The sequence below is a fragment of the Rhinoderma darwinii genome, chromosome 4 (assembly GCF_050947455.1).
Source record: "Rhinoderma darwinii isolate aRhiDar2 chromosome 4, aRhiDar2.hap1, whole genome shotgun sequence".
Classification (NCBI taxonomy): Eukaryota; Metazoa; Chordata; class Amphibia; order Anura; family Rhinodermatidae; genus Rhinoderma; species Rhinoderma darwinii.
Genome location: NC_134690.1, coordinates 24,719,972 through 24,864,150, shown reverse-complemented (window position 1 = coordinate 24,864,150; position 144,179 = coordinate 24,719,972). Strand labels below are relative to the sequence as shown.

Below are 144,179 nucleotides of genomic sequence, written 5' to 3'. Positions count from 1 at the left end.
GGACAAAGGCATGCCCCCATAACTGGGCGTGAGTTTTGACTAGACGTGTGTCAAACCCTAAATCAGTGCAGAGCTGGTTAAGGCGGTAGTAAAACTTCTCAACTGACTCTGCCTTATCCTGCGTAACATCCTGTAGGGCAGTGGCTTGGTCAGCCAGCCGATCTGTGGCCCATTCCTTTAATTTTTCAAGGAAGCGGGGCCCTGAGGCATAGTTATCAATGTCATCAGGATGACGGGGTGTAACATGTGGCTCTATGACTGGCCAGAAAGAGTCTCCTGCCTTTATCTGAGTTAGACCGCACAGGTCCTTCCATGTGGCCGCATGTGTCTTTTGTATCTGGCACAAGCGTCTATAGAAAGGCATGGGTTGTTTTTCTGGATCAGGCAGACCATTTAATAGAGCCTGTGTTTCCTGCGGTTTCCAGGGGACGTATCTGGGACGTTGGTCGGTGCGTCGGCCCCTAAAATTGGAGGAAGTGACATCTGCATCCCTTGCTGAACTCGCAGGGTTGGGGGTGAGCACGGGTGGATTTGACCATGTTGGCGCCAGTTGTGGATTTTGTGTGGCCGCTTCTGCCTCATCCTGTCGCCTGTACCCACTTTGTTCACTATGTACGCTACCCGTCTCCTGTTCGTCATGGTCATGGTCGGAAACACCCAGGGGAAATGTGGCTTCACCCAAATCTACCAAGTCACGTGTGATGGCTGCATAGGGACTGGGAGGCAGCTTGGGTTTTGAGGTGGGTGGTTTGGATGAGGGCGTCTGGCTGGTCCCTCTATTCGGGTGGTACGGGGTATTGTCATGATTGAGTAATGGGTATGTCCCTGATGTGGTGTAAAGTCTAGGGGTCCCACAAAAGTAACAAGTCTCCCGGCAGTCGGGGTTCTGACATTTACATCTCCCACACGTCCAGCCCCGGGGATCCCAGTTGGTCCCGGTGTCGGGGTAGGGTGGAGGTCCGCTCACCAAGGGTGTGGTCGGTGATGCAGATGCCATTTTAGATTCTAAGGGTGCGGTCGGTGATGCAGGCTCCATTTTAGATTCTACTTCTGCTTCTTTGTCTTTCTGATCACATGCTGTATAACGATACTTTCCTTCCTCAGTAAACCTTTCCCTCCATTTTGCTTTATTCACTCCCTTAGCTGTCTTGTACCATGCTTCTGCGTGTTTTTGCAGTCCCTCATCTTGTAAAACTCCCTTCTTGGTGACTAATACCTGTTTCCACTCTGCTTCATCTAAACGGCCTCCACTATGAATTCCAGCCACTTTCATTAACTTCTTCTTTTTTGTCACATACTTTTTCCCTTCCCTTTCTGCCACCATCTGTGCGGCTGTGTATTCTCCTGTCTCGGTGCTATTGCTGGACCCCATTGTGAAATTTATAGGGTCTTTCCTGCCTGAGTCACGCGCTTTTTAGCAGAGTTATTACACCTGACTACCGAATCCTTGAGCGTGTATTGTTTCCCCCCCCTCAATGTGTTCCCATATATACCCTATGAGTGTTTCTAGGGTGGGATGTATGTGTATATTTAGCTGGAAAACTTAACTCTCAGTCTGACAATTTATTGCTTTATAACCAGTGTTTTCTGCGTGGAAATCCTTGTCCTCTATATCCACTAAACACCACCCCTCATTAGATATAGCCAAGGTAACCCCGTACAGACAATTAGGACAGGTCATTTATAGGAGTGCCATGAGTGGCCTCCCTTTTGTGATATTCTGGAGTATAACCCAACAAAGAAAATAACAAAAAGAAGTATGCTAAGACAAATCCCTCAATACATCCGGGGGCCAATCCATTTGAAATTAGACAGGCAATAACAGTAATATTCATTTGGGCAATATTTTGGAAAAAAAGGTAATATTCTGGATTATCGGACTTTTGTGTAAAGCATATTCCGGATTATCGGAATTTTGTCTAAAATGTAATAAAAACTTATTTTCTGATTATAAGTTGGGTTATTGCAATAAGGCTTAGCTAATTAGTAACATTTTGACATTTTGCCGGACTATTGGAAGTTGTCTACTTTATGTGAATATCGACATATATCCTTCAAGGGCATACGCAACAGGGACTCTTACCGTTGTTAGACGTATGATCTATATTTGAATCAAAAGGCATACGCAACAGGGACTCTTACCGTTGTTAGACGTATGATCTCTATTTAAATTTTCAAATTCTATATCCGTGGTTGATAGCTAGTCAACACACCACTTCGGACACAATGGGGACTCAAACCTTCATTAGGTGTCGAAGATCAATACTAGATTATTAGGTCGATATTCATAAAAAAACAGCAAACATGTCCGTGTTCCCCAGAGCAGTCAAGTGGAGTTTGTTAGACCATATATGAGTTCTTGGAGCCAAGGCTTTTAATAGTGGTCTTGCGTCCTTAAGGACAGCGGTCCCACCGAAAACGTTGGGCGGCAATACGGGAAGAGTTTGTCAAGTAAGATAATATAATTTTCTTACCTTATGGAGCTGCAGTCTCCCCCTTCCCGATATTCCGGCCACTCGTTCCGGCTAGTGGGTCCGCTGCTCTGTCCGGATCTTTCGCCTAGGCCCCACGTTACGGGCGCCAGCTGTTATGGATGTATACTCAGGTATACTCGTCAGTTGACTGCCTGGTCCAAATTCAGTAGGTTCAGCTTTAGCGTGCGCACGGAAGAAAATACACTGACACCAAGGGTAGGGTCAAAGTAGATCTCATTTATTATGCATTACACTCAAGCTTATATGCTGTCACAAAAAGGGGCTTTCCTTCTGACTTTAGGCTGTGCGTGGTACTCATACATTGGTTCTCTCTTTCTCTCTATGTATATATATATATGGTTAGGGTGTATTCCCGGATGCAGGGGCCGTTGTAAAAGAGGAAGTGGAGTCACAAACATACTTTTAATCCACAACACCTGTAAACGTGATCTGCATCCTGGTAGGCTATTTATACTTTCTTTATAGTGGTCAAACTGGATGGTATATCTCTATTACAGAGATTCATCTAGTGATTTTTTTTTCTAAGTGCCTAGACATGCGCACATGCCGCTACCAATCTTGAAAATCGACTAAGATCATCGGTGCCTCTTGTACGCAGGCGCTGAAAACAGTGCCAAAGCAAGAACATTTACTAAGTCCAGCCGTGCTGCTAGTGCCCATGCGCACTTAGCACAGCCCTATTGGTCACACATACGGCTCACATATTGGCCAATACATGTGTCAATCTCTCACTGTGGAGGCTCGGTCCTTGTACTGAGCTCCAATTGGTTCTTACACAGGTGAACCCTGTGTGAGGATAATCGCAAACTTTTAAAGGGACTGACAATCTACACGCGCGCTCACTAGCCCCGTTTTGATCCCCTGAGGACGCTGTGTTGACAGTGAAACATGTCGGGGGGGCTAAATCTATTATTTTAAAAAGCCTAACCTGCTTGGCAATTCTGAGCACGCATACCACATCGTATCCACTATAGCTCGGCAGTCTGCAGCTGCTGACACGAGACTTGGCAACTGAGTATTTTACACTCCGTCTGGCAACACATGCAGACCGAGTGAATACAGAGCGTGTGCTGAAGCAATATTGGCTACTAATTTTAACCGTTTGTGCTGAGTGTTATGTCCCTATGGACATCTTTAATAGCAAAATAATAAAAGTTATATTTTAACCACACTGTTTAGCAATTGGGAAATTGGTTTCAATGTGCTCTAGGCACATCTTGTTCTTTCTATATTCAACATATACCTGCCAATTGCTAGGGTCTCCTAGTATCTGGGCTTCTTAAAGAGGCTCTGTCACCAGATTTTGCAACCCCTATCTGCTATTGCAGCAGATAGGCGCTGCAATGTAGATTACAGTAACGTTTTTATTTTTAAAAAACGAGCATTTTTGGCCAAGTTATGACCATTTTTGTATTTATGCGAATGAGGCTTGCAAAAGTCCAAGTGGGCGTGTTTAAAGTAAAAGTCCAAGTGGGCGTGTATTATGTGCGTACATCGGGGCGTGTTTACTACTTTTACTAGCTGGGCGTTCTGACGAGAAGTATCATCCACTTCTCTTCAGAACGCCCAGCTTCTGGCAGTGCAGATCTGTGACGTCACTCACAGGTCCTGCATCGTGTCGGCCACATCGGCACCAGAGGCTACAGTTGATTCTGCAGCAGCATCAGCGTTTGCAGGTAAGATCGACTTACCTGCAAACGCTGATGCTGCTGCAGAATCAACTGTAGCCTCTGCTGCCGATGTGGCCGTCACGATGCAGGACCTGTGAGTGACGTCACAGATCTGCACTGTCACAAGCTGGGCGTTCTGAAGAGAAGAGGATGTTACTTCTCATCAGAGCGCCCAGCTAGTAAAAGTATTAAAAACGCCCCGATGTACGCACATAATACACGCCCACTTGGACTTTTACTTTTAAACACACCCACTTGGACTTGTGCAAGCCTCATTTGCATAACTACAAAAATGGTCATAACTTGGCCAAAAATGCTCGTTTTTTTAAAATAAAAACGTTACTGTAATCTACATTGCAGCGCCTATCTGCTGCAATAGCAGATAGGGGTTGCAAAATCTGGTGACAGAGCCTCTTTAAGTCTGGACTGAGCTTGCGAGCGCACCCTGGTGGTCATTGTGGAACAGGACGGCCGTATGTGCAGACATCTCTGGTGATAAGGGAGTCGAGTTAATGGAAAGAGTTCGTGGTCAGCGACCACGGACGTTACAGCCCTGATGTAATCCGCACACCTTATGTATACCCTGATGTAGTCCGCTTATATTACACAAACCCTGATATATTCCGCACAACTTACATAAACCCTGATGTACTTCGCACAGCTTACATATACCCTGATGTACTCCGCACAGATGACATATAACCTGATGTACTCCGCACAGCTTACATATACCATGATGTACTCCACACAGTTTACATATACCGTGATGTACTCCGCACAGCTTACATATACGCTGATGTACTCCGCCCAGCTTACATATACCCTGATGTACTCAGCACAGCTTACATATACCCTGATGTACTCCGCACAGCTTACATATACTCTGATGTACTCCGCACAGCTTACATATACCCTGATGTACTCTGCACATATTACATATACCCTGATGTACTCCTCACAGCTTACATATACCCTGATGTACTCCGCACAGATTACATATACCCTGATGTACTCCGCACAGATTACATATACCCTGATGTACTCAGCACAGCTTACATATACCCTGATGCACTCCGCACAGATTACATATACCCTGATGTACTCCGCACAGATTACATATACCCTGATGTACTCCGCACAGATTACATATACCCTGATGTACTCTGCACATATTACATATACCCTGATGTACTCCTCACAGCTTACATATACCCTGATGTACTCCGCACAGCTTACATATACCCTGATGTACTCCGCACAGATGACATATAACCTGATGTACTCCGCACAGCTTACATATACCATGATGTACTCCACACAGTTTACATATACCGTGATGTACTCCGCACAGCTTACATATACGCTGATGTACTCCGCCCAGCTTACATATACCCTGATGTACTCAGCACAGCTTACATATACCCTGATGTACTACGCACAGATTACATATACCCTGATGTACTCCGCACAGATTACATATACCCTGATGTACTCCGCACAGATTACATATACCCTGATGTACTCCGCACAGATTACATACACCCTGATGTACTCCGCCCAGCTTACATATACCCTGATGTACTCCGCACAGATTACATATACCCTGATGTACTCCGCACAGCTTACATATACCCTGATGTACTCCACACATATTACATATACCCTGATGTACTCCGCCCAGCTTACATATACCCTGATGTACTCCTCACATATTACATATATCCTGATGCACTCCGCCCAGCTTACATATACCCTGATGTACTCCTCACAGCTTACATATACCCTGATGCACTCCGCCCAGCTTACATATACCCTGATGTACTCCGCACAGATTACATATACCCTGATGTACTCCGCACAGATTACATATACCCTGATGTACTACGCACAGATTACATATACCCTGATGTACTCCGCACAGATTACATATACCCTGATGTACTCTGCACATATTACATACACCCTGATGTACTCCGCCCAGCTTACATATACCCTGATGTACTCCGCACAGATTACATATACCCTGATGTACTCCGCACAGCTTACATATACCCTGATGTACTCCACACATATTACATATACCCTGATGTACTCCGCCCAGCTTACATATACCCTGATGTACTCCGCACAGATTACATATACCCTGATGTACTCCGCACAGCTTACATATACCCTGATGTACTCCTCACAGCTTACATATACCCTGATGTACTCCGCACAGCTTACATATACCCTGATGTACTCCGCACAGCTTACATATACCCCGATGTACTCCGCACAGATTACATATACCCTGATGTACTCTGCCCAGCTTACATATACCCTGATGTACGCTGCACAGTTTACATATTCCCTGATGTACTCCGCCCAGCTTACATACACCCTGATGTACTCCTCACATATTACATATATCCTGATGCACTCCGCCCAGCTTACATATACCCTGATGTACTCCGCACAGCTTACATATACCCTGATGTACTCCGCACAGCTTACATATACCCTGATGTACTCCTCACATATTACATATACCCTGATGTACTCCGCCCAGCTTACATATACCCTGATGTACTCCTCACATATTACATATATCCTGATGCACTCCGCCCAGCTTACATATACCCTGATGTACTCCTCACAGCTTACATATACCCTGATGCACTCCGCCCAGCTTACATATACCCTGATGTACTCCGCACAGCTTACATATACCCTGATGTACTCCGCACAGCTTACATATACCCTGATGTACTCTGCACTGCTTACATATACCCTGATGTACTTCGCCCAGCTGGTATATGCTCCCACATTATAAACTGAAACACCTGTAAAACCGCAAATAAAACAAATACATGCAAAATTCGTGCTCCAAAGATAAATGGTGGTACTTCTGAGCCTGGCAGTGTGCCCAAACAGCAGTTTATGACAACATGTGGGGTATTGCTGTACTCTGGTAACCCAGTTTAACAATATATGGCGTGTTATGGCACCCCATATGGCACATCTGTGGAGAAATGGCAATTTTTAATCTGCAAAATCCATTGTGTACCAATTTCTGCAAAATACCTGTATTGTCTAAATGCTCACAATACCACAAGATGAATTTCTTGAGGGTTCTTGTTTCCAAAATGGGGTCATTTTTTGGAAGTCTCCATTTAGAGCCTTGCTGTGTGTTTAAACAGCAGTTTATGACCACATATGGGGTATTTCTCTACTCAGGAGAAACAGTGTAATACATTTTGGGATACTGTTTTCTCCTGAATTCCCTGGGAAAAGGAAAAGTTATGTGCTAAAACTACATATTATTAGAATTATTATTTTTTTTTTAATTTTCACTACTAAATTCTAATTAAATCTATAAAACACCTGGGGGGGGGGGTAAAATGTTGAGGGGCATAGTCTGAATGGGGTCAAATCTGGGGAATTTCTACTATACCAATACATTAAGGGCTCTACAAATGCAACAAAACCCCCAGAAACCAATACAGCAAGCTCCTGCCATGTGCCCAAAGAGCAGATTAAGACCACATATGGGGTATTGCTGTACTAGGGGGGGGGGGTACTTTACAAATGTTGGAGTGATCTTTCTCTGATCGAAAATTTTTGAGCAAAAAAAATACGTCTTATTGGAGAAAAATTATTTTTTCATATTCACGGCCCAATTCTAATAAATGCAAGAAAATAAAACCTGTGAGGTCAAAATGCTCAATATACCCATAGTTTAATTCCTCAAGGAGTGCAGTTTTCCAAATGAAGTCACTTCTCAGGCGTTTTTCACTGTACTGGTACCTCAGGGGCTTTTCACATGGTTCTTAGAAACCAATCCAGCAAAATCTGCGCTCCAAAAGACTAATGGCGCTCCTCTTCTGAGCCCTGCCGTGTATATAAACAGCATTTTATGACCACATATGGGGTATTGCCATAATCAAGAGAAATTGCGTAAAAAATAATGGAGTCCTTGTGAAAATAAAAAATAAGTTAAAACCACATATTATTGACAAAAAAAATAATTTTCCATTTTTACAGTCCAATTCTAATACATTTGCTTAAATGTACTCAAATGCAACATGGCTTTAAGCAAACTATTTAAGCAAAATCTGCACTCCAAAGCTGAAAGGCGCTGCCGTGTATCCAAATAGCAGTTAATGACCACATATGGGGCATTGCCATTCTCAGGAGAAATTGTCTAACACTTTTTGGGGTGTTTTTTCTCCTGAATTCCTTGTGGAAATGAAAAATGTTAAACTAAAACTACATGCTATTGGAAAAAAATTTATTTTTCATTTTCCTGACCCAATTCGAATAATTTCTAAAATGGTCACCACACCCTTAGGCCTCATTCACACGACAGGGTCCAAGTGTCGGCCGTTTTGGGCCTTTTTTCCCGGCCGTTTTGCATCCGTTCCGATTCTGTTCCGGGCCGTGTTGCCGTTTTTAACGGCCGCTTTTGACCCGTTTTGCATCCATTTTTTTTCCCTGTCCATTTTAAAATTGGATGAATTTCATAATGCCACTGCCCCCCTGGTAGGTAATGCCCCACAGCCCCCTGCAGGTAATGCCACCCAGCCCCCTGCAGGTAATGCCACTCAGCCCCCGGCTTCCAGGAGAAGTCACTGACTTCAATGTCCATATATGGACAGTGTAGTCACTGACTTCTCCTGGAGAGGAATTCCTGGTCACAGGGTCGGGAATTCCGCTTCAGAAGTGAGTGACGTCACTGTATCCATATATGGACAGTGTAGTCACTCACTTCTCCTGTAGCGGAATCCCCGGCCATAGGGTCGGGGATTCCACTTCAGAAGTGAGTGACGTCGCTGTGTCCATATATGAACAGTGTAGTCACTCACTTCTCCTGTAGCGGAATCCCCGGCCATAGGGTCGGGGATTCCGCTTCAGAAGTGAGTGACGTCACTGTGTCCATATATGGACAGTGTAGTCACTCACTTCTCCTGTAGCGGAATCCCCGGCCACGGGGCAGGGGATTCCGCTTCAGAAGTGAGTGACGTCACTGTGTCTATATATGGACAATGTAGTCATTCACTTCTCCTGTAGCGGAATCCCCGGCCACGGGGTCGGTGATTCCGCTTCAGAAGTGAGTGACGTCGCTGTGTCCATATATGGACAGTGTAGTCACTCACTTCTCCTGTAGCGGAATCTCCAATCCCCGACCGGGAATTGGGGATTCCGACTCCTACAGGGAGCAAAAAAAGACCCCGATTTATGAACGGCCGTCACCCGGCCGGGAAACCCTGTCGTGTGAATAAGGGCTTAGATATATTCGTTGAGGGGTGTCGTTTCCAAAATGGGGTACTTTTGGCATGTATCTAATATTTCAGACCACATATGGAATATTTCTGTAAACTGCAGAATCTGGGTAGTAAATATTGAGTGTTTTTCTGTTAATCCTTGCTGTGTTATGGTATATTCACACGCAGTGTTTTCAGACATAATTCGGGCATTTTATGCCTCGATTTATGCCTGAAAAAACGGCTCCATTATGCCTACAAACATCTGCCCATTGCTTGCAATGGGATTTAAGGGTATGTTCACACGAGGGCGTCTGTAACGGCTGAAATTACGGGGATGTTTCAGCCTGAAAACATCCCCGTAATTTCAGCCGTAACGGCATGTGCAGGCGCTTGAACGCCGCGTCCATTACGGACGTAATTGGCGCTGCTATTCATTGGAGACAAAGAATAACGGCTCCAATTATGGCCAAAGAAGTGACAGGTCACTTCTTTGACGCGGGCGTCTATTTACGCGCCGTCATTTGACAGCGGCGCGTAAATTACGCCTCGTGTGAACAGACAAACGTCTGCCCATTGCTTTCAATGGGCAGATGTTTGTCAGCGCTATTGAGGCGCTATTTTCGGACGTAATTCGGGGCAAAAACGCCCGAATTACGTCCGTAATTAGTGCGTGTGAACATACCCTTACAGTGTTCTGTTACCCACGAGGCTTAATTTTACGCGTCACTGTCAAAATACGGCGCGTAAAAAGACGCCCGCGAAAAAGTGCAGGACATTTCTTGGGACGTTTTTGGAGGCGTTTTTCATTGACTCCATTGAAAAACAGCTCCAATAACGGCAGTAAAATACGCAGCGAAAAACGCAAGTTCTACAAAAACTTCTGAAAATTAGGAGCTGTTTTCACCTGAAAACAGCTCCGTATTTTCAGACTCTTTTGGTCACTGCGTGTGAACATAGCCTTACTGAAATAAATGGATTAAAATTTAATATCTGCAAAGAAAAATTAGAAAATGTTACCTCCCCTTTGCTTTCATTCCTGTGAAGCACCTAAAGGGTTAACACACTTCCTAAATGCGGTTTTAACCCCTTCCCGTCGCAGCCATTTTTCAGATTTACATTTTCGTTTTTTCCTCCCCACCTTCCAAAAGCCATAACTTTTTTTTTCCGTCGATATAGTCCTATGAGGGCTTGATTTTTGCGGGACGAGTTGTTGTTTTTCGTAGCACCATTTATTGAGCCATATAATGTACTAGGAAACGGGAAAAAATTATTTGTGGGGTAGAAAATGAAAAAAACTGTGATTCCTCCATTGTTTTTTGCACTTAGTTTTTACGGAATTCACTGTGGAATTAACACAACACGTTAACTTTATTCTGTGGGTCAATACAATTACGGCGATACCAAATATGTGTCGTTTTTTCTATATTTTACTACTTTTACAAATAAAAACCTAAGAGTAAAAAATAAAATTTATTTTGTGTCGCCAAATTCCGAGAGCCATAACTTTTTTATTTTTCTGTCGAATAAGTGATACGAGGGCTTATTTTTGCGGGATAAGCTTTAGCTTTTAATGATATCATTTTGGGGTACATGCGACATTTTGATCACTTTTTATTCTATTTTATGTCGGAGATGAGGTGACCAAAAAATAACGATTCTGGCGTTTACATTTTTTTTCTACGGCGTACATCATGCAGGTTAAATAATAATATATTGTAATAGTTCAGACTTTAACTGGTGCGACAATACCAATTATGTTTATTTATTTTCTTTTTTTTACTATGCTCTAGGGGGAAATGGGAAAAGTTGTTTTTTTTAACTCTTAACTTTTTTATTTATTTTTTTACATAAAAAAATAATATTTTACTAATTTTAACTTCTTTTACTAGTGCCCCAAGGGGACTTCAACCAGCGATCGTTGAATCGCTTGCATTATACACTTATGCAATACATTAGTATTGCAGTATATCGTGACTTTGACAGGTTTCTATTAAGCCCTGCCTAAGCCCCCAGGCAGCCATAGCAACCATCGCCCCCGCGATTGCATTGCCGGTGGCCCGATGAGCTGTTAGAGGCGGTCCCCCCCTCTTTCTAACAATTTAAATGCTGCGGTCGCTATTGACCGCGGCATTTAACAAGTTAAACAAGCGTGATCGCGGTCGAGCGTGATCCCGCTCGTTACTCTGAGGCTGGATTCACACGAACGTGGCGTTTGTGCGCGCGTGAAAAACGCATCGTTTTGGTCGCGTTGGAGTTGCGTGTGGCATCCGTTTGGCCAGCGTGATAGCGTATTTTACGCGCGTATGGCATGCGTTTTTTACGCGCGTCAAAACAACGGAGGGTGGAGTAATGGAGAGGTCAGCCTACAAAAATACACCTTCTCCAACACCTGCTTGATGTGAGCACATGGTCGCATCAAGATTTCAGGTTTCCTCTAACTTTGGGCTGTGTTTGTTGGTTTTTTGGTTGTTTTACACGTAAAAAACTACAATATGCCCTTGACTCCGCTGGGCCGTGTGCTGCTAGCATGGATGGTTTCTAGGAGATTTGGTGAACGGCGACCCATGCTTCAGGAGGGAACCCGGAGAAGAGGGAGGATTTGGGTTCATCCACTTGTGGCCCAGCGCACCTCCAAAGGGCATTTTCATACTCTATATGAAGAACTTCGCAGCCACCCCGAGAAATTCAGGTCGTTTTGCCGCATGTCTGTGGCGACTTTTGATATTCTGCTGGACCTGATTCGCACAGGAATAACCTACAAGGACACAAATATGCGGCGCTGCATTTCCCCCGAGGAGCGACTGCTTGTGACGTTGAGGTATGTGTGTTTAAAACTATTGCAGCTTACAGGCTGGTGTGTGGTTGCCATGTCCTACAGCACGCTTATTTGTGTGTTGTGTTTTTGCATCTCGCCCATGTAGATTTCTAGCTACCGGAAACAGCTATCATTCGATACATTTCGAATTCCTTCTTGGAGTGAGCACTATTTCGGCCATTGTCACAGGCACCTGTGTTGTTTTGTGGCTGCGATTGAAGACCACAGTGATGCCGCAGCCGACGACAGACCACTGGCTTTCGATTGCATCAGACTTTAACACCACCACCCAATTTCCTAATTGTATTGGTGCCCTAGACGGGAAGCATATTAGGGTCAAGAAGCCCCCCCACTCAGGATCCCGATTCTATAACTACAAACAGTTTTTTTCTATCGTCTTGTTGCCTTGTCCGACAGCAATTATTGTTTTACCATTGTACATATAGGGTCCTATGGAAGCTCAGCTGATGCCCGCATCTTTCGTACATCCCGGATGGGCCATCGTCTGATGTGCAATCTGCTCTCGGTGCCGGTGCCGAACCACCTGCCTGGCTCGCAAGGACCACCAGTCCCTTATGTGATCGGGGCAGATGAGGGTTTTGGACTCACAAGTCAAGTAATGCGGCCATTTGCTAGAAGAGGCTTGGATGACCGCCGGCGCATATTCAATTACCGGCTTAACAGAGCACGCCGATGTGTGGAATGTGCATTTGGCATCATGTCCTCCAAATGGCGTGTTTTCCTCACCACCATGCAACTGACGCCGCAAAATGTCACCCGGGTCATACAAGCGTGTGTAGTGCTTCATAATTTTTGTCGTATACATGATGCAGGTTGTGATGCCGAATATATTCGACAAAATGTTACCTCAACAACCATTCCGCTGCCACTTCCACTTGGAAGGGCGCAAACTTCTGGAATTAGAGTACGCGACATATTTGCACAATATTTTGACAGCCCCGATGGAGCTGTGCCATGGCAGGAGGATGTTCTGTGAGGCCTGTCCTAGTGTAGAATAGTGGGCCACTGCAGCATTTGTTATGTAAATTTGGGGTTCTTCGGCACTCGCAAGACATGAGGACCCTTGACGTGGGTTGCGAGCTTATATCTTTGGTGGTTTACCTTTTTACGTTACATCTCCTCTATACGAAATAGCTTGGGAGGCCGGTTGGCTTAGCCCTTGTTCACTATTTGCAAGATAAAAATCATTTTTTCCCCATTTCTCACACGACTGCAATGCAGGCGAGGGCAATATGATGAATGGAGGTAAACCACCAAAGACAAACTAATACCTCAATCATGGCATGCTACAATCTTGCTCCACCGTCCTAATGTGGGAACATTACATAAAAGAATGTTTGGGGGAACCTGGGTTCCAACACATAAATGGAGGCAAACACATATAATCAAACTTGCAAACAGCATAACCATTTAATCTGGTAGTTCGAAAGTAAACTGTGACCAGCAACCAGCAGCCATAAAAACATATACAACGCACCAACATGATGCTACATAAACAAACTGGGACTTCCATGTTTACATCAGCACATAGAAACAGCCGTCATCGCCCTACACACTTCTATAAATCGTGATACCTGTGTGAGGGAGACTGGTGGCTCTGCATTTCAGCACCACTATACTGTCCCTGGGACTGCTGAGGATGTTCCTCAACAGCATAGTGGTGCTGATACTGAGGGTTGAGCCCTGCCGGGGGGCCCTGGACAAAGGGAGGCTGGGGTCTGACGTAGGGGGGGAAACTGCGCTCGCGAGGCACCACAGGACTTTGTGACATTACGCTCACCATCGGCCGTTGGTACTGTGGCCGTGGAAAGGTGTGAGCAGGCTGGGAAGGGAGAGGAGCAGTAGAGCTCAGGCAATCTTCAGGCAATCCACGCCATTGCTCTACTACCTGGAAGCAGGGCCGCCATCAGGGGGGTATTAGGGGTAGTGGTGTGAGGGGCCCGGCCAAACCTAATTGAAAGGGGGGCCCGGCAACTGCCTCGACATTCTTTTGGTAGGAAAAAACGGGCCCCTGCAATGGGGCCCGTTTTTTTCACCAAAAGAATGTCGTGAGCTGCTGCTGCTGCTGCGGGCCCCCTCCCCTCGTCATGGGGGGCCGTCAAACCGTCCGCCCGCGCGCGCGCGCCCGATCGCGCGCACAATGAAACTCCCGCGCGTGCGCACTCGCGAGCGCGCATCCACGAACGCCCGCACTGGAGACCGCGCGCGCGCGCGCGCACCCGCGATCGACCGCGCGCGCACCCGCGAACGAAGCGCGCGCAGCCGCGGACCCACATAGACAAAACTTACCTGGAGCCTGGCTGGAGGTGAAGGACTGGACGTCTGGACCGAAGACCTCCCCTGGAAGACATCGCCGGAAGAGGACTGGAGTGGGAGCAGCTCTTCTGACAGTGAGTAAATTATCTCAAAGTGTTGTTTATGTATGGCCCTGTTCACACAGTATTTTGCAGGCAAAAAAAAATCTGCCTCAAAATTCCTTAAAGAATTTTGAGGCAGATTTTGCCCTGCCCACACTATCTTGCCGCGTTTTTTTGCTGCGTTTTTTGCTCGCGGCGATTGAGGACAGCAGACAAAAAACGCAGCGAAAAATGCATTTTCTGCCTCCCATTGATTTAGATGGGAGGTCAGAGGCGGAACCGCGGCAAGAAAGGACGTGCTGCTTTTTCTTTTTTCCGCGACTGGCTCCCATTGATTTCAGATTAAATCAATGGGAGGCGGTTTTGGAAGTTCTTTGGTGCTGATTCTGACGCAGTGTCCGAGTCAATATCAAGGCCCAAAAACTCTGCGAACTGGGCCTTATTGTTAGGGCTTATTCAGACGAACGTGTAATACGTCCGTGCAACGCGCGTGATTTTCACGCGCCTCGCACGGACCTATGTTACTCTATGGTGCCGTGCGGACTGTCAGTGATTTTCACGCAGCGCGAGTCCGCTGCGTAAAACTCACGACATGTCCTATATTTGTGCATTGTTCGCGCATCACGCACCCATTGAAGTCAATGGGTGCGTGAAAATCACGCCCAGCACTTCCGCAGCCGTATAAACTATGAATGAAATTAGAAAAGCACCACGTGCTACAAACATACAAACAGAGTGTCATAATGATGGCGGCTGCGCGAAAATCACGCAGCCGCGCATCATACGCTGCTGACACACGGAGCGGTTATGGAACTTTTGCATGCGCAAAACGCCACGTTTTTTGCGCGTGCAAAAAGCACACGCTCGTGTAAATCCGGCCTTAGGGTAGGAACACACTAGGCATGAACGCTGCGGATTTTATGCAACACATTTTATTGTGGAAAATCCGCAGCGTATCACAGTCGCAGCAGAGTGGATGAGATATGAACAAATCTCATTCACACGCTGCAAAAATAATGGACCTGCCGTGTGGCTTTTTAAGTCGCATATCAATTTATTCTGTGGAATCGCCGCTCCTCTGTTGCGGAAATGCTGCGGTTCTGCCGCAAAAATCACACAAGAGAAGAAAAAAAAGGTGCTTTTTTAAATTGATAAAGTTTAGACTTGCCCCGGCCGTAGTCCTGGTGACGCGATCCTCTATTCTTAGCGCAGCCCGGCCTCCTGTCATGACGTTTCATCCCATGTGACTGATGCAGCGGTCACATGGTCTACAGCGTCATCCCAGGAGGCGGGGCTACGTTCAGAAGAGAGAGATGCGTCACCAGGACTACGGCCGGGGCAAGTCTAAACTTTTTTTTCCCTGCAGGATTCCCGCAGCGGACACGCCTCACGAAACCTGCGCCGCTATTTGGTGCGGTTTTGCTGGCAGAATTCCCTGCGGCTCCCGGGATAAGCTGTGGAGTTTTACTCAGCATATCCGCCTAGTGTGTCCCTTATGATGTCGCTCCTGGAGCTGCTGCCGGTCTCTAAATAGGCAGTTGGTCCAGTAGAATTTGTAATTATTTTTTTTTGTGAACCAGCTTAAAAAAATACAAAACTTTTGTGTTAGGGCCTGTTCACATCACTGTTCGCTTCCGCTCCGGGGTTCCGTCTGAGGTTTCTGTCGGGTGAACCCCGCAACGGAAAGTGAAAGTGATAGCACAGCTTCCGTTTCCATCACCATTAGCGCAGTCGACTGCGCTATTAATTCCGTCCGAAAACCAGCCGGAATGGTGACGAACCACCGCTCCGGGGTTCCGTCTGAGGTTTCTGTCGGGTGAACCCCGCAACGGAAAGTGAAAGTGACAGCACAGCTTCCGTTTCAGTCACCATTGATCTCAATGGTGACGGAAACATCGCTAATGGTTTCCGTTCGTCACCATTCCGGCTGGTTTTCGGACGGAATTAATAGCGCAGTCGACTGCGCTAATGGTGATGGAAACGGAAGCTGTGCTGTCACTTTTTTTCTCAATTGTGATTTTTGCGGCAGAACCGCAGCATTTCTGCAACAGAGGAGCGGCGATTCCACAGAATACATTGACATGCGACTGCAGTCACACTGCAGGTCCATTATTTTTGCAGCGTGTGGATGAGATTTGTTCAAATCTCATCCACTCTGCTGCGACTGTAATACGCTGCGGATTATCCACAATAAAATGTGTTGCATAAAATCCGCAGTGTTCATGCCTAGTGTGTTCCTACCCTAAGGCCGGATTTACACAAGCGTGTGCTTTTTGCGCGCGCAAAAACGTGGCGTTTTGCGCTTGCAAAAGGTCCATAACAGCTCCGTGTGTCAGCAGCGTATGATGCGCGGTTGCGTGATTTTCGCGCAGCCGCCATCATTATGACACTCTGTTTGTATGTTTGTAGCACGTGGTGCTTTTCTGTTTTCATTCATAGTTTATACGGCTGCGGAAGTGCTGGGCGTGATTTTCACGCACCCATTGACTTCAATGGGTGCGTGATGCGTGAACAATGCACAAATATCGGACATGTCGTGAGTTTTACGCAGCGGACTCGCGCTGCGTGAAAATCACTGACAGTCTGCACGGCACCATAGAGTAACATAGGTCCGTGCAAGGCGCGTGAAAATCACACACGTTTCACGGACGTATTACACGTTCGTCTGAATAAGCCCTAACAATAAGGCCCAGTTCAGAGTTTTTGGGCCTTGATATTGACTCGGACACTGCGTCAGAATCAGCACCAAAAAACTTCCAAAACCGCCTCCCATTGATTTAATCTGAAATCAATGGGAGCCAGTCGCGGAAAAAAGAAAAAGCAGCACGTCCTTTCTTGTCGCGGTTCTGCCTCTGACCTCCCATCGAAATCAATGGGAGGCAGAAAATGCATTTTTCGCTGCGTTTTCTGTCTGCTGTCCTCAATCGCCGCAGGCAAAAAACGCGGCAAGATAGTGTGGGCAGGTCAAAATCTGCCTCAAAATTCGGTGCGCGGTTCCAGGCGGTCGCTGGTGCGCATGCGCGGGAGTTTGCGGGTGCGCGTGATCGGTCGCACGGGCAGCGGTGTTTGACGGCCCCCATGCTACCCAGGGCCGCCATCAGGGGGGTATTAGGGGTACTGATGTGAGAGGCCCGGCCAAACCTAATTGAAAGGGGGGCCCGCAGCTCATGACATTCTTTTGGTGAAAAAAACGGGCCCCATTGCAGGGGCCTGTTTTTTTTCTACCAAAGGCAAGTCGCGGCAGTTTGCCGGGCCCCCCTTTCAATTAGGTTTGGCCGGGCCTCTCACATCAGTACCCATAATACCCCCCCTGATGGCGGCCCTGGGTACCATGATATAGTACTGGACGGAGTACCGTTAACAGGCGGTGCCACGGTAGGGGGGCCCAGAAAATGTAGCTGTAGGGGGCCCTGAAATTCCTGATGGCGGCCCTGCCTGGAAGCATTGCCGTGGATTGTTAGGAGGAGTGGCAGAGTCAATTATAGCAAGGATTGCCCCTTGGACGCGTGCCATCCGGTAGTCCGGTACTCGCCGGAGTAGTGGCGCTATGGTACGGCCAAAAGCGTCACATCCATCCTCCTCCGAACATCGCCTAAGGTACTCCAGGACTCTCGAGTCCACGTTGGCACCTGCTGGGGCAACCTGGGTGCGCCGGCGTCTGGCTGGTGGCGTCCGTGGATTGTCCAGGCCCGGTGGCAGCTGGGGTTGGCTGCTTAACTGTGTGGCTGCTTTGGTTTGCGTACGGTCCGGGGTCAAGGGCAGCACGGGATGTTGTTCCGTGAGCTGCTGCGCCACCACATGGCCAGTCTCCTCCTCCGTGTCATTGAGATTATCACTGCATCTGCCGGAAACATTAATCGTTACTCCTTTGACCATGTCCACAAGGGCCATACAGCTTTTTATACAGGCTATGCAGTGAACACACACATGTCATCAATGTAATGTCATGACCTGCCTAGGTAGAGTCGTGTGTTAACCTTAAACCATACTATCCCCCACCCCCATTTAGTAACGACACATGACACCGAGGTTGGATGTGAAATGGCCACAGCAGCCGTTTATTAATTTCACAGTTTTATAAAAACAATTTAAATCCGAAACATTCGGATAACTAGTTAGGAATCCACCAGAGAATTCCTCCTAATAATTCACATGACCCAACATGGGTCAGAATAATAAATAACCATTAAACGTTAACATTAACCCGAGCAGAGGAAGTCCTTGAAGCCCCTTCAGATGTTCCTTTCAAGAACACACCGAATTAGCCATCTGCAAACCACTAATTACCTCCAGCCGTAAACCAGCTCGGAAGCACCGTTCACCTCTGCAGATGGCTCCACCCACTAGAAGTCCACTTCAAGGGGATAACACCCGTTGAAGCCCTCAAGTGATATACCGACCACTAGAAGTCCACTTCAAAGGGATAACACCCGATGAAGCCTTCAAGTGACATACCTTCTACCAGAAGACCACTTCAAAGGGATAACACCCGATGAAGTCTTCAACCATGTACCTTTTTTGGGGGACGCATACCCCCGATGCGACCCCCCCACCATTTTGTACTGACTGGCCTCAAGGACTCCCCCCGCCAGCTGCCATGACAACAGAACCTACTCCGGAAAAAAGAAAAACATGTTAAATAAACACACAAAATAAAACACAACGCTCATATACGGACGTACAGAAGACCTAAGGAGTAACAAAACAAGGGTGGGAGGGTGGGAGCTTTGCTTCTTGTGTACTACTCCTCCCGCTGCTTCCGGCTCAATGCCGAGAAACAGCGGGAAGCGCAGTAACGGCCCCCCCGTCCCCCCTAGCTCCTCCCCGTCCCTCCTTCAACTTCTTCACCTTTCCCTCACCTCTTAACATTAACCCTTTCCCTACCAGGACGGTCATGTCGGCTTCCCTCAAGCCTGCAGCTGCGTCCAGCCTCTTCTTGACCTGCCTAGGTAGAGTCGTGTGTTAACCTTAAACCATACTATCCCCCACCCCCATTTAGTAACGACACATGACACCGAGGTTGGATGTGAAATGGCCACAGCAGCCGTTTATTAATTTCACAGTTTTATAAAAACAATTTAAATCCGAAACATTCGGATAACTAGTTAGGAATCCACCAGAGAATTCCTCCTAATAATTCACATGACCCAACATGGGTCAGAATCATAAATAACCATTAAACGTTAACATTAACCCGAGCAGAGGAAGTCCTTGAAGCCCCTTCAGATGTTCCTTTCAAGAACACACCGAATTAGCCATCTGCAAACCACTAATTACCTCCAGCCGTAAACCAGCTCGGAAGCACCGTTCACCTCTGCAGATGGCTCCACCCACTAGAAGTCCACTTCAAGGGGATAACACCCGTTGAAGCCCTCAAGTGATATACCGACCACTAGAAGTCCACTTCAAAGGGATAACACCCGATGAAGCCTTCAAGTGACATACCTTCTACCAGAAGACCACTTCAAAGGGATAACACCCGATGAAGTCTTCAACCATGTACCTTTTTTGGGGGACGCATACCCCCGATGCGACCCCCCCACCATTTTGTACTGACTGGCCTCAAGGACTCCCCCCGCCACCGCGAAACAGGCCTTGACCACCTTAAGCCTGTGAGTTCCTCCACACCACCACCGCCCTTTCTATGCCTTCTGCTATAGCCAAGCTCCAAATATCAATGCCAACCTCGGTCAGATGAACCCCGTCACTCCTCCAGAAATTCCCCAATCCTGACTCCAAATCCCTATGCCTCACGCAAATGCCCCCGTTCTTTGCCACAAAACGGGACACCGCCCGGTTAACTTTTATCCGAGCCTTATTGACTCTCTCCACCGATCTAGCTAACCGCCAATGCTTCCTTGGGACTATGTCCGACCACACTACCACCAACTTGGGATAAGATACCCACAAACACAACAAATCATGTTTGATATCCCGCACCAACTCACGAAAAGGGCGGACTCCTAAGTCATTCCCACCCACGTGCAACACTAAAACCTCCGGAACCCTATCAAGCCGCACATATGTCTGGAATTCCGCCAACACCCTGTTCCACGACATACCTCTAAACCCCAGCCAATGCACAACCGCATCCTGTCGCGGAATGCGCAACTGGCGACCATCCGGGCGGACGTCCGCCCTCAAAGCCCCCCAGTGCACGTACGAATGACCCATCAACCACACCAGACAAGGAGGCGAATCTGAAACGGAAAACACAGTTAGGCACCACCATATACATTTGCAAGCATAAACAACAAAATTACAACATATGGGGGCGGACATAGGACTTAAACCTTTTAGACTCCCAACGACCAATACGCCTCACCCCCTCATCATCCAACCCCCAGCGCCCTGCTTCCGTTGCTGCGCCAATCCGGAAGGAATGAGATGAATATGAGCCTGCCGCAACCCCAACCGCCGTCAAACATTTTTTAAAAACAGCTCCAAACTGAAACCTGGACAAGAACGACCCGTCCACATGACATAACAAAGGCAAATCTGGAGACCCCCTGTTTTTTGTAAAACCACGCATGCACTCTACTGGGCACATGACCGACCCCGGGAGAGCGAACAAAACTATCAGTTTTCCCTTCCCTAATTGGTCAGTTTTTGATCTACGCAACCATACCTCCAACCGATCTGCAAAAAGGCTCACCTCCCCAGATCTCAGCCCCCCTGCCTGTTTAGTACTTGGCGACACCAACTCACCTATTCTAAATGCTCCGAAGAACGCCAACGAGAAAGCCAACCGAAACAAATCCATTTCATCTGAAGAACGACATACCGATGCCAATGAACCACCCAACAAGCCCAGCAAAGCAAACGACACCGGCCTTCTACTATCCGCCTCCACCCTACCTCTGCGCAACCCCTTCAAAGCCTGCGATACCAGAAATTCCTTCGATACATCCCGCAAGCCCCGCAACTTAAGCCCAAACGCCACCGCGGATATAAACCGGTTCACCTTCGCTACTGAAAACCCCGCCTCCCAGGCATCCCCTAACCAATACAAAAGTGCCACCAACCTGTCTCTATCCGTATTGACATCACCCAACTCTCTTACCCACTCCTCCCACTGCCTCCAACAAGCAGCATAAGCCCTCCACGTCGTGCCCGCCAAAGACCTTTGTAACAGCTGCTCTACGGGACCGATACCAGATCCCATAGATGATCCGGACACGCCAAACCAATACGTTCCGCTCCCGGAGCCAATTGCCGAAACCGGTCCCACTGCGAGCGAGAAAGAGCATCAGCAACACAATTCCGTACACCCGGGACATGCACCGCCACCACCCACGCGTTCAGCGACAAACACACCAACACTAAATGTCGCAACAATTGAACTACCGGAGGAGAGGACGCCGTGATGTTATTAATGGCAAGCACCACACCCATGTTGTCGCAGTAAAAACGGACCTTCTTATCCCTGAGCCTGTCCCCCCAAATGGTAGCCGCCACCACGATGGGAAACAGCTCGAGCAGGGCCAGATTCCGCGTCAATCCACTGGACACCCAGCTAGCCGGCCATTGACCTGCGCACCACGGACCTCCCCCGTAAGCTCCAAAGCCACCCGCCCCAGCCGCATCCGTGAAAATATTCAGATCACTCGTATCCTGCGCTGGGGCCATCCATAGCGAGCGACCATTGTACTGGCCCAAGAAGTCATCCCAAACCTGAAGATCAGCTCGGTGCTCCTCCTTGAGCCTCACAAAATGATGCGGCGCCCGCACTCCCGCCGTTGCCGCCGCCAACCTTCTACCAAACACCCTCCCCATCGGCATAATCCGGCAGGCGAAATTCAACTTCCCCAGCAGCGACTGAAGCTCCCTCAACGACATTTTCTTCCTTCTACAAGCCCGTCGCACCTCCAGCCTCAAAGCACCCAGCTTATCCGCCGGGAGCCGACACTCCATTGCCACCGAGTCAATTTCGATTCCCAAGAAACAAATCGTCGCTACCGGGCCCTCCGTTTTTTCCGGCGCCAAAGGGATCCCAAAATCCCTCGCCACCTTCTGCAGGGCATGAAGCAAGTTACCGCAAACCGGCGAACCCCCCGGGCCAACGCACAAAAAATCATCTAAGTAATGGATCAACGAATCGACCCCGGATACTCCCCTCGTTACCCACTCCACGAAGCTACTAAACGCCTCGAAGTATGCACAAGAAAGAGAACACCCCATCGGAAGGCACCGATCCACGTAAAAGGCCCCATTCCAAAAACAGCCCAACAGCCGTTGGCTTTCTGGATGCACCGGCAACAACCTGAACGCCGCCTCGATGTCGGTTTTTGCTAGCAGCGCCCCCGGACCCGCAGCCCGCACTAACCCCACCGCCTTATCGAATGAGGTATAAACTACGGAACACAACTCGTGATCAATCCCGTCGTTTACCGACGAACCTTTGGGATACGATAAATGTTGAATCAAACGAAACTTTCCGGGCTCGCGTTTAGGGACAATACCCAAAGGGGACACAACTAAATCTTTCACCGGCGACTCCACAAATGGCCCCGACATGCGCCCCAACGAAACTTCTTTTAACAACTTTTCCGACACGACTTCCGCATGCACGTAAGCCGATTTTAAATTTCTCCGCGTAACCGGAACCTCATAAGGAGGCGGAGGAATAACAAAACCAACACTAAACCCTTCATAAAGCAACTTAGCCGCCGCCCTATCCGGATACTCATTTAGATAAGGGGCCATCCTTTCCACCCTCACCGGCGACACCCCCTTGACCAGCCCCGTGCTGGTTCCCGGACCTCTTTTTACGCAGACATTTTGCCGCCCCGTGTGATGCACCATTACACTCGGAGCACACGTGCTTGAACTTGCACGTGGCCCCGAACTTACACTGGCCTTCATTGAATTGCCAGCAAAACCCCGCCTTTCCCCCGCCGCTTGGTCCACTCTGACTAGTCTGGCCTCCCTGGCCACCGCTCCCGGGAAAGGGCTGCCTAACCGGAACCGTAACCCGTAACCAGAGAGCAATATCCTTCTGGTCCCACCGAATCGCCGGCCGAACCGCCTTCCGCTGACGGAATTGCTCATCATATCGCAGCCACGCCTGACCCCCATACGCCCTATGAGCCTCCCCAATAGCATCAAAATAACAAAATAACGCCGAACAATTTTCCGGCGCCTTTTCCCCTATCACACTAGCCAATATGGCGAACGCCTCCGACCAATTAACGAACGTCTGCGGGATAAGCCTATACCGCCGCCGTTCCTCCTCGTCCTTTTTACTCTCATCCCGCTTGCTCTTATCCAAATTGAATTTAGCCAGCGGCAAGAGAGAAAAAATTTCAACATATTCATCTTTCCAGATCCGATCACGCACCTCCTGCTTTAAATGCGCCCCCAACGGACCCTCAAAACAAACATACACCTCCCCCCGAGCACGATCGTCCATGCGCACTCGATCGCCGTCCTTCTGTGCCTCAGTCTGCACCGACACCGCGACCGCCTCTCTAACCGCCACCACAGGACGCGCCTGCAACGATCCCACTTCCCTGGGGCCTTCCCAAACTACCGCAGGGGACACTTCCGTTACTACCGGCGCCGCGGCCCTATCCAGGCGCCCCACCAGCTCCCGTAAGCAACCCACTAAATCTGCCAAACCCGCTCCGTCGCGTCCGCCCGCGCCACTACCGGTCCCCGATGCTATGCTAGCAGCCCCCCCGCCGACACCCGACATAAAAATCGCTGGATAAGACAATAAAGGAGTTATACACTCACCGGGCTGCACAGGCGCTGTGTTCCCGTCAGCCGGACCATCCTGACCTCGACGATAGACGTCCAGTTCACCTTCCTCCAGTTCTTCTCTCGCCGACGACTGTCCCTCCCAACGACCTCTTCGGAAAGGGGATGAGGACGCGCTGACCGATGGGCCGGCAACCTGCCGCCCGACCGCCGGGACCCAGACTTCCGACCGGACCTGTTGCCTCGACGTCGCTGCAGATCTAGTCGTCCGTCTAGACGATCCTGACGAAGCCTGCCCCCTGGCCGGAACATCACCATGCGGGGCGGCCGTACCTTGCTCTTGACATCTTCCATCTGATGGGGGAGGGGTGACAGGGAGCCCGGCCTGCGACTCCCTGCTTACCGCCGGACCCCGTCGCGGCCTGGGATTCCTGCCAGGACGCAGGGCCTGGGAAGGGGCGGTCCTCCCAGCTGCCTGGCCTGCAGCGTCCGGGATCGGGCTCCCTCTGCGACGCCGTGTCCGCGGGACTACCTCCGGACTCAGGCGCTCTGGAGGTCGGGACCGCCGAGAGGGACGGGTCGACACAGCCTGCATCGCCGTCACCCCTGCTACCGCTCTCTGCCTGCCCAGCGCAGGAGCGGTTGTTGCCGACTCCCCCCCCGCCGCCATAGCCATGCTCGTAGGGGGGCCGGGGGAGGGGAGCCTGTCCCTTACAACAGACCCCGAACGCCGTGCCCGACGTGGCGAAACGGCGTCCGGGATCCGCGTTAATGCAGCCATGGTCTCCTCCAGCCATCCGGGACCGTGGTGCACAGCAGCGGCACGCAGCCGCTCTAAAATCAGGGCCTCTGCCATACTAAAAAGCCGGGCAACGGGGAGCTTTGCTTCTTGTGTACTACTCCTCCCGCTGCTTCCGGCTCAATGCCGAGAAACAGCGGGAAGCGCAGTAACGGCCCCCCCCGTCCCCCCTAGCTCCTCCCCGTCCCTCCTTCAACTTCTTCACCTTTCCCTCACCTCTTAACATTAACCCTTTCCCTACCAGGACGGTCATGTCGGCTTCCCTCAAGCCTGCAGCTGCGTCCAGCCTCTTCTGTACTTACGGTCGCATCTCCATAATGTCCTTGAGAAACATCAGCTGTTTCATATATATATAGGGGCGTTTTTTGGACGCCCCATCCCCACTTCGCCCTTTGTTTCCGTATTCCCTCCTGAACTGATCCCGACAGCTCCTCCACCGTGTTTTGACATCATCAACTGGACATAGGAACAGGAGACAGACAACAAAATGAGACCATATGACCTTACGGACAACTTCACTTGTCACAAACGTTGCTATACGTAAAACACAACCACACATTAAACACTGGCCTATAAATAATGCAGTGCCACACGCGCGACCAAGCACTGTACAGAACATGTGAAACACAAGGCTATACACTACAGCATGGCCAATTGCATTAGCATCAATTTAGATCAGCGCTTACCTATGGTTTTGCGGTCTCTTGTGGTACTTTTTTCCCACTCCTGGCCAAATAGGCTATGCGCCACCTCATCCCAGGCTACCTCCTTGCCCGTGCGGTCGTGGTAGGCCTCAGCGTTCGTGTTCCACAACTGGGGTCTGTCATGGACCAAGCAAATAAGTTTCTCCACATCGCACGCACGTGGCATTGCTGCAGATGTGTGTTTAAACTGTGCGCATGTGCTCAGAAAGTGAAAAGGCACTTCCTGGTTTGTAGTTGTTTTGTCTAGTCTGCTCCACTCATTTACATAGACTTAACAAGTGCTGCGTGAAAAACGCTGTGCGTATGGAGGTGCTTGCGTGTGCCCTGCGTTGTTTTCACGCACCCATTGACTTCAATGGGTGCGTGATGCGTTGAAAACGCTGAATCAACGGACATGTCGTGGCTTTTTGGCAACGGAGCAATGCTGCGCAAAAACCACGCACATGTCTGGACGGCCCCATTGACTAATATAGGTCCGGTCAACGCACGTGAAAATCACGCGCGTTGTACGCGCGTATTTTACGTTCGTCTGAATAAAGCCTGAAGTGTCGGCTGTAACATACAGCCAACACCGGCATCATATGGAGCGGGTTCACTCCGTGAGCCCGCTCCATACTTCCCCTACCCGACTTTGGCATATGGATACGTCAAATGTCGGGAAGGGGTTAAACATGTTGAGGGTGCAGATTTTGAAATGGGGTGAGTTATGAGGGGTTTCTAATCTATAGGCCCCTCAAAGTCATTTTAATACTGAAGTGGTGCCTAAACAAATATTGAAAATTAAGTGAAATATTTGAAAAACTGCTAGTAAACTTATAAGCTTTATAATGTCTAACGCAATCATGGGACAAAATATATTAGACTGAAATTTGTATTGGGTATGTCAACCGATACCCGCCCTCCAGTGATTTATCCAGTTTCAAATCATAGGTGATACATATATATATATCTCTCTGAGAAAAGAGGACACGAGACCACGCTTGTATACTCAAGATCCTTCTCTGCCGTTTATTGCCAAACTCAATTACAATAATATCATTCAAAAGGGGTGTCGGCTTAATTTCAGCCAATCATCTACAATATGAGAATAACTCTGATTCTGCCAATGAGAATATTTCAATACATTATAATTCATCACACATCAAGGTTTGCAGGTGGCCTATCTATCTCTCTTGGCAAGAATATTCCTGTAAGATGGGGGAGGCATTCCCACATGCATATTCGCCCTCCTCCCATCTCACTCCCTTTTCCTTCCTCACAAGCCTCGTATGGGAACCAAGGTCAAAGACAGCTCAACCTAGAAACATAAAAACCTGTCTTAAAGGAGTAATGACTTTCTTTTTCATTACAATAGAAACAAGTTCGGGACTCCAGACAAGATGACCGCTGCATAAAATGAAATCATTTAAACATTATTTTAATCCCTTTCACAATGTCTTAACAAAAATGTAATTATATAAAAAAAATATGCCTAGATAAAGAAGACATATAGTAAAGCTTATTTATTTTCTAATTTGTGCGGTACCATGATCCATTTTAGAAGGAGAGGAAAATGCTAATTTTTCAATTTGTTTTTTACATTTTGGATTTTTTTTATAAATTAAAACAAAACATACTGACCAGAATTTACCACTAACAAAGTACAATGTTTACGAAAAAAATAAAATTCAGAATTACCTGGATAAATAGAAGTACAGATGTAGCCATCTTTATCTTGACTCTGATAACTTGCTGCAGCGTGATATCCCACAACAAACGCCACTGAAAAGTCATTGAAGAAGTTAAGATAAGAGATCTCACCATTGTTTATTTAATGCGTTATAAGTCAAGATAAAGATGGCTACATCTGTATTCCAGAGTTATGTCAGATTTTAGAAATGGGGCCGTGTCCTGAAGGCCAAAATAGGCTTGGTTATGAAGGGATTAAAGTGCTGCCCCCTAAATTCTGCTGTCCTGGGCACATGTGCAAGGGTAACAAGTGACAATTGCAGAATTATTAATAATAACATGTTTGGGAAATCCCTTTTATGCAGGTTATCAGGATATATTCTTTCATCTACAGATGTAGCCATCTTTATCTTGACTCTGAGAACTTGCTGCAGCGTGATATCGCACAAAAAAAAGACATTAAAAATTCATTGAAAAGGTCGAGATAAAGTTTCTTACCAATGTGTATTTAATGCGTTAAAAGTCAAGATAAAGATGGCTACATCTGTACATAGGGTGAAGCTTCACTTTATATTTACTATCCCAGTATTGAATGTTTCACCTTTGCACTACAGGATAGACAACGCTTATCTGAATTCCGGGATGGGTGCAATTATTACCTTTCTTCAAGCGGAATAACTCGGCTCACCTCACCAATGGCTGTTAGTTTTATGCAATCTTCCCCCCCTCCTCCAAAACCTGTCTGACCGCTGTGCTGCTCAGACTCCAGAATTCTTGCTGACATCTCACTTTTCATACTTTATATAGAGTGTTCCAATATCCAAACACTAACAGCAAGAAACCAGGTCAAAAAAGTTCATTCAGTGCAAATATTTGTCTCCTATCTTTTAGTATCACATGCAGTGAAATATACTGACCAAATAAAAAGCTGCATTCCTCTTTCTCAGCTGTCAGGACAGTGGGAGTTCTCCATTACACGGGTTGTCCAAATTAAAAAAAAATGGCAGTTTTTTTTCCAAAAACAGTGCTACACCTGTCCACAGGTTTTGTGCGGTATTGCAGCTCAGCCATATCCACTTCAATGGAGCTGAGCTGCAATACCAGACACAACCGATGGACAAGTGTGGTGCCATTTCTGGAAGAAAACATCCACATTTTCCTAATTCTGAACAACCCCTTTAAAGGAGAGGCGGAGCATGACACACGGAGCCTCTCTTTGGTGTTCTTTGCATCCCATGTCATGCCCCGCACCCTGAGGCCTTGCACTACCGATAACACTGTGTATTAATTTGGTTTAGAGTTTTCATTTAATATAAATCGATTTTCTAAATAGAACAGCGTTACAGAATTGAATGCAAGTAATTTATTGGTTCCATTGGAGAATGTTACAATTGTAGCCGCGTTTCGGACCTAAAGTCCTTTTTCAGCCAAGACTAAGGACGCAGTAGCATCCGAAACGCGTAGGCTCCGAGGATATCACCGCCCGCTTACCCACACACTAGGACTAACTCTCTCTGGACTACTTTTTAAACTAAGAACATTAAACTTGGAAACCCGCTTCCATTTTAAACCTCACGCAGCGCTGGTCCACATCTCTCCTTTCCTTACCTTTATCGGGCTATAATGAAGCTGCTGGTTCCTCTAAAATGTTAAGCTCCAAAACCATCAGCCTGATAGTCCTGTTAGCCACAGAAATGGACTCCACAAGAGCTCTGAAGGTTCCTGTGGTATCTGGCACCAAGGTGTTAGCAGCAGATCCTTTAAGTCCTGTAAGTTGTGAGGTGCGGACTCCATGGATCAGGATCCCTAAAACATAACTTGAACTATTAAAATAAATTATAACCTGCATGCAATACAGGGGGGAAAAAAGTGTCCTGTACTGCAACACGACTGTAAATCCCCATTGGGTATGTTTCTATTGTGTTTCTATTCTTCAGTAGTTTGTTCTACAGTGGCTCTTCTGTGGGATCGGATGAGATGGACTATCCTTCACTCCCCATGTGATGAGTCTTGTTAACTCATGACCCTGTTGCCGGTTCCCCACTTGTCCTTCCTTCGACCACTTTTGGTAGGTACGAACCACTGCATACTGGGAACACCCTATAAGGCCGGCCGATTTGGAGATGCTCTGACCCAGTCGTCTAGTCATCACAATTTGGCCTTCGTCAAAGTCGCTCAGAACCTTACAATTCTCAATTTTTTCTGCTTTCATCACATCAACTTCAAAAACTAACTGATCACTTGCTGCGTAATATATACCCCCCCCCCCCACCTGGTCAGATGCCATTGCAACCAGATCATCAATGTTGTTCTCTTCACCGGTCAGTGGTTATAATGTTAAGGCCGAACGTATATTTCAACTGAAATTTTGCTCCTTCTACTGTATTTCAGAATATATAAGAAGGTTACTTAAATAGAAACGTCCTAATACAATGTTATTGGAATAGCTCCGTCCAGAGGTGTAATTGAAGTTCCTGGGCCCTGGTGTACAATCCGTAGCAGGACAGCCCAACTTTCATGTGCTATGTATAATACTAGTGTCCTCTTATGTGGCGGAGAGGCCATTGGACAACCTATGGCACCAAGGCCAAGGTGCGAGAGTCACTCTCGCTGTAAGGCCTCATGCACACGAACGTATTTTTGTCCTCCCGTAAATACTGGCGTAAATACGGGTCCTTGGTCACACGTATTCGACCCGTATTGCACCAGTATTTACAGACCCGTACCCGTAAATACGAGTCGGGTGTCACCAGTATTCCAGCCGTATTTACGGGCACGTTTTCGCTGCAAAATTGCACTGCAGTAATCGGCAGCCCGTCTCTCTATCAGTGCAGAATAGAGAGAAGGGACAGCCCTTTCCGCAGAATAAGTAAAAGAAATTCATACTTACCCGGCTGTTGTCTTGGCGACGCGTTCTTCTCTTGACATCCAGTCCGACCTCCCTGGATGGCGCGGCAGTCCATGTGACTGCTGCAGCCTGTAATTGGCCTGTGATTGGCTTCAGCGGTCACATGGGCTGAAACGTCATCCCAGGAGGCCGGACTGGAGGAAGAAGCAGGGAGTTCTGGTTAAGTATGAACGTTTTTTGTTTTTTTTTCAGGTTGATCTATATTGTGATCGGTAGTCACTGTCCAGGGTGCTGAAATAGTTACTGCCGATCGTTTAACTCTTTCAGCACCCTGGACAGTGACTATTTACTGACGTCGCCTAGCAACGCTCCCGTAATTACGGGTGCACACAAGTAGTCACCCGTAATTACGGGAGCCCCATAGACTTCTATGGGCCTGCCCGTGCCGTAATTACGGCCTGAAATAGGACATGTTCTATATTTTTCAACGGCACGGGCACCTTCCCGTAAGCATACGGGGAGGTACCCATGGCCAATAGAAGTCCATGGGTCCGTAAAAACGTGCCATAATTACGGCCCGTAATTACGGGCGTTTTTACGTTCGTGTGCATGGGGCCTAAGACTGGCCTGAGTGATGGGACGGTCCTCTTCATGGTGTCGAGATGTCTACATGCATGGTTATTCTCTATGAGAGCTAATGGGAAATAAAGAGGTAGCCAAGCTTACTCAGGTGCATGGCTTGTTACAGAACAGATATGAAAGCTCTTTTTTATTAAAGGGGTTTTCTAAAATGGCCTATCCTTAATATATTTGATCTATGGGGGTTCTGACACCCGGAACCTCTGCTGATAAGCTGAATGAAGGTGCAATGGCGCTCCAGTGAGCGGCATGCACTTGAATGGGACTGAGCTGCAGTACCAGGCACAGCCACAAAGATGTGTACAGCGCTGTGCCTGGATAAACAATGAAACAGATGCTGACTGTAGAAGGGGTTTTCCATTACTCTAACCCCTTAAGGCTACGCCCAATCTTCAGTTTTTCATTTTTGTTTTTTCCTCCCCACCTTCAAAAAGCCATAACTTTTTTTATTCTTTGTCAACATAGCCGTATGGGGGCTGTTTTTTTGCGGGACAAATTGTAATTTTTTATGGCACCATTTATTGTACCGCATAATGTACTGGGAAACTGCAAAAAAAAATATTTGTGGGGTGAAATGGACATGAAGCACCATTTTTCGGGGGGTTTTGTTTTTACGGCGTCCATCAGGCGGTAAAAACTACATGTTCACCTTATTCTATGGGTAGATACGTTTAGGGCGATACAAAAATGATATTAAAAAAAATTATTTGCTAATAAAAAAATTGTTTTGTGTCGCCACATTCTGAGAGCTATAACTTTTTTTTATTTTTAAGCCGATTGAACGATGTGAGGGCTTATTTTTTTGCGGGACGAGCTGTAGTTATTAGTAGTACCATTTTGGGGTACATGAAACTTTTAGATCACTTTGTATTCCATTTTTCTGGAGAGCTAAGGTGACCAGAAAACAGCAATTCGGGTGTTTTACATTTTTTTATGTCGTTCCCGAGCGGATTAAATAACATTATATTGTAAAAGTTGGGACTTTTACAGAAGCGGCGATACCAGTTATGTTAAATTTTATCTTTTTTTTAACATTGCTATGGTTAAAAAATGGGGAAAGGGGGGGTTTTTGAACTTTTAATACTTTTTTTTTTGAACATTAAGAAAAGCATTATTTAACTGTTTTTTACTTTTTTTTATTAGTACCCCTAGAGGACTTGAACCAGCGATCAGTGGTTCACTTGCATGTTATACTGCAATACTAATGTATCGCAGTAAATCGTTATACTGACAGTCTCCTTTGAAGACCTGGCAGAGCTTCAAAAAAGTACAAAGACGGCAGTCCTGGAGGCCTTCATTAGGCCCACGGGCAGCCATGACTACTATCGGCACCCAATCGCAGCGGGGGGGGGGGGATTTGGTGATGACACGTCTGATGGGACAACCCTTTTAACGCTTTAAAGAGGCTCTGTCACCAGATTCTCAAATCCCTATCTCCTATTGCATGTGATCGGAGCTGCAATGTAGATAACAGTAACGTTTGTTTTTTTAAAAAAACTTTCATTTTTGGCCAAGTTATGAGCTATTTTATATATATGCAAATGAGCATTGAAATGGACAACAGGGTGTGTTTTTTTGTATGTCCAACTGGGCGTGTATTGTGTTTTTAACTGAGCGTGTTTATGTGTATGACGCTGACCAATCAGTGACCAGTCAGCGTCATACACTCCTCAACATCTGCACGCTCCTCTCCTGAAATACTCTGTGCTGCTGTGAACTCTGCTCTTACCATTACGTAGCTCTCAGTCTGTTACCTCTCCTCCACTCCTGTCCTCAATAACACCTTCACATGATTGGCAAGTCACCACCCCGCACAAGATCCTACTGCACGGCTGACAGCCGTCAGCTGTATAGCTAACAGCACGGTTGTGTTGGAAGCGCGCCCTGCTGTGTCTCACTTAGCAGCGGGTGTGTTCCCCTCATCTAGCTGCTACGTTCTATCCTGACCGCCGGTGAATTCTCCGTGCGATCTTCGCAGTGCTGCTACCCCGTTTACCTACGGGAGCAGAATGCGGCTCCTGAAATACTCTGTGCTGCCTTAAACTCTGTGGACAGGTCAGGATCCTGTTTTTTTTAAATGCTGCTGGGGAACCCGCTCGATCCACTATATAAGGTTGCGCTACAGTGCTTGGGAATAAGTGACTGGGGCAGAAGAGGATGGAGGCGCAGCCTTATATAGTGGATCGAGCGGGTTCCCCAGCAGCATTTAAAAAAAACAGGATCCAGGAGCGGCCATACTGCCGACTGCAGGGAATGAGGGGAGGCCGCCATGACAGGATAGGAGGGAACAGGTGAGGAAGGGGTTAATTGTACATGCAGGGAGCGAAGGGGAGTGGATAGGAAAGGAGGAGGGAGGGGGTGTGAGTCTCAGGCTTCCCGCTGTTTTCCTCAGTACGAGGGAGACAGCGGGAGGTGAAACAACACAGGAGTAGCAGCAGCAGCAGCGTGTGTGTGTGTTGTACTTACCTGCTCATTGGAGATGGCGTCCTTTAGTGAACTTGTGGAGCGGCTTCGGGAGGCAGCTGATCGACAGGATGCCGGCTGGTTTGAGGAGCAGGTGACGAGACTTGTGGGGCTGACTGTGCCCCAGGCTGCTGGGCCCTGGCGCTCTCATCGCGCGGTGTCCAGGGAGGGGGGAGGGGCGGCTTCTTCTCTGTCATCCCCTGTAGTTCTGGACTTGAATTTAGGCAGCCCTCTGCTGCTCAGCCCTCCGGATAGTGGAGTGAGCAGGCCCGAGGTCGTTTCGCCGGGGGTGGGGCCTGCTTGCAGGTCACGGCGTGCACGACCCCCAGCTAGACTTAGCCCAGAAGAAATCCCGCGGGTACGGCGCCGCAGGGGAAGCCCCTCCAGGGTCGCTGCAGGCCGGTCCCCAGGGAGAACTGCATCCCCTAGGGGGTCCCTGCCTGGCAGAAATCCCCAGCCGCGGCGGTGCTTGGCGGTCAGGGGGGGGTTGGCTCCTGGCTTCCCCAATACCCCCCCATCTGGTGTGGTGTAGGATGCGGTGATGTCGGCAGCCCCGCCTGGTGAAGTGCCAATCAGGGGGCTGGCTGTTTCGCGATCTGAGTCCGGAAGAATGGCGAGTCCGGTGGGCTGTGGAGTGCGGTCTGAGCTGTGGATACCGCATAACGGGCAGCAGGCGGCTGACCCTATCAGCGTCAGGGCTACTATGTCCCTTCGGGACAGTCTGGTCGGGGATCTCCGTGTTCGCATTGTAGGTGCGGGCAGCGGTCGCAGACAACGGGTGACGCGGACGAAGGAGAAGTGGTTGAGGATCGGCGTGTGCAAGTTCAACCGGCTGGCGGGATCACAGCGCCTGAGCAGCCAGGTGGGTGTTCTTCTTCTTTCTCGGTCTCAATGACTTAGTGGGATGTTTGCGCGAGCTGGTCAACAGATTGGATAGGTCGCAGGCCCCGGTATCGGCGGGGGTGTCCCCGGTTGCGGTTTGGGCGGCGCCGCCGTTGGTAGGGCAGCCTCAAGATAGGGTGCAAGTGGGGGGCTCGGCGGGGGCTGTGGCTGTGTCGGTGCAGACAGATGGGGCTCAAGAGGGTGACAGGGTGCGGTTGGATGATAGAGCAAGAGGGGAGGTGTATGTCTGTTTTGAGGGCCCGTTGGGGGCGCATTTAAAACAGGAAGTTCGGGAGCGTATTTGGAAAGACGAATATGTGGAGATATTTTCCCTTCTTCCGGTGGTAAAATTTAATCTGGATAAAGGAAAGAGGGATGAGAGTAAGAAGGAAGAGGAGGAACGTCAGCGTTATCGACTCATTCCGCAAACGTTTGTGAATTGGCTGCAGGCCTTTGCGATCTTGGCTAGTGTTGTTGGGGAGAAGGCGCCGGAAAATTGTTCCGCGCTTTTCTGTTATATGGATGCTATCGGTGAGGCGCATCGGGCTTATGGCGGTATGGGTTGGCTGCGTTATGATGAGCAATTTCGGCAGCGGAAGGCGGTGCGGCCCAGCATTAGATGGGATCAGAAGGATATCGATATCGGTTAAGCCGGGACAGTCCTTTCCAGGGAGCGGAGGGTCTGCAGGGCAGGTCGGTCAGTCCGGTCAAGGTTCCGGTTCAAAACTCGGTTTCTGCTGGCAGTTTAACGACGGCCAGTGTAAATTTGGGGCAGCGTGCAAGTTCAAGCACGTGTGTTCCCATTGCAGCGGGACATCTCATGGCACGTCAAAGTGTTTGCGAAAAGGCAAGAAGGGAGGCGGAACAGGGGGTTCAGCTGGTCAAGGGGGTGACGCCGGTGAAGCTGGAAAGGATGGTCCCCTTTCTAAGTAGATATCTGGATAGGGATGGGGCGCAATTGATTGCGGATGGGTTTAGCATGGGGTTTGTAATTCCTTCTCCTCCTTATGATATTCCAGTGACTCGTCGGAATCTCCGGTCCGCTTACCAGCATGCCGGGGTGGTGACTGAAAACTTTGTAAAGAAGTGGGTTTGGGTCGCATGGCTGGGCCTTTTGTGGAACCACCTGTGTTGGATCTTGTTGTTTCCCCGTTGGGCGTGGTGCCGAAGCGTGAGCCAAACAAGTTTCGGTTGATACATCATCTTTCTTTTCCCCGGGGTGCATCGGTTAATAATGGTATTGATCCGGTGTTGTGTTCGGTGGTGTACGCGTCGTTTGATAAGGCGGTGGCGTTGGTTCGGGAAGCGGGTGCAGGTGCTCTGTTGGCAAAAACCGATATTGAGGCGGCTTTTCGGTTGCTACCGGTTCATCCCAAGAGTCAACGGTTGTTGGGCTGTGTTTGGGAGGGAAAAATTTTTGTGGATCGTTGTTTGCCGATGGGTTGTTCCCTGTCTTGCGCCTACTTTGAGGCATTTAGTACATTTTTGGAATGGGTAATTCAGGACGTCGCAGGTGAGAATTCAGTTATTCACTACCTTGATGATTTTTTGTGTGTTGGCCCAGGCAGATCGGCGGTGTGCGCCAATATTTTGTTTGCATTGCAAGGAGTCATGAAGGAGTTTGGAGTCCCGCTGGCTCCTGACAAAACGGAGGGGCCTGTTACGGTTATTCGTTTTTTGGGCATCAAAATCGACTCGGTTGTAATGGAATGCAGGCTTCCAGAGGATAAGTTGGTGGCCCTTCGTTTGGAGGTTCAGGCGTTGTTTCGGCTTAAAAAGGTCACATTACGTAGTCTGCAGTCGTTGTTAGGGAAGTTAAACTTTGCATGTCGGATCATGCCTATGGGCAGGGTGTTCAGTAGGCGTTTGGCGGCGGCGACTGCTGGTGTGGTGGCACCGCATCACTTTGTCAGATTGAGAGGGGAGCATCGGGACGACTTGGAAGTGTGGCATCGTTTTTTGGGACAGTACAACGGCCGGTCCTTGTGGATGGCTGGGGTTTTCGATTCCGTGGATCTGGACTTGTTTACAGATGCGGCTGGAGGGGGCAGTTTTGGTGCCTATTGTGGTGGCCAGTGGTGTGCTGGGGGCTGGCCGGTTAGCTGGGTGGAAAACGGTTTGACAAAAAACCTGGCCCTGCTCGAGCTGTTTCCCATCGTGGTCGCTGTGACCATTTGGGGGATAGGCTCAGGGACAAGAAAATTTGTTTTCACTGTGATAACCTGGGGGTGGTGTTGGCTATCAATAACATCTCGGCGTCCTCTCCTCCGGTGGTTCAACTGTTGCGGCATTTGGTGCTGCTTTGTTTGTCATTAAATGCTTGGGAGGTGGCGGTGCATGTGTCGGGGCTTGAAAATTGCGTTGCTGATGCCATTTCTCGCTCACAGTGGGATCGTTTTCGTCAGCTGGCGCCGGGAGCGGATCGGATCGGCATGGTGTGCCCGGATCATATTTGGGAGTTGGTTTCTCTGCGGCAGGAGCATTTATTGAGCGATCCTTGGCAAGTTCGACGTGGGCAGCATATAGGGCTGGCTGGGCTCAATGGGAGCTTTGGTTGAGAGGTTTGGGTGACGTCCGGTCAGACCGGGACAGGCTGGTGGCCTTTTTGTATTGGTTGGGGGATGCGTATGAGTCTGCTGTGTCTGTAGCTAAAGTGAATAAGTTTGTGTCCGCTGTGGCGTTTGGCTTGAGATTGCATGGCGAAAAAGACGTTACCAAGGAATTTTTGGCGATTCAAGCTTTAAAAGGTATTCGCAGGGGGAGAGGGTCGGTAGATCGGCGGCGGCCAGTTTCTTACCGAATTCTTTGCCTGTTGGGGGCGGCAGTGGATGTGGTTTGTAGTTCGGCCTTCGAAGTCCGATTGTTTCGCTTGGCTTTTTCGTTAGCCTTTTTTGGGGCTTTTAGAGTGGGTGAATTGGTGTCGCCGAGTGGGTTGCGTGCGGGGGGACTGAGTCAAGAGGATGTGGAGTTGTTTGCCGATAGAGTGGAGATATTGCTGCGCAGGTCAAAAACGGACACGGCAGGTAAGGGGACGCGGATTGTGTTATTTGCTATCAGGGGATCGGCGGTGTGTCCGGTACAGTGTATGTCTGCTTTTGGGGTACAGGTGGGGGTAATGGGGGTTCCGTTATTGCGGCATGAAGACGGGTCCTTTTTATCAAGGTTCCAATTTGGTGCAGTGTTTAAACGCTCTTTGCTGGCAATTGGGTTGCAGTCAGCTGAGTATTCTTCTCATTCGTTTCGAATTGGCGCAGCAACTGAGGCGGTGCGATGGGGGTTGGATGAGGCTGGGGTCAGGCGTATCGGGAGATGGGAGTCTAACCGTTTCCGCACTTATGTTCGGCCTCATTTGCTGTCAGACTGTTAAAAGGCTGCTGGGAGGTATGTTGTGCTGGTGGAAGATGGAGTGCGAATGGGATTTGTAAGATGTGTGTGCTTATTTCTTTCGCAGGTTCGCGTCCTTTGCTGGTGTGAATCTTGGGGCACTCCTTTGTGTACTGGGGCGCACTACGGGCGGAGGTTCGCCCGGATGGTCGTCAACTGAGGATTCCGCGGGAGGATGCTATCCTGCATTGTTGGGGTTTGCAGGAATGGTTTGGTCAAGGGTGTTACTGGAATTTCAGGTGTATACGCAGCTAGACCGGGTTCCTGAGATTTTAGTTTTGCATGTTGGGGGGAATGATTTGGTGATTTGGTGAGGGATATTAAGCATGACTTGTTGTGTTTATGGGCATTACACCCGGGCCTGATTATAGTCTGGTCGGATATTGTACCCAGAAAGACGTGGCGCTTGGCCTGATCCGTGGAGGGGCTTAATAAGGCCAGAATAAAAGTAAACAGGGCTGTGTCGGCATTTGTGGCAAGAAATGGAGGTGTGGTGGTCAGGCACAGGGACCTGGAAGCGTGGGCAGGTTGTTATTGGAGACAGGATGGGGTGCATTTGAATGAGGTGGGGATGGATTTGTGGAGTTTGGCCCTAGCAGATGGAATTGAAAGAGGGGTGTTGGTGTGGAGGAGCTCATGGCCTTGAGGTGGTCAATGTCCATGTCGCAGTGGCGGAGGGAGTCCTTGAGGTTGGTCAGTAAAACTGGTGGGGGGGGTCGCATAAGGGGTATGCGTCCCCCAAAAATATGTGGAAGGCTTCTTAGGGTGTTACCCCTTTGAAGTGCTTAATGGAAAAGCCATCTGCAAGAAGGTGCCTTCGAGCCAGGTTACGGCTGGAGGTAAAAACAAGTGGTGGTGGCAGATGGCTAATTTTTTATAAGTTGTGGTAACCTGAAGGGCTTCCCCTGGTCAATTTATAGGTGTTATTTATATTGACCCTGTTAAGGGTTTGGTATGTGTATTCTGGTAGAATTCCAATGTTTGGGAATCCTAGGTTATTTAAAGTTTTGGTTATAAAATTTATAATTTTATAAAATTTATAATAAACGGCTGCTGTGGCCATTAAAATCCAACCTTGGTGTCTTGTGTTATTATTCTTAAAAGGAATGTGTTGCCAGCAAAACATGTTTTTTTTTTTTAATTAAACATTTAGTGTGTAGGTGATTAAACATTGTTCAAATTTTTTTTATTTTTTTCACGAGTCAGGAAATATTATAAATTAGATTCTAATTTATAATATTTCCCATTGCTGGTCACTAGATGGAGCTATTCCCAAAATTGCAGCATTGCATGTGGTAAAGCAACCACATTGCTTTTTGCTGCAAAATTGGGAAAAAAGCACTCGCTCTAGTGAGCTCTGAGAATCCCCCCCTCCTTTATCCTGGCTAGTGCCGGGATAAACGAGGGGATTGAACGGTCTAACTTCCTACACTGTGTGTCGCCATTTTTTGAGCTAACACACAGTGTAGTAGGTTTACATACAGTAGTAAACACACACAAACACGAACATACATAGAAATCTCTTACCTGCTCCTGCCGCCGCGGCTCCCTCCGGCCCGTCCGCTCCGTCTGCTGCCGCTGGTCCAAGTGCACAAGTCCGGAAGCCGCGACCGGAAGTAGTAATCTTACTGTCCGGCCGCGACTTCCGGTCCACAGGAAAATGGCGCCGGACGGCGCGCATTTCAAATTGGACTGTGTGGGAGCGGCGCATGCGCAGTTCCCACACAGACGGCGTACACAGAAGTGGATGGGACGGGACCCGTTCGCAGTCCCTATGGGACTGTGGCTGCCGTATTCCATGTCTGTATGTGTCGTTAATCGACACATACAGAAATGGAAAAAAAAATGGCAGCCCCCATAGGGAAGAAAAAGTGAAAAAATAGAAAAAAGTAACACACAAACACACAAATAAATAAAAACGTTTTTAATAAAACACTAACATTAAGCTGACATGAATTTTTTTTTTGTGGTGACACTGTTCCTTTAAGGGGTAAGGAATAATTACTGATCACTCGACTCTACTTATCCAAGTCATGACCTGTCCACAGAGTTTAAGGCAGCACAGAGTATTTCAGGAGCCGCGTTCTGCTCCCGTAGGTAAACGGGGTAGCAGCACTGCGAAGACCGCACGGAGAATTCACCGGCGGTCAGGATAGAACGTAGCAGCTAGATGAGGGGAACACACCCGCTGCTAAGTGAGACACAGCAGGGCGCGCTTCCAACACAACCGTGCTGTTAGCTATACAGCTGACGGCTGTCAGCCGTGCAGTAGGATCTTGTGCGGGGTGGTGACTTGCCAATCATGTGAAGGTGTTATTGAGGACAGGAGTGGAGGAGAGGTAACAGACTGAGAGCTACGTAATGGTAAGAGCAGAGTTCACAGCAGCACAGAATATTTCAGGAGAGGAGCGTGCAGATGTTGAGGAGTGTATGACGCTCAAGTGTTCTTGAAGAAATTGGAAGAGTTTACAGAGGGCGTCTTAATTGTGGGTGGAGATCTTAATCTGACCTTTGATCCTAGGCTTGATACCTCCTCGGGCAGGTATGCTGTTCCTAAATCACAATTGGGGGCACTAAAGGCTATGATGCATCCCATGCAATTGATTGACGTGTGCACCCTCAGGTAAGAGAGTATACTTACTTTTCCCCTTTGCATAACATGTACAGTCGGATAGACGCTTTTTTGATTAGTCACCATTTGCTTACCTGGCATCCTCTTACTAATGTGGGCCCCATGATCTGGTCAGATCATGCCCCAGTGTTCCTGACCCTTACGTTTCCTGACTCGGTACCGAATTTTCAGTTTTGGAAACTTAATGATAATCTATTGAAGGATACAGTATGTGTGTCGGCTCTCAAGGACGCTCTTGATGGGTTTATTGCAGTACATGAACATGACCCTACCTCCTTACCACTCCAGTGGGAGGCGCTGAAATGTGTCATTAGAGGAGTCCTAATACAGCACGGGGCACGTTTGAAGCGAGAGAAAGGGGTTTCTATTGCACGTCTCCTGACTCAGATTAGGGAGTTGGAATCATGTCATAAACGAATTCCATCTTCACAGGTTTTTGCGGATCTTACCACAGCAAGGGAGTCCTTGCGATCTCTTATAGATCAATCCCACGCCCGGTTTAGAGATCGGATGAGAAAACACTCATATGAATTTGCGGACAAGTGCGGTAGATCTTTAGCGCGGATGTTACATCCCCGAACGCAAGCGTCCTACATCCCTAAAATACTATCTTCTTCGGGGGGCGAAGTTCATGACCCGGTGGGTATTATGGAGTGCTTTAGACAGTATTACTCGACATTATATAACATCAAGGGTCAATTTCACGACATGCAGGCTGAGGCGTTGCGTGACAAAATAGATCGTTATGTAAATAGTACGGCATTACCGTCTTTGGAGGAGGGGGAGGCTTCGGGACTCGAGGAAGATTTTGTGGAATCAGAAGTGGAACATGTTATTAGGGAATCACCCTTGGGCAAGAGTCCAGGGCCTGATGGGTTTAACAACAAATTTTATAAAACATTTAAAGCTCAACTGGTTCCCTTTTTGACGAAAGTCTTTAACTCCGTGTCTTCCTTGTGTCCCTTTGCGCCCCAGTCCCTCGAGGCTCACATTACTCTGTTACCAAAGCCTGGCAAGGACCCAACCTCTTGCGCTAACTTCAGACCCATTATACTAATTAATGTAGATGTAAAATTTTTCGCGAAGTTGCTTGCATCTCGCTTGTCACCGTTGTTACCTGGCTTGATACGGGATGATCAGGTGGGGTTTGTATGTGGTCGGGAGGCACGGGATAACACCAACAAAACTCTCCTTTTAACTTCATTTTGCCAATCCCGTAAGATACCGATGTGCTTGCTGTCGGTAGATGCCGAGAAGGCTTTTGGCAGAGTGCATTGGGTGTTCCTCCGCGGTGCCCTAGCACAGGTGGGCCTTGGCACTACTATGGTGGATAGGATAATGGCATTATACCATAGGCCTACGGCTCGGGTTCGTCTTAATGGACTCCTATCTGATTCCTTGTCTATTGCTAATGGCACGAGACAGGGGTGCCCACTATCGCCTCTATTGTATGTTCTGGTTATGGAACACCTGGCAGTGGCACTGCGGAGCAACCCTGATGTTAATGGTGTACGGGTTGGATCACAGCATCATAAATTAGCGCTTTATGCAGACGATCTCCTGGTATTTATAACAACTCCCATGATTTCTTTGCCATCTTTGACTGAGGAATTTGAGCGTTTCGGTCATCTAAGCAATTTTAAAGTTAATTACTCCAAATCGGAGGCATTGAATATATCTCTGGATGCTTCTCTGGCTGCCCATCTCGCTCGGGTTTTCCCATTCAAATGGCAATCTACATCCTTAAAATACTTGGGGGTGCATGTGCCCACGCAACAGACAGATTTGTTTGCGTTGAACTACACACCTATTCTTCAACGTACTTTGAAGGAATTGGCAGAATATGGAGGGAACCGCATGTCCTGGTTTGGGCGAATTAATGCGGTCAAAATGGATATTTTGCCCAAATTCCTATACCTTTTCCAGACCGTCCCTATTGTAGTACCAGCGGGTTTTTTCAAGACCTTACATAGGGCCATAACCAAATTTGTGTGGGGATCCTCTAAGCCTCGCATTCGTTTTGCTGTCCTTAGTCGCCCAAAAATAGACGGGGGCGCGGGTCTTCCAGACTTTAAAAGATACCATCAAGCCGCACTGATTATGAGGGTAGTAGATTGGTTCCGCTCGGAAACAGGTAAGCAATGGGTGCGTATCGAAAGAGATATGTCTCCTCTTGCATTGTCCTCTCTGCCGTGGTTGACTGTCCTACAGCGCCATAGACTATCTCTGCCTTTCCTCACACGTCAGTTTCTTGTGGTCTGGGAGCGGATCATGGGTGCTGCGGGCCTGGTGAATCGGCCGGGTCCTATGACTCCTCTTTTCGACAACCCCTCGTTCCCTCCGGCGGTGGGTGTTGATACATTCCTCTGCTGGGAGAGAAGAGAGGGTGGATATTTGTCTGAGACCCTTGCTCCTGAAGGTGCCATGTTATCAATGAATGCAGTCTCTGAGGCTTGCCCGGGGAGGAGATCAACCTGGTGGTCATACTTACAGTTGCGTTCTTATCTCTCTTCTATGGGGGACTGTCTGGTGTTATTACAGGATAAGACTCCTTTGGAAAAGTATTTATCTTTACCAACTGCCCCTTCACATGTATTGTCCTATTTGCATGGGGTTCTTCTGCCCAGCTGTTCTTTTTCTCAGCTGTCTTTCACCAATGCATGGGACGAAGAGTTGGGGGTTCAACATACTGAAGAGGAATGGGGTACTGCCTTCTTGTTAGCTCATAAACTGCCAATGTCGTGTTTTGCTCAGGAAAAAAACTACAAAATACTCACTAGGTGGTATCGTTGCTCTGCTTTATTGCATAAGATATTTCCTGATGTGTCTGCGGATTGTTGGAGGTGTGGGGAAGCTCCTGGAACCATGTTGCATATTTGGTGGGACTGTCCCAGGATACTTACCTTTTGGGGGAAGATTTTTGACTTGGGCAAGAAGCTCTTGCACATTGAAGTTCCGACCTCGGCCTCTATTGGGTTACTCTCCATGGTTCCTGGATCACTCACACACCTCAAAAGGGGTATCTTTCGACATTTTCTGACTGCGGCGAGAACGGTGATACCTAGGCACTGGAAATCTCATACGGTTCCCTCTTTGATGGAATGGGTAACAGAGGTGAATGGGATAATGAGAATGGAGGAATTGCTGTCAGCGGACAGGGGCAAGTCTGTGCTCTTTGTCCAAACTTGGGCAGTATGGTCTGGATTCCGGGGTGGTACTGATCTACCTCTATGGCTTGATGGTAGGTTCTGAGCAAATTATGTGATCTTTTCTCCATGCGCTATGTGTGTTTGTGTTTCCCTTTGTTGTCTGGTGTCTTGTGTTGGTGTTATAATTTCTTTGTGGCACTTATATGTACCAATTTTTACTTTATTGAGGCCTGGTCCTCATGGCTATGGTATTATATTAATGTACATGGGGTACAGTTAGTTCTACTGTACTTTAATTCATATGCTCTTTAGATGGGTGGGAGGTTACCGCCTATTTGTGTTCCTCCATTTTCATAATGTTTATAAACTGTTATAATCTGTATTTTATACTGGATACAAATTTTTCTGCCGAAGCTGTGTAATGTGTATATGCTGTAATTTTGTTGCTGCAAAAATAAAAATCTTGATAATGAAAAAAAAAAAAAAAAGAAGAAAGACCTGCACTACATGGACATCCCATTAATTTAATAGCAAAATGTTACAGGTACTTTTTTTTAATTTATTTTATTCTTTTTGCAAACGTTACAAATAAGCAAAAAAAAAAAATTCAACATGATGTCCCATGACAATAGCATCTCTGAACACTTACACCATTATTTTTCATATTGTATAATGTAGAAATTGTATAAAATACGTCAAATGGTCCTGGATAAAGCCGATGACAGAATTAGAGATTTTACCCCAAAGACAAATTGAAAAAGTATCAAAAGTCATAAGACATAAAACACACTAAATATACCAGAAAGAAAGGGGAAAGGGAAGGATAGAGGGAGAGAGGGGAAAGGGGAAAGAGGATGGACATGTGTATCCTCCATCGTCACCGCCATGTAGTACGGATATTATGGAATCATATTATGATCGGTGCCACACCAGACAGCTGATGTTCCAGATACCAAGTTGTGGAGCCAAAGCATGCAATTAGTTTTTGTTTTATATGAAGTGATAAGAGAGGTATAAAGTTCTCTCATAACATTAAAAAAAACTTCAGTTTCGTGCTCTTTTCGAAGGGAGGTTTCCACCCAATCCATTCTGAAAAGATAAGATATTTTTTCTAGGAAAATACGATGTATTGGTCGGTGTATTGTTTATCCAAACCTGGAGAATCGCCTTCCTAGCAGCCGCAGAGACATAATATAATAGTTTTTGTGATTTTTCGGGAGAAGGGTCATGGAAGGTGGCAGTATCCCAAATAGACGCCACTTCTGGGTAGAGGGACATTGTAAAGACAAGGTGTTTGACACAAAATATTGTATTTTTCGCCAAAAGTCAACAATAGTTGGGCATAACCAGAGACAATAAAATAAGTCTGCGTGCGGTGCTTCACACTTTAAACAGGAATGGTCAGAGGAGTTACCCATAAGAAAGCGACTGTAAGGGGAGACGTAAGCCCTAAGAGCTATTTTAAAGGACATTTCCCAGTACATGGCTGATGGGACGTATTTGGCAGCCGTAGTTACAGAAGACAGGATGTCGTCATGAGTTATTTTATCTAAGTGGTCAACCCAGTAAGATATGCCTGATCTCGATTTAGCGTAGTTCAATGGTTGTCTTAAAGTGTTATAATAGGTAGTGATCAGTCTTTTGTGGCATTGATGAGATGGAGTGAAGTGACAGAAGAAGTCATCCCAGTCTTGTTCCTGTAAGTGCCGAATTACCTTGTGAGCATAACTACAGGCCTGTATGTAATAAAATGAGTGTTGTCCCAGAAAATCGTATTGTATACGTAGTTCATTAAATGAGTAGGGACAACGAGTGAGCATGTCAATTATCTGATTAATGCAAGTCAACCCCTTCAGAGCCCATACACAAAAGAATGCATGGGGATTGGCGTTTTGGAAGTCAAAGTTATCGATCCAAGGAAGGAGTAGAGAGAATCCAGGGTTTAAACCTAAGTGTTGTCTGACCTTGGTTCATGTCTTCCAGGAGGACATTACTAGGGGGTTAGCTCGTTGATCAGGTGACAGAGCCGAGTAGGGAGTGTGTAGGAGGCATGATAAGGAAGCGGGTCTTGAAAATTGTTGGTCTAATGTAGAATCACTAAAGCAGGAGCTGCCAGTTATCCAATCTCCAATCACTCGTAGTTGAGCTTCCATATTGTATAAGTGAATCTGGGGAAAGTTAATCCCACCATGTTCACGATGTTGCTGCCATATGCATAGGCTCACTCTTGGTCTCTTCTGGTTCCAAATGTAGCCACGAAAGAGAGCGTTCAGCCGTCGAACGTCCACTGGTCTCAAGTATATAGGGAAGGATTGTAGTAAATATAACAATTTAGGGAATATAAACATTTTTAATAGATTAGCCCTACCTAAAAAGGATAGAGTAAAGTGGCTCTAAGCCATGAGTTGGGATTCCAAACATGCAATAAAGGGATTTAGGTTTTGTTTATATAGACATGATGGTTGTCTCGTGATGCGTAACCCCAAATAGGGAATGTAATCAGAGTTCCATTTAAATGCATGCTTTGAGGACCACAGTGGTCTGGAGGGACCCTTAAGAATTAGGGCTGCCGACTTTTGTAGATTGATATTGAAACCTGACAGGGAACCATAAAATGAGATATCCTGGAAGATCGGTTGGAGAGTAGAAGCAGGGTTAGATATGAACAACAAAATATTGTCTGCAAATGCCGATAATTCAATTTGAGAATCTCCAATTTGTATACCTTGAAAACATGCTAGGGACTGTAGATGATGACGAAGTGTATCTAGGGACAAGTTAAATAGTAGCGGTGAGAGAGGGCATCCCTGGAGTGTACCCATGAAAATTGAGATAGGAAGTGAGTTAAGCCCATTGATGGTAAGGGATGAGGCAGAACAGACCTGTGATCGTGAGAGGAATGTTAGAAAGCGGTCCCCGAAGGCCTGGGACTGCAACACCGCTGTGAGAAATGCCCATTATACAGAGTCAAACACCTTTTCCTCATCAAGTCCCAGCAGCATGGTCACTGGGGAGGAGGGGTCTAGTGCAGACACCGTGGCTGCTACAGGATGCCTTTAGTAGAATGTCTATTCCTTAAGAAACCCAGTTGGGTTGGGGCAATGATTGGTCCAAGCATGGCTTAGAGGTGATCAGCCAGGATCTTTGTTAGGAGCTTATAGTCTTGGTTTAAAAGGGAAATCGGGCGGTATGAGGAATGGAGGGTTGGGTCCCTGTCAGGTTTGGGAAGCAATATGGTCCTAGACTCATAAAAGCTAGGCATGTCAATCTCCCCACTAAATATGGCTTGTAAAGTCCTCGTCAATGTCGGTACAATATCTGGCAAAAGTTTGTAATATTCAGCCAATAGGCCATCAGGACCCGGTATTTTATTATTGGGTAGCTTAAAAAATACTGAAGCAACCTCCGCTTCCGTGATATCATTATTTAAAACTGTTCTATTGTCTTCGGTTAGTTTGGACAGATGAAGCGTGGACAGGAATGACTTAGTTTTCCTCCTGATCATATGTGGTCGTTCGCTAAAAGTCCGCAAAATAATCCACGAACGCCCGTCGGACAAGGTCCGAGTCTAAAATCTCAGAGCAAGACACGGGATCTACTAGTTTCACAATGTTGTGATTCGAGTGCTTAGGTCTGTGAATTTTTGCCAGCAGGGAGCCGACATGATTACCCTATCTAAAATATTTGTTATTGGTTATATCCACGCCCCATCTAGCCTGACGCTGTAGGTAAGTCTCCAGTAAGGATTTAGTTGCTAAATATGCTGATTTGGCCTCGGGATTACGGGATTCTACCAATAATTTATGTGCCTTGATAAGGTCCGTATTTAAGGTATGAAACTTCTTATGATATTCCCTTTGTTTAAAATTAACATAAGAGATGATGTGTCCTCTCATAACCGCCTAGTTACAGGTACTTTAATTGTTCCCCTACATTTAGAAACTGGAAATAATATTATTTCAGATTACTGTTGACAAAAAATATCTACTAGCTGCGGGATAGGGCACGGATTTCATAAGGTTTGGGGGCATTTGTTGAGGACAGTGCAGGGTCAAGGTCCAGTTCAGCTCCAGGTGGGGCCTGGAATGTGAAATTCTGCAGCAGGGTGGTGAAGAAGAGGAACAGCTCCATTTTAGCCAATGTTTCCCCAGCACAACTTCTCTTACCTGGTAGAAAAGACCCAAAAACATCAACATCAGATAATGCAGCAATTTTTTTTAGTACAATGAACATTTAACACAGTAAATACAGATATTCCACATTCTGTTTATCTCCCATTAATACAGAAATTCCAGAGCTACAGATCTATCTATCTATCTATCTATCTATCTATCTATCTATCTATCTAATATCTATCTATCTAATATCTATCTATCTAATATCTATCTATCTATCTATCTATCTATCTATCTATCTATCTATCTATCTATCTATCTATCTATCTATCTATCTATCTATCTATCTATCTATCCATCTATCTATCTATCTCATATCTATCTATCTATCTATCTATCTATCCATCTATCTATCTCATATCTATCTCATATCTATCTCATATCTATCTATCTATCTATCTATCTATCTATCTATCTATCTATCTATCTATCTATCTATCTATCTATCTATCTATCTATCTATCTATCTATCTCATATCTATCTATCTATCTATCTATCTATCTATCTATCTATCTATCTATCTATCTATCTATCTATCTATCTATCTATCTATCCCATATCTATCTATCTATCTATCTATCTATCTATCTATCTATCTATCTATCTATCTATCTATCTATCTATCTATCCTATTCGTCTACCAGTGGAGATAGGTTCTGTGGAAGATGATTATTAATGATGCTCTTCTGTTTTCACGTGATTTTATAAATTATATGTTTGCATTGTGGAGACCGTCAATAAAGGGGTTGTTTGTGAAGAAATGTTGCCTTTAAGAGTGTAAAAACCTTGACCCTCACTATTAATAGCCGTTTTTTAGAAGAAGATTTCAGATCTAGTGTTACCTATAGAGAATGGTATGAAGGCCTCGATCTTCTTCAGTTTTCCTTCTGAGTCAAGAAAGTGTTCAGGGTAAAAGTCATCGGGTTTCTCAAAGTGGGCTTTATCTCGGAGCACAGAGTGCAGTAATGGGATAATAACAGTGTCCTGGGGGTGAAACAGTTGTTTATTATATAGGATACACATTCAAACGGTACCAAATTGTATTGATCATCTTGATTGGACTAATTGACAATTGATGTTGATGTCTAAACATCATGCCAATCGTAGAACAAGCAGTTTACAAGGATCACCTGCAGGGCTTCCAACCTAACCTTGACCATCCCTGACAATGAGATGACTGACTGAAAAGAAGCAGCTACCGTACAGTATATACTATTTATAATAATGATAATACAGCAGAATGCAACATAATAAACAGGTTTATGAAAGGGGCACACATAGACAATAGAGGGCTTCATCTCCAACCCAAAAAAAGGGAATGTGTTATCAAAAAATGGACAATTATTTAAATGAAGTTTTTATATTTAACATATTTTTAAGCGGTTTTGTTGATCTTTTTTTTTTTTATTTTCTTTGTCATTATCTATAATAAAAAATAATCTTAACCCCTTCCAGCTGCAGCCACTTTTGACCTTCCTGACAGAGCCTTATTTTTCAAATCTGACGTGTCACTTTATGTGGTAATCACTTTGGAATGCTTTTATCTAACCAAGCGATTCGGAGACTGTTTTCTCATGACACATTGTACTTTATGTTAGTGGTAAAATTTGGCCAATACATTCAGTATTTAATTGTAAAAAACACCAAAATTTTAAGAAAAAGTGCAAAAATTAGCATTTTTCTAAATTTAAATGTATCTACTTGTAAAAAAGATGGTAATACCACATAAAAGAGTTGCTAATTAACATTTCCCATATGTCTACTTTAGATTGCCATCCTTTTTTGAACTTTCTTTTATTTTTCTAGAACATTACAAGACTTAGAACTTTAGCAGAGATTTCTCATATTTTCCAGAAAATGTCAAAAGGCTATTTTATAGGGACCAGTTCAGTTGTGAAGTGGCTTGCAAACCCCCATAAGTCACCACATTTTTAAAACTGCACCCCTCAAAGTATACAAAGAAGCATTTAGAAAGTTTAATAACTCTTTAGGCATGCCACAAGAATTAAAGCAAAGTAGAGATGAAAATTACAAAATTGTATTTTTTTGTAGAAATTCATATTTAATTTATTTTTTCTGTAACACAAGGTTTTACTAGAGAAACACAACTCAATATTTATTGCCCAGATTTTGCAGTTCTTAGAAATATGTTACATGCGGCCCTAGTGTCTTAATAGACTGAAACACTGGCCTCAGAAGCAAAGGAGCACCTAGTGGATTTTGGGGCCTTCTTTTTATTAGATTATATTTTAGGCAGCATGTCAGATTTGAAGAGGTCTTGTGGTGCCAAAAGAAAGAAAACACCACAAAACATTTTTGGAAACTACACCCACAAGGAATTCATCTAGGGGGTGTAGTGAGCATTTTGATCCCACAGGTGTTTCACAGAATTTATTAGAATTTGGATGTGAAAATAAAAAATTAAATTTTTCCAATAAGATGTCGTTTTAGCTAAAACAAAAACAAAAAAACAATGTCCACAAGGAATAAAGATAAAAAGCCCCCTAAAATTTGTAAAGCAACTTCTCTGGAGTACGGAAATACCTTATATGTGGTCATAATCTGCTGTATGGGGACCACGGCATAGCTCAGAAGGGAAGGAGCGCCATTTGGCTTTTGGAGTACAGATTTTGCTAGATTGATTTCTTGGCACCGTGTCACTTTTGCAAAGCCCCTAATGTACCAGTACAGTGGAAACGACCCAAAAGTGACTCCATTTATGAAACTACACCCCTTGAGGAACTCATCTAGGGGTGTAGTATGAATTTTGACCCCACAGGTGTTTAATAGGTTTTATTAGAATTGAGCAGAGAAAATAACAAAATTTGTTTTTCTTCAATAAAACGTAGCTTTAGCTCAAAATTTCATTTTCTCAACAAATAAAGGAAAAAAAGAAACCAACATTTGTAAAGAAACTTATCTGGAGTATGGAAATACCCCATATGCGGTAATAAACTGCTGTTTGGGTACATGGCAAGGAACAGAAGAGAAGGAGCGGCATTTGACTTTTGGAGCACAGATTTTACAGGATTGGTTTCTTGGCTCCATGTCGCTCTTGCAAAGCTCCTGTGGGATCAAAACAGTGGAAACTACCAAAAAGTGACTCCATTTGGGATACTACACCCCTTGAGGAATTAATCTACGGGTGTATTGAGCATTTTGACCCCACAGGTGTTTCATAGATTTTATTAGAATTGCGCAGTAAAAATAAAAAAAAATTTTTTTTCTAATAAGACGTAGCTTTAGCTCAACATTTTTAATTTTCTCAACAAATAAAGGAGAAAAAGCACCCCAAGATTTGTAAAGCAATTTCTCCCGAGTACGGTAATATCCCATATGTGGTCATAAACTGCTGTTTGTGCACACAGTCGGGCTTAGAAGGGAAGGAGTGCCATTTGGGTTTTGGAGTACAGATAGTGCTGGATTGGTTTCTGGTCGCTATGTTGCATTTGCAAAGCCCATGAGGGACCAAAACAGTGGAAACCCCCCAGAAGTCACCCCATTTTGAAAACTACATCCCTCAAGGTATTCACCTAGGGGTGTAGTGAGCATGTTAACCCCGCAGATGTTTTCCAGAAATTAGTGTGCACTCGATGTTGCAGAGTGAACATTTTATTTTTTCCATAGATATGCCAATTTATGGTGCCCAGCTTGTGCCACCATAACAAGACAGCTCTCTAATTATTATGCTGTGTTTCCTGGTTTTAGAAACACCCTACATGTGGCCCTAATGTTTTGCCTGGACATTCGACCAGGCACAGGAGTGAAAGAGTACCATGCAAAGTTGAGGCCTAATTTGACGATTTACAATGTATTGGTTTACAATTTCAGAAACCCCTGAAAAGGGACCCCATTTTGGAAACTACACCACTCAAGTCATTTACTAAGGGGTGTAGTGAGCATTTTTACCCCACAGGTCTTTTCCATAAATGAAAGCGCTGAGGATGGTGCAAAGTAAAAATTTATATTTTTCCCCAGATGTGCCCAGCTTGTGTCACTGGAGACCCACACCCCAAAAAATGTTAAAAGGGTTCTTCCAGGTATGGTGATGCTAAATATGTGAAAGTAAACAGCTGTTTGGGCACACTGTAGAGCTCAGAAGGGAGGGAGCGCCATTTGGCTTCTGGAGCGTGGATTTTTCTAGGTAGTAGTTTTGTTTGAGTATTGCTGGTGTTTTCAATTATAATGTGGGGGTACTTGTAAGCTGGGCAGAGTATATCAGGGGCATAGTCAGGTGGTATAATAATGGGGTAAAAAAACAATAAAATAATCCATAGCTGCATGTTACGCTGTGAAGCAATCCTTTCTGCACAGGCCAGTGTCGCACTAATAAATGGTCCTTTCTTATCCCCCTTTTGGTCCACACTCAGCACCTTTACAGTTTGGGGAATTTTGCTGGGAAGTGTTGTCCTGGTATAATGCGGGCGCCCTCGCTTCCAGAAGATATCTTTGCGACCTCCCCTTCCAGGTTCCCTAATTTTAGGGCCTTGATAAATCGCCTTTTGAAACAGAAGAAATGTTCTCCTCGGGCTGTACAACTGCATATTCTTTCTTCCTGGACTAATTGGAGCCTTAACAAATTAATTTAATTTTTTTCATAGACGTAGTGGTATGAGGGCTGTTTTTTTGCGGGACGAGCTGTAGTTTTTATTGGTACCATTTTTGGGTACATGCGACTTTTTGATCACTTTTTATCCTATATTTTGGGAGGCAAGGTAACCAAAAAACAGCAATTCTGGCATAGTTCTTTAGTTTTTTTTTATGCAGCGTTCATCATGCGTTATAAATTACATGTTAACTTTATTCTGCGGGACAGTACAATTCCGGCGATACCTAATTTATAGCACTTATTTATGTTTTACAACTTTTTGCATAATAAAATTACTTTTGTAAAAAGAATGTACTCGCCATGCTGTGAGAACCATAACTTTTTAATTTTTTCATCGACGGAGCTGTATGAGGGCTTTTTTTTTTGCAAGACGAGCTATAGTTTTTAAAGGTACCATTTTCGGAAACATGCGACTTTTCATTCCAATATTTGTAGGACAAAGTGATTGAAAAACAGAAATTCTGGCATTGTTTTTTAGGGATTTTTTTATTTTACAACATTCACCGCGTGGAATAAATAACATAATATTTATATAGTTCAGGCTGTTACAGTCACGGAGATACCAAATATGTATGGCATATTAATCTTTTTCAATAATAAAGGACTTGATAATGGAAAAGGGCAATTGTGTTTTATTTTATTACTTGAAACATTGATATTTTTTTTTTTTTTTTTTTTTTTTTTTAAATTTACACTTTTTTTTACACTTTGTTTTAGTCCCACTAGGGGACTTGAAGGTACAACTGTTTGATTTACTTTCTAATACATTGCACTACCTACTACCCCTCAACGGAAGGGCAACGCTAATGTGAACACAGCCTAAGGCTGGGTTCACACGAGCGTGGCGTTTTTGCGCACGCAAAAACGCGGCGTTTTGCATGCACAAAAACCACTTAACAGCTCCGTGGGGCAGCAGCATATGATGCGCGGCTGCATGCTTTTCGCGCAGCCGCCATCATTATGACACTCCATTTGGATGTTTGTAAACAGAAAAGCACGTGGTGCTTTTCTGTTTACATTCATCCTTTTGACAGCTGTTGCGCGAATCACGCAGTTCGCACGGAAGTGCTTCCGTGCGGCTTGCGTGGTTTTCACGCACCCATTGACTTCAATGGGTGAGTGATTCGCGCAAAACGCCGAAAGAACGGACATGTTGTGACTTTTTTTCAGCGGACTCACACTGAGTAAAAATCACGCACATGTCCGCACGGCCCCATAGACTAATATAGGTCCGTGCGACGCGCGTGAAAAGCACGCGCGTTGCACGGACGTGATTCCCGTTCGTCTGAATAAAGCCTTAGTAACGCTCAACAGAGTTAGGCCCTGTTCACACTGAGCTTTTTTTTTCAGGCAGAAAAAGCTGCCTCAAATTCCTCCAGGGATTTTGAGGCAGATTTTAACCTGCCTGCAAATTCTTGCCATGATTTTCACCTGTGACCAGTGAACGTCGCGAGCAAAAAACGCTGTGTCCAAATGCTTTCTCTGCCTCGCATTGATTTCAATGGAAGGTCAGAGGCGGAACCACGGAAAAAAAGAGCATGCCGTTTTTTTTTATACTAAAAGCCACCACATAAAAAACGCCTCCACCTCCCATTATAATCAATGGGAGGCTGTTTCTGACATTTTTTGGCGCTGATTCCGACGCGGTTGCCGCATCAAAATCAGCGGAAAAAATCCCAGTTTGACCTGGGCCTTAGAGTTGAAAGGGTTGGACAACCCCTGTCCATATGCTAATTAACCCGTTAGTGACCGACCCATCGTGTTTCTACGTCGGTCACTAACGGGCCTTATTCCGATGCCATAGACTTTTTACGTCGCGGCATCGGAATAAGTTTACAGAGCAGGGAGCTGTTAGATTTCCCTGCTCTCAGCTGCTAGAGGCAGCTGAGGGCTGGGAGCGTCCCTGCTCTGCCGTGTGAGATCGATATTAGTATCGATCTCACCCGTTTAGCCCCTCAGATGCGGTGCACAATAGCGAGCACCGCATCTGAGTGGTTTTGGAGGGAGGGAGGGAGCTCCCTCTCTCTCCCACCGACACCCGGCGATACGATCGCCGAGTGTCTGTGTCTCCAATGGCAGCCGGGGGTCTAATAAAGGCCCCCAGGCTGCCTGGAGTGAATGCCTGCTAGATCATGCCGCCGGCATGACCTAGCAGATGCCTGTCCGTGTTAAACGGACAGGCAGTAATACACTGCAATACAAAATTATTGCAGTGTATTATAAATGTGATCGCAGAATCGCATATTATAGTCCCCTATTGGGACTAGTAAAAAAGTGAAAAAAAGTTTAATAAAGTTAATTTTAAAAAAAATGTGAAAAAAAATGAAAACCCAGCTTTTCCCCTTACAAAATGCTTTACTATTAAAAAAACAAAATAAAAAGTTACACATATTTGGTATTGCCGCATCCGTAACGACACCGACTATAAATCTATTACATTATTTAACCCACACGGTGAATGCCGTAAAAATAATAATAAAAAACGATGGAAAAAGTGCTGTTTTCTGTGAATACTGACTTTAAAAAAATGTAATAAAAAGTGATCAAAAAGTCGCATCTACTCCAAAATGGTACCAATAAAAACTACAAGTCGTCCCGCAAAAAAAAAAAAGCCCTCATACAACCGCATCGGCAAAAAAATAAAAACGTTACGGCTCTTCAAATATGGAGACCCAAAAACAAATAATTTTGAAAAAAAAGCGTTTTTACTGTGTAAAAGTAGTAAAACATACAAAAACTATACAAATTTGGTATCGTTGCAATCGTAACAACCCGCTGAATAAAGTTATTGTGTTATTTATACCACACGGTAAACGGCGTAGATTTAGGACGCAAAAAAGAGTGGCGAAATTTCAGATTTTTTTCTATTCCCCCCCAAAAAAAAGTTAATAAAAGTTAATCAATAAATAATATGTCCCCCAAAATGGTGCTATTAAAAAATACAACTTGTCCCGCAAAAAACAAGACCTTATACAGCTATGTCGATGCAAAAATAAGAAGGTTATAGCTCTTGGAATGCGACGATGGAAAAACGTAAAAAATAGCCTGGTCATTAAGGTCCAAAATAGGCTGGTCATTAAGGGGTTAAGTCATATGGATTTTATATAGGGAGTCACTGTTCAGGACCCCTCTATTAGCCGGTGCTGAAAGCCTTTACTCTGTTGGACTTAACATGACCATGTATTAAATCACCGCCCATTCATCTCAATGTGACATGGCCGCAGCCTGGCGATACCATCTGATCACAGGGTTACATAAGATGGGGACTGGTCACTGGGCTGACATAATTACAGTTGGTATGACCCTTTACATACTTGTCAACAGTCCCGATTTTGGCAGGTCAAGTTTAAAAAAGTTTGCAAGAAAAGTGAGTGTTCCCAACTATTTTGGGGCGTTCCCAGGTTGGGCTTAAATGTCCTGATTTGGGGGATTTAAATGTTTGTAAATAAGCCTTTAATGTATTTTTTAATAATATGTGCACATGATTCTCACCTTAGGAATAGAATAACCTTTGAAGGTGACATCCTGGGACGTTATATGTGGAGCACTCCCCGGGACAATATCACCAAATCTCTGAATTTCATGAATCACGGCGTCTGTATATGGCATTTGTTTCCTGTGCTCAATCTGAGGCTGAGCGGATCCAATGACTGCTTCAATTTCAGTGTGAACTTTTCCTGTGAGAATTATTTTCATCATTATACATACTGTTCATTCTTAGCGTAAAACCAAGGAGCAAATTAAAAATGACTAAAATAATATGTCCAGCTTCAGACGCCATTTTATAGTTAACTTATAGAATTAATCTACATTAAAACCTGGATAACTGTAAATACAATACATTACGTATCCTGAACAAATTCTAAATTACACCCTGTATTATACTCCAGAGCTGCACTCACTATTCTGCTGGTGGAGTCACTATGTACATACATTACATTACTTATCCTGTGCAAATCCTAAATTACACCCTGTATTATACTCCAGAGCTACACTCACTATTCTGCTGGTGGATTCACTGTGTATATACATTACATTACTTATCCTGTGCAAATCCTAAATTACACCCTGTATTATACTCCAGAGCTACACTCACTATTCTGCCGGTGGAGTCAATGTGTACCTACATTACATTACTTATCCTGTACTGATCCTGAGTTACATCCTGTATTATACCCCAGAGCTGCACTCACTATTCTCCTGGTGGAGTCACTGTGTACATACATTACATTACTTATCCTGTACTGATCCTGAGTTACATCCTGTATTATACCCCAGAGCTGCACTCACTATTCTGCTGGTGGAGTCACTGTGTACCTACATTACATTACTTATCCTGTACAAATCCTAAATTACACCCTGTATTATACTCCAGAGCTGCACTCACTATTCTACTGGTGGAGTTACTGTGTATATACATTACATTACTTATCCTGTACAAATCCTAAATTACACCATGTATTATACTCCAGAGCTGCACTCACTATTCTGCCGGTGGAGTCAATGTGTACCTACATTACATTACTTATCCTGTACAAATCCTAAATTACACCCTGTATTATACTCCAGAGCTGCACTCACTATTCTGCTGGTGGAGTCACTGTGTATATACATTACATTACTTATCCTGTACAAATCTTAAATTACACCATGTATTATACTCCAGAGCTGCACTCACTATTCTGCCGGTGGAGTCAATGTGTACCTACATTACATTACTTATCCTGTACAAATCCTAAATTACACCCTGTATTATACTCCAGAGCTGCACTCACTATTCTGCTGGTGGAGTCACTGTACATACATTACATTACTTATCCTATAGAAATCCTATCCAGAGCGGCACTTCCATTTCTGCTGGCTTCTAAAATCTCCCAGCATTGTATACTTGGTTAATCTTTGGTACATGTTGTCTTTACACCAGGTTTCTGTACAGTAATCCGATGCAGGAGTAATAAACTATCTCACTGCATTATAGAAGCTCAACTAAATTATAAGGGGCGTGTCTGTCAACAAGCCTGTCGACTCAATAGCAACCACTAGATTTGGGAATGCAGCTCTGGAGTATAATACAGGCTGTACTTTGAGATCAGTACGATACGTAATGCAATACACAAATAATGTTACTCAACTTCATTTTTGTTTAAATCTATATATAAATTGAGAGGTTGAAAATACGCTTTAAACTTTATTACATTTTTTTATATATTTTCTTTGACCCACAAGGGGAATTTTACTTAATTTTTTTTTATTGGAATACCTATAAAGATTCCTTTTGAGTGACGACAGGCAGTGATCTTAAAAACAGTGGGAAATTGATACAGAAAGTATATAGTAAAATTGTATAACTTTTCATTTTACAAGGAATAACATTTCATTGCCGAAACAGGACAATACCTTTACCTCAGAGCGTTATTATATGCACATGCTACGCCTGTATTCATTGCTGTAGACATTATTAGGGGAATTTATTAACCATTCTACGTCAGTTTTCTGGAATAAAAAAAGTTGCAAAAGGGCCCAAAAGTCGCAATTTGCACTGCTCTCGCCACTTTGTGGATATGAGGCGTGGCTTTGCAAAAAGTGCGCAGTTACAGCGGCCCAGCAAATTTACTAGAATTTATTCCAGAAAACTGGCATAAATTATAGTGGAAATCTATGTCAGCTCAGAGCTGGCGTAGATTTCACTCTGTGGGCGTAGCAAAGTAGAGGCACATGCTGAGCGCCGTACCTTGCCCCGTCAAACCCCCACAGGGGGGAAATTGAATTAGAAAAAATAAATAAATAATAAAATAAAAATAAATGCCCTCTTTTCCCCTCCGGGTCCGTTCAGCATGGCGCGGCTCTTACAACATACTGATACCAGGCAGCATGATGACTTTGTATGTGATGCAACACTGCTGACATTGATATACTAATATAAGGCCAAGACACAGGTCGGCGTCAGGACCTAGCGTGAGCCATGGCGGAATGCTGAGGGGACCCGGAGGGTGGAAGAGGAGCAGTGAGGTGAGTATGTTTTTATTTTATTTTATGGCTGATGGAAAAATGGATGGCACACGGTCGGCCAAAAGATTTGACCGCTTTATTGAGAGGCATTCGCCTCTTAATAAATGTGTCGCATCTTATTCCAACTTTCGTTCTTTTTAGACTGGTGTATGAAATGCTAGTCTTAATAAATTACCCCCTTTATCTCCTACAATGCAAAATAGTATAGCATAGTCGGTGCAGACACTGAACAAGCAGAGCCTGCTGAGAAAAATAAGTCAAATCCGCCTTATGAGGCTTGAAGCACAGCAGGTTCTTCATAAATCCAACTAACACAATAAGCTTGCATTTAGATGAGACGTTTTTGGTCGCGCTGTAAAAAAACGCATCAAAAGTCGTGGGGAAATCAGACGGTTTTCAATGCGTTTTTTGCCAGTGCAGTTTAGCGGGTACTAAACTTGTAAATTAAATGTGGTTCACCTATAAACACCAGCTGTCGGACCCCCACCGATCTAGCATTTTTTCACCTATGCAATAGGTAAAAAATGCTGCAGGCTAGAATACCACTTTAACTCAACTATTTCATATTACAAAACAATGAAGAGTTGCCCTAAAGCTTTTACTTTGAATTTCGGGATATTTCATCATGAGCAGAAGACCCCATCTCAATGTGGTTGAAGTCGTCTCCATTCCAGCAGTGAACAGATTTTCCACAAGTGCAATCAGGTTCTCATCATGGAAATACAAAGTAGATTCTGCTTTTCCCTATAAAACAAATCAAACAACGTATTTAAAATTTTTGTTAAAAAAAATATAGCATTAAAAGAAGTTCTGTGGGACTATAACATTGATGTCCTATCCTTAAGCTAAACAATTAATGTTTGAGTGATGGGGATCCGACTCTGGGACCCTCGTCCATTAACACAATTAAGTGGTGTCTTCTCCCATGAGAACAGCCACCCCCTCCTCAGAATCATAAGATCAAACCTGTCTCTGACTGTAAGGCAACTGGCTGCAGCAGTAGCCCTCCCCCACTGCTTTGTCTGATATAGAATGAGGAAGCAGAAGCGGGAGACAAATCCTATGATGCTAGTACACACAGAGAGAAGAGGAGATCTGCTCCCCTATCACTCTCTCTCTCTCATATATACTCAGAAGGAGCAGCATCATGGAGGATATTATACATCAGTAAGAAGCAGTGTAGCTGTGAATCCAGCATTGGAGTGAAAACACTTACTAGAAGCTGCACAGCCTCTGTCTCTCATGGACAACTGTAACTTGATCCTAAAGTAAAGCAGTGATTTGTCTACTCTGTTCTGCCGATTCTATCACTGAATTCTGTGTGAACAGTTAAGGAGGGGGGTTTATCGTAAATGGAGAAAGAGGCATTTTGTTGTAATAAGATGTATTACAAAGTTTCTTATCTTTGCTTAACTATTGATTTATGCAAAGTTGCTCATAGTTGGAGGTATACTTTACAGGGGTTTTACAAGATTAAATATAATGGCTGCCTTCTTTTACAAAAACAGTGCTACACACACCTCTTCATTGGTCGTTTCTGGTATGGAAACCATTGAAGTGTACAGGGCTGAGCTACAATACCACATACAACCTGTGGACAGGTGTGGCACTGTTTTTGGAAGAAAGTAGCCGTGTTTTTGTAATCCTGTACAACTACATCTGAGCATGTGCTGCCTTGCACTTGAGCTTGTATATGCACTAGCAGGGATACTGGAAATGCAAGGCAAATGAATGAAGGGTCAAAATTATTGTAGCCTTTGGCAACAGCCTATGAACACATGTGGATAAAATAAAAATAAAGCTCTTGATATATTTTTGAGAATCCAGGATAGAAACCAAGAACCTGGCTGACAGTGAAGGCCCAGAAGGTTGATTCTTAGTCATCCTGAGGAGATATAGCAGCGGCAGGGGAAAGGCTATTTTTACTTTTTACCATGTACTGATTACAGCTGTTGAAATTAAGTTTTTACCTCTTGTTGCTTGGCAAGGAAGGCATCAATGAGGTTCCTCTGGTCATTGATGTCCAGTTCTTTCCTCTGTCTCGTAAATGTTGCTCTTATAAAGTCATGGAGCTCTTTCATGTTTACAAAAACTTTTTTGTGGGGTCCCGGCATCCAGTGGATCAGATATGGGTAACTGTTGTAAAGCTTTATAGAAGGCCACAAAAATAAACCTTATTAAACTACATTTATGTTATTGTCATATATATCCCTGTATAATCTTTTATATTGAAAAAAGTTACGAAATATCAACCAGACCCTCAAAATACAGAACCCCTAACTACAGACCTTAGACGAGACAGAGTCAGGACATTGTCTGCGGCGGCACATGAAAGTGAAGAGGATTGGAGAAATGGAGAGAAGTAAATATGTTGTGAGGATGTGGGGCACCTGGGAGATTTACATGCTCTTCTGGAAGTTCAAGAATTAATTTTGACCGTTTACAGTCCCCCCAAACGTCTTTAAATATCCAGCTGGTCCGCATGTGATTCTGCAGAAACGTTTCTAGAGAAAAAAAGCTGATCGAGTCCTGGCAAACACATGAAAAATCATGTGATCGCCAGGTAGCTGCAGGAGGTTCGGGGTCTTAGCAGACCCAGTTTAGTTCTATAACTGGGGCTAAAATTTCAGCCCCAGTTACAAGGTAAAACAGCAATCTAAAAATAAATGTAAAGTTAAAATGGTCTCTAATTACTTTGTGGGGAGCCAATGTGTCAAAAAAAAAAAGCCTAATAAAATAAAAATATATAACAGAGCAAAGAACTCTACCGCTAGTCCCACCCCATCTATAACTATACAAAACATACTGTACATTGTATTTTAGCGACACTTTGTGTTATTAAATTAAAAATAAAGAAATATTAAAATGTCACATTTTTTTTACTTTATTTTGTTACACTTTTCAATGCTAACGCTAAAAAGCAAAAAAATATACTAATATAAAATGGCATAAAAATAAAGGCCTATATATCATAGAAATACAACTACAGCTTTCAAACCCACATGCACAGTACTAAAAACTAATAATAAAGCGCCACTGTGCCTGGTCATTAGGAGAAAATGACCAGGACTGGAACTGGTTTTAAGCAACATGCGAATAACTTACCCTGACCAAAGGACTTCCTAAGAGTCTGATATTTTCATTAATTAAATTGATGAGCTTCACTATGGTGGGATCTTCATACTCAAATCTAATACCAATAACTGTGGACACGATAATATTGGCCACCGCAGTATTGATGACTTGTAGGTTATCAAAGGGTTTTCCTGAAACAAAAAAAAACTTTTTTTTTTTCCTACTAAAAAATAATCCATATTTTCAAATAAATCATATACGCATCAGCAAAAGGGGTATAACAATTTTGGCGGTAGTATGTTAGATAAATTGTTTACGATCAAAATGATGATATTTATCTTTAAAGTAGATGTCTAACTTTTATCACCATTTTGTTTTTAGGTCCAACATTCTGGGTTGATTAATTTTTAATACACCTTTATAGTGGTCAGAGCTCTGTTTTTCTAATAAAGGGATCCAAATACCCTGCATAGATATAGCTTTGAGTTGAAGGCTATATGTACCTTTGCAACCATTTTTAATCTATTGATCCAATGTATCTGAGATTGAAAAATGAAGTAACCTATGCATCTCCATGGTGACAGACTACAAAAAAAAAACCTGTGTTGTCAGATCATGTATTACTCTCTTCCATTTGTCCCATGTTCCTTATTAACCTACAAACAGTAGTAGAAGGGGCAGATGGAACGGAGTAATACATGACTTCAGGATCAGACTACACAGGGTTGATTTGTAGTTTGTCACCACAGACAACAGTGTAATTTGAAGCTCCTGGTCCACAATGCAAAATCTGTAATAGCCACCCCCCCTAAGAACCTGTATTATAAATGGCACATGGTGTCTTCTTATGCGGCAGAGATGCTTTTGAATGCAACTGTTACCTTTGCTCCCCCTATAGTTATACCCATAACCATGGAGACAAATAACTCTGCATAGTCGTTGTGTACACAAAACAGTTGATCTTTAACCAAGACTAACTTGTTAGATCATTTTTTTCTTGCAGAGTTATAGCCTTCCAGAGGTGAGCTCAGTAGGTTGCCCTGTAGACATAGACATTCAGGTCTTCTTCTAGATGACAGTGGCTTGAATTTCTCTGAATCTACATATATTTAACATTTCTCAGACTATAAAATAGTTTTGCCCCTAGGGTAAACAAGGAAAAAATACCTAAAAACAAAGCAAAATTGTGGTAAAATTGTGTCTCTTTGCTGCAATTGTGTTAAAATCGTGTCAGAAAACGCAAATTGACCAACGTGTGAACAAAGCCTAACTGCAAAGTGTTAAAAACAATGATTATAAATCATTTAATATTGAAAAAGGATAAGAGTAAAAAGTACGTGACAGCTATTCTATCAGCATTATATTCTCTTCTATGGGCTCATGTGGAAATGATAAATTAGACTCTCACCTTCATGTGCTTTAAACGCCTGAACTAAACAATTCGATTCATCAATGATCTTGTTTTCTATGCCTTTCTTCCCCATTCCAAAATCTCGTAATGTTGAAAGAGTAAATCTTCTCATTGCTTTCCAATTTTCTCCATTGGCAAAGATAAGTCCTGGAAATAATATTTTTTTATACTCTTTAATTATTTAACAAATTGTATATAATGCCAATCTAGAAATACTTATATATACACGTGTGTAGGTGTGTATATAACTTTTGTCATGAAGAAGGCATAGTAGTTACCATGATCCTTTGTAGTTTTGGAGAACAGTTCTAATTTCGGTCTGTCAGAGAATTCGTCCCCATGGTCGATTAGAGCCTCTTTAATGGTTTCATAACCACACAGTATCACTATTTTATCAAAGCCTATCTGCACACTGAAGATTTTGCCATACTCCTTAGACAACTGTGAACAAAAAACGGATAATATCATTCATCTGAAATCCATCATACAAATCTCTATAATGAATCCAATATGGTTACATATGAAAAATATTGGTCCTTAGTGATTGCTGCCTAGTGGTGGGGCATATATATATATATATATATATATATATATATATATATATATATATATATATATATATGCTATTTTACCATCAGTATATTGAAATACACCTGTCACAAATAGAACTGTCATACAAATATCATTGTATTGGGATCCATTGCTTTTTATAGGCCCCACAGGTAATAATGTATTAAAAAGAAGCTCAGTGATAGCATAGATGAAAACTGGCACCTGCCCGGCTCAAGGTGAATGCGGGTTCTTAGATTATAGTCATGGTGGACCCACCATCTATTCCACCCACAGCGAGATAAGAGTAATGTATGTTTACTTATATCACCATGATCCCTCCAAGTCCAGTAGAACCAGGTTTCTCCCCATGTTTACTTGGTGCTGACTCCAGCCCTAATCCTTCATTGTTTACTTGCAGAAGATGACAATCAGTCCAGGTCATGTAATGGACACCAAGGTGCACAGCTAGACACAGCTAAACATGTGTATGTTTATCCAGGTCACCAGGGTTCCCCCCAAGTACAGTGGACTTTGGTATCTGACTCCGGCGCTGAACTTTTATTGTTTACTTCTAAAAGATTAATATCGTGACATTTTATATATGTTAGTTTTTACCTAGAGTAAAAACAAGTTGCACTAAGTTTCAGTTTGCAATCTCCAATCCTTTATTTATTTTCAGAACGCCCCTGATATGGTATTTACAACCTGCTGTTAGTTTCAGACTTATCTTATGTGGAAGTATCCCTCCCAGTAATACATGCTGGATGTGAGTTCTGTGTGTCCAGGATGCTGCTGCCTTCACTAGCTCTCATGTATCATCACAGCTTCATTCTTATACTGATTTCCCCTTATTCAGCCACTCTATATTCTCCTCTCAGCTGTGTAGACACATTCACTGATGCTGTCTGTATGCAATCTATCCTGGTCCCCATACAGATTCTTCATTGAGTTCTTTACTCTCTCTGCACAGCCTGTGTGTTTGTGTACAATTACAGTTCAGTTATCAGAGCGGTGTCTTGTAATGACCGGTGTGATCATCTCATGACCAAGACAGATTATTATCCACTGGAAGTAAACAATAAAGGTTCCTATTGAATGAAAGCAAGCAGAGATTTTGAAAACCATAAGAAATTTTCTACTGTAAGTATATTGGAAATTTTATAACTTTTCATTTTACAATGAATACACTTTATTTGTTGAAACCAGAAAACTCCTTTAACACATTCATCACAGTGTACAAAAGAAACAATTAACAGAAAAGTCCATCTTTGAAGTGATTTTCAATTTCACTCCATAGATGGTGCTACGTTAATAGGAAGCACACCATATAGCAGCTGTCAAATGTAGAAGTGATATTATTCTGACAAAATTATCAGCACTGTAGAATAAGTTCTATTTTACCTCCAAAAATGTTTTATGAGGCTTTGACAGGTTCATTATCAGTGCATTTCCAATGATTGGTAGAGGCTTTGGTCCAGGAGGGAAATTACGGTAACGAGCTTGTTTCTGATTTCTGTTAAAGGCAATGGCCAAGAACAGGATGACAACAATGGACAGAAGAACGGTGACCAGGTCCATGGCAAACTCCTGTAAAACAAGAAAACATATTTCATGAGGTGCTATGGGCCCATGAAATTGTGGGCCCCTGCCATTAACCCATATCTAACAGGGATGTTTATTGTGATATGGATGCTTGGGGGAGTTGTGTTTCCAGCTGCCTCTCCTGATTTGGTTACCTAATTTGAGGCCTTATGTGCAGTAACTGTGTGCAATCTTACTCTTATAATCCCAGCTATTTTTGCTCCAGACTTCGACCTTTAGGATTTGGGGCAGGAAGTAGCTATCTGACAGTTACCATTGTCAGCCATATTACCTCTCATACGCCTGCTTCTCTGTCACCTGGTTACAGGGGCGTAGCTAAAGGCACATGGGCCCTGGTGCAACAGTCCTTCTTGTATTCCCTCAAATTATTCTCAAGGCCGATGGCCCACAGCCTTCAGCTGCATCGCTGGGTCTCCTAAGTGACCCAACAATGTCTCACTAGCAGCCAGGGGCGTCGCTTATGTCTTAAAACGTATGGGGCAATAGCCCCAGTACATATGTGTCCCTCCAAAAAAATGTGTGGGCATGTATGTAAGTGCTGTTGGGAATGATTTGCTGTAACACCAATGGTTAAAGGTCTTAACCCCATGCATCATATGAGTACATTCATCCAATAGGGTTCGCAACTGGATCTTTGTCACGGTGGTGATTGTAGCGAGATAGTAATGTAGAAATAAAAATTTTACTCTTTAGTCCCAATCAGTGAATTGTCTAATACATTAAGTTAATTGACATCACCTGGAAATGTGTCAAATTTATTAAAAGGTGCAAACCTCTTAATAAATTAGTACATCTTTGACTGTCCGTGCGACTGAAATGGAAATCTAATCCTGCTAGGAGGAGGTGTAGATTTGCGCAGTAACGTATACCAGTTTCTGTTGTAGATTATGAAAAATCTATTGTTTTATTGGAGGCCACGCCTCCTCTGCTAAACCCCTCCCCTTTAATTACTACATTCAGAAAGTGGCAGCTATGAAGTGCGCGAAAATGTGTGACTTCTTTACACCAAAAAACTGACATGTACCTTTTAATATATTGCTCCCAGTGTGTGTGAGACGTTTTAAACGCTCTTGGAAATATACATATGTAGGAGAACTGATTTTTTAATTCAGGCATTTCTAATGTTCATTGTGTGGCTCTACATCGAGTTATAGATAATTTCACTTTTATGGAAAACCACAGACAGCACATGGTGAAATCACACTGAAGTACGTTAATCAAAAACCCAGCTCTGCTACACTGACAAACCCAGCTCCACTACATCTGTAAATATACATGCAAAATAAGCAAATCCTACAATTTAAAGGGCACAGACAGAATCTATAGAGTTTCTATGAGATGATTAAGATCTTATCGTCTACCTGTGAGTTCTGCAGAGTGTTGTAACAGTGGTGGTGACACCGTGAGCTGGTCAGACTTGTCTCTTCCGTCCCTCTGCAGGTGACTGTGAGCTTTAAACTCTAAGAGAAGATTTCAACCTTGCAATCACAACATCAGATGACTCAACCACAAGTCTATAATAGTCAAACCCATAATAGTAGCCTGATTCCACTAATACTGAAATGTGTGACCTGTGAAAGCAATGATAACAGCAGAAATTAAAGGGGTTTTACAAGAAGCCCCAAAACCTTCCCCCGATAGAGAATTATCAAACCTTCACATATACTTAGCTTATTAGTTCTGCACCGTTCCCCACCCCAGCCCTACAATCCCCCACTACCATTCTTCCATTATGTTTCCAGTACAGTGACATGATGTCCATAGTGATATCACAACATGTGATCGCAGCAGCCAATTACAGCACATTGTGGGGTCACTGCATCAACCACAGCATGATGTGATTGGCCGCCATGGTCACATGATGTGACTTCAAAATGGACGTTACATCAATCTGTTGGCATCAAACCAGAGGCCCGGCAGCCGGGGATCATAGACCCCCAGTAGGGGAACAGAACAGAATTAGGTAAGTACAGGGACGTGGGTTGGAAAACCCCTTTAGATGCTATTAAAACCCTACATGAATATACTCTGTATAGCAGTCGTTTGGCCCTGGGGTTATTTCCTCTGGCCTAAGGTATCCCAGTCTGACATAGATGACACATTAATATTTTTATTTTTTTTTTCTCATTCATGTTTCAAATGGAAACATTTCGTTCTTGATTCTAGCTGGATGTCCTAAGCAGGGGCGGGACAAGCTCTCTTGGTGCTTAATGCAGCAGATTCAGTGCCCCCCCATCCCTAAACTTCAGCATGATAGCTATTGGATGGACAACCATTAAGTTACTTCCTATCACCCCCTTCACACCAAACCCTAGTGTTCTTATTTATAGCACACTAGCTTTTATACCCGGCGTTGCTTGGGAGGTTGACTTACGGTATGGATAGAGTAAAAGCTCACTATTTAAATACCTTTCAGTATGAATTTAATTGCTAAATCTTTAAATGAATTTAATTGCTAGAGGGTGTAAATAATGTTATTGGAAGCATAAAAGAAATGAAATGAAGCAATATATTTATTACAGATTAAGGCATCATGCACACGACCAAAAAAAAAAGCCCGTAATTACGAGCCGTAACTACGGCCCGTAATTACGGGCCCATAGACTTCTATTGGCCACGGGTACCTTCCCGTTTGCTTACGGGAAGGTGCCCGGGCTGTTGATAAATATAGAACATGTCCTATTTCAGGCCATAATTACAGCACGGGCAGGCCAATGTAAGGCCTCATGCATACTTCCATCACCGTTTTCACGGCCGTTTTTCACGGATCAGTTTGTCCGTGATTGGAACCGTGTGCTTCCCGTGTGTACTCTGTGTACACTTCCGTGTCACACCTCAAGCCATGAATAAGAACGCAGGCAGCGTTCGAAACGCGTAGGCTCTCCACCTTCACTCCACTCTCTCAGCATTTCAGGACATTATCATTATCATGCTACCGATCCTATTTTTAACGAAGATAATTAAAACTTAGAAAAAGATTCTTTTTAACCACCATAGCGGTGGATCCATCTCCCTTCTCTGTTTCAAACAATTGGTCCACCTGTCGCCTGTGTATATAATAAGAACTCGGCTCACCTGTCACCTATGTATATGAGAAGAAGTCAGCTCACCTGTCGCCTATGTATATGAGAAGAAGTCAGCTCACCTGTCGCCTATGAATATGAGAAGAAGTCGGCTCACCTGTCGCCTATGTATATAAGTAGTTGGCTCACCTGTCGCCTATGTATATGAGAAGAACTCAGCTCACCTGTCACCTATGTACAGTGAAGGAAATAAGTATTTGATCCCTTGCTGATTTTGTAAGTTTGCCCACTGTCAAAGTCATGAACAGTCTAGAATTTTTAGGCTAGGTTAATTTTACCAGTGAGAGATAGATTATATTTAAAAAAATTAAAAAAATCACATAGTCAAAATTATATATATTTATTTGCATTGTGCACAGAGAAATAAGTATTTGATCCCCTACCAACCATTAAGAGTTCAGCCTCCTCCAGACCAGTTACACGCTCCAAATCAACTTGGTGCCTGCATTAAAGACAGCTGTCTTACATGGTCACCTGTATAAGACTCCTGTCCACAGACTCAATTAATCAGTCTGACTCTAACCTCTACAACATGGGCAAGACCAAAGAGCTTTCTAAGGATGTCAGGGACAAGATCATAGACCTGCACAAGGCTGGAATGGGCTACAAAACTATAAGTAAGACGCTGGGTGAGAAGGAGACAACTGTTGGTGCAATAGTAAGAAAATGGAAGACATACAAAATGACTGTCAATCGACATCGATCTGGGGCTCCATGCAAAATCTCACCTCGTGGGGTATCCTTGATCCTGAGGAAGGTGAGAGCTCAGCCGAAAACTACACGGGGGAACTTGTTAATGATCTCAAGGCAGCTGGGACCACAGTCACCAAGAAAACCATTGGTAACACATTACGCCGTAATGGATTAAAATCCTGCAGTGCCCGCAAGGTCCCCCTGCTCAAGAAGGCACATGTACAGGCCCGTCTGAAGTTTGCAAATGAACATCTGGATGATTCTGAGAGTGATTGGGAGAAGGTGCTGTGGTCAGATGAGACTAAAATTTAGCTCTTTGCCATTAACTCAACTCGCCGTGTTTGGAGGAAGAGAAATGCTGCCTATGACCCAAAGAACACCGTCCCCACTGTCAAGCATGGAGGTGGAAACATTATGTTTTGGGGGTGTTTCTCTGCTAAGGGCACAGGACTACTTCACCGCATCAATGGGAGAATGGATGGAGCCATGTACCGTCAAATCCTGAGTGACAACCTCCTTCCCTCCACGAGGACATTAAAAATGGCTCGTGGCTGGGTCTTCCAGCACGACAATGACCCGAAACATACAGCCAAGGCAACAAAGGAGTGGCTCAAAAAGAAGCACATTAAGGTCATGGAGTGGCCTAGCCAGTCTCCAGACCTTAATCCGATCGAAAACTTATGGAGGGAGCTGAAGATCCGAGTTGCCAAGCGACAGCCTCGAAATCTTAATGATTTACAGATGATCTGCAAAGAGGAGTGGTCCAAAATTCCATCTAACATGTGTGCAAACCTCATCATCAACTACAAAAAACGTCTGACTGCTGTGCTTGCCAACAAGGGTTTTGCCACCAAGTATTAAGTCTTGTTTGCCAAAGGGATCAAATACTTATTTCTCTGTGCACAATGAAAATAAATATATATAATTTTGACAATGTGATTTTCTGTTTTTTTTTTTTTTAATACAATCTATCTCTCACTGGTAAAATTAACCTAGCCTAAAAATTCTAGACAGTTCATGTCTTTGACAGTGGGCAAACTTACAAAGTCAGCAAGGGATCAAATACTTATTTCCTTCACTGTATATGAAAGAACTCGGCTCACGTGTCGCCTATGTATATGAGAAGAACTCGGCTCACCTGTCACCTGTGTAATTGTATTGTGCTGCTTCAGTTAAACCCCTCCTGAAGCTCATAGTGCAGTATTACTGCTGTGTTCTCACTTTTCATCTAGAGGAATGCAAACATCCAGCACAATAAATAACTAAAAATATCGTAAACTTCAGATAAGTATAAAACATGCATTGTGTGGGAGGAGTTGTGGCTTTTATATGCTCACCTAGGGTGTCTTACCTATTTTAATTTTTTTCCCCTTTTTTTCTCTGTTCTTTCCTTTTATATCTTTCGAAATGATCTCTTTATCAGGATGTATATAATCATACACAATTCTCATATTCTCTCCCATTACCCACCCTACAGAGGCCCGGAAGAAGAGAGGAGGGAGCAACAACAAAAAAAAACAAGAAGTCTAATACCTCAGAAAATCCCTCATATTTGACTCAACATTCTCTATAAACTCTTCTATATCAAGTGTTAATTCTGTGATCTATTACCATTATTATATGCAATTTTATCCATATGCACTTGGCTATCCACCTTTTTTCTCCAATTATTAATTATTGGGGCTGTAATTGAGATCCAATCCTGCAGTATCTTTCTTCTCGCTATATAAAATATTCTATTTCTAACAATTTTTTTTTATACCTGTCCAATGGTAGATCTATTACCACCCCAAACAGCCATAAACCTTGGTTCATTGGTAGCTCTACTTGATATATTTGATTTAATATTTCTAAAATTTTTCCCCCAATATATACAGTGAGGGAAATAAGTATTTGATCCCTTGTGGATTTCGTAAGTTTGCCCACTGTCAAAGACATGAACAGTCTAGAATTTTTAGGCTAGGTTAATTTTACCAGTGAGAGATAGATTATATAAAAAAAAAAAATGAAAATCACATAGTCAAAATTATATATATTTATTTGCATTGTGCACAGAGAAATAAGTATTTGATCCCTTTGGCAAACAAGACTTAATACTTGGTGGCAAAACCATTGTTGGCAAGCACAGCAGTCAGACGTTTTTAGTAGTTGATGATGAGGTTTGCACACATGTTAGATGGAATTTTGGCCCACTCCTCTTTGCAGATCATCTGTAAATCATTAAGATTTCGAGGCTGTCGCTTGGCAACTCGGATCTTCAGCTCCCTGCATAAGTTTTCGATGGGATTAAGGTCTGGAGACTGGCTAGGCCACTCCATGACCTTAATGTGCTTCTTTTTGAGCCAATCCTTTGTTGCCATGGCTGTATGTTTCAGGTCATTGTCGTGCTGGAAGACCCAGCCACGAGCCATTTTTAATGTCCTGGTGGAGGGAAGGAGGTTGTCACTCAGGATTTGACAGTACAAGGCTCCATCCATTCTCCCATTGATGCGGTGAAGTAGTCCTGTGCCCTTAGCAGAGAAACACCCCCAAAACATAATGTTTCCACCTCCATGCTTGACAGTGGGGACGGTGTTCTTTGGGTCATAGGCAGCATTTCTCTTCCTCCAAACACGGCGAGTTGAGTTAATGCCAAATAGCTAAATTTTAGTCTCATCTGACCACAGCACCTTCTCCCAATCACTCTCAGAATCATCCAGATGTTCATTTGCAAACTTCAGACGGGCCTGTACATGTGCCTTCTTGAGCAGGGGGACCTTGCGGGCACTGCAGGATTTTAATCCATTACGGCGTAATGTGTTACCAATGGTTTTCTTGGTGACTGTGGTCCCAGCTGCCTTGAGATCATTAACAAGTTCCCCCCGTGTAGTTTTCGGCTGAGCTCTCACCTTCCTCAGGATCAAGGATACCCCACGAGGTGAGATTTTGCATGGAGCCCCAGATCGATGTCGATTGACAGTCATTTTGTATGTCTTCCATTTTCTTACTATTGCACCAACCGTTGTCTCCTTCTCACCCAGCGTCTTACTTATGGTTTTGTAGCCCATTCCAGCCTTGTGCAGGTCTATGATCTTGTCCCTGACATCCTTAGAAAGCTCTTTGGTCTTGCCCATGTTGTAGAGGTTAGAGTCAGACTGAATAATTGAGTCTGTGGACAGGAGTCTTTTATACAGGTGACCATGTAAGAGCTGTCTTTAATGCAGGCACCAAGTTGATTTGGAGCGTGTAACTGGTCTCGAGGAGGCTGAACTCTTAATGGTTGGTAGGGGATCAAATACTTATTTCTCTGTGCACAATGCAAATAAATATATGTAATTTTGACTATGTGATCTTCTGTTTTTTTTTTTTTAATATAATCTATCTCTCACTGGTAAAATTAACCTAGCCTAAAAATTCTAGACTGTTCATGACTTTGACAGTGGGCAAACTTACAAAATCAGCAAGGGATCAAATACTTATTTCCTTCACTGTATGTCGTTTTGGGCAATGTCATAAAACGTGAATTAAATTGCCTGTATTAGTCATACATTGTTCACAATTATCCCTCTCATAATTTCAATTCATTTAGTTTATAGGGAGTGTTATGTGCCCGATGGAGAATTTATAGCTGTGAAATTCCTTGGAACGGATAGGGAGAGACTTTCTTCACTGAATTCAAAATTTCAGTCCATTTCTCATCAGAGATAGCACCAATATCTGTTTGCCATTTTTATTTCACTCGATCCAGCAATTCATCTCCCGCAAGTTTAGGAAGATGGTAAATTCTATTCCTCGACTCAGCCCCTTTCTACTCTATCATTGTCCGCCACTAAAAATATAGAATCAGGCTAAATATTCTCAGCCTTTCAGATTATTATAACCCATCTATACTGAGACATCTTCCGAGGATCCAAAGAAAATTTCCTTTTTCCTGTCAGGCAACTCGATAAGGCATAGCATATGATATTTCAATTTTTGCATTCTTTTTTTTTCACGTGTACCCGTTCTATCATAAATATTACAGAGAAAGACTATATGTTAAAATTTCAATGAAGTTCCAGTTCTCAATGTAGACTTTTATATCTGTCCTCCATTGATTCCAGTCACATCTAGAGTTCACTATTTTTCTCCATCGATAATGATACATTTTTAATCTGTATCTCCAGCTTGTTTTCTACATCACTGATTCTTGACCCCATCTCCATTAGCTGTTCTCTAATTTTTCCCAGATCTTGCCTGATCAATAAGCCCTCCGATTTTACTCCCCCCACATGTTGTGATAAATCTGTTAGTACTCCATTATATTTATCTAGTGCCTTAAACGTTTCCTTATGTAACTTTTCTGAAGATTCAGAAACAGTATATTTGAGCTATCATGCCTACTTGTACTTGTACTTGTATCCGCTCTAGAGGCTCCTTCTTCCATGGCCAGGGTTGGTGCCTCAAGCAGGCCCGGCGTCAGCACCTGGCGAATCCGGTCAAGTGCCAGGCCCACTACCCTTCGGGGGGCCCACTTGGCCCCTGGGCGCTGACGCTGCTGTCATGGCTCCTCCAGGAGAGGAATCCCTGGCCAGTGTGTTGCCGATATGATTCTGCTTCTAGAGAGAGCCCCTGTATAGGAGATGGACAGTGATGTCAGGAGCAGAGCAGTGTCCCAGGTAGAGTGCTAGTAGCGCTCTGCCCGGAATATGGCTCTGGTATTGCCCCTAACATCATTATCCATAGAGCAAGAGTTTGCTTCCCCAGAACAAGAGTACCAGAGCAGAGCCTTTGTTAGCACTCTACTCCGGACATCACTATCCATATATGTACAGTGATGTCAGGAGCAGGAGTCCCAGGCAGAGTGCTTGTAGGGCTTTGGCCGGGATTATGACTCTGGGGTTGCCCCTGACATCACTGTCCATATGTGGTCAGAGAATTCACGGGCTCCTCCTGAAGCGGAGTCCCCGGCCAGAGCGTTGGCAATGCTCTGGTTGGGGTTTCCACTCTTAGAGCGAGCCACAAAGGCACTACCTACAGGGATGGGGGCTGTGTGGCACTACCAGGGAGGGGGGCCGTGTGGCACTACCTGGAAGGGGGGCTGTGTGGCACTACTTGGGAGGTTGGGCTGTGTGGCATTACCTGGGAGGGGACTGCATGGCACTACCTGGGAGGGCGGCTCCATGGCACTATCTACAGTGGTCACTAAATTTATGGGGGTACAAACTGGGGACCTAACTTCTTTATGGGGGCATAAACAGGGCCTAACTTCTATATGGGGGCACAAAGTGACGTTTTCTGGCATTTTACTGTCGCTGTGAGTTCCCCCGCAAAGTGGCCCACTAGGTCTGTGTCGCCCAAGGACCCACATAAACCTGGAGCCGGCCCTGGCCTCAAGTTTCCTCTTCAATTTTAGCTTTTCTTCCTCTTGTCATAACTCACTGTATCCTGTGTATTAGAGATAACATCGTCGTCCCAATGTTTTGTGTTCTTATATTTCTCAGGTCTATAATTAAAAAATTTTTATAGATCAATATATCTTTCAATATATTTGACCACACTGTTTTGTTTTTTTCAGTGTTTTATTCCTTACATTTCTCGGGTCTCTAAATATGTTATATATAGACACTACCACCCCAGCAGGAAACGGTAAAGATGGTGAAAATGACTTAACATGCTAAACGGGCATTTTGTTTCCAGCAGCTGGCTGGGATTTTTTGTGCTGTGTCTCTACCAGTTCGCTGTCCTGCACATCCTAACCGTTTGGCCGCAGCAAAAGGAATGGGAGGTAAATCTGGAGCCACCATCCTTTCCATATTGCCGAACTGGTCCCCTGGGTACAGGTTATTCTCCTTATCCTTCCTGGTTTATTCTTCTCTAGTTTTGCATGTGTCATTGTCACTATTGGTAGCATGAGGCGGTACCTGCAGGCAATTCAGGTTGCACAAGTAGTCCAGCTCCTCCAGGATGGCACATCCATACATGACGTCGGAAAAAGGTTTGCTGTGTCCACCAGTAAAGTCTCAAGTGCATGAAGCAGATACAAGGACACGGGCCGTTACACGAGGGGAAACAGATAGGGCTGTAGTAGGGAATCATCTCATCAGCAGGACCGGCATCTTCTCCTTTGTGCACAAAAGAATAGGAGGAGCACTGCCAGAGACCTACAAAATGACCATTAGCAGACTGTTGGTGTGCATTTTTCTGCCAGACTGTCAGAAACAGACACCATAAGAGTGGCATGAGGGCCGACAGGCTCACAGCCCAGCACATCGACGCACAGTTCTCTTCATAGATGAGAGCAGGTTCACACTGAGCACAGGTGACAGACGAGAAAGAGTCAGGAGACGCTGTGGTGAACATTATGACGCCTGAAATATTACCCAGCATGACCGTTTTGGCGGTGGGTCAGTGATGGTCTGCGAAGGCATATCCTTGAAGGGTAACACAAACCTTCACACATGATAGCCAACGGGACCCTGACTGCTGTTAGGTACCTGAATAAAATTCTCTGAGCCATTGTCAGACCTTACGCTGGTGCAGTGGGCCCTGGGTTCCTCCTTCCTCATAAGGCCCGAGCATGTAGGCAGTTCATGTATGACGTAGGCAATGATGCCATTGATTGTCCCTCAGGTTCCGCAGGCCTGAATCCAATTGAGGACCTCTGGTACATTATGAATAAGTGCATCTGACACCACCAGGTAGCACCACAGATGTGCTGGGAGCTCAGTGATGCCCTGATAAAGCTGTCTCTTCAGTAATATGCCCAGACATTGACAGGATTGTATACAGGCATGTGAGGGCCATATAAACCACTGAGTCACATTATGAGTTACCGTGATTAAATTCACACAAATTGGATTCACCTGTGACTTAAATGCTTTACTTCGATTTTTGTGGTGATTTGCAATCCTGCCCTAAATTGGTTGATGATTTTGGTTTTTATTGACCGTTGTGCGTCATTTTGTTCTCAGCAAATTACACAATTTATACCGGTAAAGATTTTCAACTTGAATCTTTCATTTATCGAGATCCGATGTGTGATTTAAGTGTTCTCTTTTTTTTTAGCAGTTTATACACAGTATATATATATATTTTTTTTTTTAATTTTTTTTTTATTTGGCTTTATTTTTATGTTTTCTAACTTTTATATTTAGTAAAAATCTGTTTTGTGATATTAAACTTTGTCACATTTTTTTTTTTTTTTCAATAATGCACCGAATTCTATATGCATTCCAATGCATTTTTGTTTGTGCAGGAAAATTTGACAGACACCCTTTTTGGACTTACACTATCTGACCAAAAGTATGTGGTCCCCTGACCATCACACCTTGAGTTTGTTGTACATCCCATTCCAAAACCATGTACGTTAATATAGAAATGGGCCCATTTTGTTGCTTTATCGGCCTCCACTATTCTGGACAGGCATACCATTAGATTTTGAAGCACGTCTGTATGAATTTGTGCCCATTTGTTAGGTCAGGCACTGATGTTGGAGGAGAAGGTCTGGCTCACGATCATCATTCCAATCCACCCCAAAGGTGTTGGATGGGCTTGAGGTCAGGGCTCTGTGCAACCAGTTGAGCTCCTCCACATCAATTTCCTTACAACTTGTCTTTATGGAGCTCGCTTTGTGCAGAAGGCACAGTCATTTTGGAAAAGGAAAAGGCCAAACCCTAAACTGTTACCACAAATTGGAAGCTACAATTGTGTAAAATGTGATTGTATGCTGTAGCATTAACAATACCCTTCACTGCAAATAAGGCATTCTCCTGGCATCCGCCAATACCAGATTCCTCCATCAGACTCCCAGATAGTGAGATGTGATTCATCATGCCAGAGAACACACTACTCCAGTGTCCAGTGCTGGCATGCTTTACAGCAATCTAGCCGACGCTTGGAATTGTGCATGATAATCTTAGGTTTGTGTGCAGCGACCGTGGAAAACAATTTCATGAAGCTCTGGACACACAGTTCTTGTTCTGATATCACTTTCAGAGTCAGTTTGAAAATCTGTAGCGACTGATACAAAGAGGATAGGAGATTATTATGCTCCATGCACTACAGCACTCGGTGGTCCCTCTTTGTGAGTTTGCGTAGTCTATTTCTTTGTGGGTGAGCTATAGCTTCTAGACGCTTCAATTTCACGATAATAACACTAACAGGTGACCAGGGCAGATCTAGTAGATAATAATAGCACTTACAGGTGACTGGGGCAGATCTAGCAGATAATAATAGCACTTACAGGTCACCACAGAAGATCTAGCAGATAATAATAGCACTTACAGGTGACCGGGGCAGATCTAGTAGATAATAACAACGCTTACAGATGACCGGGCAGATCTAGCAGATAATAATAGCACTTACAGGTCACCACAGAAAATCTAGCAGATAATAATAGCACTTACAGGTGACCGGGGCAGATCTAGTAGATAATAACAATGCTTACAGATGATCGAGCAGATCTAGCAGATAATAATAGCACTTACAGGTCACCACAGAAGATCTAGCAGATAATAATAGCACTTACAGGTGACCGGGCAGATATAGTAGATAATAACAGAGTTTACAGATGACCGGGGCAGATCTGGTAGATAATAATAGCACTTACAAATGACCGGGCAGATCTAGTTGATAATAATAGCACTTACATGTGACCGGGGCAGATCTAGTAGATAATAATAGCACTTACAGGTTACCACAGAAGATCTAGTAGATAATAATAGCACTTACAGGTGACCGGGCAGATCTAGTAGATAATAACAACACTTACAGATGACCGGGCAGAGCTAGCAGATAATAATAGCACTTACAGGTCACCACAGAAGATCTAGCAGATAATAATAGCACTTACAGGTGACTGGGGCAGATCTAGTAGATAATAACAGCACTTACAGATGACCGGGGCAGATCTAGTAGAAAATAATAGCACTTACAGGTGACCGAGGAAGATCTAATAGATAATAACAGCACTTACAGGTGACAGGGAAGATCTAGTAAATAATAACAGCACTTACAGATGACAAGGGCAGATCTAGTAGATAATAATAGCACTTACAGGTGACCGGGGCAGATCTAGTAGATAATAACAGCCCTTACAGATGAAACCTAAGGGGAAAATAGAGTACACAGCGCAACATGGTGCAAGATAAACCTGATGGATAAGGTAGAACAATTGCAAGGAGAGGTGATTGCGCTCACCTTTAAGGGTTGTACAAGTCAGGTACAACACTGATGTAAGTTTATAAAGATTTAAAAACAGCTGCAGCTCCCCAATCCAGATGTCGGTAGCGTGAAATGTGGTACCACAATTCGAATAATTGAAATGGAAGAAAATGTATGGATATACAGGAGAGCGCTACTGGTAAGAAAACAATCATCAATGGTAGATTCCTTGATTTATTTGATATAGGCAACGCGTTTCGACACGGGACATGTGTCTTCGTCATGCATTACCACTGCATCTATTGTGTACCCATGATATTTGATTTTCCATTTATCACATCTCACATGTATTGGCAGAATGATGCAGCGGCAATGCATCATCAATCAGTTACTATGTTTATTTTTGGCTAATTTACATGTTCTGCATTAACATCTGTTTATATGATGACGGTACTGACAGCTGCTCTCTCCATGAGCTCTGCTTTCGCGTTTTTTTAGGGCTGTTCTGGATTTGTGTAATCCTGTTTGGTTTTTTATATAAGATGTCATTTTGTACTGTTTGTTCTTCCTTGGCCTGAGGAAAACACATGTCCTGTGTCTAAAATGCATTGCCTATATCAAATAAATCAAGGAATCCACCATTGATAATCGTTTTCTTACCAGTAGCGCTCTCCTGTATATCCATACATTTTCTTCCATTTCAATTATTAGCCCTTACAGATGACCGGGCAGATCTAGTAAATAATTATAACACTTAGAGGTGACTGGGGCAGATCTAGTAGATCAATACTATCATTAACTAACTTGTGGTAAAGGTGGCATCCCATGACAGTGCCACATGTAAACAGCACACAAGAAAATGGCGAGAGCACATTGCGAACAGTGATGCCACCTAAGCCACTAAATATAGATAAATATGCATTACTGCTAAATCTACTTACAGTAGGGAGGTGGCTTATTATATTATATAGTGTGCTGTCCTCATTTTCTTGTGTGCTATATAAATTTGCAGTCATAGGCGTTCTTGCACCTGTATACACGTTTAGTTTCATTTTGTTGGAATATGCTGTTCAAACTTTTGTGTTGTTTATGTGATTCATATATGTGGGGTTAATGACTGCCTCCATTTTTTGATCTTGCACTCCTCCCATTCTGCCCTGGGTGATTTTAATTAGTTTAATGCTGGTTCCTAATATCCTCAAGAATATATAGGGTAAGTTCCAGTTCTGGGTGTATATGCAGTGTAGGTTCCCTCCTCATAGAGGTCGCCTTTTCATGGCAGGTGGGCTCACACAATTTGATCAAAATGTGCACAAAGAACCTCCCTATTGGAAGTAGATTTAGCAGCAATGCATATTTATTTATATTTAGTGGCATAGGTGACATTAGTGTTCGCAGTGTGCTGTCGCCATTTTCTTGTGTGCTGTATAAATTTGTAGTCGCAGGCGTTCTTGCACCTGTATACACGTTTTGTTTAATTTTGTTGGAATATGCTGTTCAAAATTTGCGTTGTTTAAGTGCCACATGTAAAGTCACTGAGCTCTTTAGTACAATCCATACTACTAGCAATGTTTGTCTATGGAGATTGCATGGCTGTGTGCTTGATTTTTTTTAACCTGTTTGCAATGAATGGGACTGAATCACTTAAACTCAAGAACTAGGCTGTGGGTCCACACAACTTTAGCCATATCGTTAATGTATATTTTGCTGGAAAATTAACTCTCTCTAAACCACTGAGCATGATGCTTTGCGCACTGACAGGATTTATTTTTCCTTTCTACTTGTAAAACTTTGAGAATAAAGCCTGACACAAACAACAAGCATTGGGCCAGTAATACCCTTGAGGTATGTGTTGGTAGTTTTTTGTAAACCTTTATTATTAAAAAAAAATATACAAGATATACAATTACTTCATATAAATTTGAGAGTTCAAACTGAAAGAGGTTCTTCCCTTACAATTATTTCCATTTTTGTATCATTATTACTATTATTATTATTTTTATTATTATTATTTTTATCTGATGAGAATACCCATAAGGGAATGATGAGAGTAGTTTCTTGCCCTTTCTGCAGCTGCAGCTAAAAGTCAGTTGAATCTTGAGTTGGACACCTGAGAAAAATTTGAGACAGACTGGTTGCTATGGACTTGCTGCCCGGCAACCTCATATAAAAAGCTGTAGCTGTTACACAAACATAAATCAAGTAGAGATGAGCAAATCAATTCTAAACTAATTGAATTTGGTCTAAATTTCCCAAAAGTTTTGGATTCGGCGATATCAAAATATGTTGGGGTTCATGTCACACTAATCATGGCAAAATGGTGGCCACCATTTGACAGATTAGAAAAAGTATCACATGATAGTGAGCCGACTTCCCCATAACGTCTTGTAGGCAGCGTTCCTACAACAACAAATCATGAGGGGAATAGGTTAATGACATCACTAATGCTGGCTTGGTGTTAAAGAGTTTCAAAGGAGTTGAATACAGCCCTAGAAGTCAGGCACGATTTTTCAGGGCAATTGGGGCAGCTTTGATTCAAATTTATTCTAATAGAATCAGACGGCCAATTTGATCGAATAGGATCCAAAATTAATTTCAGGAAACTCCCTAATTTCTAAAATCAAGTGTTAACCCTTAAATACCACTTTGTTTTCTTATTCTCACAAGGTTTAAAATTCTGTGCTGTTTAATTTCTGAATATATTTTTATAATGGTTAAGGCTCTGTATTTTTCTCATAGAGATCTCTAAATCCCCAGGTAGCCATAGTTGTAAATGATAACATGATATCTATTTGCGGCCACAATTAGAATTACCATATACGTTTTATACATTGAACTAAGTAGTAACACAGTATGCCATAAGCTCCTAATCACCCTCTAGTATTGACTACAATCAGTCAGAATGTTATTATGTAAAGAGGCTCTGTCACCAATTTCATACTTCCCTATGTCCTACCTAATCTAATAGGCGCTGTGTTGTAGATAACTACTGTGTTATTTAGAAAAAAAAATAATTATTAGTGACAAAGTTATGATAATTTTAACATTTAACATTTGAAGAGAAGTGTATGACGCTGATTGGTCAGCGTCATACACTTTTCTTTACAATGCCCACTTGGTTAGAGTAAAAAAAAACGCCCAGTTGGGCTTTTACAAAAAATTAGCATAAATGTTAAAATGATCATAATTTTGTCACTAAAATTATTATTTTTTTTAAAAAATAACACAGTAGTTATCTACAACACAGCGCCTATTAGATTAGGTAGGAGATAGGAAAGTATGAAAATGGTGACAGGGCCTCTTTAACTCTATACAGTACCTTTGAAGGGGATTTTAAATTTAGTATCAGAAAAATAGAGTTCAGACTGCTATAAATATATATTAGAAAATTAATCAGCACGGAACGTTGGACATAAAAATGACATGATGATAAAAATTTGGAGATTAGTTTCAAAGTTGAATTAGTACAGACGTTTACTTCTCTTTTAAATAATAGGGTGGGCAGATTTGGTCCTCATGGGCGGTCTATAGCAGCCACACCCATTTGCAGTCTCTTCCATTCCCCTATCGGACAAAAACTCAAGTCAACTGTTGCACTTTCTTTACCTCACATGTGTACATTTTTAACTGCAAACCGCTCTTTCGGGTGTCCCTCTCTCCACAGTTTTGGTATCCATACCCCCTCCATCTTCTTACCCTATATTTGTCTGTTAGAGTAGGCCAGTTGCTTGCAGTGGGCACACCCTGCCAGGGCAGTGCCGCTTTGGTCTCTTGAATATGATTCCTATTTGTCTGTTTGCTTGATCCTGATTTGATTCAATGGCACTGCCCTGTTATCTCACTACCTATTATACATACTTGCCAACCTACCCGGAAAAAGGATGGACCTCTTTTATGAGCAGCCAAATGTCCTGGGTGCCCTGCATCCTCTTTACAACATACTCACTTCTCCTGGTTCCTGCAGTGCTCTTCACTCCCGGTTGACGCTCAAGACAACGTTTTGATGCTGGACAGCACCATAATATTGTCTGCGTCAGCGCCCGGAAATGAAGAGCACATATGTATGTGCACATCTGGTCTTAGGTCTGTATTACTTTAGTGGGTCTGTATTTATTTTGGGTGTCTGGGGTCTCCATCTAGTTTTTATTTGGGGGCCTGATTTGGGTCTGTATATGTTTGGGGGTCTGATCTGGGGTCTGTATTAATTTAAGTGGTCTGGTCTGGGATCTGTATTTGTTTAGGGGGACTGGTGTCTATGAGTATAGGGGTTCTAGTCTGAATTCTGTAATCATTTGGTGTCTGATAAAGAGGGTCACATGCACTATTTGTAAACTAAAATTCTGTAGGCTGGGAGCGAGTCCTATATACAGTCAGGTGCAGAAGTATTTTGGCAGCAATGAAAATTTTCCATAAATCAATATTACAATAGAAAAAAAAAACTTTGTAATATATCTAATTACAGAAAATTACCTCTTTCTCCACTTATTAGAGATGGAGTCTGATAGGAGCCTGCAATAACTGATAACACAAAGCAATATATTACACTCAACTGCATGGCACATATAGGGAAGATTGATTAAGTGGAGAACCTCTTAAAACAAATAGTATGACATACAACACGTCTTTTTCCAGCATCGACTGACCACAGAGTCTATCTGCGAGAAATGGCACAGATCTCAAAGGGTTTGGGGGAGTTTGTAGCCCCCAGTGCAGGAGTAAGGTCTAGTTTCGCTCCAGGTATAGACTGGAAAGTGAAATTTTGCAAGAGTGTTGTAAAGAACATAAATATCTCCATTTTAGCCAAGGTCTCACCAGCACAGCTGCGTTTACCTATGAAGAAGAACAGAAAACATTGATAGAAGATGCGGGGTGACTAATAATTACTCTGTTCAAAACTACGGTACCCGATGGACCCAATTACAAGTCAATGGTGTACATGCTATTCCAGTGGTTGCTTCTACATGGAAAGCCAAATAGCTTTGACCCTCGTCATTAAAGAGACTTTCCCAGTTTTTGCCAAGAGTGGAGATGACCACCGCACCCTCAAAGTCTCACCTACAGTATGTGGTTCAAGACAATCAGTCTTCTGGCAGGATGCCTACGGAGTCTACCTGTATGCTTAGGTCTCAGGCAAAGGTTGTCTTTACGTACCGAAAACCTCTCTAAGGAGACTCACTGTTATATCTGTGCTTGCAGTCAGTGATTTCCCGGTGGGTCATGACAACCAAATACTGGGAACTGTTCAAGCAAGCTGCTAGTACCACCAGCCAGAAGATCCCGTGGATCTTCTGATCAACAAGGACTACATAGATGAGACTTTGATGGCCTGGTACATGCCTCTAGTGTCTTTTTAAGTAGTCTATCCTTCATCGGTGTAGACGTATTAAATGCTTGGAATAAAATAATGGTACGGCTTGAAATTTTGGTAAATCTTTCTACCCTGATTGTATCTACTTTGAAGAACATATCAGTTTTAGAAATGGGGAAATAATACAACATGTTGGAGTCTGACATATATACAGTATACTGGAATAAGAAAATGTGTCTTAGAAGAATCAGCCACTAGCTGCTACAATGTAGAAACCATACTGTCCTAGCAAACGCAGAGTATCAGCACTTTTATGATGTGTTTTTATGAGTGACTAGTCTAATAAGATGTGGTCATCTGGACTTTCAGGATGTGACCCCCCTCCTTAGGAAAAGGAATTCATTATGAATATTACCTATTGAGAATGGTACGAAGGCTTCACTCTTTTTGAAATTTCCTTCTGAGTCAAGAAAGTTTTCTGGATAAAACTCTTCAGGTTTCTCAAAGTAAGTTTTGTCTCTGAGTATGGAGTGCAGCAGTGGGATAACCATAGTGCCCTGGAAGGGAACAAACAGTTATTTGGTATACACTATATAACAAAAATATGCAATGCAAAATTTAGCCCATTTCCAATGGCTGTAATACGACCACAGATTAAGGGCGGCATTTACAGCTGCTAGACCCAGACATCTGGGGGTACATAGAAACCTGTTGTGATCTAAGTTGAATTCAGGAGAACCCTTAGGGGTTCAGGTGTTGGAGTTGTGATATGGACCCTAATAGGTAGTTGCAAAACGGTTGTCCGAAATGGGGCTCACACTTAAAGTCGTTGACCTACAGTATATGGTCACATACAATAACAGGTCATGGGTGAATAAGAACCCAATTAATTTAATATAGAATAGAAGTTTATTTAAATGGGGGAAAATATTTGAATCCACCACAAGTTGCAATGTTTTTATCGTCAGGTAACATCATCAACTGCAGATTTTTTTAAATGTGTTTTGTATAGTTAAATCCAGGAGTGCATACTGAAGCAAAAAATATAAAGGAAAGACTGAAGCTGAGCCATACATTTCAGATAGATGTTCGGTCAGACGAGCGCTTATCAGCCAGCTATTCCTCCTGAACCCCATGCACATACACGCTTTGCTCAGCGTTCTCAATAGGGAGAAGGGATAAAGCCAAAGCCAGACTCTTCTGGCAGAGGCTTTTTTCTTTGGAAAAAAAAGGATCGGGCCTGTTGGAATTTTAACATGCCCGACCCTGCTCTCCCCTGACATCTGCGATACACATTAGATGGTTGGCCAGTCTGGAATTGGCGATGTTCAGCCGACATACATCTCATACATCTAATGTGTATGGCCACCTTTATTCTTCTTCTCAGTTTTTGGATCCAGTTAGATTTTTGGTAAAAGAAAATGCATTCAAAAATTGCATCAAAACTGCAGAGAGTAAATGAGGCCCAAGTGTATGTACAAATAGAGGTTCGGTTACTTTTTGGATACTCCGGTATATTACCTCAGCGACCATATTTTATCACTGTAGTAAATGAGAGGTTATAAAATCCAAATCACACTGTGCATTTTGTGGAGTTTTTCTGGTGCTTGTTGGGTGTTATTTTCCCAATGACCTCAATGGGGAAACTGGAAGTAAAACTATACTTGTGTTCCATTACAGTACTACAGCTCGATTTGCCATAGAACATTTTCCTAGAACAACGTCTACTCCTAAGAACAACTGCAATTGTGGCAAAATAACAACAAAAACCAAATGCACGTACATGCTATATCCCCGGCAATTTTTGTGGTGTGGTAATGGTGCAGCTCCTCACCACATCATTTCCACCCCAGAGGCAAATAAATCAATTTATTTGTCTTTCCATAAGGAATGGGGAATATATGTGAAAACTGGGCTAAGTTGTTTTTTATGGTTGCCACTTTTGAAGACATTGGAGCTATTCAAGTTTAATTGCTAGATTTTTCTCCACCTGGGGCAAAATTTCAGTTTGCTGACCTAGCCCTGTATCTAGATGCCCTAGCCAAGACAGAGTGGCTTGTTGGCACTCCATATTGTTGCCCAAGGCACATGACTCTCCACACTCCACCCCTCAGCTACACCCCTGCTTGGAGGTATTTAATATAAAGCTTTATTTCGTACCTTTGGAAGAAAATACCCTCTAAATGTGACATCTTCAGAAGTTGCATGTGGCAAACTAGCCGGTGCAATATCCCCGTAGCGCTGAATTTCATGTACAACGGCATCTGTATATGGCATTTGCTTTCTGTGCTCCATTTGAGGCTGAGCAGATCCAATCACGCTTTCAATTTCATTATGTACTTTTTCTGCCAGAGAAGGGATAAGATGTCACAAATTATTAATTTATCATAAAGCAAAAATAAGGGGTCATGTACACAACCGGATTACAGCGGCAAACATCATCTCAGTTGTACAGAGCTGTAATACTGCGACAATACATCACCCCCATCTTATTCTTAAGAACCATGAACTGTTTGAACTTTCTACATGGACCTAACAAGCTGTCTGTTCGGGTCACTTATCTACACATATTCGGTGGGGGGGGGGGGGGTGATATTGTAAAACTGTGGTGCCTTGCTGGGGATTTTACTAAATATATATCCTGCAGACTGTCCGGAGACAGTTGGATTGTGATGAAGGAGGGTAGAACTGTATGGACTTCTTCCCCTATTGTTCATGGACCCTCCAGAAGATGTAGAATGGTGGTTGGAGGCTGGTAAAAATTCACGCCCCTACCCGCACATGGGCTTATCAGCCAGAGGGAGTTTTGGAATTGAAAAGCAGAGGAGGTTGAGGGTTGTAATAGTTCGATGATGTGCTTCGGTAGGACCAGGATCTGATCCTGGAGCCACAGGAAGGGAGATACGGATTGGGGATTGTCTGCCGCTCATCATTGGACAGGGGGAGCCGTCTTCTAGGTGTTGGAGTGCCCAGGACTATTGCTTATTAATTCCCTGGCGTCGGATTACCGGATGGCGCCCCAGGTTTCTTTCCATTGTTAATGTGATGGTAGAACCGTGGGAGTTGGTGCTTGCCAATGTTTGTGGAGTAGTTTCCGAGGATGCAATAAAGTTTGTTGGATAACTGACCCTTCTTACATCCCTGTGCTACCCACTCCGTCACAAATACTGTATGGAACTATAGACTTATATGGAGCTATACTGTACCTCTGTACAGGAGTTTTTTCTCTGCTTTTCCTATGTTCCATCAAATTCTGTAGAAAGAAGGTATTCTCAATGGGAAGCATTTCTTTCAAGGGGAGAAAACCTCTGCAATGTGGTTCTGCATAGGGGCTTTATACGGCGGCACATGAAGTGCTTATGGTTGTTTAGTACAGAGCCGCAGAGACTCCATATGCCTCCATACAGGCTCCATACACAACATTGCCATGTGCATGAGCCCATACGCAAACAAGTTTTCTGATTGCCTTCATGTGGCGATACTTCCAGTTGAGAATATGTTTGATGGAGCATGCCACAATTTTATTCTTCCAGACTTGCATGGAATCCATATGAAGTAAATGTCTACATGTCCCAGAACAAAATAGGCGGCACATAGGGGTAGAGTATAAGCCCATAGAATGTTATGGGCTCCGTATTAAGGTCTACAGGCTTGAGAATGAGGCCTTACACTGAAGCATCCTTCTCCTGCTGTAAAAGAATCAGTAGTACAATTGAGGATTGTCTTCAAGAAATAAAGAAAGCATAATACAATAAAAGTGGTATAATAATACTTACGTTGAATTTCTGGATATTTTATCATCAGCAGAAGACCCCATCTCAGTGTGGTTGAGGTGGTCTCCATTCCAGCACCAAACAGGTTTCCAACCAGTGAGGTTAAGTTTTCATCGTGGTAATACTCAGTGGATTCAGGCTTTCCCTAAACAGCACAAAAGAACAAAATCGTATTAAATCGTTTTTATAAATAATGTAATCCTTTACACTCCAGTTTAAGGAATGTACAGGACTAGAAAAACATTGCGTTTTTAAAAAAAAAACAGTGCCACATCTGTCCACAGATTGTGTGTGGTATTGCAGCTCAGCCCCAATTACTTACATTGATCTAAGCTGCAATACCTGACATAACCCATGGACAGGTGTGGCGCTGTTTGTGGACAAAAGCAGCCGTGTTTTTCTAATCTCAACCCCTTTAACGCACCCGATAAAACAAAACAGTCCTTGAAAACCCATATCTAATATCTACAGCAAATGCATTTATTGCAATAAAATTGTAATGATGGGGGTAGGGAAACAGACAAGTGAGCCCTAATCTACCCGCCACTCAGTCCCTGCCTACTTGCAACGACCCGCCCTAGGCGACGGGGTACAACTGGGCGACGGTCCCTACGCTCAATAAGTGCATGACAGACAAACAGACAAGAGTACACAAAAGCTAGGGAAATGGGGCAGTTGCCCACGGCAACACCGTGAGCAACAAGAGTAGTGAACGAGCCGAGTCAAACCAGGAGAGTACGAGGTACAAAACGCAGAGCAGGAGAGTAGTTAGTAAGCCAGGGTCAATATGAAGCAGGGACAAATAGTTCAAGAAGCTGCAGCAGGGCCAGGAAACCAACAGAGAAGAATCACAAGCAAGGAGGAACAGGAAAGGCAGGTATAAATAGACAGAGGGCGGGAGCTAGCTCCGTCTGGACAGGCTGTGATAGGCTCTCCCACTCCTAAGCCTGCCATCCTGAGTGGTGGAAGATGGAGTCAGTCTCACAGACATAGAAGCAGGTGCAGACTGATTACCTATGGGTGTAGACACAGAAGCTGTGCCTGGTAGATCCTTTACAAAAATATAGTTTACTAAAGTTGCTAAAATTTACCATTTTATGACTTTGTACAATCTATGGGGTCAAACAGTATCTCCGTATACGTCTGATATTATATTGTATTTTATTTTTATTGGATTCCATAAGAATGCGACAAAAAAAAATAGAGGTATGATCTATCATGCTGTATGATAGAGGTTTTTTCTTCTAAAAACATACGTTCTAGAGGAAAATACCCTAGTAGGCACCTAATGGCCAGATACGGCACACGTAGTAAGGAGCCACAGCCGTTCCATGTGCCTCTGAACAGGTTCTGATGATGAGGAAGCTATTTATAATTATACTTGAGAAGTGCATGTATTCATTAATACTTTTTATGTTTAATTAATACGGATTGTTATAATGTTCAACGTACCTCTTGTTGCTTTGTAAGAAAGGCGTCAACAAGATTCCTCTGGTCATTTACATCCAATTCTTTCCTCTGTTTTGTAAATGTCACTCTTATAAATTTCTGAAATTCTTTGATGTTCCCAAAAATTGTTTTGTGATCTCCAGGCAGCCAGTCCATCAATGTCGGAAAACTGTTATACATCTGAATAAAAAAGTAACAAACACTAACATCAGAATTTCAAAATTTAATAGTAGATACTATTGATAGGTTCCTCCGGGACTATAAGAGGGATGGCCTATTAGGATAGGCTATGAATGTATAGCAAGACAGGCTCGGCTGGGACTAGGCAGCAGGCAGGTGCTAGGCGTGGTGTAGCAGGACAGGCGAGGTACTCAGCACAGCACGACTTTAGCTTAATACGGCAATTGACCAGGATAGCAGGGGATACAGGTTACAGGTAGCAGGAACTGGAAACAATAGAAACTGGAAAACACTTCGGAGACCATGTGCATAGACAGACTAGGATAATGACAACAAGGCTCAGGCAAGGCCGGAAGTGGCTGGGCCCCTCTTATAGTCCAGGGTGCTCATGGGCTAATTTTGTACATTAATTCAGGTGTGCGCGCTGGCCATTTAAGAGCGGAAGCCGGACGTAAGAAGCGGAAGTGAGCGCTGGTGTCTCTTGAGCAGACGTCAGGAGGTGAGTGAGCCTGACGGCACGCGGCCATGGGCATGACAGTATCCCCCCTCTTACTCCCCCTCCTCTTGGGGCCAAAACGAGAGAGAAACTTCTTCAGGAGAGTAGGGGCATTGAAGATCTCTTCAGGCTCCCAGGACCTATCTTAAGGACCAAACCCCCTCCAATCCACCAAATAAAAGGTTCTTCCACCCACTGTCTTGGTGTCCAGGATCTCCTTAATCTCAAAAGTCTCTGATGAACCACTGGGAGCCACTGCAGGAATAGAAGTCTTGGAGTAGCGGTTCCAGATCACCGACTTCAGCAGGGAGACATGGAAGGAATAGGGGATCTTGAAGGTAGGAGGCAGCCGAAGCTTGTAGGAAACAGGGTTGATTTGTTGCAAAATCTCGAAGAGTCCAAGGAACCTGGGAGAAAACTTGTACGATGGCACCCTCAGCAGGATATTCCTAGAGGACAGCCAGACCTTAGTGCCTGGAAGGAACTAGGGAGGCTCTCGTCTTCTTGTGTCTGCCTTTCTTTTTATTCTGTCGACCGCCAGCAGATAGAAGAATGGGCCTACTGCCAGATTTGTAGAAAGTCCCTGAATGCAGAGTCAGCTGCAGGCATCTGGGACGTAGTGGAAACAGGGAGAGGGATTCATGGGTGTTGGCCATAGACAATGAAGAATAGACTTAGTGGTGGACTCACTAGTGTGGTTGTTGTAGGAGAACTGCTGCACACAGTCATCATACTGCCTGGAGATAAAGTGTCGTAGATAGTTCTCCATAATCTGATTTATTCTCTCGACTTGACCATTAGACTGGGGATGAGAAAAAGTCAAGCTTCACACCGAGGAGTCTACAGAGGGCTCTCCAGAACTTTGAGGTGAACTGAAACCTCCGATCTAACACAATATGCAGAGGCAAGCCATGCAGACGGAAGATGTGTTGGATGAAGAGGTTGGCCAGTCGGGAAGCGGACGGTAGGCCGGTCAGTGGAACTAAATGAGCCATCTTGGAGAATTGGTCCACCACCACCCAGACCGTACTGCAACCAGCAGAGAGAGAGGCATGTCCGTTACAAAGTCCATAGCAATATGTTGCCAAGGGGCATCGGGCACAGGCAGTGGCTGGAGCAGGCCCGCCGGTTTGGCATGGGCAACTTTATTTGCTGCGCACACCGTGCAGGTGGAGACAAAGTCCATGATGTCTTTGGGCAGCGTGGGCCACCAGAACTGATGAGCAATCAGGTATCAGGTCTTACGGGCACCTGCGTGACCTGCCAGTTTGGAACTGTGTCCCCAGCGGAGGATTCTTCTTCTGTCTGCCAGACGCACAAAAGTCCTCCCCGGGGGAATGTCTCTAACTTGCAGGGGGTTGACAGGGATGATGCAGGATGGATTAATGATATTCTGTGAAGACTCCATAGAGTCCTCTTTCTCGAACGACCAGGACAAGGCACTCGGCCCTCACAGTCTTGTCCGCCGGACGGTTGTGGAGCTCAAACTGGAACCGGGCAAAGAACAGTGACCACCTGGCCTGACGGGGATTCAGTCGTTGGGCCGTCTGTAGATAAGTGAGGTTCTTGTGGTCCGTGAATATCAAGATGGGATGAACTGTGCCCTCTAATAGATGTCTCCACTCCTCCAGAGCCAATTTGATAGCCAGTAACTCCAGATTCCCAATCGAGTAGTTGCGTTCTATGGAAGAGAAGAGCTTAGAGTAATAGCCACATACCATTGACTTGCCCTTGGAACCTCACTGGAACAGGAGTGCACCAGCACCGACAGAGGAGGCGTCTACCTCCAATGAGAACTGTCGAGAAACATCTGGATGATGGAGGATAGACGCTGATGTGAAGAAACTTTTCAGGCTATTAAATCCGGCCTCCGCTTCTGGAGTCCATACGTTGGCGTTCATGCCTTTCTTGGTGAGGTTAGAGATAGAAGATGTCAGTGAGGAGAAGTTTGGAATGAACTGTCTGTAGAAATTGGCGAATCCCACGAAACGCCTTGAGGGCGTGGCCATTCCAGGACGGCCTTTACCTTTTCAGGATCCATCTTGAGACCTTGATTCGAGATGATGTAGCCCAGGAAGGGTAGAACATCTTTCTCAAACACGCACTTCTCCAACTTGGCGTACAGGCGATTCTCCCTTAACCGTAGCAAAACTTGACGGACATGTCTCCGATAAGTCATTGGATTTGGAGAAATAATCAAGATGTCATCAAGATAGACCACAACACAAACATAGAGGAGGTCACGGAAGATGTAATTTACGAACTCTTGGAAGACCGCGGGAGCATTACACAGGCCAAAGGGCATTACTAGATATTCATAGTGTCCGTCAAGTTAAATGCCGTCTTCCATTCGTCACCCCGGTGAATCTAAATTAGGTTGTAAGCCCCACGCTGGTCTAGCTTTGAAAAAATTTTGGCTTCACATATGCGATCAAACAGTTCAGCAATCAATGGCAACGGATACCTAATTTTTACCCTGATCTGGTTCAGACTCCGGTAGACGATGCAAGGACGCAGAGAACCATCTTTTTCTAGACGAAGAAGAACCCGGCTTTTGCCGGGGAAGAAGACTTCTGTATGAAGCCCCTCTCCAAGTTCTCCTTAACATAGGCGGACATGCACAGAATCTCTGGCAAGGAGAGAGGATATACTCTACCACGGGGAAGGGATGCACCAGGAACCAGGTTGATAGGACAGTCATACGCCCGGTGTGGGGGCAGCGTCTCCGCCTCTTTCTTGCTGAAGACATCCGAGAATGCAGAATAATGACAAGGCAATCTTGCCTAGGACTGAGGCAGAGGAGGCTGAGCAGAACGAATCTGTACGATGCAACAGTTAAGACACTTGGGACCCCACTGGAGAACCTCTCAAGAATTATAGTCCAGGACTGGGACATGTAGTCGGAGCCAAGGCAGGCCCAGCAGCACAGGATTGACGGCTTTAGCCAGGACAAAGAACGAGAGGAGCTCGGAATGGAGGGCTCCCACTTGGAGCCTCAGCGGCTTGGTCACAGCTACAATTGGGTCTAGCAGAGGTAGTCCATTCACAGATGCAACCATCAACGACCTCTCCAGAGGGGTTGTGGGCAATTGGAGATGATCCACCAGGTCTCTGCGAATGAAATTAGCAGCGGATTTAGAGTCCAGATACACAGAGACCAGATGCGTTTTCTCACCGGAACACTATGGCCACGGGAATGGACAATTGAGATGAAAGTTCTTCTTTACCCATGGTTTTCTCTCCCACCAACCCTAGATTCTGGGGCTTTTGAGGACACAGACGCACAAGATGGCCTCCGAGGCCATAATATAGACAAAGTCCCGAGGTGCGTCTGTGTTTTCTCTCCTGGGTAGACAGCTTAAACTGGTCCACCCTCACAGACTTCTAAGGAGGATAAGCATCTGAGGACAGCAGAGGTTGCTGCAAAGTAGGAAACGGACTAGAAGGTCCTCCCTCTCGATGAGCTTCTTGGAGCCATTCGCAGATCCTTATATCAATCTGGGAGGCCAGAAGGTTGAGGTCATCCAGGGTAGACAGTAAATCTCGAGCGGCAAGCTCGTCCTTAATCTTAGGAGACAGTCCCTGCCAGAATGTAGCCACCGGGGCCTCACTGTTCCAGAACAGCTCTCCTGCCAGGGTGCGGAAGTGGATGGCGTACTCGCCCACGGAGGTGTCTCCTTGGTGTAGGTTCAGCAAGGAGGTGGCTGCAGACAAGACTCGTAGAGGCACCTCAAAACACTGTGCAAAATGTCCATAGGAACCACTGGAAGTCACGGATCTCTGGTCCTTATCTCTGCCAGATAGTGTTCGCCCATGCAATGGCCCTGCGAGTGAGGAGAGAGAGAGAGAGACGATGAAAGCAACCCTTGCGCCATCAGACGAGAATGCCCTTGCATACATGCTTAAGTGGATCTGGCACTGGTTCAAAAATCCATGGCAGGTCCTCGCGTCTCCATCATACTGGTCAGGAAGCGGCAAAGAAAATAAGGGATCAGCACTGCCAGGAAGTGTAGTCGGAGGATCAGCACTGCCAGGAGGTGTAGTAGGAGGATTTGTACTGCCAGGAGGTGTAGTAGGAGGAACGGCAGCTTGCACCTCCAGCCAACGTGCAACATTGTTCAATGCCTTGAGGACTTGGTCCTGTCGAGACTGGAGGTCTAGTATATACGCCCGCATCTCTTGTGATGTTATCATGGTCTTGGATTGACCAGCGGGGTCCATGGCCTGAGCCTACTGTCACGTTGGTTACGGGAACCCACTGGGCCGTACCGCCTTGACGGTATGGCAGCTGGCCAACAGGACACAGGTCGTAGTCTATAGTTCGTATAAGTGTACCTGTGGTAGCTCAGACAGTAGCAGTGCAGCATGGTGGGTGCAGGACAACTGCAAGGAATGAAAGTTAACGGAGAGAGAAATGTCATGAGACTAATACGGTCTCCAGGAAATGGTAAAGTACAGCTCCTCCCAGGAGACCACAGAGCGACAGGGGAGCTATGTACAGATCTGTGTGCATAATATGCAGTGTTATACTCCGACTTTCTCTAGGCACTCATCAGTACAATAGAGCTGTTATATAGAGCTGTTACTGTATATGGCCTAGTATTATGTAAAGCATGAAAATCATTGATGAGTTATAACTTTCATGTTTATTGTGAAGCAATTCTCCCAATTGAAACTATTAATAAAACAAAGATTTAAAAAATAATAGAATTGTGACTTACCCTGACCCATGGGCTTCCCATGAGTCTGACATTTTCATTAATTAGACCAATAAGTCTCAGAATGGTCGGATCCTCATAATCAAATCTATTACTGAGCAGTATGGAGACAATGATATTGGCAGCAGCAGCATTAATACAGGTCAAATTATCAAATGGCTTCCCTGAAAAAATTTAAAAATAAATGTTTTTATTTAATGTTGTGTGTAACCAAAAATGACAAAAAGTAAAACAAAATATCTGAATTGTACATGTTAAGTTTATATTCACTGCTTTTTCTGCAAATCTCAATAAGGCAGAGAAGTATTTTGAAAATCCTGGACCCCAATGCAAGGTCTGTAACGGGGGCCCCACATACTATGTACTATTTATCATACTGGTGTCTTCCTATATGGCAAACCTTCGGGCACCAGTGCCCAGGTGTGACAGCCAACTCTGCACCCCTAAGCTCTGCCCCTGCAATAAGGTCTCCATGAAAGTAAACTAAAACAAACTTTGTCACATACCTCACCATTCTCGCCCCATCCTTCACCACCGGTCTCCTCAGTCTCCGTGGGGAGGAAAACAGTTGAGAATTGGTCAGTTATTTACACAACAAATATTATTATTTTTTACTTTTTGGCCTATAGAGAGAGATCTTGTTGATTCCTGGCAAACCTCTTTAATTTGCATTTCTTTTTACTGTACACCATATAATGTTACATGTGCTCAGAAATATTCCCATCCTCGAAATCAGCAACAGTTGGTATGTTGAACAGTTTATCTCATGAAGAAAACCCCATTCTATATACCTTATTGGTACAAATGGATATTATTAAGGGCGTCCCGCACTCGGGAATTCCTTCTATGAACCAGAATGAGCTGTGGCGGACCCGAAATTAGCTAATCGGCTGCGACTTCCCACAGTAAAATCAGTTTGTTGGGGTGGCAGGAACCAGAACCTGACTCATCTGATTCTAAAATAGTCTTATGACCTGCCCTGATACTCTGGTTTACACACCAAGATAGTCTCTCCTGCTGTATTCACCACCTACCACCCTGCTCCATCTAGGACCAGTCACCTATAGAAGACTAATTGATGGACAGCTGAATCTCAGTGATGGAGTTTAGGGTGAATATTCTGCTTTTATCTGCATCATCGTCTAGCCAGACCTAAGAGACTTCTGCTTCACTACTGCTGGACTGACCTGCCATAGATGTTTCCATGAACCGGTCCTCGCATCGCTGACTGATTACTATACAAGGAGAAGGCACTCCTACACTGAAGCAAGAACCCCAACATAACAGCCCACATGACAGTCCACATATATGTAGGAGAAAAAAGAAAAATTCCTCCTATAAAAAATTCAACTAATTTCAAAAGAAGACAAAATTTGGAAGAAAACGGTTATAATAGATGTAAAAATCGAATTACTTATTTTCATATGATCGTAACATCTGATGACTGATTCCTCCAAATAAAAGATGAAGTGGTATGGCCTAAAAATGCCTTTTGTGACCACCATGGGCTTATAAATATATTTGCTACATATATAAGGCATACTGCACCTTTTAAGTGATATTGTTCCGCTGTTATGTGCTATTGTTGTTGTTCTCATTGTTATTCTTATTCCCTCCACTAGGACAAAGATGGGAGAAGATATTCTGCATTGGGGAAAAGGGTGTCTATCTTACACTTTGCATCTATTGTATTTCTTGTTGCGTTTTTTTTAACATTTATTTGAGGTAGGACAAGGTGCTTGGCTTGTTCACACTTCTAAATCTACAGTGTCGGGATGTACGGCTCGGATGCCCTTTTGGGCAGCATTGGTGGCTCTTTTACAGGGTGATGGCACACATGCATGCGTGGGTACGCCATGCCAGGGGGTGGCGCAGGGACTATAAAAGAGCATTAGTCTGCCAGTCTATGTTGGGAGAAAGTTGGCGGACCTGAGCTGTGTACTCTGGATAAGGAGAGAGGTGTTGTTGCAAGAGAGCAAATGCATAAAATCTGCTCTGCAAGTGGAAGGAGTAAGAGAGACCAATTACTTAGAGCCAGAAATGAGGAGCCTGAGTTAGACTGGTGACTACCGACCTAGTCAGTACAACATTGTTGGAGCTGAGGTGGCAACAGGTTCTGAAGAGCGATCAGGGGTGGTGTGTGAGGCCCAGATGCATGGATAGCTTGGCAGGTCGGTGAATGGTACGTAACATAGACGTGGCCCAAAGACAGTCGGGGGAAGGTGTACCGGCAGTGGCCAGCATTGTGTAAAACTAAGGGGAGAGGCGATGTGGAGGTCTGTAGGGCCTGTGTGCAATGCAGCCAGATACCGCCAATAAAAAAAAGGGCACTAGGCCCAAAGTACACAGATGCAGCCACCATCTGAAGTCCTACTAGGTCCAAGCAGATAGCTCTTGTATAAAGTAAGGGGTGCCCTTGACCCTGTGTCTGCCAGTCACATCAGAACAAGCCAGCCATCTTGCCAACCTAATTCGTAACTAAGTCTGTGCCATTAATAGTGAGAAGATTGTACTGTATGTGCTGTATATCATAACCAATTTGGGTCAAAATAAAAAGAATTTACATCATTAGTGGCGGTGAGCACCGTCAGCACAAAAACTAACTGTACATATTTTTAAATGCAAAGTTAAGTTGTCTCTCTAACTTCCTGCTTCGTTTCATCTTTTCAGTAGTGGGGCCTGTTACAGATTTTGCATTGGTGACCAGGAGCTTGCTGCATACATGAATATACTGTATATCCTCCATTATTACAGGTAATTATAGAAATTAACCCCTTACCTTCATAGGATTTCAACTTCTGTACTAAACACTCAGCCTCTTCAATGATCTTGTTTTCTATAGTTTTCTTCCCCATTCCATAATCTCGTAATGTTGAGAGTGAAAATCTTCTCATCACTTTCCAATTCTCACCATTGGAAAAGACAACACCTGAATAAAATAAACGCATGTAATACCTATCCATACCACATCGTAAACCCTCAAGGACCGGCCGTTTTTTGGCTTTCCGGACGCATCTTTTATTTTTTTTATTGCTGAATTCCAAGAGCCAAATTTTTTTTATTTTCCCTTCGATGTATGCATGGTTTTTTTGCAGGACAAGCTGGATTTTTCAGAGGCACCACTTAGGGGTACATATAATATACTGAATGAATTTTATAAGAAAAATTTGGGGCGGAATGGAAAACACCAATTCTGTCACTGCTTTTCCGGATTTGTTCTTACACTGTTTACCATTTGGTATAAATAAGATCCTAACTACTCTATGGGCCATTACAAGTTTTATGAAAAAAAAAAATGTTGTCTTGTAGCAAAGAGCTATAACTTTTTTAGTTTTCTGTCGACGTAACTTTCTGAGGGCTTGTTTTATGTGGGATGAGTATTCATTTTCGGGAATATTGGACTTTACAATAGTCCTCTACTCTACATAATAGAGACGGGTCCTAATTTGAGTTATTGAGAATAAACTCAAAGGAAATAGAGCCTAGATGAACTAGAGCCGTTGTAGAGCAGGACGACCAAGGCAACTGACGGAATGGGTGGATTGCAGTACCAAGAAAGGTTATCAAACTTGGGGCTATTCACTTTAGAATAGAGACGGCTTAGGGGTGATCTGATTACAATGTACATATATATGGACAATACAGAGATCTTTCTAATGATCTATATATTCCTAGACCTGTCACCATAACAAAGGGGCATACTCTATGTCTAGAGGAAAGAAGGTTTCATAATCATCACAGACGGAGATTCTTTACTGTAGGAGCAGTGAGACTATGGAACTCTCTGGCACGGGATGTTGTGATGGTGGATTCATTCATGAAGCACCTTGATTTCTTTTTTGACAAATAAAATTGTCACAGCTTTGGGGTATGTGGACCGAGTGGGCCGGTCCGTCGTAGCGGAGTAGCAGCTGGCCAAACAATAGTCAATAAAAGTCTTTAGGCCAAGAGTCCCTGGATAAAATCTTAGGCAGGTACTTGGCGTAGCTGACGTTAGATGTAGCAGACATTTGGTGTAACAGACGTTTGGCACAGATGACACTTGTTACGAATGACACTCTTGACTCTGAGACTAGACTTCGTACTGGGACAAACACAATTACTGGATATGGGATACGGGGCACAGGGAACGGGGACACTGGATATAGAATACAACTTCGGGACCATTTGCAATGACGAACATGGGCAGACACAACAATGCTGAGGCAAGGAGGAAGATGGCAGAGTCCTTTTCATAGTTCCTGGTATGCTGAGATAGGATGGGGGAGATTTTCCTGGTGCGTGTGCTGGCCCTTTATTTGTGTCGAAATTCTAGGTATATAGAGGTAAATCAGGGCTCCATACACTGCTATGAGTGACGTATCTGTAACGTCTGACCTCAAACTCCTTCCATCCAGTCTACGCCCTTCTCTCCAAAGATGTCTGCACATATGGCCGTCCTGTTCCACAGACGTGGAGCTCAGTCCAGACTTAAGAAGCCAAAGTGCACGCAGGTGGGAGATTGAGCTGATTGCCCCCAGAGAACCCTGGGCTATAAGAAGGGCTGTGCTCTCCCTGCAGTGCCTGAGCGTTGTTTGTCATATCCTAGTTTGTCTAGCAAATAGTCTCCTAGTGTTTTCCAGTTCCAGTGTTCCCTGTTCCTGTATGCCGTATCCTGTATCCCGTGCTATCCTGTTCTAGTGCTGTGCTGTAGTGGTGCTCCGCTGTACCTATGCATGTCCTGCTGCTCCACGCCTGATGTCTACCCGCTGCCTAGTCCCAGCCGAGCCTCCCTTGCTACTGTCCGAGCTGCCACAGGTACCTTATACGAACTGTGACCTGTTGGCCAGCTGCCATACCGCCAAGGCGGTACGGCCCAGTGGGTCCACGTACACTACGTGACAGTATCATAGCTCAGCACAACTCTAAACTTGTATGGAGCTCCCGGCAACAGCTCCAATTTCTGTTTGTCCTGTCATGTATCCACTATAGCTTTTTCAAGTTTTACAATCTTTAAAATGCTTATTGTGTATCATTATTATATTTTATTCCTTTTTATTTTTTTTACTCTTTTAATAACTTTAATTTTACTAATTTTTGTATATATATATATAAATATATTATGTAGGCTCTGGCAGTTTCAATAACGGTAGGAGAAAGCAGTATAGAAAATTTAGTACAGCATCAATGGAAATCTGGAATATCAAATATTATGAATTATAAGATGGTCATAAAAAATATAAAACTTACTTGTAAGGGCAGAGAACCTCCAGTAAGAATACCCAATCTATTTTATCACATAATTTACTACATTCAATTTTTTTTTTCAATTTTACTGCATTTCTCAAATCTATTATAGATATTATTATTTTATTTTTTTCTAGTAGGGGGGCAAAGTCAGCAATTAAAAAAAATGGTTACCATTGTTCTTTATTAATTTCGCAATGACAGGTGCTTGGGGTCTGTCCGAAAATGCATCACCGTGGTTGATGAGTGCATCCTTAACAGTTTCATAACCGCACAGGACGACTGCTTTTGTCATGCCTATCTGGACACTGAAGACTGAGCCGTACGTCTTGGAAAGCTGTGAACACAAGATATTTAGGATTAACTTAAACGGTTGCCATGATTTAAATTCACCTTAAGCTTAAAGAAAATAAATTGAATCTCCACCTTTTACCACCATGTCATTTTAGGGTTCAAATTCTTACATACATAGTTAGTACGGCTGAAAAAAGACACATGTCCATCAAGTTCAACCAAGGGAAGGGAAAAGGGAAGGAAACATTTCTACACATAGGAGCTAATATTTTTTTGTTCTAGGAAATTATCTAACCCTTTTTTAAAGCCATCTACTGACCCTGCTGTGACCAGCTCCTGCGGTAGGCTATTCCATAAATTCACAGTTCTCACTGTAAAGAAGCCTTGTCGCCTCTGCAGCTTGAACCTTTTTTTCTCCAGACGGAGGGAGTGCCCCCTTGTTTTTTGAGGGGGTTTTACAAGGAACAGGATTTCACCATATTTTTTGTATGTGCCATTAATATATTTATATAAGTTAATCATGTCCCCCCTTAGTCGTCTTTTTTCAAGGCTAAATAGGTTTAATTCTTTCAATCTTTCCTCATAACTTAAATTCTCCATGCCCCTTATTAGCTTCGTTGCTCTTCTTTGTATTTTTTCCAACTCCAGGGCATCCTTTCTATGAACTGGAGCCCAGAACTGAACTGCATATTCTAGATGAGGCCTCACTAATGCTTTGTAAAGTGGCATTATTACATCCCTGTCCCGCGAGTCCATGCCTCTTTTAATACACGACAATATCCTGCTGGCCTTTGAAGCAGCTGATTGACACTGCATGCTGTTATTGAGTTTATGATTTACAAGTACACCCAGATCCTTCTCAACAAGTGAATCCGCCAGTGTAGCGCCCCCTAGGACATATGATGCATGCAGGTTGTTGGTACCAAGATGCATAACTTTACATTTATCTACATTAAACTTCATTTGCCAAGTGGACGCCCAAACACTTAGTTTGTTTAAATCTGCCTGTAATTCATGAACATCTTCCATAGTCTGAACTATATTACATAGCTTGGTGTCATCTGCAAAAATAGAAATAGTGCTATTAATCCCTTCCTCTATATCATTAATAAATAAGTTGAATAGTAGGGGTCCCAGCACTGAACCCTGGGGTACACCACTTATAACCGGGGACCATTCAGAGAAGGAATCATTGACCACAACCCTCTGGATACGGTCCTTGAGCCAATTCTCAATCCAATTACAAACTATATTTTCTAAACCTATAGTCCTTAATTTACCCATTAGGCGTCTATGGGGGACAGTGTCAAATGCCTTTGCAAAGTCCAAAAACACTAAATCCACAGCGGCCCCTCTGTCTAGACTTCTGCTCACCTCTTCATAAAAACAGATTAGGTTAGTTTGACAACTTCTGTCCTTAGTAAAACCGTGCTGGCTGTCACTTATAATGCTATTTATTGTCACATAATCCTGTATATAGTCCCTCAATAGCCCCTCAAACATTTTCCCCACGATGGATGTTAAGCTTACTGGTCTATAATTACCCGGGGAAGACCTAGAGCCCTTTTTGAAAATAGGCACCACATTTGCCCTAGCGGTTGAAGCTCTGTTTTATGATACAGAGCTTCAAATTCCCTGCATTGTGTTAAATGTTAAAATTCTGTCTGCCTTCAGCCACCACAAGGGGGAGCTTAAGGGCTTACTGCATACTGTCTATACATTAAACCCAATAATAACACAGTATTCAGTAAGTTCCTAAGTGCCCCCTAGTGGTGACTGAAGTAAACCAAAATTTTGTCATTAAAGGTAACCTGTCATTGACATTATGCTGCTCTCATTTAGGGCAGCATTTTGCAGTGACAGACACGCTGATCTCAGCAGTCTGTAACTGATTTGCTGAAGTAAAGCCATTGATGAGAGCTTACCTGCAGAGCCGGGGAGTGCCGCCAAAGATGAGTCCGGGGTTTCTCATGAGCTCCTGCTAGCTCCGTCCATTTTCTGCTAGCTCCGTCCATTTTCTGCTAGCTCGACCCACTCTTTGCTGATTAACAGATGTCTCCCTTTGCACAGTAATAGGGAGTCATCTGTCAATCAGCGGAGAGAGTGAGCAGAGCTAGCGGAAAGTGGGCGGAGACAGCGGCAGCTCAGCAATACGCCCGACTTTATATATATATATATATATATGTATTTATCTATTTACTTTCAAATGCCCTGGAAGGTAATTATGAGTCAACAGAAGGGCTCCCCATCAGGTCCCTCATCTATTAGTCAAAGACGGGAACTACTTCAAATAGTAAATCTGGCTCTGGAGGACGCAACACATCCATGCATTACATGGACAGTCTATTTATTTAAATTGGAAATGTGTAACGCTTTATTTTCCCTGTGGTGGCGCTGAAAGAAAATTCAAAACTTGCTGTTGGGTTCCCACACAGTTAGCGGGACTAGCTGTGATCATCTTATTGTCAGTGGTCCCTTCTAAAAAAAATTGGATCATTCAAAACTGATAATCTCTTTAACACTCATTGTAAAGCAAAGACATTTGAAATCCCTGAAGGTCCTCAGCATTTATTTGTAAAACGAGTCATATAAAAGTGAATTTCCAGTTATAGCTATAAAACTTCATGTGTCCATCATAAGATTAATGTCTTACTTAATTTTTCTTTGCATATAGTTCAGTGTAATATCTAGGAGAAGCCACAGAAAAAAGGGGCTGTGCATGTCTATGAAGCGTGTGTGACTCTGTGACTTAATAATAGTTTAATAACTGCAATAAATGAAACTGTAACCTAGATACTTCCTGTAACCAGCCACAAGAAAAAGCAGGTCAGGAATATAATTGACTTAAAGGCTATGTACACCTTTGAAACAAGTTTTCTTTTTTTTTTTTAAATAAAAATGTGTATCAGTGTGATTGATGCAACTTCGTAATTACATTTTATTAAAAAATATTTTTGCTTTTTGAGATACAGCTACTTTGTATCTTGTATACAGAGCAGCTGTATCTTGCGCTGAGACCTAAATATGTCAGGTCCATATAGACCCTCCTAAAGATAGTAGCTCCTGTAGATAGTGCACCACATACAGCCCCCGTAGATAGTGCCCCACATATAGCACCTGTACATAGTGACCTACATAGATGCCCCACATATAGCCCCCCTGTAGACAGTGCCCCACATATAGTCCCCCCTGTAGATAATGCTCCACATACAGCCCCCACATATAGCCCCCCTTGTAGTGTTCCACATATAGCCCCACACTTTTAACAGAAAAATACCTTTACATACTCACCAAAACAAGTTCCCACTCCATCCTTTTCAATGCAGCCCTGCTCACTTCTGAGCAGGTCTGCTGGGGCTGAATGATGCAAGCTGCTGCTTGTGTCGTTAAAAGGCGCTAAGTGATACGGGAAGTAATTCTGCCAGGCCAATAAGTGCATTTCAATGACATAAACGGCGCGATGACGACAACGCGCCGCTTGCGTTGTTGAAAGGAGGATTGGCAGGCTGCCTTGCTCTGTCATTCAACGATATCGTCCTATAGACGCAGGTACAATTATAGTGTAGGTAGGGGGTGACGGCTGGATTCAGTGGTGCCACCGCCCCTTTAGAGAGGCTGTAGGCCGCCGCCTGAGGCGAGATGCTCAACCCGCCTCATGGATGGTGCGGCCCTGCATTTAAGTTATGAACTTAGACGTGATCAGTAACAGCTCAATCCTGCGTGTCAGAGACCTGACTGATTCAGGTCTCAGCGCTAGATACAGCTGATCTGTATACAAGATACAAAGTAGCTGTATCTCAAAAAATAAAAAGATTTTTTGATAAAGTGTAATTACAAGGTTGCGGCAATCACACTGATATATATATATATATATCTATATATATATATAGATATATAGATATATGTATATATCTATATATCTATATATACATATATATATATATATATATATATATATATATATGAATTCTCATGTGAAAGTCCATTGGGTCAGATTTACTAGTAGTGTTTAAGATTTGAGATAGTGTAAACTTAGACAATAAAGTCAGAAGATGAGCCCAATAAATCAAAGTGGCTGTAATAAAAATTTGGCACATCTACAGTACTTAGACGTATTAGCGCCTGTTCACATCTGGGTTGGAAGTTCTGTTAGGAGAGTTTGCCCGACATACCAGAAAAAATAGTGCAGAATGCTTCGCTATTGTTTCCTGTAAAACGACAGACACTATAACAAAAACCTGATGGAATTCATAAAAGTCAATCAGTACCGTCGGGCGCCCATGGTATCCGTCATGTATGGGAACAACATTTTTGTTGTTCTGCTCCTCTGACGGAGCAGAGTAACGGGAACAGCAAAGCAGATGTGAACAGGCCCTTAGACACCTTTCTTTTCCTTATACCACCTCTTGTCTGGCTTAGTTTTGCTACACTTGGCGCACAGCGTTACATTTTAAACCACATCTCTTTCTCGCTAATCTACGCCTCAATGTCGAGTGCGGCACCAGAAATTGTCTAAAACAGTTAAAAAATGTGGCGCAAGTTGAATAGTAAATCTGTCCCATTATTTTTTATCTAAATGGATCCAAACCTTTGTGCCAATTTCCATCTGGAGATCATATATATTATAAGAACTCTATTTGAGAATTTTTGTATTACCTCCATGAATGTTTTATGGGGTTTCGACATGTCCAGCATGAGAACATTTCCCAGGATCGGTAAAGGTGTTGGTCCAGGTGGAAAATTTTTATAATTTCCATATTTCTGGTTCTTAAAAGCATTGGCCAAAAATAAGATGACAACAACGGAGATGAGAATTGTGATCAGGTCCATGGCAAATCAGAGTTCTGTAAAATGTAGAAAATTAAGACAAAACATCAGATATTCTTATGCCCAGATATTTCAAGTAGAACTTTCCTATGAGAGTTTTAATAACTTGCAACAAGCTGAAAGGTTTCCTATAAAATACAAAATTTTGTTATTAAATGTGCATACGTTTTTTTTCCAATACATCCAAAATAAAATGTAATGCAGCTTTAAAAATAGTCTTGATTAAAAAAACTTCTAACGTTTTGTTTCTACAGCTCCTATGCAGACCTATGTGTTTCCATGGTTACAGACTACAATCAAACCCTGTGTAGTCTGATTCTGCAATCATGTTTACTCTACTTTCTGTCCCTTCGTCTAGGTAACCTACAGACAAATAGAAGACTGGGAGATAGAAGAGCGTTGCCCTACATTCTCTTTGGATGAAAATGTCTGTACTTGGGTATTATACATCGCCATGAAAGTCCCAAATACACGTTATGGGGAAAACTGAAATCCAGAAACATTTTGTTACTGGGCATAAACAATATTAATAAAAATCTTCATATTTGGTATTATTTACACCGGAGAATAAGAAGATTATTTTCTGGTGGGGTAAATTCAATTGGTTAACCAGCTTTTAGGCAAGATTTAGGAGATCCATCAATGTGTTATCATTGGCGGGCTATACCTTTTGTGCAGTTGGTGCAGATGCACAGGGTCCAGAAGGTAAGGGGTGCACTGCCCCATAAAAGCATCTTGCTACTGTCTGTTAGCTTGCATGTAATGTTCTGAGCTAATGATTTTCATGGCTCACAGTTACTGGTGGATTTTGGTATGGTTAGAAAGACATAAAGGGGGGTTTCAATTCTGAGCTATTTGAGAGCAAGGGTTGCATATTCTTGCACAGGGACCCTCTACTATCTGTGTCTACCCATGCCCAGAACCTCCTTGATGCCCACCTATCAGGAGAAAGAATGGCCAGTGGCACCTTAACTGCAGTACTAAAATAGCAACTCTCTCGTCCATGTGGCTGTGACTGGTACTGCAGCTCAGTTATAGCTCAGCCTCATTCAAGTGCAACATAAGACAATGCTTTACACACAAACAAAACTGCGATGTATACTGCAGAAAAGGGGCCATCGGCCTCCAATAAGTGCTGCAGCCCCTTCTTTCTGATGATCAGTGGTGTTCCCGGTGGTCAGACCCCCAATAATCACACATTGATGTCCAATCCTAAGGACACCTAAAAATATTGTGGAAGACGGTTAAGGTAAACTTTCCAACTGACAGGTTCTCTTTAAAAAAAAGTAAATAAAATAAAAGAAAGTAAGAAATGGGTTGAATAAGAGAAGAAAAAACATTGTAAATAAAAAATAAAACAATCATGGCCTAACCTTTCATGTAAGGCTTCGTTCACATCTGCATCAGGGCTCCGTTCAGACGTTCCGTCTGAGCTTTCCGTCGGAACGGAGCCCTGACCGACACAAACGGAAACCATAGGTTTCAATGGTGACGGATCCGGTGCCAATGGTTTTGGTTTGTCTCCGTTGTGCAAGGGTTCCGTAGTTTTGACTGAATAATTAGCGCAGTCGATTACGTAGCCCTGACGCGACGCAGATGTGAATGAATCCTAACACAAATACTGTACTAGAATTGTCTAAGATCAGACATGCCTTCAAGAACTTGACATGGAACAAATGTGTCACTCATGAGATCACAGGACGGGGTGTAACAATAGTGAGGTTAGAGATTGCAGCAGCTGGGTATTGGGGCTCTTAAAAAGTTCCTCTGCTCCATGTGAGTGAGCCAATACTATGAGTCATGCACGATAGTTTGGGAACCCCTTTACAGATTTTGCTTTGGGGCCCAGGATGTTCAGGTCAATCTTACAGTATAATGAACGTCCACAAATCAGAGACTGATTATAAACAATTTTATTAACCCCTAGACAACTAGTACAAATTCCCCATGTAGCCTAAAATATATCCAAAAAAACAAGAAAACCCAATGTCCCTCAGAACTATAATTTCTGACAGAAGTGGATTTCACCTCCGTTTTTGGAAGTTCCAGAATGCAGATCTAATATTCGTTAATAGAGATATTGTTTATCTCTGCATTTTATGTTTTATGATTATGAAATAGTTCACTGCAATGGAAATTGATTGCTGATGTGCAGTATTCTCTCTCTCTTAAACAAAGCGGTTCTTCAGCAGCTGCAGTGTATTATATAGTACAATGATCCTGCTACTGCAGGACATTAAATTACACACCTCAGCTGCTGCAGAACATCATGATACATATCTCAGCTGCTGCAGAACATCATAATACACATCTCAGATCCTGCAGAACATTGAAATACACACCTCAGCTGCTGCAGAACATCATGATACATATCTCAACTGATGCAGAACGCTAAGGCCTCATGCTCACTTCAGTTATTTTCGTCAGGGTGCTATCCGTTCTTTAAATGGTCAGCACCCTGACACATTCATTTCAATAGGGCCATTCACACTTCCGCTGTTTTAACGGAACGGTGCGGCTGTTTCGTCAAAAATAGAACAGGTCCTACTCCTGTCCGTTTTTGAAGGAACAGTCTCGGCCTTTGCATTGATTTGGTCCTTGAAATACACACTTCAGCTGGTGCAGAACATCATAATACTCACCCCAGTTGCTGCAGAACCTCATAATACATACTTCAGATGCAGCAGCACATTGAAATACACATCTCAGCTGCTGCAGAACATCATAATACACATCTCAGCTGCTAAGGAACATCATAATAAACACCTCAGATGTGGCAGAACTTTATACTGCACACCTTAGCAGATGAATAACATAATAATACAAATCTCAGCTGCTGTGGAATTTCACTCATGTCAGCTGCTGCAGAACATCACAATACACACCTCAGCTGCTGTGGAACCTCATAATGCACATGTCATTTTGTACGGGGTGGTTCTTCAATAATTACAGAGGGCAGCAGTTTAAATGGGTTTTATTTAAACAAGTGGCAAACAGAGAGACGGAGCCGCGGCAAGTCGGGGGAGAAGCGGCTTGACCGGGTGGGGAGACACTGCTCATGCGCCAAGAGGCGGAGTTCGGCAGAAGAGCCGGACAAAGGAAGGAGAAAGAGCGTGTGAGCCGTGCTGAGGATGTCCGTGGAAGAGCTGATGGCGTGTGTGCGGAAGATGAGGGAGGATCGTGGGCAGGACTGGCTGGCGTTTCAGGTGTCCGGGATAAGGTCGGCAGCGGTAGGCCCCGGAGCGGCGGGCTGATGGGCGGAGACAGAGGACGGGGGGAAGCGAGGTGCGGCAAGAGACGAGGCCTGTGTCCAGACGAGGTCCTGTGCGGTCTGGCACATCACTCATCAGAGACAGGCAAGTGGATGCTGTGACTGCCGGGGAGGGGTAGCCTGGCCGCGTGTGATGGTGTGGATGGCGCTGGGCCACCTGAAGGTCTTGCACCAGCTGTGGTGGTGCAGCCCAGGGACGAAGATGAGTGAGCTCCTGAGGCTATGGCCGGGGCCCTTCCAGGGAGCTTGCGGCTTTGCGGATAGGTCGAGCCCGGGATGACCGTTTAGTTGATGTTCTCTGATTTGCCCGTAGGATGGAGGTGGGGACAGGATAAGCGAGACAATCGGTGACTGGGGACAGATTCCGGAGGTCAAGGGCGAGGACGGTCAGCAGGGAGAGGAGTCGGGTGGATCGTGAAAGTCGTTCCACCGGTGGAGCGGACAGGCACATCTCTGGAGGTTCGACTGTTCGGCACCGTCCGGAGCATGGTGTTGGAGTGGAATCGAGGAGGAGGTCTTCGGTTTATCACCAGTGCCGCAGGGTGGTCGCTCAATGTGGATGGACGCCGCTGGTGGGAGTCATGGTGATCTGAGTTGAAAGTGAAGCTGCAGTCCCTTCAATCGGTTTTCGGTAAGTTGAATTTTGCTTGCTGAGTCATTCCGATGTGTAGGATTTTTAGCAGACGTTTGTGCACGGCGACCTCGGGAGTGGTGGCTCACCATCATTATGTACGGATCACCAAGGCTCACCGGGAGGATCTCCAAGTGTGGGACAAATTTTTGGTGTCTTTCAACAGGGTTTTGGTTTTTCAAGCGAGTTTGGTGGATTCTGTGGAGTTGGGCCTTCAGACTGATGCGTCCGGTAGTGTGGGCTTTGGTGCTCTGCTAGGTGCTAGGGGGTGTGCGGCGAAATGGCCCTTGTCTGGTTCTTCGCTGCTGAGGATTTTGACCTTCTTGGAGCTGTTTCCGATTCTGGTGGCAGTGAATGTTTGGGAGGAGGAATTCACGAATAGGCGGCTGGTGTTTCTGTCTGACAACATGGGGGTGGTGCATGTGATTAATAATTTGTCTTCTGGTTCTGACCCGGTGGTGAGTTTGTTGAGGGTGTTGGTGTTGCAATGTTTACGTTTGAATGTGCATTTCCGGGCAAAACATGTACCCGGGGTTTTGAACGTTGCAGCTGACACCCTTTCCCGTTTTCAGTGGGCGCGCTTCCGAGAGGTGGCGCCAGAAGCCGAGGAGGTCAGATGCTCATTCCCTCCCTGCCTGTGGTCCGTGGTCGTGCTGTGATGGATGAACTGGTGCGGAATTTTTTGGCGCCGTCTACTTGGAAATGTTATGGCAAGGTCTGGGGTGCATTTATGACGTGGCGAAAGGAGTTTGGGAGTTCTGAAAGGCAGCCGGAGTCTCGCGAAGAGGCTCTTGAGGATTTTGTGGTACATTTGGTTGAATTGGGGGTGTCGGCATCTGATGTGGAACGAAATCTGTCAGCCCTGGCCTTCCACTTTAAATTGGTGGGATGGGATGACGTGACCAAAGGATTTAGAATACGGCAGGCCCTGAAAGGTTTGAAGCGCCAGAAGAAGTCGGTGGACACCAGGCGGCCGATTATGGCGGATCTATTGGGCAGTTTGATTGGGGGCTTGAATGGGATTTGTCTGTCAGGCTATGAGGTGGGGTTGTTTTTGTTAGTATTTTCTTGGGCCATTTCAGGGGAGTTGGTTAGTGGCAGTAAGACCCGCCCTGGGGGTATAAGGATGGAAGACGTGTCTAGGGGTGAGGGGGTAGTTAGAACATGGTTGCGGGGGTCAAAAACTGATCTACTTCAGAAAAAGGTTGCGGTGGTCCTTTCGGCCATCTCTGATTCCTGGATCTGCCCTGTGGCCAATTTTGAAGTTTTCCTGCGGGCTTGTGGGGTTGCTCTCACGGGTCCGCTGTTCATTCATGAGGATGGCGCCCCGCTGTCGCGTTACCAATTTTTAGCGGTACTCAGAAAGGGTATTGGTAGATTGGGGGACAAGGAAACTTGGCACGCATTCCTTTAGGGTATGGGCGGCTACGAAGGCTGCTCACCGGGGGCTTGGAGTGCGGGGGTTAAAGCGAGTGGACAGATGAAAGTCCAGGGCATACAGGCAGTATGTTCGGCCTGGATGGGTGTGGACTCCTTTGGTTTAGTGGGGTAGTGGTGTGATTGTTGGGGGAATTTTGCTTGATGGCGGGTGACTTTGCTTTTGTTGCAGACTCCTCTCCTGCTGTGGTGTGGATTGTTGGTCACTCGTTTATCTACTGGGCTCAACGGAGGGCTGGAGTAAGGCGAAATGGAGAGAGGCTTGGGTTTCCAATGGAACAGTTGGACTTACGCTGGTTCGGCTACAGGGATCTTCGGTGGGACGACGTAGTGAACGAAGTGATTCGTCAGGCAAGAATGGTTGACCATCCGAAGATATTGGTGTGACAAGTTGGAGGCAACGATCTGGGACAGAGGACGCATAGGGACTTGTTTCGAACCATGAAGAGGGATGTGGTCTGCCTGCTGGGAATGCTGCCTGGAGTTCAGTTGGTTTGGTCGGAGATGGTGCCAAGGAATGTGTGGAGATATGCCAGGGACTTTGGGGCATTATGCCGGTCCCGTGGGAAGGTTAACAAGGAGATGGCTTCTTTTGAACGTCTCCTTGGGGGTGTTGTGGTGCGTCAACCGTCTGATGGAAGTTGGGACGTTTGGATTGTTCCATCCGAATGGGGTGCATCTGATGGATGTTGGCATTGACATATTCAACGTCGGGCTGCAGGACGGCTTGGAAGAGGCCTTGGCATTGGTTGAAGGAAGCGCAGCCGGCATGAGGTGTCATACGGCTGGCTCTTGGCGAGGGTTAGTCACCATGGGGGGTGTGGTAGGATGACAAAAGGGAGTCTGATGTTAATTTATGTTCATTTATGATTGATTTGGATAACAGGTTATGTTATATGGCTGGTTAACGGTTTTTTTTGGGGGGGTGTCAGTACGGATGTACAGAGAGAGGTTGTATTTAATAAATCGCCTTGGCCAAAGTATATCCAACATATGTCTCTGAGTATTTCTTTAAGGTTTAGTAACAAAGGAGCAAGTTATCCCATCCACCAGTCAAACACGAGCGGTCCTAAACCGGCATTTGACTCTCCACTTTGCAGGAGCTCTAACCAAGTTGGGCTATGCCAAAGTGACTGCATCCTCCGGAGCCTGTTCCCACCATGCCGCTACTGGTCACTGAGGGGATACCCTCTACCCACAGCTTGCCCTTCTACGCCTAGGGTGCACAAGTCACTTTGAAGGAATGCTCTGCACCTCCGTAGGTCACGATGGCTGCTACGCCACTACCTTCACGGATCCCGATGTGCACGTAGTGTACTGTTCACACATCACTCAGAGAATGGTACCAGGCCACTGAGTGACACGCTCACACAGTTCTAAATCCAAGTCTTTGAATCGGGTACCGTTTCTAAGGGCCGCTCGAAATAATTGCAGTTGCTTTACATTATTTCACCCATTGACAGGTCTCTTCTCAACAATGCAGGAGTACAAGAAATGGACATCTCCCCACTTATCTCTCCTGGGGCATACTCCAACATGGACGCCACTTTCTAATTCCTAGGCGTCTCCTACTACTCACAGGGTAACCTCCTTGTTCCCCCACAGTCCCTCTCTTGTAGGGAGCACCCCCATCCTGCAGATTCTTGCCAGGCTCAGGCACTGGGAGGCTGCACTTTCTCCCTACCAAGCTGCAGCAGTCCTCTCTCACTTCCCTCTGTCCCCCCCACACACACACACACATCTCTATGTCACTCATACTGCGGTGACCCCTAGTGGCTGTACATAACATGGCAGGCATGCAACAGATAGCACTCTGGTGTAAACATCACCTCACACAGGAGGGAACACAGAGCGCAGGTACCAACAAACATGGAGGCTGCACTGGGCATACAGTTCAATTTAAAGGGGCAACATCACCCCCTTACAATCTGCTACGAAGCCTCATAAAATACACTTCAGCTGCTGCAAAAACTCATAATAGACACTTCAGCTGCTACAGAACATCGGAATTCATACCTTTGAAGATGCAGAACACTATAGTACACATCTCAGCTGCTGCAAAACATCATAAATGACCTGCAGTAGCTGAGGTTTGTATTATAATAAGGACTAATATGCTTACTACTATATACATACCTCCCAACCGTCCCGGAGCCGGCGGCACAGTCGCGGTTTCTCACCGGGGTCCCACCGTCCCAGGCGGTCTGCAAAATGTCCCGCAGGGCACTGCAGCTGTATCAAAACATCTGATCGCTGCTGAAAGGCGCCCTACTTGCCAGACGACTGCATCAGCGATCAGCGTCAGAAGAAGGCAGGAGTCTTGCGGCGGTGATCTGACTGGGATCGATGCCGGCCTCGGAGTGGACCAGTCCAGTCACCTGACCTGTCATCTGACCTCACCGGGCAGGTGACAGGTCAGGTGACTGGACTGGTCCACTCCCTGGCCGGTATCGACACCAGTGGGAACGCCGCTGCAAGACTCCTGCCTTCTTCTGACGGTGAGTGACGTCAAATCAGAGCAGAGAGTGGCAGCAGTAGGCTACCTCTACCTCTCTCCGCTCTGGCGGCATTGTGGCACAAAGTATAAGGGTGTTGTGTGGCACTATATATAAGGGGGAGGGGGTTGTGTGGCACTATGTGCAAGGGGGAAGGGTGGTTGTGTGGCACTATGTACAAGGGGGGAGTGGTGTTGTGTGGCGCTATCTACAAAAGGGGGGCTGTGTGTGGCACTTTCTACATTGGGGGGCTGTGTGTGGAGCTATCTACAGGGTGACTGTGTCTGGAGCTATCTACAGGGGGGCTGTGTCTGGAGCTATCTACAGGGGGGCTGTGTGTGGCGCTATCTACCGGGGGGCTGTGTGTGGCGCTATCTACCGGAGGGCTGTGTGTGTAGCTATCTACAGGGCGGCTGTGTGTGGAGCTATCTACAGGGGGGCTGTGTGTGGAGCTATCTACAAGGGGGCTCTGGTGGATGATTTTTCCATTGACCGGTAGCAGATTTACACAACTGTAAAAACAAAAATCCCCATCATGTAACTCTGCTGCCGTCAATTGAAAAATCATCCACCACAGGGTCTCCCTCTTGACTTTCATTGTTCTCAGCCTTTTGGTCTGTCCTGCAGCTGCTGCCGCCGTGATGAGCAAATGTTATAACCAAGTTAGGAAAAGTAACATAAAGACGATATAACCTGATCCATAATATTGGTGATATCCATAGTTTTTTTTTTGTAATTTTAAGTCTAGAGATCTGCAGTGAGAAGAAGGATCTGGCAGTGATTTGATGTGTTTATACGGGATATTGGGCGTGGCTTAAAATGTCCCTCTTTTCAAATTCAAATATTGGGAGGTATGCTATATATTATAAAGAAGATTAAAAGCCACCACCCAACGTGACCTGTAGAAATGTATTCAGCCTGCAGCCGTGTGCTTTTATACGGTCACAGATCTTGGTGACTTGTAATATACTTATAATTTACAGTAGGGGCGAATTATCCCATATTTACCTCCCAAATTAATAAAGACTGAAAAAAATATTGATCTATATTTATAATATGGGAGAAAATACAAATGATAAAACAGTAGTAAATATAAAATGACTAAAGCTGCGGATAAAAGAAAACATTTAATGATGTTTGCTAAAAAGTTATAAGAACGTTGTGTCTTACTTTGTGCAGCACGGAGAGTTCAGCAGATACAGGCAACCGGTGGAGTCTCCGACCCTCTGTCCTCACACGCTGAATCCTCTGCTTTTTAGCTCTGAGATTATGAAAACCATGCGATAACACAAGTTAATATTTAATTTATGGAGCATTACTCCACCCATATATAAACTGCAGTAAACACGTGAGGAAATGTGTCAGTGACTAACTGCAACATTTCAGCGGATCTTTCCATAGCTTAACCCTTCCAGGACGCAGCAAAAAAATTATCATTCTACAGGGAGTAATAATTATGTAATTTCTTTGTATTATTAATTAAAAATAGATAAAAATGGAGCACATTTAATGTTTAATGTGAAAATTATGTTTATTCTTTTTCTTATTTTTTCTTTACTATACTATAAAACTTTACAAACATTTGTGATATAATGGGTCATTGTAAAGAGATCACTGAATTCCAGTGCGGTTCTGTAGTAGAACGCCACTGCTGTAACAAGTCAGTTCCTAAAATTTCTGCCCTCCTATATATTCTGCCATCATCTGTGAGTGGTATTATTGTAAAGTGGAAGGAACCGTAGCAACTCAGCCACGAAGTGCAGACCACGTAAAGTTACAGAGATGGGGGTGCCGAGTGCTGAGGAGTATAGTGCAGAAAAGTCACAAACACTCTACTGACTCAATAACTGCAGAACCAAAACATCCTCTGGTATTAACATCCGCATAAAAACTGTGCCCGAGAGCTTTATGGCTTGGGGGCCGAGCAGCTGCGTGCCTGCGTTACATCACCAAGCACAATGACAAGCGTCGGGTGGAGTGGTGTAAAGCCGCCACCACTGGAGTCTGGAGCAGTGGACACGTGTTCTGTGGAGTGAGGCTTCTCTATCTGGCGGTCTGATGGATAAGTCTGGGTTTGGTGAATGTAAGGAGAACGTTACCTGTTTGACTGCATTGTGCCAGCTGTAACATCTGGTGGAGGGATAATGCTATGGGGTTGTTCTTCAGAGGGCGGCACCTTAGTTCCAGTGACAGGAAATCTTAATACTTCAGCACACAAGACATTTTGGACAATTGTAGCTTACAACTTTGTGGGAAAAGTTTGGTGTTCGGTCCTTTTCTGTTCCTCAAAACTGTGCCCCAGTGCACAAGGTCCATAAAGACATGGTTGGTTGGTTGGTTGATTTGGTAAGTTTGGGGTGGAAGAACTTGACTGACCACACAGAATCCAGACCTCAACCCCATCCAACACCTTTGGGATGAACTAGAATGGAGATAACACCACAAATGCTCTTCTGGATTAATGAGCAAAAATTCCCACAGACACTCTGAAATCTTGTAGAACATGAGTGGAAGCTGTATTACTGCAAAGGGGGGATCGACCCCATATTAATGACTATGGATTCAGAATAGGATGCCATAAAACTTCTTGTAGGTGTAATATGTAGGTGTCCCAATACTTTTGTCCATACTACTAGGGATTCTGTATGAATCCAAGAGAAGAAATATCAAGGCCTGCTTCGGTGGACTCCATATGTACAAAATATATCTCCGGACGTGTCTCCGGTCCCATGGAGAATGTATGGTAATGCACGAAGGCCATGCATCTCTGTACAAAGGAGATGAAGGGACCTAATGGAACTTCGTTACAATAGACTCGGGGGGCTTTTTTAGGTTCCCAGCTGACATAGCAACCTATTGGCACCAGTCTTGACGTGGGGGGCTGATGATTGAGTGACAAAGGAAGTCAACTTTTCTTGCTACTTCTCTACAGCCGTTGACCACTCCTAAACCTTTAAACAACCCGTTCCTAACAAGAGAAATAACTAGTCACATTCCTGCTCTGTACCCTTCTTTACCATGAACCCCTGAGCAAAAGAGACAGGGAGAGTGTGGATGGGAGTGTGGAGTATGTGGACATTGTAACCACCAGGATGCAAGTGTATATGTGAAATGTCAGGTTTTGAGAGTTGGGGATGAATCAGATTGTACCTTGCAGACAGGAACACAGGAGAGAGATTATGAAGCTTGTTTGGAAAGTTTTAAATTTATGATTACTTTATCTAATGAAGACTAATAATGTGTACGCAAGCTTATCTGTAAAAGCCTTGACTAACAAAATGTCTAATATGTTTTACGGTTAAGATAACGGATATTATATATGAGGAGGGGGTAGCTGTCCGGACTAGTTCTTAATACATTTTGCTTCATATGTCACACTTGACACCTAAAGATTAAATTAATTCAGGATAGAGGCAGACATTTGGTGGTGGATGACTGATTTACCTGTCATATTGTCTCCTTATCGATAAGAATAAAAGCCAGCTTATTCAGATGACTCCGATACTATTTTTGATAACAGAAAATTCTCCGGCCATTTAGTTCTTCGAACTGGAAATCCAATACCTCCGGATCATCGTTCTCTCAAAAGACTGTATACCATGCACGGGGTGAGTTATTCAATGAACTCACTGAATTCAAAGATCTCTGGCTGAATTGACGTTAAACAGAGGCCAGTCTGATGGGACGGACGAGGTGGAGTGAAGTAATCTAAAACAACGTAGTAAGGAGAATCGAGGATTCGAGTTTTCATCTGAATAAGGGTAATATAATTTTGTTTATATATGTTTTTCTTATTTTTCATATTTAGATGTTATAAGGTTATGTGATAAAAACCTAAATTGGATCTTAGGTACTAAGACTGGGTCTTAGTTATATTAAGCACAGGTCTTAATATAAAAACCTGAGAATAACGGTTCTCGAGGTTAGAAGTCCATAGCCTGTGTGAGAAGGCTACAGGCAATAAATAACTCCGTTCAGCATGTAAAAGATAAAGTACTTGGAGATTTGGAGGATCTCCTATAGATTAAGGATTATAGAGTATTAAGATTATTTGTTGTATAAAGTTCAATACTGTGGTTAAAAGCATTGAATGATTGAGATATGAGGGGGAACAGCTGTATGTCTTTGTAAGTGTCTGAATTGTGCTGTGTAAGGTAATGATGTATATAGGTTTTTGCTTCTGTGAATGTATGATATGAAACATATATGAAACTCTTTGATTGTGCAGAATGAATGTATGAGGGTTAAATAAATAAAACCCTGTGTGTATAAGGGAGTCCAATTAGGAATGGTCCTAGGTAAAATTTTTACCAGGACAAATTAGTAGAAAAAATACTGGTAAAACACCCAGGAACATTAAGTATATGACTGATCAGCATAAATTTGGTGAATATTGGTGTGAGTTTTGTGTTTATACTATGACTTTGGTGAAAATACCATGTGGTCACATATACTTAGATAGTATACACTCAACAATATATCATAGACGTTCAATATACCATGAAGAGATAACCCAAGATATATCTACTATTATGATTAGTATTGTGATAATGGTAATTATCAGAGAGAGGAATGATAGGGAAAAATTAAGAAATTTAACTTTTTGCAGATGTATCAATGTGGAGATTGATGACGTGTCTTGTGGGAGAACAGAAGCTATACTGATTCTATTGTGTGAATTACCAGACAGGGAGTCACAGGAATTCCATCTGTTCAACTAACCATTGTATATAATAAATTAACCTTTATCAGTACCGCATTATATTATATAGATATGTGCCAGTGGTATTGTACACTTAGTCTCTCTGTCTCCTGGTGTGCATACATCATATTGGCTATATAAACTGCTGTAATTAAGGATTTGATGTCCAATCTTCTTAGGAAGATTTTAGTTTATATTACAGATTGTTAAATATATGTAATATTGTAAAAATATGTGTAGTATTGTAAAATATGTAATATTGTTATACTAACTGTATGTTTGCTGTTTGAATGAATGGAAGTATATAGTATAATCTCTCTGTGTTTTAGAGACTTATACCAGAACGTGGGTCTAAGTTGAGACACTTTAATATAAACTCGGTGTGTCAAGTGGTGGGTAACCACTCCCGTCCGCGAATCTGTACAGCACTCTTGCACGTCCATGTTGTGGCTATTATTGTGCACTTGGTCAGGAGTGAGTTAGCGAGTTAACAATTGAGCAAAGTAAGATAGAAGTGTATGTATGACTTGTTTTGTATACATAAGTTCTGCATCGTTTCTGTTGGGGTTATAAGTGTTTTCTACTATACTTCTATGTTGTGTTCTCTTGTGATGTGGATGTGTGGACTGTTCTCTCACTAACAATACAGTGAATGGGTAATAGAAGAACCTTTGAAAGGTGTGTAAATGTATAAGGCAAGCGAAGGGTCACTCCTGAACTGTCTGCTATGAGGGACGGTAAAAGTCTCTGAATCCCATAAAAGGTCCGCTAATTTAATGCTCTGTTTTACATTCAGTAGCAGGAGTTGGTAGAAAGTGAAGCAGGGAATGTTTGTGTACTGTCTGATGGTTTGATCCTTTGTATCTATAAGAGTATTTCTCCATTGTACATTTCTATGCCTGTGCTTGAGTTACTAATCTCTGACTGCTAGACTATAGAAGCAAAATGTGACGTGAAGTAGGAAGGTTTAGTACGGTGATATTGTCTGCCTATTAAAGGTGGTCTGACAAGATCCATATTGTGTCCCTGTAGTTTGGAACTTCCGTAGATGAGAGTGAAATTTGGGGTTATGGTAAAACCCCACCGCAGGGGACATGGTGTGTGGCATATCCGGAAGTATGTCGGATGATCATAATGATCTAGGCACATGGTAAGAAAGTATACAAAATGTGGAACGGGTGGAGAACTGTGCTTCCAGCTCTTCGTTTGGAGGGTACTCTAGATATTAAAGAGCTGAAAACTATTGCTCTGTATTATAAAAATTATGTAGAAAAGAAAATGTATTATAAATGGTTGAATTTAGTTAACACAGATATTAGAGTAATGCTCTTACAGCAACTATAACCCCACATGCGTCACCAATGTACTGTTTGTCATCTAACATGATGATGATGGTGATAATGATCTACTAACCATGATAAGCAGAATGCCAAAGCCTAGAACAGGGGGAATATATCCAGTTAGTGAGTTACAGGAAGTAAAAGAAGCTTTGATGACTTATGGTTACACTAATGTAGATACCTCCAATGTGATTAAGTCTAGGTGATTTTAGAAAGCCTTGAACTTGTACTAAATTGTTGGAGTTGAAGAATCAAAGAGAAAGGGAATAATAATAATAATAATAATAATAATAATAATAATAATAATACCATGTTGCCATTATATTCATCCTGTGGGCAACCTACGTGTTAAAGCTAGTCTAACAAAAATAGCGGATTTCAGAGAGAAGTGGCTACAAGAACACGAGGTCAACAAAGACTCCTGCTAATTGGTTTAAGGGAATAGCAGGATGGCTGATGGGTATACTTCAAACTGTGTTCCAAATTATTTTGTTTTGCATACTTGGCTATATAGGCTTTCATTTGTTAATGTGACTAATGAACTGAACTATAAGGTTGTGTAAAAATACTGTTTTGTTGTTGTTTTTTATGTACCTTATCTTTAAGGTTTAAATAATTAAAGTGAGCTTTGTACAGTCAGGTTTTAGAATTACAAATATAGCAGAAATTTTGTTTCCTTTCAGCATTTTGGCTCGCTGAAGCTTATAGTTCTAAAAGAAAAGGTAAGAAAAGGTGGGGGTCGGGCAGCAGCTGAATGCAGAGTATGAGAATGTTAGAAGGAATGTAAAATGCTGCTCTCTCTCTCTCAATTGAAATATTTAAAGAGGCTCTGTCACCAGATTATAAGTGCCCTATCTCCTACATAATCTGATCGGCGCTGTAATGTAGATAACGACAGTGGTTTTTATTTTGAAAAATTATAATTTTTGACTAAGTTATAAACAATTTTAGATTTATGTTAATTTGTTTCTTAATAGACAACTGGGCGTGTTTTTACTTTCGACCAACTGGGCGTTGTGAAGAGAAGCGTATGAGGCTGACCAATCAGTGACCAATCAGCGTCATACACTTCTCATTGTTCCAACCCAGCTTCTTTCACTGCACAATCACTCCCAGTTGGTAAAAAGTAAAAACACGCCCTGTTGTCTATTAAGAAACGAATTAGTATAAATCTAATATTGTTTATAACTTGGTCAAAAATGATTGTTTTTCAAAATAAAAACCACTGTTATCTACACTACAGCGCCGATCAGATTTTGTGGGCACTTATAATCTGGTGACAGAGCCTCTTTAACAAGCATGGTCTGCATAAATGATAGATTGCTAAATTATCAGGTAATAAACTGATAACTCCCATTGTGTCTCCCTATAATATCCAGTTGTTCTCTATCCTTCTGTCTCCGGATAGTTACTTATACTTTTCCTTTACAGACAGAGGCTAACAATATGACTTGATGGTGCTTCCCCAGGGTGCAGCAAATTCCCCTGATAGTTTCATCCATGCAATGAAAGAACTATTGGATAAGTGTTCCCCCAACACTCCACCACTTGTCTATTGCAATATGTTGATAATTTTCTTTGTTGTTGTATCTCAGTTGACATATGTGCTTAGGAAACAGTCTCATTATTGTTGTAATTTTACCATATAGGTTTACTGCTATCCAAGACCACCCAGTCCCACACAACCATCACTATGCCTATGGTTGTAGATAGAGATGAGCGATAGAGATGAGCGAACTTATCAAAAGTAATTTCCGTGCGCTGAGCATGCTACTGTCCAGGGTGCTGATAGAGTTAATGGGCTGCACTAACTCTTTCAGCAACCTTGACAGTACATGCTCGGCACGCGGAAAATACAATTTTAATGTAATAAAAAATTAAAAAAAATTCATACTTACTTTCCTCCTGTCCGGCCTCCAGCGATGACGTTTCATCCATGTCGCCACTGCAGCCAATCACAGGCTGTAGTGGCGGTCACGCACGTCAGGATGATGTAAGAAAGGCCGGCCTCCAGGGATGACGCTTCATCCCACGTGACCGCCTCTGCAGCCAATCACCCCCATTTTTATAACCAGCCCGATACAACACAGCAGCAGCAGCCTAGCATTACAAGGGTGGGAAGGTCCACTGTTTTTGGCCCTTCTCAGCCTTATAGCACCAGCCTACGGCCGCCCCAGTACCCGACCATCACAACAGATGGTCGGGTACTGGATCGTACCAAGCTCTTCCCGGCACCCCTGGTGGTGGTGGGTACCGGGGTAATAATGGGTGGTTAGTGCTAGCCTCTGCACCGGCTAACACTAAGTACTGCCTTAATAATGGACGCTGTCAATCAGGCAACTGCCATTATCTAGGCACTAATAAAGTTTAAAAAAAAACCCACAAAGACAATTCTTTTTTATTGAAATAAGAAATCCCCAACAAAACCCTCGTTAACCATTTTATTAAAATTTGAAAAAACGTAGATCTATGCAGTAGTCCAACGAATCGAAGATGTAGTCCAATCGGTACATCAAAATCTGCAACAACATAAAAAAACAGTTATTAATGTGAACAATACCAATACTTCTACTCACCTGCACACATATATACACGCACACACAAACAAACAACCATACACAAACACACCCATATATACACAAACACACATAAACTCACACACACACATATAAAAACAAAAACAGACAAAGACACATACCCAAACACACATATATACACAAACACACACACACACACATATATATATATATATATATATATATATATACATACCGTGCGACTGGTGTCTCGCCTGGTGTCTCGCCTGGTGTCTCGCCGTGCATCTACGGCGCATGCGCCGAGATGCGCCGAGATGCGCGTTCACAAGATAAATGACATCCTCTCCTCAGGAAGGAGAGGATGTCATTACGCATGCGCGGCCACCGCTAAAGGTAAATAGCGGTGGCCGGGAACCTAGACAACGCGCAAGATACAAAGAGGGACCGACCTGGACTTCAATCAAGAATCGCAGGAAAACGACATCGCTGGACGACGGACAGGTAATTAGAAAACTTCTTATTTTTACATGGGGGAGCTTCATAGCTACATTTATCAACTTGGGAATAACCCTTTAAACTCTGTGGACAGGTCAGGATCCTGTTTCTTTTAAATGCTGCTGGGGAACCCGCTCGATCCACTATATAAGGCTGCGCTACAGTGCAGCATTTAAAAGAAACAGGATCCTGACCTGTCCATAGAGTTTAAGGCAGCACAGAGTATTTCAGGAGATGAGCGTGCAGATTCAGTGCTGCTGTGAACTCTGCTCTTACCATTACGTAGCTCAGTTGTACCTCTCCTCCACTCCTGTCCTCAATAACACCTTCACATGATTGGCAAGTCACCACGTAATGGTAAGAGCAGAGTTCACAGCAGCACAGAGTATTTCAGGAGATGAGCGTGCGGATCTTGTGCGGGGTGGTGACTTGCCAATCATGTGAAGGTGTTATTGAGGACAGGAGTGGAGGAGAGGTAACAGACTGAGCTACGTAATGGTAAGAGCAGAGTTCACAGCAGCACAGAGTATTTCAGGAGAGGAGCGTGCAGATTCTGTGCTGCTGTGAACTCTGCTCTTACCATTACGTAGCTCTCAGTCTGTTACCTCTCCTCCACTCCTGTCCTCAATAACACCTTCACATGATTGGCAAGTCACCACCCCGCACAAGATCCACACGCTCATCTCCTGAAATACTCTGTGCTGCTGTGAACTCTGCTCTTACCATTACGTGGTTACTTGTCAATCATGAAGGTGTTATTGAGGACAGTAGTGGAGGAGAGGTAACAGACTGAGAGCTACGTAATGGTAAGAGCAGAGTTCACAGCAGCACAGAATCTGCACGCTCATCTCCTGAAATACTCTGTGCTGCCTTAAACTCTGTGGACAGGTCAGGATCCTGTTTCTTTTAAATGCTGCACTGTAGCGCAGCCTTATATAGTGGATTGAGCGGGTTCCCCAGCAGCATTTAAAAGAAACAGGATCCTGACCTGTCCACAGAGTTTAAGGCAGCACAGAGTATTTCAGGAGATGAGTACGGCCGGCCACGGGCAGCCGGTAGTTTTTCCGAGCCGTGCTCCCATTATAAAGTATAGGAGCACGGCCCGTAAAATAAAAAAATAGAACATGGTCTATCTTTTTAACGGCACGGGCACCCTCCCGTGAGAAAACGGGAAGGTACCCGTGTCTAACAGAAGTCTATGGGCCCGCTATTTCGGGTCATAATTACGACCCGTAATAACTGGTGTTTTTACGGTCGTGTGCATGAGGCCCCATAATGACGGGTGGCTACATGTGTGCACCCGTCATTACGGCAGCGTTGCTAGGCGACGTCAGTAAATAGTCACTGTCCAGGGTGCTGAAAGAGTTAACTGATCGGCAGTAACTGTTTCAGCACCCTGGACAGTGACTACCGATCACAATATAGAGTAACCTGTAAAAAAAAAAGACGTTCATACTTACCGAGAACTTTCTGCTTCCTCCAGTCCGGTCTCCTGGCCGTTGCCTTGGTGACACGTCCCTCTCGACATCCGGCCCGACATTCCTGGATGACGATACAGCCCATGTGACCGCTGCAGCCAATCACAGGCTGCAGAGGCCTCTGCAGCCAATCACAGGCTGCAGAGGCCTCTGCAGCCAATCACAGGCTGCCGCGTCAGAAAAGAAGGTCGGACTGGAGGAAGAAGAGGGACTCGTCACCAAGACAACGACTGGGTACGTATGAAATGCTTTTTATTTTATTTTTAATCAGCAGCCTCTTTTCTCTATCAGTGATTGATAGAGACAAGTGGCTGCCGATTTGTATAATATTTTTGACCGGGTTCGGTCAAAACGGGTTCGGCCGAACACGGTGAAGTTCGGATTCACTGCGAACCGAACTTTTCCGGAAGTTCAGACCGAAACCGGGTTTGGTTGTCCCGGTTCGCTCATCTCTAGTTGTAGAGAAAGGAGGGGAAGGGGGAAGTGCCAGACCCTTAATGTAGAAACTTGGAAATGACAATGATTTGTTTGATATAGAACATGAGCCTGATTATCACAGTTTCATACAACTTGAAGCCCAAGGGTTACCAGGTGTCACTAATGTACCTTTGACTAACTATGATATTCAGTATTTTGTAGATGGATATAGATAATGGAAGGAGCAGACAGGACATTTCACCACCGGGTATGCAGTAGTCCAGGAAGGTAAGACAGTGCTGCAAAAGTCACTGCCCTCCAGCAGCTCTGCCCAAGAGGCAGAACTCATGGCACTCGCAGAAACATGTAAGTTCGGCACAGATAAAAGGGTGAACGTCTATACAAGGTACGTCTTTGGAGTCGCACACGATTATGGCACAATATGGCGAGCAAGAGGCTTTCTGACTTCAGCAGGCAAACCAATTAAAAATGCTTATGCAGTATATCAACTAATTGAGCATCTAGCATTACCTACAGAGGTAGCCATAATCAAAGTGCAAGCACACACAATACTAGACCCCCCTGAAGCAAAAGGGAATGCAAGGGCTGACCATGCAGCAATAAGCAGCTGCAACCCTTCCTGTGTTGGTAATCCAAGAAGTGGGCCCAGTCATGGATGAATTGCTGTGTGCTTTCCAGACCCAAGCCGGCCCCTGAACAGAAATTGTGGCAGGAGGCAGGTGCAGTCAGAGGCGAAGGAGAGCCATGGCGTGTAAAGGGTAGAACGTGAATACCACATAGTCTTTTTCCAATGATGTGCGCCCCAGCGCATTCCCCAGTCCACAACTCAAAAGGAGCCATGGGTAGAACAATGTTACAACCCTGGTTGGCCCCTGGATTTCAAAACGCAGCGGCTTGACATGTAGAGGGTTGCCTGACATGCGTCAGACACAACCCCAGTAAATTGACAAAAAACACCCAGTAAGCACAGGCCTCGTCCTGATTAACCCTTCCAGCAACTGCAGGTGGACTACATACAGCTACCCAAGGCAGGTGTACATGACGAGATGTAGTGAGGTGTTTTAAAACTAGCCTGAGGCATAGCCAGTAACCAAAGCCACAGCTAAAAAATACTGTTAGGAAAATAATCAGTGAAGTAGTATGCCGATATGGGGTCCCTGAAGTAATTGAGAGTGACAGAGGAACCCACTTCACAGGCATCACACAGGCATTCTATACACCATATTACCCAAGAAGGTAAACATCTAGATGAAGGAAGAAAGTCAGCAACACTCCAAGCACTGAAACCTCTGACAAAAAGACAAATGATGTCCTTTTTGGGTATGAAAAACTTCTGCAGAAGTTGGATAGCCAATTATCCTGCTATTACAGGACCATTGATGTCTTTTGATTTATGAGGAACCCCTTGCAGCTTAGGAATCAAATTAATGGACTCCTGAAGCTGAGGAGGCATTTTTTCAGATAAAACAGGTTCTTGTAGGATCTTCAGTGCTTGGACTACCTAATTATTCAAAATCCTTCATTCAAACTGTAGATTGTAAAAATGGATACATGACTTCAGTACTAACACAGGGGAATGGAGGAAAGGATAGACCTCTAGGTTGCTACTCATCAAAATTCGACCTAGTAGCTAGAACCTTTCCTCCGTGTTCAATAATTTCTAGCCGCCGCAGAAGCTATAAGAGCTTCCGTTATATTAGTGTTATTTATGAAAGAAAAATGTACCACTTTAAATCCTTTGACCTTGATACCAACTGCTGAGGATGGTGAACCACATGAATGCCTATCCTTCATAGCAGAAAGATTGTTACCAAGATCAGATCTTAAAGGAACAGTGTCATCACAAATTATTTTTTTATATGTTAAAGATGTTAGTGCTTTATTAAAAACGTTTATATTCATTTGTGTGTTTGTGTTTTACTTTTTCTTATTTTTACACTTTTTCTTCCCTATGGGGGCTGCCATTTTTTGTTCCATTTCTGTGTGTGTCGATTAACGACACATACAGACATGGAATACGGCAGCCACAGTCCCATAGGGACTGCGAACGGCTCCCGTCCCATTGACTGCAGTGTACGGCGTCTGTGTGGGAACTGCGCATGCGCCGCTCCCACACAGTCCTATTCGAAATTGGCGCCGTCCGGCGCCATTTTCCTGTGGACCGGAAGTCGCGGCCGGACAGTAATATTACTACTTCCGGTCGCGGCTTCCGGATTTGTGCACTTGCACCAGCGGCAGCAAACGGAGCGGACGGGCCGGAGGGAGCCGCGGCGGCAGGAGCAGGTAAGAGATTTCAATGTATGTTCGTGTTTGTGTGTGTTTACTACTGTATGTAAACCTACTACACTGTGGGTTAGCTCAAAAAATGGCGACACACAGTGTAGGAGGTTACATCGTTCAAACCCCTCGTTTATCCCGGCACTAGCCAGGATAAAGGAGGGGGGGATGCTGAGAGCTCACTAGAGCGAGGGCTTTTAACCCAATGTTGCAATGCTGCAATTTTGGGAACAGCTCCATCTAGTGACCAAAAATGGGTAGTATTATAAATTAGAAATAATTTATAATATTACATGGACTCGTGCAAAAAAATAAAAAAAATGTGAACAATGTTTAATCACCCACACACTAAATGTTTAATTTTTAAAAAAAAAACATGTTTTTCTGGCAACACATTCCCTTTAAAGATACTCCACTACCAAATAGTGATGTCATACGGTTTGTAGATGGATCTGGCAAGAACAAATACATCCTACCCAGCAACTTATTCAGATATGCTGTTATATTGAGCCATGGGACAAGCCATGTCTCAACAGGGGGATGGTAGAAATCATATCTAAAGTGTTCACGGCATATGGCTTTATTAACTACTCTAAAAATGTTGTTTAACCTGTTTAACATGCGCCAAACGTAATCCACAGGTGAATGCAAGACCAAAAAGAGGACCGTTCCCAAGTCCACAATATCCATTCTAACACATTTGTATGGATTTCATTGAATTAAACAAGTTGTTTTTAGCTTCCTAAGATATTTGGTATATGTATAAGGGTGTTAATTTGAATCTCAGAGTAGGTAAGAAAAAATTTGGCTTGAGACACTTGCCAGATAAACATATGTTATCTGTGAATATTTCAGTGGCTAGGAGCTGTTACAGGTTATCAGCTCAGATCAAGGTACAAATCCTGCTGAAGAGTAACAACAAGTGTGACATAAAATGTACCCAGTAACTATACATTTTCTAGGTGCCCTGTCCCGAGGGACAGATACGTTTTTCTTACATAAAGGGGTTTGTTTGTTTGTTTGATTGATTTGATGTACAGGATTTGTCAATGAACTTATGGGACCCAAACCTGAGGGGTGATAGCATGAGATTGGTGATAGTATTATTTTATTAGTTGAGGCCCTATTGTCTGAGGTTTATAATTATAATGTATGTAAATATGCCATGGTATTGTGTATAACAACTTGGGGTGTTTTATATGGAGTTATGAGGTGAAGGGCACTGGTTGTTATTCAGGAAAACAGCAGCACAGCCACAAAAAAGTCTTCATTGTGAAAGGACAACTCCCCAAACATGGGTGGTGCACGCAGTAAAGAATCCCAGGTCCAAGGGAGACAATCAATATGCAATCTAAGAAAGGAACTGCAGCACTCAAGATAATCCAAAGAAGTGTATTTGATTTATTCACCAAGCATAAAAACACTTGCAACGTTTCAACGCATGAATGGGTCTTTATCAAGCACGGTTACATAGATTCAGTGCACACTTTATATAGTACAAAATACGTGACATCATTTCCTGTACATCATTTCATGTAAACAAAGTGTTTAACCCGTTAGTGACCGGCCCATCGTGTTTCTACGTCGGTCACTAACGGGCCTTATTCCGATGCCATAGACTTTTTACGTCGCGGCATCGGAATAAGTTTACAGAGCAGGGAGCTGTCAAATCTCCCTGCTCTCAGCTGCCAGAGGCAGCTGAGGGCTGGGGGCGTCCCTGCTCTGCCGCGTGAGATCGATATTAGTATCGATCTCACACGTTTAACCCCTCAGATGCGGTGCTCAATAGCGAGCACCGCATCTGAGTGGTTTTGGAGAGAGGGAGGGAGCTCCCTCTCTCTCCCACCGACACCCGGCGATACGATAGCCGAGTGTCTGTGTCTGTAATGGCAGCCGGGGGTCTAATAAAGGCCCCCAAGCTGCCTGGAGTGAATGCCTGCTAGATCATGCCGCAGGCATGACCTAGCAGATGCCTGTCCGTGTTAAACGGGCAGGCAGTAATACACTGCAATACAAAAGTATTGCAGTGTATTATAAATGCGATCGCAGAATCGCATATTATAGTCCCCTATTGGGACTAGTAAAAAAGTGAAAAAAAAGTTTAATAAAGTTAATTTTAAAAAAAATGTGAAAAAAATGAAAAACCCAGCTTTTCCCCTTACAAAATGCTTTACTATTAAAAAAAACAAAATAAAGTTCAAAAGTTACACATATTTGGTATTGCCGCGTCCGTAACGACCCCGACTATAAATCTATTACAGTACTTAACCCGCACGGTGAACGCCGTAAAAAAAATAATAATAAACTATGGAAAAATTGCTGTTTTCTGTGAATACTGACTTTAAAAAAATGTAATAAAAAGTGATAAAAAGTCGCATCTACTCCAAAATGGTACCAATGAAAACTACAAGTCGTCCCGCAAAAAAAAAGCCCTCATACGACCGCATCGGCGAAAAAATAAAAACGTTACGGCTCTTTAAATATGGAGACACAAAAACAAATAATTTTGAAAAAAAAGTGTTTTTCCTGTGTAAAAGTAGTAAAACATACAAAAACTATACAAATTTGGTATCATTGCAATCGTAACAACCCGCTGAATAAAGTTAATGTGTTATTTATACCACACGGTAAACGGCGTAGATTTAGGACGCAAAAAAGAGTGGCGAAATTTCAGATTTTTTTCTTTTCCCCCCCAAAAAAAATTTAATAAAACTTAATCAATAAATAATATGTACCTAAAAATGGTGCTATTAAAAAGTGCAACTTGTCCCGCAAAAAACAAGACCTTATACAGCTATGTAGACGCAAAAATAAAAACGTTATAGCTCTTGGAATGCGACGATTGAAAAACGTAAAAAATAGCTTGGTCATTAAGGTCCAAAATAGGCCGGTCATTAAGGGGTTAAAAAAATAAATACATCCATAATAACATTTATAAACATCTCCACTTTTTCCTTGTGAGAAAACCTTATTAAAAATGTGTGAATTGGCACTCAACATATCTGCACAAAGTACTCCGAACTCATCTAACACTCAGCGTCCTAAGATTCCCATTGCGCATGCGCCTACATACTCCACTGTGCATATCAAGCGTCTGCTGTTTCCATAGAGAGCAAAGAACGGCTCCTTATTGACTGCGCCTGCATCTGTGAAATAGTATGACGGACAGGAACATCCCTATGTTCTACCTTATCTCCAAAAAAAACACGCGTCCCTCTCTTCACATCCAGCCCGACATCCCTGGATGACGCGGCAGTCCATGTGACCTCTGCAGCCTGTGATTGGCCTGTGATTGGCTGCAGCGGTCACATGGGCTGAAACGTCATCCAGGGAAGTCGGGCCGGATGTCGAGAGGGACGCGTCACCAAGGCAACGGCCGAGAGACCGGACTGGAGGAAGCAGGAAGTTCTCGGTAAGTATGAACGTCTTTTTTTTTTACAGGTTGCTCTATATACTGATCGGAATTCACTGTCCAGGGTGCTGAAAGAGTTACTGCCGATCAGTTAACTCTTTCAGCACTCTGGACAGTGACTATTTACCGACGTCGCCTAGCAACGCTCCCGTAATGACGGGTGCACACACGTAGCCACCCGCCATTACGGTAGCTCCATAGACTTCTATGGGCTGCCCGTGCCGTTATTACGGCCTGAAATAGGACATGTTCTATCTTTTTTCAACGGCACGGGCACCTTCCCGTAAGAAAACGGGAAGGTACCCGTGGCCAATAGAAGTCTATGAGCCCGTTATTACGGGTCGTAATTACGACCCGTAATAACGGGTGTTTTTACGGTCGTGTGCATGAGGCCTAAGATGGATGAAGAGTCTGATTTTACACTTGCTAAATATATTGCAAAAATGCTAACCAACAAGGAAGTTTCTATCTCTAATTGTATTCCAGATGACCCTATACCTGAACCTGAACCTGTGAAGCCAGGAAATTGGATCCTGATCAAAGTTATAAAACGAACACACTGGTATCATCCTCGTTGGGAAGGACCATATAAGGTTCTGCTTACCACATCTACGGCCGTAAAGATAGCCGAATGTACCTCTTGGATACACTTATCACACTGTAAGGTAGTTAGGGAATTGCCACTATCCTCCTAGGCTATAAAAGACTGTATGCATATAGCAACATTTAACCCATAAGTCTCCCCCCCCAAACTAAAATTAACATCACACCGACACATAACTCTCTTTTAAAGTGGGGTTGACCTGGGGGTCGGCCACAGCTTTATTAACACAATAAATGTAAATAACAAATTTACCAAATATAAAAACGCAATGACCTTAACATAGGTCAATAACAACCTGTATGCCTGCCTAACCAAGGACATGTAGGTAAATCTCCTTCTACTACCGCCTGCTGTGACATACCACCATAATACCACATATCTCACCCATACATCATTGTCCAAAACAAACCAATAACCACCGCATTGAGAACCATGTGAAACACATTGTTTCCTCCTTCTCCTATTTTTTTTTTTTTTTAATGTTCATTATTATTATTATTTATTTTTTTTATGCATTCTCCATTTTTTTTAACTCCATCCAAATAACCGTAAATATTGAGGCCTCTTTGGTTGCCTTTTTTTTTTTAAATAAAATTCCATACACGTTCCACCACCCACCAACCAACTCGTACCATTAAATTAACCATACCTAAGGGAGGGAAAATTTCTGACAAAGAAGCCCACTACAGGTAAGCAACCCCTTATATAACCCCTTCCCATACACTAAGCCCGCCCCCTCTCCTCCTCTAACGCCCCCCTGCCTAAATGACTCACCACTGTAACAGGGAGGGGGAGGGAGACAACGCCTCAGCCTCACTTAACCCCTTCCCTGCAACAGTCCCTGGCTCAGCGGCTATATGCCTGTGAGCCCCCATGACTGATTACAAAGGGTGGTCATTTGTTTGAAGTGACTGGTCTCAAACTTCAGTGACGAAAACATCCAGAGCCTGGGAGGAGACAGGGCAAAATGTTATTAGTTATTCTAGGTATCCTATGGGGGTCCAAGGTGTGTCAAACTAATGTATGGGATCCCTGGGAAAGAGGGTCAAGGGTATGATTCCCTAAAGACTTAGCTTGGAGAGTTAAATAACTTAACTTCACTGAAAGTGAGATTGCAACATATGAAATAGATTTTTGCGCTCTGGTTAGAGACTAATGTACGGATAGAAACATATCTTACAAACTAGCATATTCAGATAAGTACATTTGTACTATCTATGTAAATACCCTAGGGAAAAGGAGATGTTCTTCATGGTCTTCGGCCAAATGGACCACAGCCCATAATGATTATGGATATTCCATGATGTCTGCCATTAATCCCTCTTTAAAAGAAAAGTTAATTATTATTAAGAAACCTACCTCTCCCTGTACAAGTTCCACCAACTGTAACTAGTTATTTTTAACCTTCCGAATCCAAATAAAAACGATGAGGGACTATATGCTTTAGGAGCTGATGTTTCAGGTACTGACCCTATAGGGCATTTCTTTATTGAAGTTAAGGAAAAAGATGTAACTGAAAGTCCTTTAGCCCCGAAGATAGACCTACCCTCTATAGTCTATCTGGCCAACTTCACTTATGAAGATAAATTGGCATTAGAAACAGGTTACAGTGATAAAAATGAATGGTTAGCCTGGATAGGATACACTGCAATCCAAAATAAAATAGATATCTGTATCGCTTGTGCAAATGCTAGGCCACATCTGGGTACTATACCTTTCAGGCTATCAGATAAGGAAAACCTGCAAGGTTTGCAATGCTTGTTATCTTTATATAATGCATCATATAATCCAGGTGATAAATTATGTAAGACACTCTTTTTATTGTACCCACCTGTGGGGAGAGATGAAATCCCTCCCTTAGTAGTTGCTTACCAAGGCAACTACACCTGCTTTCTGAAGAATGGGCAAGGAAAGACAGTAGGGAACCTCACTGAAGCGGTCTATCCCTAGAGGTTCCTTTGACCATAGAATATACATAGATTAAATAGGAGTACTCTGAGGGGTGCCAAATGGCCCGAAATCAGATTGCATCAGGGTTCGAGTCTATACTTTTCTGGTGGTCTACGATATATAAGAATGTTGACTGGATTAATTATATTTATTACAATCAACAGAGATTTATTAATTATACCAGAGATGCAATACAGGGCATTGCAAATCAGTTTGCGTATTTGCAAAATGTTTGGTATCTCCTGTTGTACTTTTATTCCCAATAATACAGCTCCTGATGGTAGTATTACCAAGGCATTGGAAGGACTCAATCCCCTGTCCGAAGAGCTTGCAGAAAACTCCGGAATAAATGGCATCATCACTAATTGGCTTGAAGGATGGTTTGGAAAATTGAGTAACCACATATTCAGTCTATTGATTTCCATAGCAACAGTGGCAGCCATACTGTAACTCGTGGGTGTTGTTGCATTTCTTGCATACGGGGACTAATTCAGAGACTCATTGACACCTCAATTACTAAAACAATGTACCAAGAGATTCAAAGTGAGAACATATACGATGACTTGAAACACTCCATGACGACTGTCAAGATTTTGATGTTTGAAAAAATTCGTGAAAACTTAAGAAGAGTACTGTTTTGTATGGCTGGGTTCACATGACCTATTTTCAGATGTAAACGAGGTGTATTATGCCTCATTTTACGTCTGAAAATAGAGCTGCAATACGTCGGCAAACATCTGCCCATTCATTTGAATGGGTTTGCCGACGTATTGTGCAGACGACCTGTAATTTACGCGTCGTCGTTTGACAGCTGTCAAACGACGACGCGTAAATTGACTGCCTCGGCAAAGAAGTGCAGGGCACTTCTTTGCAATGTAATTTGAGCTGTTCTTCATTGAACTCAATGAAGATCAGCTCAAGATATACGAGCGTCACAGACGCCTCGTATATTACGAGGAGGAACATTTACGGCTGAAACGAGGCAGCTGTTTTCTTCTGAAAACAGTCTGTCATTTCAGCCGTAAATGCCTGCTATCGTGTGAACATACCCTATGTGTCACAGAACATTCCTTGATAAATTTACAACAGGAGGGAATGTTAGGAAAGCTTTAAATTTATAATTACTTGGTGGAACTTGGTGGAACTCAACCTAAGACAGGATTTAGGCAAAGGCCAAGGATAAATGTGGAAGAGTATAGAAAGAAAGGACTTTGCTTTGGATGTGGGGAACAGTGACATATGAACAGAGACTGTCCCTCCAAGGGACGAATGACCAGACCAGCAGCTCAAATACAAGTCCAGGCAGTTGAAGTTGCCGAGAATGATTCAGACTAGGTAATCGGCAGACCCAAGTCGTCCACTGTGATAATGATCTCCCCACTACCAGGTCCACAAGTAACAGTGAAACTGACATTACCAACAGGGAATGACATTAAATGTATAGTAGACACAGGGGCGAGCCAGACAATAATCAGAAAACGTGACATGCCACCCAAATTAGTGACTTCTGTAACAATACCAGGGACTGGACTTGGAGGGGTAACACATACGTTAAGACAGACTAAACCACTCAAGATTCAACTGGAGGAAACTGTAGACCTCTGTGCACAACTTTTAGGCTCAGACACATGCCCAGTAAACCTGCTGGGATCAGACATATTGTCAGCAGTCCAAGTGGTCATCCGCCATGGATCCAAAAGAATGACAGTTGCAGGTCCCCTTCCAGAAGACATTCTGACTGTTGTAATTGGACATATAGCAGTAGAAGACCGTTCATATGACCAGAATGAACTTTAAATTGAGAAGTTATTGGCTGAAATATCATCTTCTCTGTGGGTTAGAACTAAAACTAATGTGGGAACTTTAAATGTCACCCCAGTGAACGTGACTTTAAAACCAGGAGTTGTCCCAGTTACAGTAAAACAATATCCTTTAAAGGGAATGTGTCGCTAGAATTTTTTATTTTATTTTCAGTTAAACTATTTGTATTTAAGTGATTACACATTGTTTGAATTTTTTTAATTTTTTTACAAGTCAGGAAATATTATAAATTAGATACTAATTTATAAAATTTCCATGTGCTGGCCACTAGAGGGAGCAGTTCCCAAAATTGCAGCATGGTCACTGTGGTAAAGCAACCTCGTTGATGTGTGCTGCAAATTTGGGGTGGACACACACTCCTCTAGTGTCCTCACACAATCCCCCCTCCCTTCTTCTGGCTAGTGCCAGGAGATGCAAGGGTTTGAATGTCTTCAAACCTCCTACACTGTGTGCCGCCATTTTCTGAGCGACTGCACAATGCTAGGAGGATTAGATACAGGGCTCAGCAGACAGTATCACACGAACAAAAATAGATATTGGGATGCACTCCTCAATCTATTAGCGTGGTGCTAGTAGGGTAGGGACGAGAATCCCACAATATTGGAAATATATAACCCCAGCACACACAGAGGTACACACGAGATCCAGATGCAAACACATTTAAGTTTTATTGCAACAAAAGTTGGTAAAGTTGAGGTAGTAAGCGACTTGGTAAGACGTTTCGGCCAAACCTCGGCCTTTGTCACTGTCACTGTGACAGGGAAGATCCGGTCGACATCCCATACCAGTGATATCGACTAACAGCGACAGTGACAAAGGCCAAGGTTCGGCCGAAACGTCTTACCAAGTCGCTTACTACCTCAACTTTACCAACTTTTGTTGCAATAAAATTTAAATTTGTTTGCATCTGGATCTCGTGTGTACCTCTGTGTGTACTGGGGTTATATATTTCCAGTATCACACGAACATACACGAACATAATATACACGAACATAATACACACGAACCTAATACACACGAACCTAATACACACAAACCTAATACGCACGAACCTAATACGCACGAACCTAATACGCACGAACCTAATACACACGAACATACAAGAACATAAATTACCTGCTCATGCCGCCGCCTCCGATTGTCTACGCTCCTCTTCCTTGTGCCTTCGCTTCGTTGAACATATGGCCGGAAGCCGTGGCCGGGAGTCATCATCTTACTGTCTGGCAGCGGCTTCCGGTCCATGGCACCGGATTTTGCTCTACGAACTAGCTTTGTTTTGGTCTGTGTGGCGCATGCGCCGTTCCCACACAGACAGCGCACGCAACTGAGAATTGAACGGCTCCCGTTCGCATTCTCTATGGGGTTGTATGTGCCGTATTTCATCTCTGTATGTGTCGTTAATCGACACATACAGAGATGAAAAAAAAATGGCAGCCCCCATAGAGAAGTAAAAGTCACAAAATATTAAAAAGTAAAACATGAGAACACAATTAAATAAAAATATTGAAAATATTATATTAAAAGCAATATGATAAAAAAAAAAAAAAATTCATGACACCTTCCCTTTAAGCAGGGAGCAAGTTGCGGCAATTATAGCTCAATTGTGGGTGTGTATATAGCTGCAGGGGTGATTAGGGCATGCAGATCACCTTACAATACATCACGGTTCCCAGTGAAGAAAAAGACCACACCCGGTGCCCCATCCGCTTATCGAATGGTGCATGATCTCTGAGAAGTTAACAAACAAATAGTGATTGACACACCAATAGTTCCAAATCCACACATATTACTTAACCAAATACCTCAGAATGCCACATGTTTTACAGTGATTGACTTGGCGAATGCATTCTTTTCAGTGCCAATACACGAGGACAGTCAAATGCTGTTTGCATTCACTCATGAAGGGTGGCGCTACATTGCCTTCGGGATCACGCAAGCATTTCATACACCATACCACCCACACAGCAGTGGCCAGGTTGAGAGATTAAATAGATCATTAAAGCAGAAAATTCAGAAATCCATGACAGAGATGGGAAGACCATGGACAGAGTGTCTCCCACTTGCACTGTACTCAGTTACAACTACACCCAATAGAAAGACTAAATTTAGCCCTTACGAAGTGTTGTTTGGTGGACCACCAAAGACAGACTTCTACTTTCCACCGCAATTGCAGTATTGTGTCAGGGTCCCACTTCTCACACTCACCTCCGACCCTGTGCCTTTTTTTCCTGTAAGTTCTCTCCCACTGAGCAAAATTATGATGTTGGTAATCGGGAACTGCTGGCCATCAAATTGGCTTTGGAGGTAGGGCGCCATTTTCTCGAAGGGGCAAAACATCGGGTCATGGTCCTCACTGACCATAAAAATTTGGTCTTTTTAGAATCAGCCAGGAGAATCAACCCTAGACAGGCTAGATGGGCTCTATTTTTTACCAGGTTCAATTTTGTTGTTACCTACAGGCCTGGTTCGAAGAATAATAAAGCGGATGCTCTGTCCCGTACTTTTCTGGCCAACCCTCCACCTGAGACCAAACCCGAAGGGATATTGCTTCCTGGTGCAGTAGTGGCAACCGTAGACTCTGACCTGACCACAGAGGTCGCGGCCAGCCAAGACTCTGCCCCTGAAGCCCTTCCAGGGGTTTGTACCCCTACACCTCCGGCTCAGGCTCCTCCAGGAGTGTCATGACTCAGTCTTGTCAGATCACCCAGGCATCTCTGGTACCAGGGACCTTGTCACTCGTGGTATCTGATAGCCAGGGCTGCTACGGAATGTCCGACCCTATGTGGTCTCATGTGAGACCTGCGCCCGGTCTAAAACTCCCATATCCCGACCTGCAGGCTTGCTGTGTCCGTTGCCAGTGCCCTGAGGAACCTAGACCCATCTAGCCATGGATTTTATCACTGATCTCCCTTCGTGCCAGGGCAGGTCGATGATCTGGGTAGTGGTAGACCACTTTAGTAAAATGGCCCACTTCATCCCCCTGAAGAAATTGCCCAATGCCAAAGAGCTAGTTAACCTCTTTATTAAACATATTTTATGTTTGCACGGGGTAACTGTTAACATCATCTCTGACAGGGGGTTCAATTTGTAGCGTTGTTTTGGAGGGCATTCTGCAAGCAGTTAGAACTAGACTTGTCCTTTTCATCGGTCTTTCATCCAGAAACTAATGGCCAGACTGAGAGGACCAATCAGTCTCTGGAACAGTATCTCAGATGCTTCGTGGCCGACGCTAAGGATAAATGGTTCAGGTTTTTGGCGCTTGCGGAATTTTCCCTCAATAATCACATCAGCACATCGTCAGGAGTTTCTCCATTCTTTGCTAATTATGGTTTTAATCCCCGGTTTTCTTAATTTTCCCCATGTGTATCAGATAATCCTGAAGTGGAGCTTCTCACTGGGAACTTGGGGGTCATCTGGGACCAAGTCCAGAGTAATCTCAGGGCAGCCCAGGACCACCAGCGGCTTTAAGCCAATAAAAGGTGTTCGGCCAACCCTAATTCCTTGGTGGGAGATCGGGTTTAGTTATCTTCCAAGAATCTTCGCCTGAGGGTGCCCTCCAGTAAGTTCTCCCCCAGGTACTTCGGGCCTTATGAGGTCAAGGTGGTGATCAACCCAGTCTCCTTCCGCTTAAAATTGCCCCCTCCTTCCGCATCCATGATGTGTTTCATTCCTCCCTTCTTTAGAGATTTGTTCCCCCCATCCTTCCCATAGGGAAACCTACTGTCCCAGTATTGACACCCGAGGAACAGGAGTTCGAGGTGGCCAGGTTGCTGGACAATAGAAAGGTTCAGGGGTCTATCCAGTACCTGGTCCATTGGAAAGGATATGGTCCAGAGGAGAGGACTTGGGTCCCAGTCCGAGATATCCATGCTCAGACCCTTATGAAAAAATTTCATAAAACATTTCCGAATAAACCTGGTTCGGTGGTGGAGGGTCCAGTGGCCCCTCGTAAAAGGGGGGGTACTGTCACGTACTACCTTCCTGCGGCTCCCTCGGTCTTCAGGACGTCGAGAGTTACTCGCTCGGGCATCGCCCAGCCTGGCAGACTGAGGCAGTCTGCAGCCAATAGGAGCTCAGTAGCTCCAGGCCAATCAAGGCCTGGCTGATGTGCCTGAGCTACCGCCCTCTCCTTATTTAGTTCCTGCCTGGGGCAGTAGGCCTTTGCCTGTAATTAGAGTTTCCTAGCCCTATGCTTTCCAGCCTGGACGTCATGTGTATTCAGAATCCTGACACTTCTGACTCTTTTCTTTGAGATTTCCAGCACGGAAAACAAAATCTCGTTTAGCTCCGTAATCTCGCGAGATTTCGTTTCCGTTGCTGGAATCTCACAGAAAAGATTCAGAAGTGTCAGGATACTGAATAAACATCACGTCCAGGCTGGATGGTCATGTGTATTCATTATCAGGACACTGTAGTAATGTTAGGGTTTGTGTATGTAGCTGCACATAGTGATATAACTATATCGCTAGTGCAGTGTAAATGAATGGAGAGGAGTGCATGATGCTGATAGGTTAGCATCATACACTCCTCTGTACAACGCCCACTTGGTCGAAAGTAAAAATACGCCCACTTGGGCATTAAGAAAGCTCATTAGCATAAACCAAAATCGCTCCTAACGTTGTGAAAATAGATAGTTTTTTTTAAATAAAAAGCATTACTGTCACCTACATTACAGCGCCCATCTCCTTATATAGAAGATATGGCACTTATAATGTGGTGACAAAGGTCTCTTTAAGTAAAAGTGACTTATATATCCTACTGTTGTAATTATCTGATTGGTTGATGCTTTTTAACTGAACGCAGGAAGTTATAAATAAACCTCAAACTCATGGTTTTGTAGGAAATCTGGATTATGCACCAAACACAGTTTGTGTCTGGATTATTCTCCGGCCGTATATTGGAATGTATATATGTATACTTGGAAATTGATCTACCTGTGAAACCAACTCTGACAGGGCGGTAAGTGTGTACATTTTTTTTTAAAAGTTCAGACTATTTTATTTAATCACAGAAATGAACCCTAAAATATAATTACTATGTTTCCCTGCATTGTCCTTTAGTTTGACATATATCATGTAAGAGTAATGCCGTCTGGGTTAGGACTTGGGGCTAGGATATGGTTAATAGAAGAGGGATGGTTTATTGTTTAGTTTTTACTTATTTATTAGGATCTTTTGGGAATCTGTCTCCGTGGAGTCTCTTGTTACATTTATTGTGTACAACCTTTGTGGCATTTATTGAGGCATTTATTGTGTACAACACTTTTGATATATTATGTCATGTAAATAAGAGGGATTCAAAAAACGCCACAGATAGTAATTATGCTCAGCCTCCTCTGAGCCGGCATTTGGAATAATAACCTCGATCAGTTTTGCCTGTAATGTACCTTTAAAAATAAGAAAAAACTGATATCTGCATTCCATGTAAACAAAGAATGAATGCTTCACCTTTCCTCTACCCATAGTTATTATTACCTAATACATTTATCATGTCACCTTTCCTCTAGAGGATAAACCTGGCTCACCTTTTACCTGTCTAGATGTATTACTCAATCTGCTATGTACTCATCACATGGGTCTCGGCCCTACTCTCTGCCGCAGGCACCATATTATTGCTGAGCTGTCACTTTGCAACTGTACTACAGTGACTCTGTGCATCTTCTGCTTGATTTGGCACCCAACCCGCCATTTTTGATGCTGCATCTCCACTCATGACTTGTGTCATATTGGGCCCGTTGTTCATAAGAATATCACATTAAGCTATTTGTCATTTTCTATGGCTAGATCTGACCCCAGGGGCCGGATTAAGGCTGCTTACAGTATGGATTAGTTCATTTATGATAAGGCCCCCCAACCCCGCAACTAACATAGAGCCCTCCACGGCAATTCTTCTAGGCATCAGAATTCTTATTTTTCAGTATACACAGTCTCTATGAGCTGGCTGGTAGAGGCCACTTTTAACCCCTTTTTAATATTTTCGCTGTCACATTCCAAGAGCCATGACTTGTTAAATGTTTTTGTCAATGTAGCCGTATGAGGGCTTGTTTTTTGCTGACGCTTCACTGTTTTTCCCTGCGCAATTATCCGACCAATGCTCAGTACATAAATACAGCACCAGAACCAAGCTCACAAAAGACATACCAGAACCAAGCTCGATACATAAATACAACACCAGAACCAAGCTCAGTACATAAATAGAAGCACCAGAACCAAGCTCAGTACATATATACAACGCCAGAACCAGGCTCAGTACATAAAAAGAAGCAGAATCAAGCTCAGTACATAAATATGGCACCAGAACTAGGCTCAGTACATAAATACAGCACCATAACAAATTTCAGTACATATATACAACAGCGGAATCAAGCTCAGTACATAAATACAGCAACAGAACCAAGCTCAATACATATATAAAACGCCAGAACCAAGATCAGTACATAAATACAGAGCCAGAACAAAGCTCAGTGCAAATATACAGCACCAGAACTAAGCACAGTACATAATTACATCACCAGAACCAAGATCAGTACATATGTACGGCACCAGAACCAAGCTTAGTACATAAATACAGCACCAGAACCAAGCTCAGTACATATAGACAACACCAGAAAAAAGCTCAGTACATAAATACAGAACGAGAACAAATCTGAGTACATAAATACAGCACCAGAACCAGCTCAGTACATAAATACAGCACCAGAACAAGGCTCAGTACGTATATGCAACACCAGAACCAAGCTCAGTACATAAATGCAGCACCAGAAAAGAGCTCAGTACATAAATGCAGCACCAGAAAAGAGCTCAGTACATATATACAGCACCAGAAAAGAGCTCACTACATATATACAGCACCAGAACTAAGCTCATTACATATATATATGCAGCACCAGAACAAAGCTCAATACATATATACAGCACCAGAAACAAGCTCAGTCCATAAATACAGCACCAGAACAAAGCTCAGTACATAAATACAGCACCAGAACCAAGCTCAGTACATAAATACAACTAGTAAAGGAGAAATAGCAAATAACAAAAAAATGTGTTCACCAGATGCGTCTTGTGTAATCTGCAGCTCTTCAATAGTGGAGTGCAGTGGAGGGGTGCTTGAAGGCTAACAAGAAACATCCATCTATAATAGGAGAAAAAAGGGGAGAAATCTTCCAGCACAACTGTAAAAAAGTATAAATTTATTCGTAAATTATAATCCAAAACAAAGCATAGGTTAGGTGTGACGAAGCTTACGCGTTTTGAACAGAAGTGTTCTTGCTCATTACATACATCACTAAGATAAAGGGTTATTCCCATCTTCCCTCTTTATTTTTTTATACCCTAAATCTTTTTATTTATCAAAAATAAATATATTACACCCCTCCATTGTTTGATCTTACCCCCATAATTACACTACAGGACTGCATGGTCTCGCACCTCGTTCACTATAATTTCTGCTTGAGTAGGCGGTACAAAGCCATTTCCATTCACATAACTAGCAGATGGCGCTGTAAAAATATCACAGCACAACTTGCATCAGCATGCACGCTCCCGATGTATTGTATTACATGCAGCATTGGGATAACAACATAGTGCCAAAATAACTTCTAACAGGAGGTTTACTCGTTCCTCCCTCGTTATCATTCACTATGTGCTATGTAAAATTACAATGTCCTCTCCCCTCTTTCTCCAGTTCATTGTTCGTACACATTCTACACCGGTATGAGAAATTCCTAGTATTTAGCAAGTTCCCAACAATATTCTCATCATTGCAAAAAATATCAGCTGGAAACAAAACACAAGATGACGAGTCAAGGTCAATAGGAGCTTACGGGACCATCAAGTACGAGACCCTACAGAGAGAGTATGACAGGACGGTCTATTCCTTCCAGACATGAGTAATGAGAAGCCCTATCCTCAGATAACTTGGGTGATGCGCACACATTCTCTGCGTTATCAACGGTAATAAAAACTATTGCAGAGGGATGGGGAAGCTGGGAGCTAAATAGGACCGCTCTTAGGCTACTGCGCATGGCTGAGAATTTTCCTATTCACATCTATTGTAAAGGGGAGAGGTGGCCGGGCCGGGAGTTTCTGTGCATTCGAGACCAATGTTGGATCTCAACTCTAACATCACTCAACTCTTCATATAAAATGATCAATTTGATTAATCTAATGGAGCAATCCGATAGTATTTTATTCCATTGTACTAAAAGCCATTCCATTCTAAATAAGCCACGGCCAGAAGTGTCTATAGGACACGGAGGTTTTAGGAAACAACTTATTTCCCCTGCTATGAGCAGGTGTATATTTGCGCAGTAACTCACGCCACTTTCTGGCGCAAATTATGGAAAATCTGGGCTTTAATTTGAGGCCGCGCCTCCTCTGCTAAACCCTTCCCCTTTTCTAAATACATTCAAAAAGTGGCAGCTATGGAGTGCGTTAAAAAGTGTGACTTTATTACGCAAAAAAAACCTGACTTGTACCTTTTTGCTCCCAGTGTGTGCCACGTGGTAAACGCTCTTGGAAATGTACATATGTAGCAGAACTGATTTTGTAATTTAAGCATTACTAATGTTCATCGTGGCTCTACATGGAGTTATAGATAATTTTACTCTTATGGAAAACCACAGTCAACACATGGTAAAATCACACTGAAGTACGTTAACCAAAAACCCAGTTCTGCTACACTGACAAACCCAGCTCCACTACATCTGCAAATATACATTCAAAATAAGTAAATCCTACAATGTGCAGGTCATAGTCAGAATCTATAGAGTTTCTATGAGATGATTGAGACCTTACCGTCTACCTGCAAGTCCTGCAGATTGTTGTAGCAGTGGTGGTGACACCGTGAGCTGGTCAGACTTGTATCTCCCGTCCTACTGCAGGTGCCTGTGAACTAAGAGAACATTTCAACCTTGCAATCACAACATCAGATGACTCAACCACAAGTCTATAATAGTCAAACCCATAATAGTAGCCTGATTCCACGAATACTGGAATGTGTGACCTGTGAGAGCAATGATAACAGCAGAAATTAAAGGGGTTTCCAAGAACCCCCAAAACATGTCCAATAGAGAATTATCAAACGCTCACATATACTTAGCTTATAAAGTCTGCACCGTTAACCACCCCAGCCCTACAATCCCCCACTACCATTCTTCCATTATGTTTCCAGTACAGTGACATGATGTCCATAGTGATGTCACAACATATGACCGCAACAGCCATTTACTGCACATTGATATTGTGGGGTCATTGAATCAACCACAGCATGATGTGATTGGCCGCCCAGGTCACGTGATGTGACTTCAAAATAGACATTACATAACTCTGTTGGTATCATACCAGAGGCCTGGCAGCCGGGGATCATAGACCCCCAGTAGGGGAACAGAAATGAATTAGATAAGTACAGGGATGGAGGGGGGGGGGGTGGAAAACCTCTTTAGATGCTATTAAAACCCTACATGAATATGCCTGTATAGCAGTAGTTTGGCCCTGGGTTTATTTCCTCTGGCCCATGGTATCCCAGTCTGACATAGATGATACATTAATCTTTCTTTTGTTTTTCTCATTCATGTTTCAAATTGAAACGTTTTGTTCTTGATTCTAGCTGGATGTCCTAACCATGGGCGGGACAAGCTCTCTTGGTGCTTAATGCAGCAGATTCAGTGCCCCCCCATCCATAAACTTCAGCATGATAGCTATTGGATGGATAACCATTAACTTACTTCCTGTCACCCCCTTCCCCACCAAACCCTAGCGTTCTTATTGATAACACATAATCCACATTTCCCTCCACCCCATCTCCACATATAGGAGGGTCTACTGGCTCTATTCCTTACCTATGTAAGGATTCATATTTATACCTATAAATTGTACTCTCCATCTCAATGGCGCCCTACTCCACCTACGTCTCGTCCTGCCTCTGGTACTAAGCTTTTGAAAAAAAACTGCACTTTGGTCCCTACCAAAACACCAAAGGCTTTACATGTCACATTATGTATCTCTATACATTATAACACAAATTCATATAGTGAGATGGTCCCATTTAGCATGAAGTCATTGCACTACCTCTTTATAATTCTATGTACCTAGTTGGAATATACAAGGTGTAGGTGCTTGCAAACTCTACAGCCATGCCACCGGCTTTTTTTTATTCCATAAGCGGTAAATGTTTTTCTATTGCCAACGAAACGGTTACTATTACCTGATAGAAATCTCATATTACATTTCCCTTAGAAGAACTCGGTTCACCTGTCACCTATGAATATGAGAACTCCACTCACCTGTTACCTATGTATATGAGAAGAACTCAGCTCACCTGTCGTCTGTGTATATAAGAAGAACTCAGCTCACCTGTCACCTATGCATATAAGAAGAACACGGCTCACCTGTCACCTATGTATATAAAAAGAACTTAGCCCACCTGTCGCCTATGTATATGAGAAGAACTTAGCTCACCTGTCGCTTATGTATATGAGATGAAGTCGGCTCACCTGTGACCTATGTATAACAGAAGAACTCAGCTCACCTGTCGCCTATGTATATTAGAAGAACTCCGCTCACCTGTCACCTATGTATATGAGAAGAATTTGGCTCACATGTTTCCTCTGTATATGAGAAGAACAGCTCACCTGTCGTCTGTGTATATGAGAAGAACTCGGCTCACCTGTCACCTATGTATATGAGAAGAACTTTGCTCACCTGTCGTCTGTGTATATGAGAAGAACTCGGCTCACCTGTCACCTATGTATATGAGAAGAACTCGGCTCACCTGTCACCTATGTATATGAGAAGAACTTGGCTCACCTGTCGTCTGTGTATATGAGAAGAACTCGGCTCACCTGTCACCTATGTATATGAGAAGAACTCGGCTCACCTGTCACCTATGTATATGAGAAGAACTCGGCTCACCTGTCACCTATGTATATGAGAAGAACTTGGCTCACTTGTCGCCTGTGTAATTGTATTGTGCTGCTTCATCTGACACCTCCTGCAGTATTACTGCTAAGCTCTCACTTTTCATCTAGAGGAATGCAAACATCCAGCACAATAAAAATATCTTGAACTTCAGATAAGTATAAAACATGCATTGTGTGGGAGGAGTTATGGCTTTTATATGCTCACCTAGGGTGTCTTACCTATTTTTATTTTTTTCCCTTTTTTTTCTCTGTTCTTTCCTTTCATATCTTTCAAAACGATCGATCTCTTTAT

At 43.8% G+C, this 144,179-nt stretch overlaps 2 protein-coding genes and 2 long non-coding RNA genes across 6 annotated transcripts in view; 1 reads left to right on the top strand and 3 right to left on the bottom strand.

Annotated features, from left to right (window-relative positions):
• LOC142759075 (uncharacterized) overlaps positions 1–2,906 on the bottom strand; it is a 5,426-nt gene extending 2,520 nt beyond the window's left edge. Inside the window, exon 1 of the long non-coding RNA XR_012883055.1 lies at positions 2,475–2,906. This is a non-coding gene — a long non-coding RNA (uncharacterized LOC142759075). The remainder of the gene's footprint in view (positions 1–2,474) is intronic.
• A 41,157-nt stretch (positions 2,907–44,063) lies between these two features.
• LOC142759070 (cytochrome P450 2K1-like) lies at positions 44,064–66,385 on the bottom strand. Its single transcript, XM_075860914.1, has 10 exons — positions 66,273–66,385; positions 64,711–64,896; positions 63,036–63,198; positions 62,755–62,904; positions 61,377–61,537; positions 60,242–60,418; positions 58,874–59,015; positions 55,755–55,939; positions 48,496–48,637; positions 44,064–47,643 (listed from the first exon to the last, which is right to left on the bottom strand). The coding sequence occupies exons 2-10, from the start codon at positions 64,885–64,887 to the stop codon at positions 47,465–47,467; spliced, it is 1,476 nt and encodes a 491-aa protein (XP_075717029.1). The 5' UTR covers positions 64,888–64,896; positions 66,273–66,385; the 3' UTR covers positions 44,064–47,464.
• A 403-nt stretch (positions 66,386–66,788) lies between these two features.
• LOC142759074 (uncharacterized) lies at positions 66,789–99,343 on the top strand. Its single transcript, XR_012883054.1, has 3 exons — positions 66,789–66,874; positions 96,405–96,488; positions 99,165–99,343. It is a non-coding gene; the product is annotated as an uncharacterized LOC142759074 (long non-coding RNA).
• Positions 81,077–141,848, bottom strand: LOC142759072 (cytochrome P450 2C14-like). Of its 3 annotated transcripts, XM_075860918.1 has the most exons (12): positions 141,765–141,848; positions 140,019–140,100; positions 113,086–113,176; positions 103,911–104,098; positions 99,135–99,297; positions 96,514–96,663; positions 93,738–93,898; positions 88,344–88,520; positions 86,895–87,036; positions 85,279–85,463; positions 83,534–83,675; positions 81,077–82,640 (listed from the first exon to the last, which is right to left on the bottom strand). In XM_075860918.1, the coding sequence occupies exons 4-12, from the start codon at positions 104,082–104,084 to the stop codon at positions 82,462–82,464; spliced, it is 1,473 nt and encodes a 490-aa protein (XP_075717033.1). In that variant the 5' UTR covers positions 104,085–104,098; positions 113,086–113,176; positions 140,019–140,100; positions 141,765–141,848; the 3' UTR covers positions 81,077–82,461. The 3 variants fall into 3 exon arrangements, with proteins under 3 accessions (XP_075717033.1, XP_075717034.1, XP_075717035.1); XM_075860919.1 differs by lacking the exon at positions 140,019–140,100 and having other exon boundaries at positions 141,765–141,825; XM_075860920.1 differs by lacking the exons at positions 113,086–113,176; positions 140,019–140,100 and having other exon boundaries at positions 141,765–141,847.
• Between the last annotated feature and the right edge of the window lie 2,331 nt (positions 141,849–144,179).

Bases quoted from the DNA above. Each gene is read 5' to 3' on its own strand.
- LOC142759070 (XM_075860914.1), bottom strand. From the start codon at position 64,887: ATGGACCTGGTCACCGTTCTTCTGTCCATTGTTGTCATCCTGTTCTTG. The intron at 62,905-63,035 runs GTAACTACTATG...TATTATTTCCAG, and splicing joins CAAAACTACAAAGGATCATG to GACTTATCTTTGCCAATGGA. The intron at 55,940-58,873 runs GTAAAAGCTTTA...TAATTCTCACAG, and splicing joins GAAATATCCCGAAATTCAAA to GAAAAGTTCACACTGAAATT.
- LOC142759072 (XM_075860918.1), bottom strand. From the start codon at position 104,084: ATGGACCTGATCACAATTCTCATCTCCGTTGTTGTCATCTTATTTTTG. The intron at 88,521-93,737 runs GTAAGTCACAAT...TTTTTTATTCAG, and splicing joins TGGGAAGCCCATGGGTCAGG to ATGTATAACAGTTTTCCGAC. The intron at 82,641-83,533 runs GTAATATTCATA...TCTTCTTCATAG, and splicing joins CTTCGTACCATTCTCAATAG to GTAAACGCAGCTGTGCTGGT.